We start from the raw sequence: 121,121 nt of genomic DNA on the forward strand, positions 1-121,121 counted from the left end.
CCATGTCTCAGTGACCCCAACTATATCAATATGTTCCTCCAGTATCAAGGCCTCAAGCTCCCCCATTTTATTTGCTAGGCTTCTGGCATTTGTGAACATACACTTTACATTTCCATCCTTTATGTTATTGGGGTTAATGGGATTAAAGGGTGTAAGTTTTATTTTCCTATGAAGCCTATTCCTATTAACTATTCTAACCCCTGCCTCCGCTCCACCCCCAGGTACATTTATAATTCCCACCTCTCTATCTACACTATCTTCCCCCTCTTTGCTGTAGGTTCCCTCCCTACTTAAATTAACAAAACAGAAAAACAGGCTTAACTAGCAATAACAAAACACAACACAACAAAACCTGCCTAACTGGCCAGCCCAACTTAACTAAACTAACAAAACACATAACATTATACCTACATAGAAATTATCAAAAATACTATCACACACACACACATACCCACACATTCTTTACATAAACATAAAAATAGCTTTACTTAGCTTTAACTAAAAACAACCAGACTTGGTAAAACTCAACCACACATTACATTCACAACTAACCCACCCCAAACCCCCACCACTACCACCCCCTTTTTATTTTTTTATTATATATTTTTTTTATAATTTTTTTTTTTTACTAAAATTAAATTTTTTCCCCTCACATATATACACATATACATATATATACACATACATATATATATATATATATATACACACATATACATATTACATAAACATACATATACACACCTTTTTTTTATCTACACTACCATAATACAACCAATATTAAATTAAAGTAATATAAAAATGCCAACTAAATCTGATCCGACTGCCTATCCCCATCCCCTCAAATAAAATAACCAATCCATACTACATAATAATATATACAATACGAATATAAAAACACAAATACATAACCTAAATGCAAATACATACATAAACTATATACACCAAAAACCAAAATATACACTTACAAAACACATGACATCTTACACTAGACTAACCCATCACCCACACAACCACCCACATTGACATGGGTCCATAGTCCATGGATAGTCCATGGATATCGAGTCCAGTCCACAACTGACCCATGCCAGCCCCTCCAAACATCCACCAACCCACCAATTCCCCCACCCAACCTAATCTATACCCAAACCAACTATACAAATACAACTTCATAACATAACATATACAAAACAATACAACCCACCTTAGGCCCAAGTTCGGTCGCCTGTAAGCCCTTTACGCAATCCATATTCTGAAAACAAAACAAAAAGACTAGGGTGTACATGCATAGCCCACCACCAGGAAGAAGGATGGCAATCCTGATGTTACTTTATAAACTCTCTCCACTAACTTTTCCCTATGACTCACCCTACTGTAATCCCTTCAACAAACTGACCCTGCACTCACCCTCTCTCTGTCCCTACATTGCTATCCCTAACCAGAAAAAGGGGTACTCTACCCAAGAGGTCTAGTACCTAGGGCACATCAAATGAAAAACCTCTCCACAGGAGAGAAGCCCTGCTGGTACCAAGACTGCCATACTCCAAAGACCTGATCTTCCCGAGGTCACCGGTGATGTGCCTACAGACCTCCACCTCGGAGAGGACTTTCCGCTGTGTAGATACTAGACACCGTGCGTTCCACGTGTAGTACCTAACTACTAATCTGACTACAAATAAAGTGCCCCGGTCTCGGCCACCCAGGTTCCTGAATGCCCCATAAGCCCACTCCGGATAGGTAAGGCCGGCAAGTTGACTCCAGCCAATGGAAGCACCCACTCGGTTGTAGACCCCTATATTAGAAGGACAATGAAGCAGGAAGTGGTCCATGCTTTCCAGCATGTCCCCGCACTCTTCTCGGGGACATCCCCGGTCATCAGAGCTCCTACACTTCAAATTGTCCCTTACATATAGCTTCCCTTGAAAGCAGCACCAGGCCAAGTCCCAAAACTTCTGGGGGATCCTTTTCATGTTTAAAAGGTACAACCCCACCCTCAGATACTGACCTGGGCATTCCCTGAGCGCCAGAGGCTTCTGGATGTGGGTCAACAGAACCCGTTTGTCAAGGAACTGCCTTGACTGGGTCCTGATCTCCCACACTCCCAGACCCCCACCGACGTATCGCCTTCAGAGTTGGGGTAGCATAAGCCGGAAGATATCCGTGTGGCGTACGGAGGTCCTTCCTTGCCCTCCTGTCTCCCATTCCTGGAAGAAAGGCCGAAACCATTCCCTGCAGGAGATTACCCACGGAGGAGCCCTCTCTGACCAGAGGTTTGAGATGTTAGCTTTCAAAAAGGTGTTTGTTAAGAACACCACAGGGTTTACCATAGATAAACCCCCTAGTCTCCTCGTACGGTACGTAACCTCCCTCTTGACTAGGTTCATCCTGTTCCCCCATAACAGTTGGAAAAACAGGCTGTAGACCCTAGTGTAGTAAGCCTCTGGCAAGATACATACACTGCCCAGATAGATAAACAAGGGGAGCAGGTACGATTTGATCAGGTGTACCCTTTCCCTGAGGGTCATAGACCAACCCTTCCTTTGGTCCACCTTCTGAGCGGCATCCTGGAGCTTACCATCCCAGTTTTTGGTGGGATAATCATCCTGGCCGAAAGTGATGCCCAAAACTTTTGCTGACTCTTGGGGCCCTGGAAGGGTGTCCGGGAGATCAAACGTGGGATCTCCCCCTCCCAGCCAGAAACTCTCACACTTATCCCGGTTGCTCTTAGACCCAGATGCCTCAGAGTAGTGGTCCACTTCTGACATCACCACATCGACCTCCTCTCTCGAGGACACGAAAATGGTGACATCATCAGCGTATGCCACCACTCTCTGGGCGACATCCAGCTCCGCCAGACTCATCCCGACTCCCGCCAACGGCCCACAATCTACCCTCCGGACGAAGGGATCGATCGCAAACACGTATAAAAGCGAGCTCAAAGGACAACCCTGACGGACTCCGGACCCCACCTCAAAAGAGCGGCCAGACCAACCGTTCACAAGCGGGAAACTCTCTGCCCCTGCATACAAGATCTTAAGCCAATTAACAAAAGTACTTGGTAAGCCATATCTCAGGAGGACGGACCAGAGGTACTCATGGTTCACCCGATCAAATGCTTTGGCCTGATCCAAGGACAGCAAGTACCCCTTCCAGAGACCTGCACTACTCCGCTCCACTGCCTCCCTGACACTGAGGACAGCACTTAAGGTGCCACGGCTTGAACAGAGCAGTGCTGGGCCCCCGAAAGGAGCCGGGGTGCAAACTTCACCAGCCGATTAAACAGTATCTTGGCCAGAAGCTTCCTGTCCGTATTGAGAAGAGCTATGGGCCTCCAATTCTCAATCCGGCTAGGATCTTTACCCTTTGACAGGAGAATCAGGGCGGACCTCCTCATTGACTTCGGCAGAGTGCCCGAGGAGAGACACTCATTGAATACCTCAGTCAAGAGGGGAGCTAAAGACTCCTTAAAGGTCCTGTACCACTCGGATGATAAGCCATCCCGACCTGGCGACTTCTTAGGGACAATCCCCTCGATCGCCAGTCTCACTTCCTCTTCCCTGATTTCTTCTGCCAAAACATCAAGAGAGGGGTCTACCCCTGGCTCAGGAAAGGTTTCAGCCAGGAAAACCGACATCCTGTCTCGATCTAGATCCTTCCTTCCCAAGAGGTGCGAGTAGAAGGATCTGACGACCTCCAAAACCCCCGATCTGGACCGATTCAGAGATCCTGTACTATCAATGAGTCCTGAAATGACTTTACTACTCACTGACATCTTACAGTTTCTGTAAGGGTCGGGCGAGTGGTACTTCCCGAAATCCCTCTCAAAAACCAAAGATGCGTGCCTATCGTACTGACACCTCATCAGCAAGGATTTCACTCTGGAGATATCCTCTTGGCTACCTCCAGTCGAGACAAGAAGCTCGAGTTTCCTCCTCAGACCCTGATACAAGCGATACCTGTTCAGGGACCTGAGGCTTGAGAGCTGGCTGAAGAACCCCGCAACCCGCTTCTTGAATATCTCCCACCACTCCAGCTTATTACTACAAAGATCCAGTAAAGGTACCTGACTCTGAAGAAAATTCTCAAAGGACTGTCTTATCTCCGCTTCCTCCAGGAGGGACGAATTCAGCTTCCAATAACCTTTACCCATCCGGGGGGTCTCTGAAACATTCAGGGAAAACAAAATCATACAGTGATCGGAGAACTCCACCTCAACCACGGACACTGCGGAAGAGACGGCTTCCTCCTTTAAATAAAACCTATCTATTCTAGACCTGCGGCTACCTTGATGATAGGTGAAACCCGCGTGGCCCGAGGGGCTCCGGATGTGGGCGTCCTCTAGGCGAGCTTCTCTAGTTATGCTAATTAGTGCCACACTATCGCAAGTCAGTGGACCATTGGAGCCTCTCCTATCCTGGGACCTCGTGACATTATTGAAGTCCCCTCCAAAGATCACTTGCCGACTCGTAAAAAGAAAGGGCTTAATCCTCATAAAGAGATCTTTACGGCCCCGCTTAGTTTGCGGGGCGTAGATGTTAATGAGCCGGAGCTCTTGTCCTTTCATAAAGACATCAATGATCAGGCACCTCCCCATTTCTAGCTCAATAACCCGTCTGCATTCAACAGGAGCGGAAAAAAGGACCGCCACCCCACTATACGGCTCAGCCGCAAGAGACCAGTGGGAGGGACCGCGCCTCCACTCTCTCCTGGCTTTTACCAGAGAGGCTAGATCTGACAACCTGGTCTCATGTAAAAAGAAAATGTCGGCTTCAACACGGCCGAGAAAATCAAAGGCTGCAAATCTAGCCGTATCTGACTTTATACTGGCACAGTTAATAGATGCCAGCGTCAGTGGGGTGAGTGCCGCCATCATGGGTGATTGAGTTAGATGGCCTTACCCCTTAAACCTTCTTCCTCTCCTTCCCTCCACGACCCAGCGGAATCAGAGGAAGACCCTTTACTTCTTTTTAAACTCTGGGACATATCCATCCCAGGATCTTTACCTCCGGCACCTGGTGTTACCTCTCCCCCTGAGGAAACTACCCCAGAGGAAGGAGGCTCGGTACCTCCTGGAGGCCGCACTGCCTCCTGACCCTCGAGAAGAGGAGGGGAGATGGTATCCCCGAGGGCCTCATATCGATCCGAAAGGACGATCAGAGGGTCAGAGACTGAGTTGTTCCTTCTATGGTCCGAGGCTACAACTGAAGAGGAGGACGGCGCCACCTTACTCTTACACTTCTTCCTCCTCTTCTTTTTCTGGCCACCATTTACTGTCTGCCCCTCCTCCTCCTCCTCATCCACAGTTTCGGATTCAGAGGTATGACTGGAGGAAGGAGCATCTTGACCTTCTTCCCTACGCAGTCTCCCTATCTCCTCGTCCAGTTTGGCCTCACCCAAAGCCTCAGAGTTATTCTGACCTCCTTCTGAGCCAGTGTCTGGAGTGGGACCCCGAGCTACCCCTGGCACCTGGGCATTCTCAAGGGCCCTTTCCAACCTGCGCTTCTCCTCTCGCTTCCGCATAGAGGGGGTCTTATGTTTTTCCTTCACTGGCTTTGGTGCCCCCTCTCCTCCACTGGTCCCCTCCCCCGCCGGGGCAACCGTTAGGCTTTCCCCAGACGGGGCGGTCACAGCATTAGAGAACGAGCGTGGACACCGGCTGAACGGGTGACCTAAGTCACCACACAAGTTACACCGAATCTGCCCACAGGTGGCCGCCAGGTGACCCACCCCACAGCAGAGGGCGCATATCTGCTGAGTGCAGTTGGCACTAAAGTGGTTTGGGTCACCACACCTGTGACACAGCTTCGGCTGCCCCTGGTAGAAGATCTGAATCCTGTCGCGTCCCAGGAAGGCGGCCGAAGGAATGTGGGTGACCGTGTTCCCGGAACGCCTGAGACGGACGGAAAACGTCCAGGCCCCAGACCATATATTGTGCTCATCAAACTTCTTCCGGGGGATGTCCGTCACCTCCCAGTACCTGCCCAGCCAGGTCATAATGTCATAACAAGAAAGTGACTCGTTACGGGTCAAAACGGTCACTTTCTTTACCATACTCTGGCGAGATACCGCTTTTACAGTGAAATCTCGCCATCCGGGCTCGTTTTTCACCAGCTCATAATTAGACCAGAAGAGATCTAGTCCCTCCTGCCTAACAAAGCTGACGTCAAACTCAGAGGAGCCGAAAGGGTGGATCAGGGCAAAGATGTCCCTAGCCCTGAAACCCATCTGGAAGAGAAGCTCCACCACCTTGCCCCTTTGGGGGCACTCATCTTCGCCTTTCCAGACCAGACGGGCCACATTCCTGCAACCTACCTCCTGCCCGGGTGTCTGGAGGGACCATACGGTCTCCCCATTTCTCTGTCGGAATGCTCCCAGACCATGTCTCTCCACCCAGAAAGATAGGTTCATCTCCTTTCCCTCTACCTGGAGCGTCCTTTCTCCTCTCTTTAGTGCCTCCAGGAGGCGCCGTTGCAACTGACCATCACCAGATACAGGAGGTAAAGATCCCACTGAACCCCCAGCCGCCACGCTGGCATAACTCCTGGCGACCGAGGGGGCAGCCGGACCAGACCCTGTCCCTACGGCCCCACCTAAACCACCTGCACTGCCACAAACGTCACTATTATCCACACCACTACTACTCCTCTCATTCACTCCACTATCACTCCTCCCATCTGCACCACTACCAATCATTCCACTACCACCCCGCCCATTCACTCCACTACCACTCCTCCTATTCACTCCATTACCACTTCTCCCATTCACTCCACCATCACTCCCACATACACTCCTTTCATCCACAGCACTACTACTCCCATCATATACACACCTTGTAGTGACATTGCTTTTGGTTTTATTAGTAGTGTTTTTGGGATCAGCCGCTGCTTCACCCACTACCAGCAGGATGCGTGACTGTACGATGCAGCACTGTACCCCCCGTGCACCCCCCGTGATGAGCCGAAGGCTGTCCGGACATGCTGGGAGTTGTAGCTTTGCAACAGCTGGAGGCACACTGCTTGGGAAACACTGATATAACCAATCAGTGGTCAAGTCCTCCTCCATACGGGATGTCACCGCAGACGTCACATCCCGAGGCCGAGGCTGCCCCTCCAAGCGCACCTCTGCCCCTCCACCTGCCACTGACTTGCAGGGACCCCCCTCCCTCGCAGGGGAAATCTCTACAGCGTCCATGCCACACACTGCGCCTGACTGCACGGGCTCAGCAGCGGGTCCCGGTGCCCGGACACTCCCCCCCCTCTCAGGGGAGTGCCCTTAGGAGCTGATAACAACGCCAGGGACACCCACCATTAACCCATCCTGCTCTTCCCTACCAGCAGGATGCGTGACTGTAGCACCCACGGCCATGTTGGATGCAGCACTGTACCCCCCGTGCTGGTCCCGTTCCACAGCAGAAACTGGATCTGGCAGGGTGGGGGGCCCAGCAGTCTGAACCAACTTCTCAGGTGGCCCAGACTGCTGGATAGGGGAGAAAACAAACATGACTTGCTCCTCAGCCTTTTTCTTCCTCCTGTTCTTTTTCTTCTTCTGGCTCTCCTCAGGGCCCAGGTCCTGGCCAAAACTGAAATTTTCCAGACGGGTGGGTGACTCCTGCATCACTATGGCCCGCAGGAGCCCCCCACCGACTGGGCCGCTGTCACTGCCATCACTACTGTCGCTTTCCTCTGAGGTGGTTGGTAAGGCGACTTGGGCAGGGTTAATATATTCTGCATTTGGGGTGACAGAGGTCTTAGGGGTACACGGGGTATCACACACATCCCCCTCACTCTCATCACCCTCACTGCCGCCATCTCCCTCACCACCTTCCTCCATCTTCTTCTCTGTATCACACAGGTGTTCTTCCTCCCCCTGGCTATCCTCTTCCTCCTTCGCAGGGGTCCGCATGATTTTATAGCGGTCCTCGTTTTTTAATTTTTCTTTAAACATACCCGCTCCCTCTATGATCTGCATTCGGGCTCTCACCACCTCCTGCTCCTTTGCCTTCAGCTCGCACACTCTAGCAGCAAACTTAGCCCTCATGGCCTTGGCAGAGTTATCTGTCTGGTAGCGGGCAAACTTCAGATCCTCCCTTAACACTTTCAGCTTCTTTCCCAGCTGTTCGTATTCCACCAGCTTTAGCTGCATGCGGGATCCAAACGTGGCAAGCGACTCCCTGGGTCCCTTCCCCCCCCCCATTGCTGGGGTTCTGTAACATTAGAAACAGTCCCTGAAGACACAACAGATATCTTCCTACCGTATGCCTTGCGGTTTCCAGCGATGGATGGGGGAGTGGGCTCCACATTACTGCGGAGCCTGCTGGATCTTCTGACCCCGTCCTGGTAATCGGCCGTAACTCTCTCACTCCCACCCCCCGCCGGCCTAGTACGGGAGGTGGAAGGCCGTGGGTCCATAGCAGGAGGCTCTTCCCAGGAGTCTGCCACCCTCCTGGGGAAAAGGTTGCTGGAAAAAACTCCTTCTCTCCTCTCTCTCTGGACAACTCTGGAAGTGAGACACACTCAACAGCTGCTGTGTTACACAGGAAGTGCTCTCTGCTGACACCTCTGTCCATGTCAGGAACTGTCCAGAGCAGGAGAGGTTTGCTATGGGATTTGCTCCTGCTATTAACTTAAAAAAAATAAAAAAAAACATTTCCACTGGAGTACCCCTTCAATAAGTCAATTATAGTTTTATACATATATATATATATATATATATTTAACTTTTATACATATATCCACATACACACACATAAATATGTATATAGACAATTTTCTATGTTTCATAATACTGTATACCTCTAAGCAAATATCACCATACTGTAACTGAACAAATCCCACTATACTAAAACCAATTTCACCAATAGTACCACAACACGAGTAAGGCTGGGTTCACATTACTTTAAATACCACGGTTTTAGATCCGGTCAGAAAACCGGATACGGGGCAAAAGTGAACCAACCGGAGTCACTATGTAGACTCCGGTTGGCTCATTGAAATGAATGAGATACCGGTCCGGTTCCCTGTAAGCTCAAAAAGTTATGTGAAATCAGCCTTTGGGTGCATTCACACCCCGTTTTGTACATACGGGTGCCGGATCGGGCAGGGGGAGGGGCAAACCGGGCGCTCCCGTACCCCGGCTGGATCAGCCCATGACTCCATTTACTTTAATGACCCGACCGGAGTCAAATGGTGACTCCGATCTGCTCAGTTTTGACCCGTACGCAGTTTCCTGACCTGACCTATAACCCTAGTTTACTACGGTTTTAGGTCCGGTCCAAAACCACATACGGGTCAAAACTGAGCAGACCGGAGTCACCGTTTGACTCCGGTTGGGTCATTAAAGTAAAGTCACGGGCTGATTTGGCCACGGTATGGGAGCGCCCGGTTTCCCCCCCCCCCGTCGGATTCAGCACCCGTATGTACAAAACGTGGTGTGAATGCAGCCTTACTTGTGTTGCGGTACCATTGGTAAAATTGGTTTTAGTATATTTGCTTAGAGATACGGGCCAGGTCTGGCTGGGGTACTGGAGAGCCTGGTTTTCACTCCCGTAAGCTCAAAACGTAAGGTGTACTCACCTAATAGTTGTCATTCCGGATAAAGATCTCTATAAACAGATTAATCTGGATATGTTGTCTGGTGCCAATACCTATCGAGTTCGATGGAAAAACCCTAAAAATCTATTTACGTGTGACAACACTTGGTTTTTAAGACCTGTCGGAGGACTTGACCACTGATTGGTTATATCAGTGTTTCCAAACCAGTGTGCCTCCAGCAGTTGCAAAGCTACAACTCCCAGCATGCCCGGACAGCCGAAGGCTGTCCGGACATGCTGGGAGTTGTAGCTTTGCAACAGCTGGAGGCACACTGCTTGGGAAACACTGATATAACCAATCAGTGGCCGAAGGCTGTCAGGACATGCTGGGAGTTGTAGCTTTGCAACAGCTGGAGGCACCCTGGTTGGGAAACACTGATATAACCAATCAGTGGCCGAAGGCTGTCCAGACATGCTGGGATTTGCAGCTTTGCAACAGCTGGAGGCACACTGGTTGGGAAACACTGATATAACCAATCAGTGGCCGAAGGCTGTCAGTACATGCTGGGAGTTATAGCTTTGCAACAACTGGAGGCACACTGGTTGGGAAACACTGATATAACCAATCAGTGGCCGAAGGCTGTCAGGACATGCTGGGAGTTGTAGCTTGCAACAGTTGGAGGCACACTGGTTGGGAAACACTGATATAACCAATCAGTGGCCGAAGGCTGTCCGGACATGCTGGGATTTGCAGCTTTGCAACAGCTGGAGGCACACTGGTTGGGAAACACTGATATAACCAATCAGTGGCCGAAGGCTGTCCGGACATGCTGGGAGTTGTAGCTTTACAACAGCTGGAGGCACACTGGTAGGGAAATACTGGGTATATTGACCACTGATCAGTGATACCTTACATTTTGTGTGTCTATATGGAAAATAGGGTGATCTTTATGATAACATATGAAACATATATGAACAGTAATTTGTCCACCACCGATTGTACCCAAATCTTCTAATGCCCCTCGGGGCAGTATTGCTCACTGTGGGAATCACTGCTGTAATGTATATGTATTCAGAACACAACGAGGAGCAGGACAGATATCAGCTGAATTGATTATAACACTATCATAAATACCGCATGATATGTATCTGCCATATGGAGGGCAGAGAGGGAGCGGAGGATGCCCCGGCATCTCTTATCTTTTCATGCCCATAATCCACCCAGCTGCACAAAGCAATGCCGCCCACCACTCCAGGTCACCCATATGATTATATGATCATTGCCTTTTTATGTATTAATTATTATGACATTTCCATCACGGTGAGATCAGATAACGATGATGGATAAATACGAAGCTGCCCGGCAGGAGCTTTATTATTATCTCCGATCTTAGAAAAGCTGGGTGACACCCATCGCTACTTTACCATTCTCACAGGGCTGTAAATCCTTCTTTCCTGGACTCCTGAACTGACAAACAAAACAGATAGCGGTGGGATTTTCGAGCAGAATTCAGCCGTAAGATCCTGCTCGGAAATTCTGTTGCAGCAGAGTCCTATTGTTTTCAATGGGATCGTGCTTCACCATACGCTTGGCGGAATTTTCACGAGGGAAACAGGCAGTGAGCACCGACTTGGACTTTCGCAGACAGCGAGCACCGATATGGACTTTCGCAGACAGCGGGCACCGACTTGGACTTTCGCAGACAGCGGGCACCGACTTGGACTTTCGCAGACAGCGGGCACCGACTTGGACTTTCGGGGACAGCGGGCACCGATTTGGACTTTCGCAGACAGGAGGTGTTGGCTAGGACTGCACAGAATGACTCCGTCTTCATAGATGGCAATGCATTTATGAGTGGATTCCACAGAAAGAACCAACGTAATTTTTTTCAGCAGATTCCACTCGTACATGCATTGCCATCTATGGAGACAGAGCCGTTACGAGTAGTCCTAACCGGCACCTGCTGTCTGCGAAATGTCCGGCGGTAAATTTCTGGGTGGATATACCGTCAAAAAAAAAATATCTACCATGTGGACATATCCTTATGCAGGCACACACAACTTCTTTCCATGTCACAAACTAGATATATTTCCCATTAAGAGGTCTGTGCAGTCTTCCTCCTAATTTCTGCTTAATCTATGTGTCTCCATGGTAACAGACTACAGATAAACCCAGTGTAGTCTGATCCTGCAGACATGTTGCAGTCAAATCACAGTTTATAGATGCCATTACTTGATGGGGTTTTATTATTTCCCAATATGTGGGGTTCCTAAAAAAAGATGATGAGGAAGCAGTACCTGTCTAAAGCTGGGCATACACATTAGAGTAAAGTTTTTTAAACCAACTGATTTTGGAAAAATCAGCTGACCGTCTAATGGGGAGATGTTACTAATACAGAGTCTATAGGTAGCCATACACTTTCAATAAGTATCCGACGAGCATTTATGTTTCCTCTACGGGGAGGGAGTGGTAGGCTGCAGCCAGACAACTCTGATGGCAGCTCATCATTCCCAGAACAATAGGGTCAGGCAGGAAAAATTTTATATCAATAAGTGGAGAGTCAGGCCATGTTCACATGGTGTAAAATATGCTGAATGCCCACATGCTAGGACCTAACGGAAATGCACCATCTCGTAGACGGCAATGCATTTCCGAGCTTAAATCGCAAAAAAAAAAAAAAAAAATAGACAAGTCTATTGTTTTTGCAGACGCTGGAAACAGGATTTCCACAAAAAAAAAACATCTGTTGAGGAAATTCCACCGTGTGAACAGTGCAGCAGAATCCCTCTAAAATCAATGGGACTCTGCTGCAGCGGAATGTCCCTTTGGAATATTCCTGCCTGACATTCTTCCATGTGAACATAGCCTTAGAAGGTCGCTGTACACTTGAGACAGTCAGTTGAACCTTCTGTAATCAGCAGGCTCGGCCGACTATAGTCTAAGGCTGCATTCACATCACGTTTCTTACATACAGGGACCGGATCCGGCTGGGAGATGTGATGAGCAGGTGCACCCGTATCCCAGCCGGAACCTGCCCGTTTCTCATTCATTTGAATGGGCCAACTGAAATCAGATAGTGACTCCGTTTGGCAAATTTTTGCCCCGTATCCGGTTTTGTGACCAGACTAAAAACTATCTAGTGATCTAGTATATCTAGATCTAGTATATAGTGATTGTGATTTATAGTGATGTATAGCATAATTAGTGCCAAAAACAGCAAGCCCCCTAGATGGAAATTTGATGGAACAAAAAATCGTTGCGTTATTGTGAGTTGCTTTCTTCAGATTGGGAATGTCGATCGAAAACAACAGATTAGCTTCTACTGTCCCATAGTAGGCCGCTCCACACAATAAGATGGCTGATAACAGAGAGCCATAGGGGGAGATTGATCAAAACCTGTGTAGAGGAAGAGTGGGGCAGTTGCCCATAGCAACCAGATTCCTTCTTTCATTTTTAATGGCCCTGTGAGAAATGAAAGAAGTCATCTGATTGGTTGCTATAGGCAACTGCTCCCCTCTTCACAGGTTTTGAAAAATCTCCCATGCGTGTAGGTGACATATGCAGGTAAAAAAAATATATATATATAATAGGGAATAATCTAAAATATAATAATCTAAAATAAAATATACAAATATAAAAATATATTTTAAGGAATAAGATAAATCTAAAAATCTAAAATAAAATGTAAAAATATGATATAGGGAATAACATAAGATATAAAAATCTAAAATTATATTATATATATTATAGGGAATACTATAAAACATAAAAAACTAAAATAAAGTAAAATATACAAATATAAAAAATATATTTTAGGGAATAATATGAATAGAGATGGGCAAATCAAAGCTGACAACGTCAAATTCGTTCCAAATTTCATGAAAAATTTGATTCTGAACAAATTCAAATTTCCTCGCACTTCGTGGTAATGAATCGCTTCATTCATTACATTTTTTGCGGGCCGGAGAGGCTAAAATGGCAGCTACACGTATGAGGACATGGGGAAAGGAAGTCTGAGAAGGCGGGAGGGCAGGTAGATGGGATCACCCTGAATCACATGGCGGCATGCAGCCTATCAGCAGCCAGCCAGCCTTGTGATGTCACAGCCCTCTATATTCGGCTGCCGTTGCCGAAGACGGGCATTTCCCGGACGTTTTGCCAAGAGGGCAGAAACTGTGTGGTCACTAATCAGCGTTACTGACAATACAGAGAGATCAGCACAGGGGAAAGCCATTGAACTCAAACCTGTATCACTGCAGGCAGGCAGGGAGAGTTTAGAAGTTGTTTCATAGTCTGCCAATTGAGATAATCACAGGAAGCCCTCCCCATTCAAAGACTGCAAGCAACCATAGTGCAGGCAGGGAATACTGAACAACAGTATTATTTCACTATCCCACCACACTCCCTATGCCTGTTACGGCAAGGCAAAGTGTTCTACACCCCTCTCTGTAGCCCAGAAATAGCCCTTTTTAATAGAAATTCGCCTCAAATATATTTGGATCGAACCAAATTTTGGATGGAAAATTCAACAAATTGGCCGAAGCAAATTTTTAGAAAAATTCGCCCATCTCTAATTATAAATATAAAAATATAATACAGGGAACAATATAAAATATAAACATTTAAAAATATAATGTAGGGAAAAATCTAAAATATGAAAATATATTAAAGGAAATAATATAAAATCTAAAAATCTAAATTAAAATCTAAAAATCTCAAAATATATTATTGTGGACAATATAAAATCTAGAAATCTAAAATCTAAAAATACATTATAGGTAATAATATAAAATCTAAAATAAAAATCTAAAATTCTAAAATCTAAACATATATTATAAGGAATAATGTAAAATCTAAAAATCGAAAATAAAATCTAAAAATCTCAAAATATATTATAGTGGACAATATAAAATCTAAAAATCTAAAATCTAAAAATACATTATAGGGAATAATATCAAATCTAAAAATCTAAAATAAAATCTAAAAATCTAAAATCTAAACATATATTATAAGGAATAATGTAAAATCTAAAAATCTAAAATAAAATCTAAAAAATATATTATGGGAAATAATCTTAAAGGGTAGCTCCCACCATCATGTTTTTTTTTTCTGTCCCTGCCTATTGCCCTTCTATCTCTAACACCCTTCCTGCCTTTATTTATTTATTTTTACTATTTTTAAAATGGCATTTAGTCTGCCTGGTAGTGTGCTCACTACCAGGCAGACTACCCCAGCAGGCACCACGTCACTGATGCCTCCTGGGGGGGCCAACTTCCGCCCTTAGTTCTCCTAACAGGGTGCCTCCAGCTGTTTCACCACTACAACTCCCAGCATGAGCTGACATCTATTGGCTGTCAGGGCATGCTGGGAGTTGTAGTGGTAAAACAACTGGAGGCACCCAGGACAGGAGCTTCATGGGGGAAGGAGTGAGCCAGTAGCCGATGTGGGAGGGACGAGTGCGGGGGAGCCTCTTCCTGACGCTCGGTGAGTAACACCCAAACACCTCCCCGTGCCCCCCGTACCTTGCAGCAGCGCCCCCCGTACCTTGCAGCAGTGCCCCCCATCCCCCTCGCACCTTGCAGCAGCACCCCCCGTACCTTGAAGCAGCACCCCCCCCCCGCGCCCCCCGTACTTTGCAGGAGCAGCGCCCCCCGCACCTTGCAGCAGGGCTGTCAGCGAGTGCGGGAAGCCGATGCGCAGCCCTGGCTGTTACTGCGCCTGCGCAAAATTTCGATTGATGCCCTGCCGGAATCAGTCGGAATTTTGCAGTGACGTCACTCCGCACTGCATTCGGCCACTAGGAGGGTGCCCCCTAGTGGCCGAATTTCAAATTGCTTTTAAAATGTTTTAAAAAAGTATTTTTTTTAATTTTTTTTATAAAAGTATATTAGAGATATGTTGTAGTACTTAAGTACTACAACATATCAAAAATAATTTTTCATGACAGTGCCCATTTAAAACCTAAAACTTTATTATGGGGAAAAATCTAAAATCTAAAAATCTAAAATCAAAAAATACATTATAGGGAATAATAGAAAAGCTAAAAATCTAAAATAAAATCTCAAAAACTAAACATATAAGGAATAATATAAAATATAAACATATAAAATAAAATATAAAATCAAAAAATATATTAAAAGGGAATAATACAAAATCTAAAAATATAAAATAAAACCTAAAAATCTAAAAACATATTATAGGAAATAATCTAAAACCTAAAACTTTATTATAGGAGCAATATAAAATCTAAAAATAAATATATTGTAGGGAATAATATATTACAATACAATTCAATACTAATACAGTCTCTGTCATATACGTTACAGCAGTGTTTTCCAACCGATGTGCCTCCAGCTGTTGCAAAACTACAACTCCCAGCATGCCCGGACAGCCGTTGGCTGTCCGGGCATGCTGGGAGTTTTAGTTTTGCAACAGCTGGAGGCACACCGGTTGGGAAACACTGCATTGCAGAGAATAATAGATGACATTTACTCATCCTATAACAAATCTCTCACCAGCAGAGCAGCTGATAACAGGGAACAACAGTCTGGCCTCCATTTAGGGTGCAGCATTTATTTGCATTGGAAAACAAAATCTGGGATTAATAGCGAGGAGACTCATAGGGCAGACACGAGCCTGTTGGGTAAGGTGGCGTGCGCTTATCAGGGAACGGGCGACACCTCGCAACACGATTCTATTGCAGACACCGGACGATCAGGTCAGATCTATACTCATCTATCTGTTATATCCTATAATATAATGGGATCAATGGGGGGGGGGGGGGGGGGGGTATGGTATGAATAGTTAATAGGGCTAAAAATATTTCTCCACGTTATATAGAAGCTTCTAGAGGTTTTAAAATTTTCCGTGTTATAGTTTCTAAATACATACCTAAAATTCCATACCTCATATACCATCCCATGTCACCCAAAGCCGCCGACGTCATCTATTGCTCGCTGTTCTCAGCCGACTGTATAGAACGTTCCAGCCAGACGAGTAGACGAGTGTAAAAAAAAATGCTGAAAATTCGACATCAGATGCTCCCGTTTTCTGCAAAGTAAAGGATTATAAAGGGAAGAACTTGTTGCATCACGTCAGAGGGGAATTTTAAGAAATCGCGTGAAGCGACATGACCGGTGGCGATTTGATCTCTGAGATCACTGAATTTTTCCCTCGAGTTATTAAGCAAAAGAAAAATAAAATATATAAATAAAAAAAAGAATATTAATAATTTTTTTATTTTTTTTTTTTTTTATTTTACAATTTAGATTTTTACATACAAATTGGAAAACTGTAATAAATCATAAAGATTGTATAAGTAATGTATGCCTACAGCTCGGCGGTATAGCATGTGTACTGTGAGCGGTGGAATGATGAGGATTACAATCACACGGACGTGTTCGGGCCTATTCTGTGTGATACTGTCTGCAGGGACGTGATATATAAGGTTATTTATGTGCGATACTATCTGCTGGGGTGCAGCATCTAAGTCTGCCCTAGATGCTACTGAATGGATATTATTATAGCATCTCGCTCTGTGCACATTCTTTTTTTCCTTTTCATTTGAGGAAACAATACCGCCTTAAAGGGGTTATCCAGGAATTTTTTTTTTTTATATATATATATATATCAACTTGCTACAGAAAGTTAAACAGATTTGTAAATGACTTCTATTAAAAAAATCTTAATCCTTTCAGTACTTATGAGCTTCTGAAGTTAAGGTTGTTCTTTTCTGTCTAAGTGCTCTCTGATGACACGTGTCTAGGGAACCGCCCAGTTTAGAAGCAAATCCCCATAGCAAACCTCTTCTAAACTGGCCGGTTCCCGAGACACGTGTCATCAGAGAGCACTTAGACAGAAAAGAACAACCTTAACTTCAGAAGCTCATAAGTACTGAAAGGAATAAGATTTTTTAATAGAAGTAATTTACAAATCTGTTTAACTTTCTGGAGCCAGTTGATATATAAAAAAAGTTTTTTCCTGGATAACCCCTTTAACCCCTTAAGGACCAGGCCATTTTACACCTTAAGGATCGGAGCGTTTTTTGCAATTCTGACCACTGTCACTTTAAACATTAATAACTCTGGAATGCTTTTAGTTATCATTCTGATTCCGAGATAGTTTTTTCGTGACATATTCTACTTTAACTTAGTGGTAAAATTTTATGGTAACTTGCATCCTTTCTTGGTGAAAAATCCCAAAATTTTATGAAAAAAATGAAAATTTAGCATTTTTCAAACTTTGAAGCTCTCTGCTTGTAAGGAAAATGGATATTCCAAATATATATTTTTTGGGTTCACATATACAATATGTCTACTTTATGTTTGCATCATAAAATTTATGAGTTTTTCCTTTTGGAAGACACCAGAGGGCTTCAAAGTTCACCAGCAATTTTCCGATTTTTCACAAAATTTTCAAACTCAGTATTTTTCAGGGACCAGTTCAGGTTTGAAGTGGATTTGAAGGGTCTTCATATTAGAAATACCCCATAAAAGACCCCATTATAAAAACTGCACCCCCCAAAGTATTCAAAATGACATTCAATAAGTGTTTTAACCCTTTAGGTGTTTCACAGGAATAGCAGCAAAGTGAAGGAGAAAATTCAAAATCTTCATTCTTTACACTCGCATGTTCTTGTAGACCCAATTTTTGAATTTTTGCAAGGGGTAAAAAGGAGAAAATGTTTACTTGTATTTGAAACCCAATTTCTCTCGAGTAAGGACATACCTCATATGTCTATGTAAAGTGTTCGGCGGGAGCAGTAGAGGGCTCAGAAGGGAAGGAGCGACAAATGGTTTTTGGGGGGCATGCCGCATTTAGGAAGCCCCTATGGTGCCAGGACAGCAAAAAAAAAAACACATGGCATACCATTTTGGAAACTAGACCCCTCAGGGAACGTAACAAGGGGTAAAGTGAACCTTAATACCCTAAAGGTGATTCACGACTTTTGCATATGTAAAAAAAATATATATATATTTTTTACCTAAAATGCTTGGTTTCCCAAAAATTTTACATTTTTAAAAAGGGTAATAGCAGAAAATACCCCCCAAAATTTGAAGCCCAATTTCTCCCGATACAGAAAACACCTCGCATGGGGGTGAAAAGTGCTCTGCTGGCGCACTACAGGTCTCAGAAGAGAAGGAGTCACATTTGGCTTTTTTGAAGGAAATTTTGCTCTGGGGCATGCCGCATTTAGGAAGCCCCTATGGTGCCAGAACAGCAAAAAAAAAACCACATGGCATATCATTTTGGAAACTAGACCCCTTCGGGAACGTAACAAGGGGTAATATGAACCTTAATGCCCTACAGGTGTTTCACGACTTTTGCATATGTAAAAAAAAAAAAATATTTTTTTACCTAAAATGCTTGTTTTCCCAAAATGTTTACATTTTTAAAAAGGGTAATAGCAGAAAATACCCCCCAAAATTTGAAGCCCAATTTCTCCCGATTCAGAAAACACCCCATATGGGGGTGAAAAGTGCTCTGCTGGCGCACTACAGGTCTCAGAAGAGAAGGAGTCACATTTGGCTTTTTGAAAGCGAATTTTGCTCTGGGGGCATGCCGCATTTAGGAAGCCCCTATGGTGCCAGGACTGCAAAAAAAACAAACACATGGCATACCATTTTGGAAACTAGACCCCTCGGGGAACGTAACAGGTGTTTCACGACTTTTGCATATGTAAAAAAATATATATATTTTTTTACCCAAAATGCTTGTTTTCCCAAAAATTTTACATTTTTAAAAAGGGTAATAGCAGAAAATACCCCCCAAAATTTGTTAGGCAATTTCTCCCGAGTACGGCGATACCCCATATGTGACCCTAAACTGTTGCCTTGAAATACGACAGGGCTCCAAAGTGAGAGCGCCATGCGCATTTGAGGCCTAAATTAGGGACTTGCATAGGGGTGGACATAGGGGTATTCTACGCCAGTGATTCCCAAACAGGGTGCCTCCAGCTGTTGTAAAACTCCCAGCATGCCTAGACAGTCAACGGCTATCTGGCAATACTGGGAGTAGTTGTTTTGCAACAGCTGGAGGCTCCATTTTGGAAACAGTGGCGTACCAGACGTTTTTCATTTTTATTGGGGAGGGGGGCTGTGTAGGGGTATGTGTATATGTAGTGTTTTTTACTTTTTATTTTATTTTGTGTTAGTGTAGTGTAGTGTTTTTAGGGTACAGTCGCACGGGCGGGGGTTCACAGTAGTTTCTCGCTGGCAGTTTGAGCTGTGGCAGAAATTTTGCCGCACCTCAAACTTGCAGCCGATACTTACTGTAATCCTCCGCCCATGTGAGTGTACCCTGTACATTCACATTGGGGGGGGGGGAACATCCAGCTGTTGCAAAACTACAACTCCCAGCATGTACTGTATATCAGTGCATGCTGGGAGTTGTAGTTTTGCAACAGCTGGAGGAACACTGGTTGTGAAACACCGAGTTTGGTAACAAACTCAGTGTTTTGCAACCAGTGTGCCTTCAGCTGTTGCAAAAGCTACAACCCCCAGCATGTACGGACAGCGGAAGGGCATGCTGGGTCTTGTAGTTATGCAACAGCTGGAGGCATACTACTTTGGCTGGGGATGCTGGGGATTGTAGTTATGCCACAGCTGGAGACACACTGGTTTGCTACTTAACTCAGTGTGCCTTCAGCTGTTGCAAAACTACAACTCTCAGCAGTCACCGACAGCCAACGGGCATGCTGGGAGTTGTAGTTATGCAACCACCAGATGCACCACTACAACTCCCAGCATGCACTTTAGCTGATTGTGCAAGCTGGGAGTTGTAGTTACACAACAGCTGAAGGTACACTTTTCCATAGAAAGAATGTGCCTCCAGCTGTTGCAAAACTACAAGTCCCAGCATGCCCATAAGGGAATGCTGGGAGTTGTGGTGGTCTGCCTCCTGCTGTTGCATAACTACAGCTCCCAGCATGCCCTTTTTGCATGCTGGGAGCTGTTGCTAAGCGACAACAGGAGGCTGTCACTCACCTCCAACGATCCTCGCCGCACAGGTCAGTCCCTCGTCGTCTCCGCCGCCGCCGCTGCTCCTGGGGCCCCGATCCCAACAGGGGCGCCGGGGATCGGGGTCCCCAGCACCCGGGGTGCACGTCCCGCACCCGCTCACGTCCTCCGGAAGAGGGGCGGAGCGGTTGCGGGAGTGACACCCGCAGCAGGCGCCCTGATTGGTCGGCCGGTAATCCGGCCGACGAATCAGGGTGATCGTGAGGTGGCACCAGTGCCACCTCAACCCTGCTGGCTCTGGCTGTTCGGGGCCGTCTCTGACGGCCCCGATCAGCCAATAATTCCGGGTCACCGGGTCACTGGAGACCCGATTGACCCGGAATCCGCCGCAGATCGCTGGATCTGCGGCCATCGCCGACATGGGGGGTCATAATGACCCCCCTGGGCGATATGCCCCGATGCCTGCTGAACGATTTCAGCTGGCATTGGGGACCGGCTCCGCTCCAGATGGTTGTGGGGGGCCGGTAAAACACATGACGTTCTCATACGTCATGTGTCCTTAAGGACTCGGAAATTGAGACGTATGAGAATGTCATGTGTCCTTAAGGGGTTAAAGTGAAGGAATATTACCGCATGATGCCACCATATCTTAAATGAGCAATACCACTATATAGTGACTGAATATTACAGTATTTTACACCATATCTTGAATAATACCACTACATAATGACTGCATAATACTAACATATCATGAGTAATACCACTATATAGTGACTGAATACTGTATTAAAGGGGTAGTCCAGTGGTGAAAAACGTATCCCATATCCTAAGCATAGGGGATAAGTTTGAGATCGCGGGGGGTCCGACCGCTGGGGCCCCCTGCGATCTCTCTGTACGGGGCCCCGGCTCTCTGGCCAGATAGCGGGTGTCGACCCCCGCACGAAGCAGCGGCCGACACACCCCCTCACTACATCTCTATGGCAGAGCCGGAGATTGCCAAAGGCAGCGCTTCGGCTCTGCCATAGAGTTGTATTGAGGGGGCGTGTCGGCCGCCGCTTCGTGCGGAGGTCGACACGCCCCCTTCCTGTGGGCTGTCGGGGCTCCGTACAGAAGATCGCAGGGGGCTCCAGCGGTCAGACCCCCCGCGATCTGCAACTTATCCCCTATCCTTAAGATAGGGGATAAGTTGTTAACCACTGATTCACCACTGGACTACTCCTTTAAAGTATTATACCACCATATCTTAAATGAGTAATACCACTACATAGTGATTGCATAATACCAACATATCATGAAGAATACCACTATATAGTGACGAAATATTACAGTATTATACCGCCATATCTTAAATGAGTAATACCACTATATAGTGACTGCATTATATCAACATATCATGAGTAATATCACTATATAGTGACTGAATATTACAGTACTTTACACCAAATCTTAAATGAGTAATACCACTATAGAGAGCATGAATGGTTCATACCACCATATCTTAAAGGGGTACTCCGCTGCTCAGCGTTTGGAACAAACAGTTTCGAACGCTGGAGCCGAAGCCGGAGCCGGGAGCTCGTGACGTCATAGCCCTGCCCCCTCATGATGTCACACCCCACCCCTTCATTTAGGGGGTGGGGCGTGACGTTATGAGGGGACATGTCTATTCTCCTGCTACATGTATACTGAAATAGTATATAGTGTGTCATGGTGTCTATCTATAGACATGATATTTATCTGCCCAGATTTATAAACTGTGTGAGGGAAAATATAGAGTGATTTCCCCCAGCAACCAATCACAGCTCAGCTAACGAGCTGTGGTAAAGTGAAACCTAAGCTGTGATTGGTTGCTGTGGGAAAATCACTACATTATTTCTCTCACACTGTTTGATAAATCTGGGCCAATATCCTTTGACAACTGATAAGCACGAGGCAGGTACCGTATAACCTTGGTTCTTATGTGATATTGAAAAATGACATACCTTATATATATGAGAGAAAGGAATAATAAGTGATCAGATATGAGAGGAATGGATATAAGGGAATGGATATGAGGGAATGGATATGAGGGGAATGGATATGAGGGGAATGGATATGAGGGAATGGATATGAGGGGAATGGATATGAGGGGAATGGATATGAGAGGAATGGATATGAGGGGAATGGATATGAGGGGAATGGATATGAGAGGAATGGATATAAGAGGAATGGATATGAGGGAATGGATATGAGGGGAATGGATATGAGAGGAATGGATATGAGGGGAATGGATATGAGGGGAATGGATATGAGGGGAATGGATATGAGGGAAATGGATATGAGGGGAATGGATATGAGAGGAATGGATATGAGGGAATGGATATGAGAGGAATGGATATGAGGGGAATGGATATGAGGGGAATGGATATGAGAGGAATGGATATGAGGGGAATGGATATGAGGGGAATGGATATGAGAGGAATGGATATAAGGGGAATGGATATGAGGGGAATGGATATGAGAGGAATGGATATGAGGGGAATGGATATGAGGGGAATGGATATGAGGGGAATGGATATGAGAGGAATGGATATGAGAGGAATGGATATGAGGGGAATGGATATGAGGGGAATGGATATGAGAGGAATGGATATGAGGGGAATGGATATAAGGGAATGGATATGAGGGGAATGGATATGAGGGGAATGGATATGAGGGGAATGGATATGAGGGGAATGGATATGAAGGGAATGGATATGAGGGGAATGGATATGAGGGGAATGGATATGAGGGGAATGGATATGAGAGGAATGGATATGAGGGGAATGGATATGAGAGGAATGGATATGAGAGGAATGGATATGAGGGGAATGAATATGAGGGAATGGATATAAAGGGAATGGATATGAGAGGAATGGATATGAGGGAATGGATATGAGGGGAATGGATATGAGGGGAATGGATATGAGGGGAATGGATATGAGGGAATGGATATGAGAGGAATGGATATGAGGGGAATGGATATGAGAGGAATGGATATGAGGGAATGGATATGAGGGAATGGATATGAGAGGAATGGATATGAGGGGAATGGATATGAGAGGAATGGATATGAGAGGAATGGATATGAGGGAATGGATATGAGGGGATGGATATGAGGGGAATGGATATGAGGGGAATGGATATGAGGGAATGGATATGAGGGGATGGATATGAGGGGAATGGATATGAGGGGATGGATATGAGGGGAATGGATATGAGGGAATGGATATGAGAGGAATGGATATGAGGGAATGGATATGAGGGGATGGATATGAGGGGAATGGATATGAGGGGATGGATATGAGGGGAATGGATATGAGGGAATGGATATGAGGGGAATGGATATGAGGGGAATGGATATGAGGGGAATGGATATGAGAGGAATGGATATGAGAGGAATGGATATGAGGGGAATGGATATGAGGGAATGAATATGAGGGGAAATGATATGAGAGGAATGGATATGAGGGGAATGGATATGAGGGGAATGGATATGAGGGGAATGGATATGAGGGAATGGATATGAGGGGAATGGATATGAGGGGAATGGATATGAGGGGAATGGATATGAGGGAATGGATATGAGGGGAATGGATATGAGAGGAATGGATATGAGAGGAATGGATATGAGGGGAATGGATATGAGGGGAATGGATATGAGGGGAATGGTTATGAGGGGAATGGTTATGAGGGGAATGGATATGAGGGGAATGGATATGAGAGGAATGGATATGAGGGGAATGGATATGAGGGGAATGGATATGAGAGGAATGGATATGAGGGGAATGGATATGAGAGGAATGGATATGAGAGGAATGGATATGAGAGGAATGGCTATGAGGGGAATGGATATGAGGGGAATGGATATGAGGGGAATGGATATGAGGGGAATGGATATGAGAGGAATGGATATGAGGGGAATGGATATGAGGGGAATGGATATGAGAGGAATGGATATGAGAGGAATGGCTATGAGGGGAATGGCTATGAGGGGAATGGATATGAGGGGAATGGATATGAGGGGAATGGTTATGAGGGGAATGGATATGAGGGGAATGGATATGAGGGGAATGGATATGAGAGGAATGGCTATGAGGGGAATGGCTATGAGGGGAATGGATATGAGGGGAATGGATATGAGGGGAATGGATATGAGAGGAATGGATATGAGAGGAATGGCTATGAGGGGAATGGATATGAGGGGAATGGATATGAGGGGAATGGATATGAGAGGAATGGATATGAGAGGAATGGCTATGAGGGGAATGGCTATGAGGGGAATGGATATGAGGGGAATGGATATGAGGGGAATGGTTATGAGGGGAATGGATATGAGGGAATGGATATGAGGGGAATGGATATGAGGGGAATGGATATGAGGGGAATGGTTATGAGGGGAATGGATATGAGGGAATGGATATGAGGGGAATGGATATGAGGGGAATGGATATGAGGGGAATGGATATGAGGGGAATGGTTATGAGGGAATGGATATGAGGGGAATGGATATGAGAGGAATGGATATGAGGGGAATGGATATGAGAGGAATGGATATGAGGGGAATGGATATGAGGGGAATGGATATGAGGGGAATGGATATGAGGGGAATGGATATGAGGGGAATGGATATGAGGGGAATGGTTATGAGGGAAATGGATATGAGGGGAATGGATATGAGAGGAATGGATATGAGGGGAATGGATATGAGGGGAATGGATATGAGAGGAATGGATATGAGGGGAATGGATATGAGGGGAATAGATATGAGAGGAATGGATATGAGGGGAATGGATATGAGGGGAATGGATATGAGGGGAATGGATATGAGGGGAATGGATATGAGGGGAATGGATATGAGGGGAATGGATATGAGGGAATGGATATGAGGGGAATGGATATGAGAGGAATGGATATGAGGGGAATGGATATGAGGGGAATGGATATGAGGGGAATGGATATGAGTGGAATGGATATGAGGAGAATGGATATGAGGGGAATGGATATGAGAGGAATGGATATGAGGGGAATGGATATGAGGAGAATGGATATGAGGGGAATGGATATGAGAGGAATGGATATGAGGGGAATGGATATGAGAGGAATGGATATGAGGGGAATGGATATGAGGGGAATGGATATGAGGGGAATGGATATGAGAGGAATGGATATGAGGGGAATGGATATGAGGGGAATGGATATGAGGGGAAATGGATATGAGGGGAAATGGATATGAGAGGAATGGATATGAGGGAATGGATATGAGAGGAATGGATATGAGGGGAATGGATATGAGGGAATGGATATGAGAGGAATGGATATGAGGGGAATGGATATGAGAGGAATGGATATGAGGGAATGGATATGAGAGGAATGGATATGAGGGGAATGGATATGAGAGGAATGGATATGAGGGGAATGGATATGAGAGGAATGGATATGAGGGGAAATGGATATGAGGGGAAATGGATATGAGGGGAAATGGATATGAGGGGAAATGGATATGAGGGGAATAGATATGAGAGGAATGGATATGAGGGGAATGGATATGAGGGGAATGGATGTGAGGGGAAATGGATATGAGGGGAATAGATATGAGAGGAATGGATATGAGGGGGAATGGATATGAGAGGAATGGATATGAGGGGAATGGATATGAGGGGAATGGATATGAGAGGAATGGATATGAGGGAATGGATATGAGAGGAATGGATATGAGAGGAATGGATATGAGAGGAATGGAAATGAGGGAATGGATATGAGGGGAATGGATATGAGGGGAATGGATATGAGGGGAATGGATATGAGGGGAATGGATATGAGGGAATGGATATGAGAGGAATGGATATGTGGGGAATGGATATGAGAGGAATGGATATAAGGGGAATGGATATGAGGGGAATTGATATGAGGGAATGGATATGAGGGGAATGGATATGAGGGTATAGATATGAGGGGAATGGATATGAGGGGAATGGATATGAGGGGAATGGATATGAGGGGAATGGATATGAGAGGAATGGATATGAGAGGAATGGATATGAGGGGAATGAATATGAGGGGAATGGATATGAGGGGAATGGATATGAGGGGAATGAAGATGAGGGTATAGATATGAGGGGAATGGATATGAGGGGAATGGATATGAGGGGAATGGATATGAGGGGAATGGATATGAGGGGAATGGATATGAGGGGAATGGATATGAGGGGAATGGATATGAGAGGAATGGATATGAGAGGAATGGATATGAGGGGAATGGATATGAGAGGAATGGATATGAGGGGAATGAAGATGAGGGGAATGGATATGAGGGGAATGGATATGAGGGGAATGGATATGAGGGGAATGAATATGAGGGGAATGGATGTGAGGGGGATGGATATGAGGGGAATGGATATGAGGGGAATGGATATGAGGGGAATGGATATTAGGGGAATGGATATGAGGGGAATGGATATGAGGGGAATGGATATGAGGGGGATGGATATGAGGGGAATTGATATGAGGGGAATTGATATGAGGGGAATGGATATGAGGGGAATGGATATGAGGGGGATGGATATGAGGGGGATGGATATGAGGGGAATGGATATGAGGGAATGGATATGAGTGGAATGGATATGAGAGGAATGGATATGAGGGGAATGGATATGAGGGGGATGGATATGAGGGGAATGGATATGAGGGGAATGGATATGAGGGGGATGGATATGAGGGGAATGGATATGAGGGAATGAATATGAGAGGAATGGATATGAGGGAATGAATATGAGAGGAATGGATATGAGGGGAATGGATATGAGGGGAATGGATATGAGGGAATGGATATGAGGGGGATGGATATGAGGGAATGGATATGAGAGGAATGGATATGAGGGGGATGGATATGAGAGGAATGGATATGAGGGGGATGGATATGAGGGGAATGGATATGAGGGAAGGGATATGAGGGGGATGGATATGAGGGGAATGCATATGAGGGGAATGGATATGAGGGGGATGGATATGAGGGGAATGGATATGAGGGAATGGATATGAGTGGAACGGATATAAGAGGAATGGATATGAGGGGGATGGATATGAGGGGAATGGATATGAGGGGGATGGATATGAGGGGAATGGATATGAGGGGGATGGATATGAGGGGAATTGATATGAGGGAATGAAAATGAGAGGAATGGATATGAGGGGAATGGATATGAGGGAAGGGATATGAGGGGGATGGATATGAGGGGAATGGATATGAGGGAATGGATATGAGGGGGATGGATATGAGGGAATGGATATGAGAGGAATGGATATGAGGGGAATGGATATGAGGGGGATGGATATGAGGGGAATGGATATGAGGGGGATGGATATGCGGGAATGGATAAGAGGGGAATGGATATGAGGGGAATGGATATGAGGGGGATGGATATGAGGGGAATGTATATGAGGGAATGGATATGAGAGGAATGGATATGAGGGGAATGGATATGAGGGGGATGGATATGAGGGGAATGGATATGAGGGGAATGGATATGAGGGGGATGGATATGAGAGGAATGGATATGAGGGGAATGGATATGAGGGAATGGATATGAGAGAGATGGATATGAGGGAATGGATATGAGAGGAATGGATATGAGGGGAATGGATATGAGGGAATGGATATGAGAGGAATGGATATGAGGAGAATGGATATGAGGGAATGGATATGAGGGAATGGATATGAGAGGAATGGATATGAGGGGAATGGATATGAGAGGAATGGATATGAGAGGAATGGATATGAGGGGAATGGATATGAGGGGAATGGATATGAGGGAATGGATATGAGGGAATGGATATAGGGGAATGGATATGAGGGGGATGGATATGAGGGGAATGGATATGAGGGAATGGATATGAGGGGAATGGATATGAGGGAATGGATATGAGAGGAATGGATATGAGAGTGATGGATATGAGGGAATGGATATGAGAGTGATGGATATGAGGGGAATGGATATGAGGGGGATGGATATGAGGGGAATGGATATGAGGGAATGGATATGAGGGGAATGGATATGAGGGGAATGGATATAAGGGGGATGGATATGAGGGGAATGGATATGAGGGGAATGGATATGAGGGGAATGGATATGAGAGGAATGGATATGAGAGGAATGGATATGAGGGAATGGATTTGAGAGGAATGGATATGAGAGGAATGGATATGAGAGGAATGGATATGAGGGGAATGGATATGAGAGGAATGGATATGAGGGGAATGGATATGAGGGAATGGATTTGAGAGGAATGGATATGAGGGAATGGATATGAGAGGAATGGATATGAGGGGAATGGATATGAGGGGGATGGATATGAGGGGCATGGATATGAGGGGAATGGATATGAGGGGAATGGATATGAGAGGAATGGATATGAGAGGAATGGATATGAGAGGAATGGATATGAGGGGAATGGATATGAGGGAATGGATATGAGAGGAATGGATATGAGAGGAATGGATATGATGGGAATGGATATGAAGGGAATGGATATGAGAGGAATGGATATGAGGGGAATGGATATGAGGGGAATGGATATGAGAGGAATGGATATGAGGGAATGGATATGAGGGGAATGGATATGAGGGGAATGGATTTGAGAGGAATGGATATGAGGGGAATGGATATGAGGGGAATTGTTACGCCTAGCGCTCCGGGTCCCCGCTCCTCCCCGGAGCGCTCACGGCGTCCTTCTCCCTGCAGCTCCCCGGTCAGCGCTGACCGGGAGCGCTGCTCTGCCATGGCCGTGGGGGATGCGATTCGCACAGCGGGACGCGCCCGCTCGTGAATCGCATCCCAGGTCACTTACCCGTTCCCGTCTCCTGCGGTCATGTGCTGGCGCGCGCGGCTCCGCTCTCTAGGGCGCGCGCGCGCCAGCTCCCTGAGACTTAAAGGGCCAGTGCACCAATGATTGGTGCCTGGCCCAATTAGCTTAATTGGTTCCCACCTGTTCCCTGGCTATATCTAGTCTCCTCCCTTGCACTCCCTTGCCGGATCTTGTTGCCTTAGTGCCAGTGAAAGCGTTCCTTGTGTGTTCAATAGCCTGTGTACCAGTACCTTTGCTATCTCCCCTGACTACGAACCTTGCCGCCTGCCCCCGACCTTCTGCTACGTCCGACCTTGCTACTGCCTACTCCCTTGTACCTCGCCTATCTTCAGTATCTTCAGCAGCCAGAGAGGTGAGCCGTTGCTAGTGGATACGACCTGGTCACTACCGCCGCAGCAAGACCATCTCGCTTTGCGGCGGGCTCTGGTGAAAACCTGTAGTGGCTTAGAACCGGTCCACTAGCGCGGTCCTCGCCATCCCTCTCTGGCACAGAGGATCCACTACCTGCCAGCCGGCATCGTGACAGTAGATCCGGCCATGGATCCCGCTGAAGTTCCTCTGCCAGCTGCCGCCGACCTCCCTACATTGGTCGCCCGACAAGAGCACCAGCTGTCGTACTTGACCACCATGACACAGCAACTCCAGTCGCAGCTACAGCAGCTCCAGTCACAGCAACAGCAGCAACAGTCACAGCTACAGCAAGTTCAGTCTCAGCTACAGCAGCAACAACCATCTCCTCCGCCAGCTCCTGCACCCCTTCCGCAGCGAGTGGCCACTCCTAGCCTCCGCCTGTCTTTGCCGGACAAATTTAATGGGGACTCTAAGTTTTGCCGTGGCTTCCTTTCGCAATGTTCTCTGCACTTGGAGATGATGTCGGACCAGTTTCCCACTGAAAGGTCTAAGGTGGCTTTCGTAGTCAGCCTCCTGTCTGGAAAAGCCCTGTCATGGGCCACACCGCTCTGGGACCGCAATGACCCCGTCACTGCCTCTGTTCACTCCTTCTTCTCGGAAATTCGAAGTGTCTTTGAGGAACCTGCCCGAGCCTCTTCTGCTGAGACTGCCCTGCTGAACCTGGTCCAGGGTAATTCCTCCGTTGGCGAGTACGCCATACAATTCCGTACTCTTGCTTCTGAACTATCCTGGAATAATGAGGCTCTCTGCGCGACCTTTAAAAAAGGCCTATCCAGCAACATTAAAGATGTTCTGGCCGCACGAGAGACTCCTGCTAACCTGCATGAACTCATTCATCTAGCCACTCGCATTGACATGCGTTTTTCTGAGAGGCATCAAGAGCTCCGCCAGGAAAAAGACTTAGATCTCTGGACACCTCTCCCACAGTCTCCACTGCAATCTGCGCCTAGGCCTCCCGCCGAGGAGGCCATGCAAGTGGATCGGTCTCGCCTGACCCTGGAAGAGAGGAATCGCCGTAAGGAAGAGAATCTCTGTCTGTACTGTGCCAGTACTGAACATTTTTTGGTGGATTGCCCAATCCGTCCTCCACGTCTGGGAAACGCACGCTCGCACTCAGCTCTCGTGGGTGTGGCGTCTCTTGATGCCAAGTCGGCTTCTCCACGTCTCACGGTACCTGTTCGGATTTCCACTTCAGCCAGCTCTCCCCTCTCAGCCGTGGCCTGCCTGGACTCTGGAGCTTCTGGGAATTTTATTCGGGAGTCCTTTGTGAATAAATTCCGTATCCCGGTGACCCGTCTTGTCAAGCCACTCCACATTTCCGCGGTCAACGGAGCCAGGTTGGACTGTACCATACGTTTCCGCACGGAGCCCCTTCTTATGAGCATCGGATCTCATCACGAGAGGATTGAACTTTTGGTCCTCCCCAATTGCACCTCGGAAATTCTCCTTGGACTTCCCTGGCTTCAACTTCATTCCCCAACCCTGGATTGGTCCACTGGGGAGATCAAGAGTTGGGGGTCCTCTTGTGCCAAGAACTGTCTAAAACCGGTTCCCAGTAACCCTTGCCGTAACTCTGTGGTTCCTCCTGTATCCGGTCCCCCTAAGGTCATTAAGGACTCTGCCTGCCACAGGAAATGCCCCTCCCCCCCCTCCCAGTTCCATCAGGCAAGCTTCTGTGTCCCCTCATGGCCCTCGTCCTGGTGTCACACTGCCCCGTGCCAGGTCTCGCCCTCTGCCCTCTCTCCCCATTCCTACTCCTGCGGTTCTGCCTGCCGTTGAGGAATCCCTCCATCCTTTCCCGGTGTCCTCATTCCAGGGGAGGCAGTTACCCGATAAAGAGAAGGGGAGACCTAAGGGGGGGGGGGTACTGTTACGCCTAGCGCTCCGGGTCCCCGCTCCTCCCCGGAGCGCTCACGGCGTCCTTCTCCCTGCAGCTCCCCGGTCAGCGCTGACCGGGAGCGCTGCTCTGCCATGGCCGTGGGGGATGCGATTCGCACAGCGGGACGCGCCCGCTCGCGAATCGCATCCCAGGTCACTTACCCGTTCCCGTCTCCTGCGGTCATGTGCTGGCGCGCGCGGCTCCGCTCTCTAGGGCGCGCGCGCGCCAGCTCCCTGAGACTTAAAGGGCCAGTGCACCAATGATTGGTGCCTGGCCCAATTAGCTTAATTGGTTCCCACCTGTTCCCTGGCTATATCTAGTCTCCTCCCTTGCACTCCCTTGCCGGATCTTGTTGCCTTAGTGCCAGTGAAAGCGTTCCTTGTGTGTTCAATAGCCTGTGTACCAGTACCTTTGCTATCTCCCCTGACTACGAACCTTGCCGCCTGCCCCCGACCTTCTGCTACGTCCGACCTTGCTACTGCCTACTCCCTTGTACCTCGCCTATCTTCAGTATCTTCAGCAGCCAGAGAGGTGAGCCGTTGCTAGTGGATACGACCTGGTCACTACCGCCGCAGCAAGACCATCTCGCTTTGCGGCGGGCTCTGGTGAAAACCTGTAGTGGCTTAGAACCGGTCCACTAGCGCGGTCCTCGCCATCCCTCTCTGGCACAGAGGATCCACTACCTGCCAGCCGGCATCGTGACAGGAATGGATATGAAGGGAATGGATATGAGAGGAATGGATATGAGGGGAATGGATATGAGGGGAATGGATATGAGGGGAATGGATTTGAGAGGAATGGATATGAGGGGAATGGATATGAGGGGAATGGATATGAAGGGAATGGATATGAGAGGAATGGATATGAGAGGAATGGAAATGAGGGAATGAATATGAGGGGAATGGATATGAGGGGAATGGATATGAGGGGAATGGATATGAGGGGAATGGATATGAGGGGAATGGATATGAGGGGAATGGATATGAGGGGAATGGATATGAGAGGAATGGAAATGAGGGAATGGATATGAGGGGAATGGATATGAGAGGAATGGATATGAGAGGAATGGATATGAGAGGAATGGATATAAGGGGAATGGATTTGAGAGGAATGGATATGAGAGGAATGGATATGAGGGAAAGGATATGAGGGAAAGGATATGAGGGAATGAATATGAGGGGAATGGATATGAGGGGAATGAATATGAGGGGGATGGATATGAGGGGAATGGATATGAGAGGAATGGATATTAGAGGAATGGATATGAGGGGAATGGATATGAGAGGAACGGATATGAGGGGAACGAAGATGAGGGGAATGGATATGAGGGGAATTGATATGAGGGGAATGGATATGAGGGGAATGGATATGAGAGGAATGGATATGAGGGGAATGAAGATGAGAGAAAGGATATGAGGGGAATGGATATAAGGGGAATGGATATGAGGGGAATGGATATGAGGGGAATGGATATGAGGGGAATGGATATGAGAGGAATGGATATGAGGGGAATGAAGATGAGAGAATGGATATGAGGGGAATGGATATGAGGGGAATGAAGATGAGGGAATGGATATGAGGGGATGGATATGAGAGGAATGGATATGAGGGGAATGAATATGAGGGGAATGTATATGAGGGTAATGGATATGAGGGGAATGAAGATGAGGGAATGGATATGAGGGGAATGGATATGAGGGGAATGAAGATGAGGGGAATGGATATGAGAGGAATGGATATGAGGGGAATGAAGATGAGGGAATGGATATGAGGGGAATGGATATGAGGGAATGGATATGAGGGGAATGGATATGAGGGGAATGGATATGAGGGGAATGGATATGAGGGGAATGGATATGAGGGGGATGGATATGAGAGAAATGGATATTAGAGGAATGGATATGAGGGGAATGGATATGAGGGGAATGGATATGAGGGAATGGATATGAGTGGAATGGATATGAGTGGAATGGATATGAGGGGAATGGATATGAGGGGAATGGATATGAGGGAATGGATATGAGGGGAATGGATATGAGAGGAATGGATATGAGGGGAATGGATATGAGGGGAATGGATATGAGGGGAATGGATATGAGGGAATGGATATGAGGGGGATGGATATGAGAGGAATGGATATGAGGGAATGGATATGAGGGAATGGATATGAGGGGAATGGATATGAGGGGAATGGATATGAGGGAATGGATATGAGGGGAAAGGATATGAGGGGAATGGATATGAGGGAATGGATATGAGGGGAATGGATATGAGGGGAATGGATATGAGGGGAATGGATATGAGGGAATGGATATGAGGGGAATGGATATGAGGGAATGGATATGAGGGGAATGGATATGAGAGGAATGGATATGAGGGGAATGGATATGACAGGAATGGATATGAGGGGAATGGATATGAGGGGAATGGATATGAGGGGAATGGATATGAGGGAATGGATATGAGGGGAATGGATATGAGGGAATGGATATGAGGGGAATGGATATGAGAGGAATGGATATAAGGGAATGGATATGAGGGGAATGGATATGAGTGAATGGATATGAGGGGAAGGGATATGAGGGGATAGATATGAGGGGAATGGAAATGAGGGGAATGGATATGAGGGGAATGGATATGAGGGGGATGAATATGAGAGGAATGGATATGAGGGGAATGGATATGAGGGAATGGATATGAGGGAATGGATATGAGAGGAATGGATATGAGGGGAATGGACATGAGGGGAATGGATATGAGGGGAATGGATATGAGGGGAATGGATAAGAGGGGAATTGATATGAGGGGAATGGATATGAGGGGAATGGATATGAGGGGAATGGATAAGAGGGGAATTGATATGAGGGGAATGGATATGAGGGGAATGGATATGAGGGGAATGGATAAGAGGGGAATTGATATGAGGGGAATGGATATAAGGGAATGGATATGAGGGGAATGGATATGAGGGAATGGATATGAGGGGAACGGATATGAGGGGAATGAAGATGAGGGGAATGGATATGAGGGGAATGGATATTAGGGGAATGGATATGAGGGGAATGGATATGAAGGGAATGGATATGAGGGGAATGGATATGAGGGGAATGGATATGAGGGGAATGGATATGAGGGGAATGGATATGAGAGGAATGGATATGAGAGGAATGGATATGAGGGGAATGGATATGAGGGAAATGGATATGAAGGGAGTGGATATGAGGGGAATGGATATGAGGGGAATGGATATGAGGGGAATGGATATGAGGGGAATGGATATGAGGGGAATGGATATGAGGGGAATGGATATGAGGGGAATGGATATGAAAGGAATGGATATGAGGGGAATGGATATGAGAGGAATGGATATGAGAGGAATGGATATGAGGGGAATGGATATGAGAGGAATGGATATGAGGGGAATGGGTATGAGAGGAATGGATATGAGAGGAATGGATATGAGGGGAATGGATATGAGAGGAATGGATATGAGAGGAATGGATATGAGAGGAATGGATATGAGGGGAATGGATATGAGGGGAATGGATATGAGAGGAATGGATATGAGGGGAATGGATATGAGAGGAATGGATATGAGGGAAATGGATATGAAGGGAGTGGATATGAATGAAATAGATATGAGGGGAATGGATATGAGGGGAATGGATATGAGGGAATGGATATGAGGGGAATGGATATAAGGGGAATGGATATGAGGGAATGGATATGAGGGAATGGATATGAGGGGAATGGATATAAGGGGAATGGATATGAGGGGTTGAATATGAAGGGATGAATATGAGGGGAATGGATGTGTGGGGAGTGTATATAAGCAAAGAATATGAGGGGAATGGCTATATAACATCGGGAAAATGGCTATGATGAAAATTGGGGAATGGTTATATGAAAGAGAGGACTTGGCTATAATTAACCCCTTCAGGACCAAGCCCATTTTGGCCTTAAGGACCAGAGCGTTTTTTGCACATCTGACCACTTTAAACATTAATAACTCTGGAATGCTTTTAGTTATCATTCTGATTCGAGATTGTTTTTTCGTGACATATTCTACTTTAACATGTTGGTAAATTTTTGTGGTAACTTGCATCCTTTCCTGTTGAAAAATCCTAAAATTTGATGAAAAATTAGAAAATTTTGCATTTTTCTAACTTTGAAGCTCTCTGCTTGTAAGGAAAATGTATATTACAAATAAAAAAATGTTTTATTCACATATACAATATGTCTACTTTATGTCTGCATCATAAAAGCGACGAGTTTTTACTTTTGGAAGACACCAGAGGGCTTCAAAGTTCAGCAGCAATTTTCCAATTTTTCACAAAATTTTCAAACTCACTATTTTTCAGGGACCAGTTCAGGTTTGAAGTGGATTTGAAGGGTCTTCATATTAGAAATACCCCACAAAAGACCCCATTATAAAAACTGCACCCACCAAAGTATTCAAAATGACATTCAGTCATCATTTTAACCCTTTAGGTGTTTCACAGGAATAGAAGCAAAGTGAAGGAGAAAATTCACAATCTTCATTTTTTACACTCGCATGTTCTTGTAGACCCAATTTTTGAATTTTTACAAGGGGTAAAAGGAGAAAATGTATACTTATATTTGTAGCCCGATTTCTCTCGAGTAAGCACATACCTCATATGTCTATGTAAAGTGTTCGGCGGGCGCAGTAGAGGGCTCAGAACGGAAAGAGCGATAAGGGAATTTTGGAGAGTACGTTTTTCTGAAATGGTTTTTGGGGGCATGTTGCATTTAGGAAGCCCCTATGGTGCCAGAACAGCAAAAAAAACCTCACATGGCATACCATTTTGGAAACTAGATCCCTTGAGGAACATAACAAGGAATAAAGTGAGCCTTAATACCCCACAGGTGTTTCACGAGTTTTGCATATGTAAAAAAAAAATTTTTTTTTTCACTAAAATGTGTGTTTCCCCCCAAATTTCACATTTTTGCAAGGGTTAATAGCAGGAAATATCCCCCAATATTTGTAACCCCTTCTCTTCTGAGTATGGAGGTACCCCATAAGTTGACCTGAAGTGAACTATGGGCGAACTACAATGCTCAGAAGAGAAGGAGTCATATTTGGCTTTTTGAGAGCAAATTTTGCTCGGGGGGCATATCGCATTTAGGAAGCCCCTCTGGTGCCAGAACAGCAAAAAAAAAAACCACATGGCATACCATTTTGGAAACGAGACCCCTTGAGGAACGTAACAAGGGGTACAGTGAGCATTTGCCCCCCACTGGTGTATGACAGATCTTTGGAACAGTGGGCTGTACAAGTTTTCATTTTCACGGACCACTGTTCCAAAGATCCGTCAGACACCTGTGGGGGTTAAATTCTCACTGCACCCCTCATTACATTCCGTGAGGGGTGTCGTTTCCGAAATGGGGTCACATGTGGGGTTTTGTTTTTTTTGCGTTTGTCAAAACCGCTGTAACAATCAGCCACCCCTGTGCAAATCACCTCAAATGTACATGGTGCGCTCTCCCTTCTGGGCCTTGTTGTGCGCCCCCAGAGCACTTTGCGCCCACATATGGGGTATCTCTGTAGTCTGGAGAAATTGCGTTACAAATTTTGGGGGGCTTTTTTCCCTTTTACCTCTTGTGAAAATGTAAAGTATAGGGCAACATCAGCATGTTAGTGTAAAAAATAAAAAAATTTTACACTAACATTCTGGTGTAGACCCCAACATTTCCTTTTCATGAAGGGTTAAAGAAGAAAAAGCCCCCCAAACCTTGTAACGCAATTTCTCCCGAGTATGGCGATACCCCATATGTGGCCCTAAACTGTTGCCTTGAAATACGACAGGGCTCCAAAGTGAGAGCGCCGTGCGCATTTGAGGCCTAAATTAGGGATTTGCATAGGGGTGGACATAGGGGTATTCTACGCCAGTGATTCCCAAACAGGGTGCCTCCAGCTGTTGCAAAACTCCCAGCATGAGTGGACAGTCAACGGCTGTCCGGCAGTACTGGGAGTTGTTGTTTTTCAACAGCTGGAGGCTCTGCTTTGGAAACAGTGGTGTACCGGACGTTCTTATTGGGGGAGGGGGGCTGTGTAGGGGCATGTGTATATGTAGTGTTTTTAACTTTTTATTTTATTTTGTGTTAGTGTAGTGTAGTGTTTTTAGGGTACAGTCACATGGGCGGGGAATTACAGCGAGTTTCCCGGCGCAAAATTTGCTGCATCTCAAGATGCGAGAAACCCACTGTAAAAGCCTCGCCCATGTGAATGTACCCTGTACATTCACAGGGGGGGGGGGGGGGGGGGGGGTGCACCAGCTGTTGCAAAACCACAACTCCCAGCATGCATGGTCTGTTAGTGCATGCTGGGAGTTATAGCTTTGCAACAGCTGGAGGCACAGGTTAGGAAACACTGAGTTAGAAACAGACAATGTTTCCCAACCAGTGTGTCTCCAGTTGTTGCAAAACTACAACTCCCAGCATGCCCAGACAGCTGAAGGGCATGCTGGGAGTTGTAGTTCGGCAACATCTGAAGGGCCAGATGTTGCTGAACTAAAACTCCCAGCATGCCTGGACAGTCAGTGCATACTGGGAGTTGTAGTTTTGCAACAGCTGGAAGAGCACAGATTGGAGACCATTATACAATGGTCTCCAAACTGGGGCCCTCCAGATGTTGCAAAACTACAACTCCCAGCATGCATGGTCTGTTAGTGCATGCTGGGAGTTATAGTTTTGCAACAGCTGGAGGCACACAGGTTAGGAAACACTGAGTTAGAAACAATGTTTCCCAACCAGTGTGTCTCCAGTTGTTGCAAAACTACAACTCCCAGCATGCCCAGACAGCTGAAGGGCATGCTGGGAGTTGTAGTTCGGCAACATCTGAAGGGCCAGATGTTGCTGAACTAAAACTCCCAGCATGCCTGGACAGTCAGTGCATGCTGGGAGTTGTAGTTTTGCAACAGCTGGAAGAGCACAGATTGGAGACCATTATACAATGGTCTCCAAACTGGGGCCCTCCAGATGTTGCAAAACTACAACTCCCAGCATGCCCAGACAGCCAAAGGCTGTCTAGGCATGCTGGGAGTTGTAGTTTTCAGACTCCTAGAAGCAGCAGTGAAGATCTTCACTGCTGCTTCTGAGGACCATGTACTTACCTGCCGGTCCCGTCGCTGCTCGTCCATGTGGCCGGTCCCGCGCTGCTCCTCGGTCCCGCCAGGTAAGGCCGCTGGTCCCCTGATGTTCCCCCCCTATGCCGCAGGTCCCCGCGAGCCCCCGCAGCCATCGTCCCCGTTCTGCCCGATTTCCAGGGGCAGGCAGTGCGGGGGATCTGAACTTTCACCCCAGATCACTGTGATTGGTCCACAGGGACCAATCACAGTGATCGCTGACCAGGACCATCAATGGATGGTCCTGGGGGTGAAGCAGAAGTTGTCCCTTGCTGGAAACAGCGGGACTTCTGCCAGTTAACCCGTGCGATGCTGCGCATCGCCGGGTTAACTGAGACTGCTGAGACACAATTAGCTCCTAGCAGGCTATAACTACCCCTCCCCCTTACTACAATAAATACTTAAATAATAACTGACACAACAACAATTTAACTTTTCCGTGGGTGGGGATCGGCCACAGCTTTATTTATAAAATTACTTATATAAATAACAATTTAACTGTAACAAAGACACCGATTGGCTTCTTACCAACCCGAGAGGTGCTGCCACACCGTCCTGTGTGGAGGTCTACCCCGGGTTGACCCCGCTTTCACCGTCTTCTTACCGCCAAGCTGTGACTTACAATAAACAAAGATACAAAAAGGGAGGGAGGGAGGGCAAAACTCCGGGTCCTGGGCAGATTGAGGGGGGAAGGGAGGCACCACAGCTATAAATACCCAGGGGAGGGCCTCTGAAAGCCCGGGAAACTATTAAACCCCTGATTGGTGCACTCCTTCCCCCCCCACCCATGGGACATACCACTGTAGCCATTTGCAAGTTTTACAGGCGGGGGAGGGGGCTAAAAACCTTGCCTGTATATTTCTTAACCTCTTACTGCTCACCAGTCAGGGGGCAAGCTAGTTATGCACAGCTTGCCCCTCCAGACTGCTGAGACACAATTAGCTCCTAGCAGGCTATAACTACCCCTCCCCCTTACTACAATAAATACTTAAATAATAACTGACACAACAACAATTTAACTTTTCCGTGGGTGGGGATCGGCCACAGCTTTATTTATAAAATTACTTATATAAATAACAATTTAACTGTAACAAAGACACCGATTGGCTTCTTACCAACCCGAGAGGTGCTGCCACACCGTCCTGTGTGGAGGTCTACCCCGGGTTGACCCCGCTTTCACCGTCTTCTTACCGCCACGGAGGAGACCAGTTAGCCCTACACTGGGCTCCGACCCCCACCCAAGAGATAGTGGATAGCCAACACCTGGGGCCACCTCCAGCCCCCCAGCACACCCAACACATTTCCTCTCCAGGAAATCCGCTCAACACTTTTCCTCTCCAGGAAATCCGCTCAACACTTTTCCTCTCCAGGAAATCCGCTCAACACTTTTCCTCTCCAGGAAATACGGGTACCTGCCACCAGGACCAATTTTTTAAATTTATTTATTTAATTTTTTTCTTTTTTTTTTTTCTTTTATAACCCGTGTGAACTCATCTCTCAGACTCGCCCATACACCGAAGGGTGCTGCAGCACTCGCACCACCTCGAAAGCCGCTCTCAGAACAAAAACACACCTGGGAAACATCAAACTGGGTGAATATAGCAACACAACATGCAGATCGCCCGCGGCCGTCGTGCAGTGCTACCCTCTCCGGAAACCCAGCCACCTCCGCCGGCCCCGATACAAAAAGAGAGCAAATCCAGAACTCACAAAACAGTAATTCGCGGACCCTCATGGAGCACGAGCTGCGTGTCACGGATCGCCTAAACAGTCTCGGACCGACGGGCCTTTATTAGTTTTATTTTTCATTTTATATTTTTAAACTTTTACCATGAAACGCACAAAATAGGCACCCAAAAACACAGACACCCAAGTCCCATGGAAGGAGACGAGGAGAAAGAAAAAGTGCCCCATCCACATAGCCCTGAAAAAAGCTAGCGCAAAAACTCGGATCAGAAAAACAACGCAAAAGCGACAACCAAAAAACCTGCAGCCGCCACTAAGCGACCCAAAAACAGATAGGAAAAACCGGTCGCCGACAGCAAGGCCACCCACTCGCGGGGCCAGCCCCTATGTATACACCACCCGCAAAGCAGAAAGAAAATCACCCCCTGCCATGTGCCGTGCAGCACAGCGGGAAAGCCACCCAACTTTTTATTTATTTATTTTTTTAGATTATTTATTATTTTTATTTTATTTTTATTTTTAGCTGATTCACATGAACAGGTGAAGATCCCACATCACATACTCAGAATGTTATTTGGATACACTGAGAACACTGCCCAAATCTCGAACCTCCTTGGAGAGGTGACACAGCAGATCACTTCCGATATCACATCCTATTAAAACGAAACAGGAAATCAAACATTAGCCTCGTAAGGTCACTGCAAAGGGCATTCCAGGTACCGAAACCAATATTTATTTATTACTTTTTTTTTTTTTTTTTTTTCTTTTTTTATTATTTTTTATGTTTTTATCCCCTGTCCACAGACCCATTAGAACCTCCGGGACCCCCCACGACTGTAGATAGACATCCCGGCCTCCACACCAACACCAACCACTCGCAAGTACCGTACCGTGAGTGCGACCAAGTCGCAGGAGCCACCAAAGCGGACAACAAATTACACCACTCTCCTCGATGACCCACGGGCCGGCCACACAAGCAACCCTCCGGAACTACAGCCAGAGAAAACAGGACAAAGCGTCAACACCCAATACCGACCCAGGGAGCATAGCCCTGAAAGAAATTGTAACTCCAAACAGCGAAGCACTAGATGCAACAGACAGAGCACAGGAAGAAAAACACGCCCCGTGATCACTCAAATCACACACTAGAAAAGAAGAAAAGCATCACAAAATTAGCGCGCAACCAAGCGCAGGGGACTTGCAACCCACACAGTAACGTTACAAGCCTAGAACATGAGCTGCCGAAGCAAGCACCCAAAGTCCCACAACCAACACCAAGGGAGAAGCACAAACAAAACCCCAAGCATGGCAGAAACCCACTGACTACCAAGACCCAGGGGTAAACCACCCCACCGCACCACTGGAAAACCAAACACCACACCAACAACCGACCAAACCAGCCACATCCGAGAACAAAGCGAGCTCCCCGTGCAGGGAACTGAAAGCAGGCCAGGCCACCGCATGACCCTTGAAAAAACCCCAACCAACCGAAATGTCAGCCCAAAGCGTACCAGGGGCACATATGCGGGGGGCCCAAATACCAGACACCCTCGGCGGCCAAAGACAACCTGCAGGAAAAAACTCCGCCCAGAACCATATTCCATGCGGAACTTACAGTAAACCAGCAAGGACCGGAACAGGGGCACCTAGCGAGCCCCGAGGAAACCAAAGCAGAGAAAACGCAACCACTCCCCGTCCACAGGAAAACTGCAGACCAACGCCAACGCGGCATGCGGAAGACCGCAACAAACCACACCCCAACAAGCGTAGAGCACAGGAGTATCCCCCTCCGGAAAACCACCACAAACAAAAGAAACCACGAGGAAAGACAAACTGAGACTCAAAGCGAAACCTACCCACCGCCACATCAGCTAAAGCACCCAGCACGACATACAGGAGTCCCATGCCTACCAAAGATCGGGAGCAAAACAGGAGAAAACATCAGACAATACACTAGGACAAACAGAGCAGCGGAGAGGGACTACAACTAGTGACGGAGAGAAACACCAAACAAAGGGGGAGAAAACCAAAAGAAACAAAACCGTAACTGGGTGCCACCGATTCAAAATAAAGAACAAGCCTCAGGAGCTAAATCCACAAAACCCGGTCATCCAGAGCGTAAGGCCAAAAGACCACTCACCTAAGCGTGCACCGCAGAATTGATACCACACCAAAGCACCCCGTCAAGAAAAGACGTACCCAACTCACAACCAGAGACCAACATAGACATACACCAATATCCGAGACCCAAAACCAACAAACCCACAGGAACAAAAGGTGGAAACTACCAGAACAGCCATAAGCACACTAACCGGGGAAGGAGAGGGAACCAACCCAGCTAGCCAGTTGAAGACAACTGGCCCGCCAAAGCCCCAAGGGCAGGCACGAAAATAGAGCCCCCCCTGCCCCCCCGCAACAGCACACTCACTAAGTCCAGAAGATGGAGAAGGCACAAAAGCAGGACGAACCACTTTACCACCGCAGGCGTTGAACAAGGTACGCTGGAGACCACCTGGTTGCGGGTACTCTGCCGCCGCCCGGAATGGCGCCGAGAAACCAGCAGCAGAGAACTCAGGAAGAGGGACAGCAGCGGAGAGGGTTTGGGGTGCAGTGGCTGCCTGAACCATGCGCCGTGATCCGAAGTTTACAGCGATACAATTATCGCGTCAAACAGAGTTGCGATATAAATATATATATATATATATATATTTTATTTATTATTTTTCTTTTTTTTTTTTTTTTTTTTATAGGTATGAAAAGCGACCAAAATACGCTATATGGGACTAGTAAAATTTATATATTTAATTTTCAATTCGCGCTTACACGCGGATCAAATGAGGATATATAACTTGATAGCGCGGACATTGACGCACGTGGCAATACCACATGTGCCTGTGTATTGAAATCTACACAGTTTGTACTTTTTTTTTTTTTTTTTTTGTTTTATTGTAATTTTTCTTTAACTTTTTTCTTTTTTTATTTCAATTTTTTTGTATTTATTTATTTATTTTTTTTTTTTTTACTTTTATCAATTAATTATTTATTTTTTAAATTAATTAATTAAGTAAATTTTTATTAATTTTTTTTTTTTTTTTTTTTTTTGCGCATACGCCATTGAAGGAATGCTGCAATCGAAGACATATTTAGATAGTACGGACATGTACGCACGCAGCGATACCATATACATGCTTGATGTAATACAGTTTTTATTTTATTTATTTATTTAATTAATATCAGTTATGTATTTATATTTTAATTCACGTTTTTATGTATGGGGGAAAAAAGGGGGGGGGGAGGAGTGATCTAAATATTTATCATGGCAAGGGTTAAAATTTTTTTTTTTTTATTTATTTTTTTTTTTTTTGTGCGCAATGCTATAGCTCCATAGGGAGCCATAACACTGCACACACAGATCACTTGCCATGTATTAACATGGCAATGATCTGGGTTGTCAGTGATTGATTGCTCAAGCCTGAATTTCAGGCTTGGAGCAATCAATCCACGAGCGGACGCGCAGGAGGCAGGTGAGTGACCCTCCTGCTGCGTTCCAGCTGATCGGGACATCGCGATTTTATCGCGATGGTCCCGATCAGCCCGCTGAGCAGCCGGGATGCGTACAATTACATTTTCAGACGCGGCGATCAAATCTGAACGCCGCGTCTAAAGAGGTAATGCCGGACATCTGCCAGATCGGCGATGTCCGGCATTAGCAGGGGTCCTGGTTGCTAACAGCAACCGGGATCCGCCGGCTACAATGCGCGCTCACATTGTGAGAGCGCATCATAGCTGGGGACGCGCAAATGGACGTTACTAAACGTCCATTTGCGCAAAAGGGGGGTTAACGCAGCAGCCACCGAGGGGCCGCCACCTCCAGAGTGGAGGGGACAAGGGGGGGGGGGGGTGGTGAAGGAGACCGCAACAGGGCAGGGGGGGTGAGTGGGCGCATACAGGGGGGAAAAAAGAGACGGACGGGGCAAGGAGAAATCAGAGCCTGCTCCAGGAGCACGCATGGAGGAGGGATCAAAGCACAGGCAGGGGAGAGGGCAAAAGGACGGGACAGGGCTCACAGGGATTACAGTGGGAAGGGAGGGCAGGACTAATAAGAGGTCCGCCAGCCTCCCGAGCCCGCCATGGATGCAACAGGAGGGGAGGCCAGCTCAGCCACAAGGGAGCATGCCAGCCCCCACCCTCCTGCTCCATCCAGGCCATAAATAAGGGGCAGCAACATACCCACCAGCAGACAAAACTCCGGGTCCTGGGCAGATTGAGGGGGGAAGGGAGGCACCACAGCTATAAATACCCAGGGGAGGGCCTCTGAAAGCCCGGGAAACTATTAAACCCCTGATTGGTGCACTCCTTCCCCCCCCCACCCATGGGACATACCACTGTAGCCATTTGCAAGTTTTACAGGCGGGGGAGGGGGCTAAAAACCTTGCCTGTATATTTCTTAACCTCTTACTGCTCACCAGTCAGGGGGCAAGCTAGTTATGCACAGCTTGCCCCTCCAATCTCATTTATAAACGCCGGGATGCGCGAACACACTGCACAACCCGGCGTTTATATATGACATTCTGCGGGAAGGGGTTAAATGAGATGAATAGCTTTGATGAGATCAGAGGAAAGGATATGAGAGGAAAAAGGCAAATGGCTTTATGGAAAAGGGGAATGGCTATGATGAAATGCAGGGAATGGTTTCGAGGGGAAAAGCTATAAAAACATTTTGTCTACAAGGATATATGATGGCTCATTGTTTGCAATGTGATCTGTTTTTTTATCAGTACCATTTTTGTTTTGATGGGACTACTTTTTATCACTTTTTATAAATTTTTTTCCTGATATATAAAGTGACCAAAAATACACAATTCTGAACGATGATATTTTTTTTTACATTTACGCCATTGACCGTTAGGTATAATCAACATAAAATGTTAATAGTTTGGACGTTTACACACGTGGCAAAACCACATATGTTTATTTTTACTTATTTTTCTTTTTGTGTAATTTTAGTTAAAAAAAATTGGAATAGAGGAATGATTCAAACTTTTATTAGGGAAGGCGCTTATTTAGCTTTTTAGTCCCCATAGCCCCATAGGGACCCATTACATGTAATCATTTTATTGCAAACACTGAACAATGCTTTGCCATACAACAGCATTGATCAGTGTTATTGGTGCTCCATTGCTTCAGGTTGCCATGGCTGCCTGAAACATTGGAGTGCCAAGTGGACACTGAGGAGCCAGGTAATAGACCTCCCGCCCTTTTCTCAGCTGATTGGGACCCCAAAATTTCATTGCAGTGGTCCCAATCAGCCCACTGAGCTAGCCGGGGTGAGGTTTTTTTCCATTTTAGGAGGCACAATTAACTTTGATTGCAGCATCTAAAGGGTTAATGCCGGACGTTTGCCTAGTCGATTATGTTGAGCATTAGCCGTGGGTCCCGGTTTCTTATAGGGACCCTCCAGGTATTAACCCCTTCAGGACGGAGCCCATTTTGGCCTTAAGGACCGGAGCGTTTTTTGCACATCTGACCACTGTCACTTTAAACATTAATAACTCTGGAATGCTTTTAGTTATCATTCTGATTCCGAGATTGTTTTTTAGTGACATATTCTACTTTAACATAGTGGTAAATTTTTATCGATACTTGCATCCTTTTTTGGTGAAAAATCCGTAAATTTGATGAAAAATTTGAAAATTTAGCATTTTTCTAACTTTGAAGCTTTCTGCTTGTAAGGAAAATGGATATTACGAATACATTTTTTTTTGGTTCACATATACAATATGTCTACTTTATATTTGCATCATAAAATTGATGAGTTTTTACTTTTGGAAGACACCAGAGGGCTTCAACGGTCAGCAGCAATTTTCCGATTTTTCACAAAATTTTCAAACTCAGTATTTTTCAGGGACCAGTTCAGGTTTGAAGTGGATTTTAAGGGTCTTCATATTAGAAATACCCCATAAATGACCCCATTATAAAAACTACACCCCCCAAAGTATTCAAAATGACATTCAGTCAGCGTTTTAACCCTTTAGGTGTTTCACACGAATAGCAGCAAAGTGAAGGAGAAAATTCACAATCTTCATTTTTTACACTCGCATGTTCTTGTAGACCCAATTTTTTAATTTTTACAAGGGGTAAAAGGACAAAATTTTTACTTGTATTTGTAGCCCAATTTCTCTCGAGTAAGCACATACCTCATATGTCTATGTAAAGTGTTTGGCGGGCGCAGTAGAGGGCTCAGAAGGGAAGGAGCGACAAGGGGATTTTGGAGAGTACGTTTTTCTGAAATGGTTTTTGGGGGGCATGTTACCTTTAGGAAGCCCTTATGGTGCCAGAACAGCAAAAAAACCCCACATGGCATACCATTTTGGAAACTAGACCCCTCGGGGAATGTAACATGGGATAAAGTGAACCTTAATACCCCACAGGTGTTTCACGACTTTTGCAAATGTAAAAAATAAATAAAAAATTTTGCCTAAAATGCTTGTTTTCCCAAAAAAATTTTATTTTTAAAAAGGGTAATAGCAGAAAATACCCCCCAAAATTTGAAGCCCAATTTCTCCCGATTCAGAAAACACCCCATATGGGGGTGAAAAGTGCTCTGCTGGCGCACTACAGGTCTCAGAAGAGAAGGAGTCACATTTGGCTTTTTGAACGCAAATTTTGCTCTGGGGGCATGCCGCATTTAGGAAGCCCCTATGGTGCCAGGATAGCAAAAAAAAACCACATGGCATACCATTTTGGAAACTAGACCCCTCGGGGAACGTAACAAGGGTTTAAGTGAACCTTTATACCCCACAGGTGTTTCACGACTTTTGCATATGTAAAAAAAATTATTATTTTTTTACCTAAAATGCTTGTTTTCCCAAAAATTTTACATTTTTAAAAAGGGTAAAAGCAGAAAATACCCCCCAAAATTTGTAACACAATTTCTCCCGAGTACGGCGATACCCCATATGTGACCCTAAACTGTTGCCTTGAAATACGACAGGGCTCCAAAGTGAGAGCGCCATGCGCATTTGAGGCCTAAATTAGGGATTGCATAGGGGTGGACATAGGGGTATTCTACGCCAGTGATTCCCAAACAGGGTGCCTCCAGCTGTTGCAAAACTCCCAGCATGCCTGGACAGTCAACGGCTGTCCGACAATACTGGGAGTTGTTTTGCAACAGCTGGAGGCTCCGTTCTGGAAACAGTGGTGTACCAGACGTTTTTCATTTTTATTGGGGAGGGGAGGGGGGCTGTGTAGGGGTATGTGTTTATGTAGTGTTTTTTACTTTTTATTTTATTTTTTGTGTTAGTGTAGTGTAGTGTTTTTAGGGTACAGTCGCACGGGCGGGGGTTCACAGTAGTTTCTCGCTGGCAATTTGAGCTGCAGCAGAAAGTTTGCGGCAGCTCAAATTTGCAGCCGGATACTTACTGTAAGCCTCCGCCCATGTGAGTGTACCCTGTACGTTCACATTGGGGGGGGGGACATCCAGCTGTTGCATAACTACAACTCCCAGCATGCCCGTTGGCTGTCGGTGACTGCTGAGAGTTGCAGTTTTGCAACAACTGTAGGCACACTGGTTATGTATCACTGAGTTTGTGACCTAACTCAGTGTTTCACAACCAGTGTGCCTCCAGCTGTTGCAAAACTACAACTCCCAGCATGTACGGTGCATGGTGTACGGTGACTGCTGAGAGTTGTAGTTTGCAACAGCTGGAGGCACACCGGTCGTGAAACACTGAGTTAGGTAAAAAAAAACTCTGAGTTTCACAACCAGTGTGCCTTCAGCTGTTGCAAAACTACAACTCTCAGCAGTCACCGACAGCCAACGGGCATGCTGGGAGTTGTAGTTATGCAACCAGCAGATGCACCACTACAACTCCCAGCATGCACTTTAGCTGTTTGTGCAAGCTGGGAGTTGTAGTTATACAACAGCTGAAGGTACACTTTTCCATAGAAAGAATGTGCCTCCAGCTGTTGCAAAACCATAAGTCCCAGCATGCCCATAAGGGAATGCTGGGAGTTGTGGTGGTCTGCCTCCTGCTGTTGCATAACTACAGCTCCCAGCATGCCCTTTTTGCATGCTGGGAGCTGTTGCTAAGCAACAGCAGGAGGCTGTCACTCACCTCCAACGATCCAGACGCTGCAGGTCAGTCCCGCCGCCGCAGCTGCTCCTGGGGCCCCGATCCCAACAGGGGCGCCGGGGATCGGGGTCCCCAGCACCGGGGGTCGTCTTCCCGCACCCGCTCACGTCCTCCGGAAGAGGGGCGGAGCGGGTGCGGGAGTGACACCCGCAGCAGGCGCCCTGATTGGTCGGCCGGTAATCCGGCCGACGAATCAGGGCGATCGTGAGGTGGCACCAGTGCCACCTCACCCCTGCAGGCTCTGGCTGCTGACGGCCCCGAACAGCCAGTAATTCCGGGTCACCGGGTCACCGGAGACCCGATTGACCCGGAATCGCCGCAGATCGCTGGACTGAATTGTCCAGCGATCTGCGGCGATCGCCGACATGGGGGGGCATAATGACCCCCCTGGGCGATATGCCGGGATGCCTGCTGAACGATTTCAGCAGGCATCCGGCTCCGGTCCCCAACCGGCTAGCGGTGGGGGCCGGAATTCCCACGGGCGTATGGATACGCCCTCGGTCCTTAAGGACTCGGGATTCAGGGCATATCCATACGCCCTATGTCCTGAAGAGGTTAAGCACGCTCAGCTTCTAAACATGCTAATTACAGCGGGAGCTGACATTGTCCCGACAATGTACCTAAATGTACGTAAATGACCCCAGTGTAAGTCAGGCAGAGGGAGATATGTACAGTGCTTTCTTTGTCTTCTTCCCTGCTGTATCCAGATCACAGATCTTGGATTATCCTGTCCCTGATGAGTGGCGGTGTGTACATTGTAAGCATCCCACTTATTTTACTTCTTGCCAGAGAAAAAGGGCACCTTTAGGAGTTGCATCAAAAGGGCAGGGGCTCAATGTCACATAGGGCAATGTCCTCATCTGTATCCTCACCCTCAATGTCACACCACTCAATGGTGTCCTCACAATCATCTTCCAAATCATCATTACACTTTTTTGACCCCAAGTCCACATGAGTACTCTCCAAAAACGTATTGCCCATGTCATCGCAATGCACTGTTTCACCCTATCTGCATGGGTTCCTCCTCAGGCACAAGTTGGTGATTAGAGATGGAAAAAGAGTAAAACAGAAGAGGAGAAGTAGAGGAAGATGAACACTCCCGTCAGCGTTCACGCAGACATCTATCTAAATGCACAGATATTGCCATAGCTTGGTCAAGGGTGTCAGGAGAGGGGTGAGTTACAAGCATGTCCTTTAAGGTATCAGATAATCCCAATCTGAACTGATAAATCAAAGCTGGGGTGTTGCATTGGGAGGTCACACACCACTTTCTGAAGTCTGCACAATACTCCCCAACAGGTCTGCGACCCTGCTTTAATGTATGCAGCTGAGACTCAACACACACAGCTTGGTCTGGTTCAGCAAATAAAAGTTCCAAATCTGCAAACAAAGAATCCACTGAGGATAACTCCGGGGCATCAGGATCAAGGGAGGATACCCACTCTTGGGGACCCCCTTGCAGAAGGGACATAAGAATTCCCACTCTCTGGGCCTCAGTGCCAGAAGAGTAGGGTCTCAAGCGAAAGTATAACTTGCAACTCTCACAGAAGGTTTTGAGCGTTTTCTGGTTGCCAGAAAAACAATCCGGGAGACTGAAACAGGAACAGTTGTCACCTGAGTATGGGCAGACTCCAACTCCTGGATTCTGACTAGCAAGCCCTGGATTAGCTGCTTCTGGTCTTGCAGCCTCTGAGCCAATGTCTGGACTAAACTTGATTGAGACTGAGAAGACTCATGTTGCTGAAGTCTCTCAGCTAAATCCTGGAACAGCTGAGTGAGACTATGCATTTGCTCCACCAGAGCAGACATAGCTTCCATGATACAGGAGAAAGGTACATGCAGGTAAATGGGCCTGTGAAAATGTCACGTAGAGCAGGGATAGAGTGCAGCCCTGATCTCATCCACTCCCTCTGTCCCTGACTGCCTGCGTTCCTGCCTTAGTAAGCGGGTCCACAACCACGATGCCGGTCTCTTCCTATATAAGTGATGGCAGTCAGTAGTCAAAATATTAAACTACAAAAACTGGAAAAAGCCGGGAACAGCTGCAGGCACACAAGCTAACAGAAATAACCTAAACACGCACACACATATACGCAATCAACAAGCCGAGTCCACGTCAGGAGAAAAAGAAGTACAATAGCAGAGTGTCAAAGGGTAGTCAAAAGCCGAACCAAGAGTCAGAAAAACAGAATAAACAAAATAAGTACAGTTTTTTGCTAGGAAAGACTTCCTTATATATGCCTGTGCAGCAAACGGAGGATTCTAATTGGCTGCAAACTGAACAACACCCATAAGCACTTATTAGCTGCTGTATGCTCCACAGGAAGTTCTTTTCTTTTTTATTTCCTTTTTGTCTGACCACAGTGCTCTCTGCTGACACCTCTGTCCATTTTAGGAACTGTCCAGAGCATGAGCAAATCCACAAAGCAAACCTCTCCTGCTCCGGACAGTTCCTGATATGGACAGAGGTGTCAGCAAAGAGCACTGTGGTCAGACAGAAAGTAAATTCAAAAAGAAAAGAACTTCCTGTGGAGCATAGGGTTAAGATTTTTAAGCAGAAGTGATTTACAAATCTGTTTAACTTTCTGGCACCAGTTGATTTAAAAAAATCTCTTTTAGGGCAGTACCCCTTTAAATAGGCTCCAGTGTTAAATGTATAGTCCACTATGTGTGTCATTATTTAAACATTGTATGGTTTTATTTTTTAGACAATATATGATGCTATATGAAAACTATGGTGTTATTATTTAGGAATAACATGGCAGTAGAATTTCTTTATGGTGATATTGTTCAAACATCGTACAGTGGTATTTTTTGAACACTGCTAGGTGTAAAGTTGGTGTGTAGAAAGTCTGCAGAATAAATCAGTACTGCGGAAGTAAACTACCGTATATACTCGAGTATAGGCCGAGTTTTTCAGCACGATTTTTCGTGCTGAAAACACCCCCCTCGGCTTATACTCGAGTGAACTCCCCCACCCGCAGTGGTCTTCAACCTGCGGACCTCCAGAGGTTTCAAAACTACAACTCCCAGCAAGCCCGGGCAGCCATCGGCTGTCCGGGCTTGCTGGGAGTTGTAGTTTTGAAACCTCCGGAGGTCCGCAGGTTGAAGACCACTGCGGCCTTCAACATCATCCAGCCCCCTCTCACCCCCTTTAGTTCTGAGTACTCACCTCCGCTCGGCGCTGGTCCGGTCCTGCAGGACTGTCCGGTGAGGAGGTGGTCCGGTGGCATAGTGGTTCCGGGCTGCTATCTTCACCGGGGAGGCCTCTTCTAAGCGCTTCGGGCCCGGCCTCAGAATAGTCACGTTGCCGTGACAACGACGCATAGGTGCTTCTGCGTCATTGTCAAGGCAACGCCTCTATTCCGGGCCGGAAGCGCGGAGAAGAGGCGCCCCCGGTGAAGATAGCAGCCCGGACCACCTCCCCACCGGACCACCTCCTCACCGGACAGCCCTGCAGGACCGGACCAGCGCCGAGCGGAGGTGAGTACTCAGAACTAAAGGGGGGTGAGAGGGGGCTGGATGATGTTGAAGGCCGCAGTGGTCTTCAACCTGCGGACCTCCGGAGGTTTCAAAACTACAACTCCCAGCAAGCCCGGACAGCCGATGGCTGCCCGGGCTTGCTGGGAGTTGTAGTTTTGAAACCTCTGGAGGTCCACAGGTTGAAGACCACTGAGGGCGAATGATGAGAAGAGGATGATGAAGGGGGGGTGTGGGGATGATGAAGGGGGGTGGGGATGATGAAGGGGGGGGGTGTGGGATGATAAGGGGATGATGAAGGGGGGATGTGCGGGATGATAAGGGGATGATGAAGGGGGGGATGTGTGGGATGATAAGGGGATGATGAAGGGGGGATGTGTGGGATGATGACAAGGGGATGATGAAGGGGGGGGTGTGGGATGATAAGGGGATGATGAAGGGGGGATGTGCGGGATGATAAGGGGATGATGAAGGGGGGATGTGTGGGATGATAAGGGGATGATGAAGGGGGGATGTGCGGGATGATAAGGGGATGATGAAGGGGGGATGTGCGGGATGATAAGGGGATGATGAAGGGGGGATGTGTGGGATGATGACAAGGGGATGATGAAGGGGGGATGTGTGGGATGATAAGAGGATGATGAAGGGGGGATGTGTGGGATGATGACAAGGGGATGATGATGAGGATGTTAATGACGGGTCTGGATGATGACAGGGGGGGATGAGGTATTTCCCACCCTAGGCTTATACTCGAGTCAATAACTTTTCCTGGGATTTTGTGTTGAAATTAGGGGTCTCGGCTTATACTCGGGTCGGCTTATACTCGAGTATATACGGTATATATCTCTGTATAATAGTCAGTTATAAAATAATATCACTATACAATAAACAATTACCACCATACATATTATCATTGTACTGTTATGTAACACAAGCTGCTGTACTGAATCCTACATTATATGACCAATTTATACCACCAGACTTTCACATAGTGGCTAAAATTACAATGATACTGCCTCCTATATAAAATAATATAACTACGATAATACTGCTCCTATATACAAGAATATAACTACTATAATACTGCTCCTATATACAAGAATATAACTACTATAATACTGCTCCTATATACAAGAATATAACTACTATAATACTGCTCCTATATACAAGAATATAACTACTATAATACTGCTCCTATATACAAGAATATAACTACTATAATACTGCTCCTATATACAAGAATATAACTACTATAATACTGCTCCTATATACAAGAATATAACTACTATAATACTGCTCCTATATACAAGAATATAACTACTATAATACTGCTCCTATATACAAGAATATAACTACTATAATACTGCCTCCTATATACAAGAATATAACTACTATAATACTGCCCCTATATACAAGAATATAACTACTATAATACTGCCTTCTATATACAATAATATAACTACTATAATACTGCTCCTATATACAAGAATATAAGTACTATAATGTTGCCTCCTATATATAATAATATAACTAATATAATACTGCTCCTATATACAAGAATATAACTTCTATAATGTTGCCTCCTATATACAAGAATATAACTACTATAATACTGCCCCTATATACAAGAATATAACTACTATAATACTGCCTCCTATATACAAGAATATAACTACTATAATACTGCTCCTATATACAATAATATAACTACTATAATACTGATCCTATATACAAGAATATAACTACTATAATACTGCTCCTATGTACAAGAATATAACTACTATAATACTGCCCCATATGTACAAGAATATAACTACTATAATAATGCCCCTTTATACAACAATATAACTACAATAATACTGCCTCCTATGTACAAGAATATATCTACTAAAATACTGCTCCTAAATACAAGAATATAACTACTATAATACTGTCCCCTATATACAAGAATATAACTACTATAATACTGTCCCCTATTTACAAGAATATAACTACTATAATACTGCCTCCTATATACAAGAATATAACTACTATAATACTGCCTCCTATATACAAGAATATAACTACTATAATACTGCTCCTATATGCAAGAATATAACTACTATAATACTGCTCCTATATACAAGAATATAACTACTATAATACTGCTCCTATATACAAGAATATAACTACTATAATACTGCTCCTATTTACATGGATATAAGTATTATAATACTGCTTGTTACGCCTAGCGCTCCGGGTCCCCGCTCCTCCCCGGAGCGCTTACGGCGTCTCTCTCTCCGCAGCGCCCCGGACGGTCCCGCTGACCGGGAGCGCTGCACTGTCATGGCCGTCGGGGATGTGATTCGCACAGCGGGACGCGCCCGCTCGCGAATCGCATCCCAGGTCACTTACCCGTTCCCATCCCCTGCTGTCATGTGCTGGCGCGCGCGGCTCCGCTCTCTAGGGCGCGCGCGCGCCAGCTCCCTGAGACTTAAAGGGCCAGTGCACCAATGATTGGTGCCTGGCCCAATTAGCTTAATTGGCTTCCACCTGCTCCCAGACTATATCTGATCTCTGCCCCTGCACTCCCCTGCCGGATCTTGTTGCCTTAGAGCCTAGTGAAAGCGTTACTGTGTTTGTCCATACTGTGTACTTGACCTCCTGCTATTACCTTATTGACTACGATCCTTGCTGCCTGCCCCGACCTTCTGCTACGTCCGACCTTGCTTCTGTCTACTCCCTTGTACCGTGCCTATCTTCAGCAGTCAGAGAGGTTGAGCCGTGACAGTAGATCCGGCCATGGATCCCGCTGAGGTTCCCCTGCCTTATATCTCTGATCTCACCACGGTGGTCGCCCAGCAATCCCGACAGATCGCCCATCTAACCCACCAGCTGTCGGAAGTGTCCACCATGGTGCAGCAACTTCAGTCACAACTTCTGCCTCTGCTACAGCAGCAACCATCTCCTCCGCCAGCTCCTGCACCCCTTCCGCAGCGAGTGGCCACTCCTAGCCTCCGCTTGTCCTTGCCGGACAAATTTGATGGGGACTCTAAGTTTTGCCGTGGCTTTCTTTCGCAATGTTCCCTGCACTTGGAGATGATGTCGGACCAGTTTCCTACTGAAAGGTCTAAGGTGGCTTTCGTAGTCAGCCTTCTGTCTGGAAAAGCCCTGTCATGGGCCACACCGCTCTGGGACCGCAATGACCCCGTCACTGCCTCTGTACACTCCTTCTTCTCGGAAATTCGAAGTGTCTTTGAGGAACCTGCCCGAGCCTCTTCTGCTGAGACTGCCCTGCTGAACCTGGTCCAGGGTAATTCTTCCGTTGGCGAGTACGCCATACAATTCCGTACTCTTGCTTCTGAACTATCCTGGAATAATGAGGCCCTCTGCGCGACCTTTAAAAAAGGCCTATCCAGCAACATTAAAGATGTTCTGGCCGCACGAGAAACTCCTGCTAACCTGCATGAACTCATTCATCTAGCCACTCGCATTGACATGCGTTTTTCTGAGAGGCATCAAGAGCTCCGCCAGGAAAAAGACTTAGATCTCTGGACACCTCTCCCACAGTCTCCATTGCAATCTGCGCCTAGGCCTCCCGCCGAGGAGGCCATGCAAGTGGATCGGTCTCGCCTGACCCAGGAAGAGAGGAATCGCCGTAGGGAAGAGAATCTTTGTCTGTACTGTGCCAGTACCGAACATTTTTTGGTGGATTGCCCTATCCGTCCTCCACGGCTGGGAAACGCACGCTCGCACCCAGCTCTCGTGGGTGTGGCCTCTCTTGATGCTAAGTCGGCTTCTCCACGTCTCACGGTGCCTGTACGGATTTCTCCTTCAGCCAACTCTTCCCTCTCAGCCGTGGCCTGCCTGGACTCTGGTGCCTCTGGGAATTTTATTCGGGAGTCCTTGGTGAATAAATTCCGCATCCCGGTGACCCGTCTCGTCAAGCCACTCTACATTTCCGCGGTCAACGGAGTCAGGTTGGATTGCACCGTGCGTTACCGCACGGAGCCCCTCCTAATGTGCATCGGACCTCATCAAGAAAAAATTGAGTTTTTGGTCCTCTCCAATTGCACTTCCGAAATTCTCCTTGGACTACCCTGGCTTCAACACCATTCCCCAACCCTGGATTGGTCCACAGGGGAGATCAAGAGCTGGGGTACCTCTTGTTTCAAGGACTGCCTTAAACCGGTTCCCAGTACTCCCTGCCGTGACCCTGTGTGTTCCCCTGTATCCGGTCTCCCTAAAGTCTTTATGGACTCTGCCTGCCATAAGAAGTGCCTCTCCCCCCCTCCCAGTCCAGTCAGGCAAGCCTCGGTGCCTCCTCATGGCCCCCGTCCTGGTGTCACACTGCCCCATGCCAGGCCTCGCCCTCTGCCCTCCCTCCCCATTCCCACTCCTGCTGTACTGCCTGCCGTTGAGGAATCCCTCCATTCTTTCCCGGTGTCCTCATCCCAGGGGAGGCAGTTACCGGACAAAGAGAAGGGGAGACCTAAGGGGGGGGGGGGGTACTGTTACGCCTAGCGCTCCGGGTCCCCGCTCCTCCCCGGAGCGCTTACGGCGTCTCTCTCTCCGCAGCGCCCCGGACGGTCCCGCTGACCGGGAGCGCTGCACTGTCATGGCCGTCGGGGATGCGATTCGCACAGCGGGACGCCCCCGCTCGCGAATCGCATCCCAGGTCACTTACCCGTTCCCATCCCCTGCTGTCATGTGCTGGCGCGCGCGGCTCCGCTCTCTAGGGCGCGCGCGCGCCAGCTCCCTGAGACTTAAAGGGCCAGTGCACCAATGATTGGTGCCTGGCCCAATTAGCTTAATTGGCTTCCACCTGCTCCCAGACTATATCTGATCTCTGCCCCTGCACTCCCCTGCCGGATCTTGTTGCCTTAGAGCCTAGTGAAAGCGTTACTGTGTTTGTCCATACTGTGTACTTGACCTCCTGCTATTACCTTATTGACTACGATCCTTGCTGCCTGCCCCGACCTTCTGCTACGTCCGACCTTGCTTCTGTCTACTCCCTTGTACCGTGCCTATCTTCAGCAGTCAGAGAGGTTGAGCCGTTGCTAGTGGATACGACCTGGTCACTACCGCCGCAGCAAGACCATCCCGCTTTGCGGCGGGCTCTGGTGAACACCAGTAGTGACTTAGAACCGGTCCACTAGCACGGTCCACGCCTATCCCTCTCTGGCACAGAGGATCCACCTCCTGCCAGCCGGCATCGTGATACTGCTCCTATATGCAAGAATATAACTACTATAATACTGTCTCCTATATACAAGAAAATAACTATTATAATACTGCCCCTATATACAAGAATATAACTACTATAATACTGCTCCTATATACAAGAATATAACTACTATAATACTGCCTCCTATATGCAAGAATATAACTACTATAATACTGCTCCTATATACAAAAATATAACTACTATAATACTGCCCTCTATATACAAGAATATATGTTACGCCGAGCGCTCCGGGTCCCCGCTCCTCCCCGGAGCGCTCGCAGCGTTCTCTCATTCGCTCCGGGTCCCCGCTCCTCCCCGGAGCGCTCGCAGCGTTCTCTCATTCGTGCGCTGCGATATTACTCCCAGCCGGGATGCGATTCGCAATGCGGGACGCGCCCGCTCGCGATGCGCATCTCGGCTCCCGTACCTGACCCGTTCCCCGTCTGTGTTGTCCCGGCGCGCGCGGCCCCGCTCCTTAGGGCGCGCGCGCGCCGGGTCTCTGCCATTTAAAGGGCCGCTGCGCCACTGATTGGAGCAGCAGGCCTAATCAGTATTTCACCTGTGCACTCCTTATTTATACCTCACTTCCCCTGCACTCCCTCGCCGGATCTGGTTGCCATTGTGCCAGTGAAAGCGTTCCTTGTGTGTTCCTAGCCTGTGTTCCAGACCTCTTTCCGTTGCCCCTGACTACGATCCTTGCTGCCTGCCCTGACCTTCTGCTACGTCCGACCTTGCTCTTGTCTACTCCCTTGTACCGCGCCTATCTTCAGCAGTCAGAGAGGTTGAGCCGTTGCTGGTGGATACGACCTGGTTGCTACCGCCGCTGCAAGACCATCCCGCTTTGCGGCGGGCTCTGGTGAATACCAGTAGCAACTTAGAACCGGTCCACCAGCACGGTCCACGCCAATCCCTCTCTGGCACAGAGGATCCACCTCCAGCCAGCCGAATCGTGACAGTAGATCCGGCCATGGATCCCGCTGAAGTCCCACTGCCAGTTGTCGCTGACCTCACCACGGTGGTCGCCCAGCAGTCGCAACAGATAGTGCAACAAGGCCACCAGCTGTCTCAACTGACCGTGATGCTACAGCAGCTAATACCGCAACTCCAGCAACAATCTCCTTCGCCAGCTCCTGCACCTCCTCCGCAGCGAGTGGCTGCTTCCGGCCTACGTTTATCCTTGCCGGATAAATTTGATGGGGACTCTAAGTTTTGCCGTGGCTTTCTTTCACAATGTTCCCTGCACTTGGAGATGATGTCGGACCAGTTTCCTACTGAAAGGTCTAAGGTGGCTTTCGTAGTCAGCCTTCTGTCTGGGAAAGCTCTGTCATGGGCCACACCGCTCTGGGACCGCAATGACCCTGTCACTGCCTCTGTACACTCCTTCTTCACGGAGATTCGAAGTGTCTTTGAGGAACCTGCCCGAGCCTCTTCTGCTGAGACTGCCCTGTTGAACCTGGTCCAGGGTAATTCTTCTGTTGGCAAGTACGCCATCCAATTCCATACTCTTGCCTCCGAATTATCCTGGAATAATGAGGCCCTCTGCGCGACCTTTAAAAAAGGCCTATCCAGCAACATTAAAGATGTGCTGGCCGCACGAGAAATTCCTGCTAACCTGCATGAACTTATTCATCTGGCCACCCGCATTGACTTGCGTTTTTCCGAAAGGCGTCAGGAGCTCCGCCAGGATATGGACTTTGTTCGCACGAGGCGGTTTCTCTCCCCGGCTCCTCTCTCCTCTGGTCCTCTGCAATCCGTTCCTGTGCCTCCCGCCGTGGACGCTATGCAAGTTGACCGGTCTCGCTTGACACCTCAAGAGAGGACACGACGCCGCATGGAGAATCTGTGCCTGTACTGCGCCAGTACCGAACACTTCTTGAAGGATTGTCCTATCCGTCCTCCCCGTCTGGAAAGACGTACGCTGACTCCGCACAAGGGTGAGACAGTTTTTGATGTCAACTCTGCTTCTCCACGCCTTACTGTGCCTGTGCGGATATCTTCCTCTACCCTCTCCTTCTCTGCCATGGCCTTTCTGGATTCCGGATCTGCAGGAAATTTTATTTTGGCCTCTCTCATCAACAGGTTCAACATCCCAGTGACCAGTCTCGCCAGACCCCTCTACATCAATTCTGTTAACAATGAAAGATTGGACTGTACCGTGCGTTACCGCACGGAACCTCTCCTAATGTGCATCGGACCTCATCACGAAAAAATTGAATTTTTGGTCCTCTCCAACTGCACTTCTGAAATTCTTCTTGGATTACCGTGGCTTCAACGCCATTCCCCAACCCTTGATTGGTCCACAGGAGAAATCAAGAACTGGGGTACTTCTTGTCTCAAGGACTGTCTTAAACCGGTTCCCAGTACTCCCTGCCGGGACCCTGTGGTTCCCCCTGTAACCGGTCTTCCTAAGGCTTATATGGACTATGCTGACGTCTTTTGCAAGAAGCACGCGGAGACTTTACCCCCTCACAGGCCCTATGACTGTCCTATTGACCTCCTCCCGGGTACTACTCCACCCCGGGGCAGAATCTATCCTCTGTCTGCTCCAGAGACTCTTGCCATGTCGGAGTACATCCAGGAAAATTTAAAAAAGGGGGTTATCCGCAAATCCTCCTCTCCTGCCGGAGATGGATTTTTTTTTGTGTCCAAAAAAGATGGCTCCCTACGCCCTTGCATTGACTACCGCGGACTTAATAAAATCACGGTAAAAAAACGCTACCCCTTACCTCTTATCTCGGAACTCTTTGATCGCCTACAAGGCGCCCACATCTTTACCAAACTGGACTTAAGGGGGGCTTATAATCTCATCCGCATCAGGGAGGGGGACGAATGGAAGACTGCATTTAACACCAGAGATGGACACTTTGAGTATCTGGTCATGCCCTTTGGCCTGTGCAACGCCCCTGCCGTCTTCCAAGACTTTGTTAATGAAATTTTTCGTGATCTCTTATATTCCTGTGTTGTGGTTTATCTGGACGATATTCTGATTTTTTCTGCCAACTTAGAAGAACACCGCCAGCATGTCCGCATGGTTCTTCAGAGACTTCGGGACAATCAACTTTATGCCAAAATGGAGAAATGTCTCTTTGAATGTCAATCTCTTCCTTTCCTAGGATACTTGGTCTCTGGCCAGGGACTTCAAATGGACCCAGATAAACTCTCTGCCGTATTAGATTGGCCACGCCCCTCCGGACTCCGTGCTATCCAACGTTTTTTGGGGTTTGCCAATTATTACAGACAGTTTATTCCACACTTTTCCACTATTGTGGCTCCTATCGTGGCTTTAACCAAGAAAAATGCCAATCCCAAGTCCTGGTCCCCACAAGCGGAAGACGCATTTAAACATCTCAAGTCTGCCTTTTCTTCTGCTCCCGTGCTCTCCAGACCTGACCCATCTAAACCCTTCCTATTGGAGGTAGATGCCTCCTCAGTGGGAGCTGGAGCTGTCCTTCTACAAAAAAATTCTTCCGGGCATGCTGTGACTTGTGGTTTTTTTTCTAGGACCTTCTCCCCGGCGGAGAGAAACTATTCCATCGGGGATCGAGAATTACTGGCCATTAAATTGGCGCTTGAGGATTGGAGGCATCTGCTGGAGGGATCAAAATTTCCAGTTATCATATACACTGATCACAAGAATCTCTCCTATCTCCAGTCTGCCCAACGACTGAACCCTCGCCAGGCCAGGTGGTCGTTGTTCTTTGCCCGTTTTAACTTTGAAATTCATTTTCGCCCTGCTGACAAGAACATTAGGGCCGATGCCCTCTCTCGTTCTTCTGATGCCTCTGAAGTAGAGGTCTCTCCGCAACACATCATTCCTCCGGACTGTCTTATCTCCACTTCTCCAGCCTCCATCAGGCAAACTCCTCCAGGGAAGACCTTTGTTTCTCCACGCCAGCGTCTCGGGATTCTCAAATGGGGACACTCCTCCCACCTCGCAGGCCATGCGGGCATCAAAAAATCCTTGCAACTCATCTCTCGTTTTTATTGGTGGCCGACTCTGGAGACGGATGTTGTTGATTTTTTGCGGGCCTGTACTGTCTGTGCCCGGGATAAGACTCCTCGCCAGAAGCCTGCTGGTCTCCTTCATCCTCTGCCTGTCCCCGAACAGCCTTGGTCACTGATTGGTATGGACTTTATCACAGACTTACCCCCATCCCGTGGCAACACAGTTGTTTGGGTGGTCGTTGATCGATTTTCCAAGATGGCACATTTTATTCCTCTTCCTGGTCTTCCTTCAGCGCCTCAGTTGGCAAAACAATTTTTTGTACACATTTTTCGTCTTCACGGTTTGCCCACGCAGATCGTCTCGGATAGAGGCGTCCAATTCGTGTCTAAATTCTGGAGGGCTCTCTGTAAACAGCTCAAGATTAAACTAAACTTCTCTTCTTCTTATCATCCCCAATCCAATGGGCAAGTAGAAAGAATTAATCAGGTCCTGGGTGATTATTTACGGCATTTTGTTTCCTCCCGCCAGGATGACTGGGCAGATCTTCTACCATGGGCCGAATTCTCATACAACTTCAGAATCTCCGAGTCTTCTGCTAAGTCCCCATTTTTCGTGGTGTACGGCCGTCACCCTCTTCCCCCCCTCCCTACCCCCTTGCCCTCTGGTTTGCCTGCTGTGGATGAAGTGACTCGTGATCTTTCCACCATATGGAAAGAGACCCAAAATTCTCTTTTACAGGCTTCATCCCGGATGAAAAAATTTGCCGATAAGAAAAGAAGAACTCCCCCCATTTTTGCTCCCGGAGACAAGGTATGGCTCTCCGCTAAATATGTCCGCTTTCGTGTCCCCAGTTACAAACTGGGACCACGCTATCTTGGTCCTTTCAAAGTCTTGTGCCAGATTAACCCTGTCTCTTACAAACTCCTTCTTCCTCCTTCTCTTCGTATCCCCAATGCCTTCCATGTCTCTCTCCTTAAACCACTCATCATTAACCGCTTCTCTCCCAAACTTGTTTCTCCCACTCCTGTTTCCGGTTCTTCTGACATCTTCTCCGTGAAGGAGATTTTGGCCTCCAAGACGGTCAGAGGGAAAAAATTGTTTTCGGTGGATTGGGAGGGCTGTGGCCCAGAAGAGAGATCCTGGGAACCTGAGGACAACATCCTGGACAAAAGTCTTATCCTCAGGTTCTCAGGCTCCAAAAAGAGGGGGAGACCCAAGGGGGGGGGGGGTACTGTTACGCCGAGCGCTCCGGGTCCCCGCTCCTCCCCGGAGCGCTCGCAGCGTTCTCTCATTCGCAGCGCCCCGGTCAGACCTGCTGACCGGGTGCGCTGCGATATTACTCCCAGCCGGGATGCGATTCGCAATGCGGGACGCGCCCGCTCGCGATGCGCATCTCGGCTCCCGTACCTGACCCGTTCCCCGTCTGTGTTGTCCCGGCGCGCGCGGCCCCGCTCCTTAGGGCGCGCGCGCGCCGGGTCTCTGCCATTTAAAGGGCCGCTGCGCCACTGATTGGAGCAGCAGGCCTAATCAGTATTTCACCTGTGCACTCCTTATTTATACCTCACTTCCCCTGCACTCCCTCGCCGGATCTTGTTGCCATTGTGCCAGTGAAAGCGTTCCTTGTGTGTTCCTAGCCTGTGTTCCAGACCTCTTTCCGTTGCCCCTGACTACGATCCTTGCTGCCTGCCCTGACCTTCTGCTACGTCCGACCTTGCTCTTGTCTACTCCCTTGTACCGCGCCTATCTTCAGCAGTCAGAGAGGTTGAGCCGTTGCTGGTGGATACGACCTGGTTGCTACCGCCGCTGCAAGACCATCCCGCTTTGCGGCGGGCTCTGGTGAATACCAGTAGCAACTTAGAACCGGTCCACCAGCACGGTCCACGCCAATCCCTCTCTGGCACAGAGGATCCACCTCCAGCCAGCCGAATCGTGACAATATAACTACTATAATACTGCCCTTATATACAGTAATATAACTACTATAATACTGCCTCCTATACACAAGAATATAACTACTATAATACTGCTCCTATATACAAGAATATAACTACTATAATACTGCTCCTATATACAAGAATATAACTCCTATAATACTGCTCCTATATACAAGAATATAACTACTATAATACTGCTCCTATATACAAGAATATAACTACTATAATGCTGCTCCTATATACAAGAATATACCTACTATAATACTGCTCCTATATACAAGAATATAACTACTATAATACTGCTCATATATACAAGAATATAACTACTATAATACTGCCTTCTATACACATGAAAATAATCACAATAATGCTGCCCAATAATCCAAAATGGACACTATTCTATTCAATACTATTCCAAGGAGGTATATTTTAGGTATCTAACCTTTTCTCATGCCTATTTACAGGTGACATTACGTGCGTGTTTAACACCTTAAGGATCATGGACGTGTATACACGTCCAGGCTGAATGCACGTTCAGCCATTAGGACGTGTATACTCGTCCATGGCTCTCGTGGGTGCTTGTTACGCCGAGCGCTCCGGGTCCCCGCTCCTCCCCGGAGCGCTCGCTTCACTCCCTCCGCTGCAGCGCTCCGGTCACGTCCTCTGACCCGGGGCGCTGCGATCCTGCTGCCAGCCGGGATGCGATTCGCGATGCGGGTAGCGCCCGCTCGCGATGCGCACCCCGGCTCCCCTACCTGACTCGCTCCCCGTCTGTTCTGTCCCGGCGCGCGCGGCCCCGCTCCCTAGGGCGCGCGCGCGCCGGGTCTCTGCGATTTAAAGGGCCACTGCGCCGCTGATTGGCGCAGTGGTTCCAATTAGGGTTTTCACCTGTGCACTTCCCTATATTACCTCACTTCCCTTGCACTCCCTTGCCGGATCTTGTTGCCTTAGTGCCAGTGAAAGCGTTCCTTGTGTGTTCCTTGCCTGTGTTTCCAGACCTTCTGCCGTTGCCCCTGACTACGATCCTTGCTGCCTGCCCCGACCTTCTGCTACGTCCGACCTTGCTTCTGCCTACTCCCTTGTACCGCGCCTATCTTCAGCAGCCAGAGAGGTGAGCCGTTGCTAGTGGATACGACCTGGTCACTACCGCCGCAGCAAGACCATCCCGCTTTGCGGCGGGCTCTGGTGAAAACCAGTAGTGGCTTAGAACCGGTCCACTAGCACGGTCCACGCCAATCCCTCTCTGGCACAGAGGGTCCACTACCTGCCAGCCGGCATCGTGACAGTAGATCCGGCCATGGATCCCGCTGAAGTTCCTCTGCCAGTTGTCGCTGACCTCACCACGGTGGTCGCCCAGCAGTCACAACAGATAGCGCAACAAGGCCAACAGCTGTCTCAACTGACCGTTATGCTACAACAGTTGCTACCACAGCTTCAGCAGTCATCTCCTCCGCCAGCTCCTGCACCTCCTCCGCAGCGAGTGGCCGCTCCTGGGATACGCTTATCCTTGCCGGATAAATTTGATGGGGACTCTAAGTTTTGCCGTGGCTTTCTTTCCCAATGTTCCCTGCATCTGGAGATGATGTCGGACCTGTTTCCCACTGAAAGGTCTAAGGTGGCTTTCGTAGTCAGTCTTCTGTCCGGAAAAGCCCTGTCATGGGCCACACCGCTCTGGGACCGCAATGACCCCGTCACTGCCTCTGTACACTCCTTCTTCTCGGAAATCCGAAGTGTCTTTGAGGAACCTGCCCGAGCCTCTTCTGCTGAGACTGCCCTGTTGAACCTGGTCCAGGGTAATTCTTCCGTTGGCGAGTATGCCGTACAATTCCGTACACTTGCTTCAGAATTGTCCTGGAATAATGAGGCCCTCTGCGCGACCTTCAAAAAAGGCCTATCCAGCAACATTAAAGATGTTCTGGCCGCACGAGAAATTCCTGCTAATCTACATGAACTTATTCACCTAGCCACTCGCATTGACATGCGTTTTTCTGAAAGGCGTCAGGAACTCCGCCAAGATATGGACTCTGTTCGCACGAGGCGTTTCGTCTCCTCGGCTCCTCTCTCCTCTGGTCCCCTGCAATCTGTTCCTGTGCCTCCCGCCGTGGAGGCTATGCAGGTCGACCGGTCTCGCCTGACACCTCAAGAGAGGACACGACGCCGTATGGAGAACCTCTGCCTGTACTGTGCTAGTACCGAACACTTCCTGAGGGATTGTCCTATCCGTCCTCCCCGCCTGGAAAGACGTACGCTGACTCCGCACAAAGGTGAGACAGTCCTTGATGTCTACTCTGCTTCTCCACGTCTTACTGTGCCTGTGCGGATGTCTGCCTCTGCCTTCTCCTTCTCTACAGTGGCCTTCTTGGACTCTGGATCTGCAGGAAATTTTATTTTGGCCTCTCTCGTCAACAGGTTCAACATCCCAGTGACCAGTCTCGCCAGACCCCTCTACATCAATTGTGTAAATAATGAAAGATTGGACTGTACCATACGTTTCCGCACGGAGCCCCTTCTTATGAGCATCGGGTCTCATCATGAGAGGATTGAACTTTTGGTCCTCCCCAATTGCACCTCGGAGATTCTCCTTGGACTTCCCTGGCTTCAACTTCATTCCCCAACCCTGGATTGGTCCACTGGGGAGATCAAGAGTTGGGGGTCCTCTTGTTCCAAGAACTGTCTAAAACCGGTTCCCAGTAACCCTTGCCGTAACTCTGTGGTTCCTCCAGTAACCGGTCTCCCTAAGGCCTATATGGACTTCGCGGATGTTTTCTGCAAAAAACAAGCTGAGACTCTACCTCCTCACAGGCCTTATGATTGCCCTATCGACCTCCTCCCGGGTACTACTCCACCCCGGGGCAGAATTTATCCTCTCTCTGCCCCAGAGACTCTTGCCATGTCCGAATACGTCCAGGAGAATCTAAAAAAGGGCTTTATCCGTAAATCCTCCTCTCCTGCCGGAGCCGGATTTTTCTTTGTGTCCAAAAAAGATGGCTCCCTACGTCCTTGCATTGACTACCGCGGTCTTAATAAAATCACGGTTAAGAACCGCTACCCCTTACCCCTCATCTCTGAACTCTTTGATCGCCTCCAAGGTGCCCACATCTTCACTAAATTGGACTTAAGAGGCGCCTATAACCTCATCCGCATCAGAGAGGGGGACGAGTGGAAAACGGCATTTAACACCAGAGATGGACACTTTGAGTAGCTGGTCATGCCCTTTGGACTGTGCAATGCCCCTGCCGTCTTCCAAGACTTTGTCAATGAAATTTTTCGTGATCTGTTATACTCCTGTGTTGTGGTATATCTGGACGATATCCTAATTTTTTCTGCCAATCTAGAAGAACACCGCCAGCATGTCCGTATGGTTCTTCAGAGACTTCGTGACAACCAACTCTATGCCAAAATTGAGAAATGTCTGTTTGAATGCCAATCTCTTCCTTTTCTAGGATATTTGGTCTCTGGCCAGGGACTACAGATGGATCCAGACAAACTCTCTGCCGTCTTAAATTGGCCACGCCCCTCCGGACTCCGTGCTATCCAACGCTTTTTGGGGTTCGCCAATTATTACAGGCAATTTATTCCACATTTTTCTACCATTGTGGCTCCTATCGTGGCTTTAACCAAGAAAAATGCTGATCCCAAGTCCTGGCCTCCTCAAGCAGAAGACTCCTTTAAACGACTCAAGTCTGCCTTTTCTTCGGCTCCCGTGCTCTCCAGACCTGACCCTTCCAAACCCTTCCTATTGGAGGTTGATGCCTCCTCAGTAGGAGCTGGAGCTGTTCTTCTACAAAAAAATCCTTCCGGGCATGCTGTCACTTGTGGTTTTTTCTCTAGGACCTTCTCTCCAGCGGAGAGGAACTACTCCATCGGGGATCGAGAGCTTCTAGCCATTAAATTAGCACTTGAGGAATGGAGGCATCTGCTGGAGGGATCAAGATTTCCTGTTATTATCTACACCGACCACAAGAACCTCTCCTACCTCCAGTCGGCCCAACGGCTGAATCCTCGCCAGGCCCGGTGGTCTCTGTTCTTTGCCCGATTTAATTTTGAGATTCACTTTCGTCCTGCCGATAAGAACATTAGGGCCGATGCTCTCTCTCGTTCCTCGGATGCCTCAGAAGTTGATCTCCCTCCACAACACATCATTCCACCTGACTGCCTGATCTCCACTTCTCCTGCCTCCATCAGGCAGACTCCTCCAGGAAAGACCTTTGTTTCTCCACGCCAACGCCTCGGAATCCTCAAATGGGGTCACTCCTCCCATCTCGCAGGTCATGCGGGCATCAAGAAATCTGTGCAACTCATCTCCCGCTTCTATTGGTGGCCGACTCTGGAGACGGATGTTGGGGACTTTGTGCGAGCCTGCACTATCTGTGCCCGGGATAAGACTCCTCGCCAGAAGCCCGCTGGTTTTCTTCATCCTCTGCCTGTCCCCGAACAGCCTTGGTCTCTGATTGGTATGGATTTTATTACTGATTTACCCCCTTCCCGTGGCAACACCGTTATTTGGGTGGTCGTTGATCGATTCTCCAAAATGGCACATTTCATCCCTCTTCCTGGTCTTCCTTCTGCGCCTCAGTTGGCTAAACAATTTTTTGTACACATTTTTCGTCTTCACGGGTTGCCTACGCAGATTGTCTCGGATAGAGGGGTCCAATTCGTGTCTAAATTCTGGAGGGCTCTCTGTAAACAACTCAAGATTAAATTAAATTTTTCCTCTGCATATCATCCCCAGTCCAATGGACAAGTAGAAAGAATTAACCAGATCCTGGGTGATTATTTGCGACATTTTGTTTCCTCCCGCCAGGATGACTGGGCAGATCTCCTTCCATGGGCCGAATTTTCGTATAACTTCAGGGTCTCTGAATCTTCCTCCAAATCCCCATTTTTCGTGGTGTACGGCCGTCACCCTCTTCCCCCCCTCCCTACCCCCTTGCCCTCTGGTCTGCCCGCTGTGGATGAAATTTCTCGTGACCTTTCCATTATATGGAGAGAGACCCAAAATTCTCTCTTACAGGCTTCTTCACGCATGAAGAGGTTCGCGGATAAGAAAAGAAGAGCTCCCCCCGTTTTTTCCCCTGGAGACAAGGTATGGCTCTCCGCTAAATATGTCCGCTTCCGTGTCCCTAGCTACAAGTTGGGACCACGCTATCTTGGTCCTTTCAAAATTTTGTGTCAAATTAATCCTGTCTCTTATAAACTTCTTCTTCCTCCTTCTCTTCGTATCCCTAATGCCTTTCACGTCTCTCTTCTCAAACCACTCATCCTCAACCGTTTTTCTCCCAAATCTGTTCCTCCCACTCCTGTTTCCGGCTCCTCGGACGTCTTCTCGGTCAAGGAAATTTTGGCTGCCAAAAAGGTCAGAGGGAAAAATTTTTTTTTAGTAGACTGGGAGGGTTGTGGTCCTGAAGAGAGATCCTGGGAACCTGAGGACAACATCCTTGACAAAAGTCTGCTCCTCAGGTTCTCAGGCTCCAAGAAGAGGGGGAGACCCAAGGGGGGGGGTACTGTTACGCCGAGCGCTCCGGGTCCCCGCTCCTCCCCGGAGCGCTCGCTTCACTCCCTCCGCTGCAGCGCTCCGGTCACGTCCTCTGACCCGGGGCGCTGCGATCCTGCTGCCAGCCGGGATGCGATTCGCGATGCGGGTAGCGCCCGCTCGCGATGCGCACCCCGGCTCCCCTACCTGACTCGCTCCCCGTCTGTTCTGTCCCGGCGCGCGCGGCCCCGCTCCCTAGGGCGCGCGCGCGCCGGGTCTCTGCGATTTAAAGGGCCACTGCGCCGCTGATTGGCGCAGTGGTTCCAATTAGGGTTTTCACCTGTGCACTTCCCTATATTACCTCACTTCCCTTGCACTCCCTTGCCGGATCTTGTTGCCTTAGTGCCAGTGAAAGCGTTCCTTGTGTGTTCCTTGCCTGTGTTTCCAGACCTTCTGCCGTTGCCCCTGACTACGATCCTTGCTGCCTGCCCCGACCTTCTGCTACGTCCGACCTTGCTTCTGCCTACTCCCTTGTACCGCGCCTATCTTCAGCAGCCAGAGAGGTGAGCCGTTGCTAGTGGATACGACCTGGTCACTACCGCCGCAGCAAGACCATCCCGCTTTGCGGCGGGCTCTGGTGAAAACCAGTAGTGGCTTAGAACCGGTCCACTAGCACGGTCCACGCCAATCCCTCTCTGGCACAGAGGGTCCACTACCTGCCAGCCGGCATCGTGACAGTGCTGCACAGTGCACCCATGAGATCGCGGCCGGAACTCGGCTGTAACACACAGCCGGGACCCTGTCGCACTGCCGGGACCGAAGTAAACTTCAGTCCTGTCATTTTAACCCTTACAGCCGTGGTCGGAAGTGACCGCTGGCTGTAAATATTATGACAGAGGGAGGGAGCTCCCTCAGTCTTCCCTGCAGCACTCCGCAGCGCGATCGCGGGGTGCTGTGTGTAATCCCCGGCGGGCGGGGACCTGCGTTACTGCCGGGACAGAAGAAAACATCGGTCCCGGCAGTTTAACCCTTACAGCCGCGGTCGGAGGCGACCGCGAGCTGTAAGGAGTTTTGACAGAGGCAGGGGGCTTCCTCTGTCTCTCTCCTGTAGCACCCCACAACTATTGCGGGGTGCTACATGTTACCTGGGCAGCCGGGGGTCTTTACTAGGACCCCCAGGTCTGCCCCGGTTATTGCCTGACAGGACGTGCCAGAGGAACGTCCTGATAAGCTGTCTGCTAGTGTAAAACTGGCAGACAGCAAATAACTGCAATGCTTTGGAATACTAAGTCTTCCAAAGCATTAAGAAAAAGACAAAAAAAGTAAAAAAAAAAAGTGTAAACATTTTTAAAAAAGTGTAGAAATAAATAATAAAAATAAATTTATTAAATAAATATAATCAAAAATAAAAATGCATAATGTGTAGGATCACACGGCGCACATCTGCAGCATATTACATGCTGCGGATGCCCGCCAACAGTCACAATAACGAGCTTCCTGCTGCGGCTAGGTAGCTTTGTGTGTCCACTCATAGCGGTGGATTTCCTGCCGGCAGTCATGAGCGCATACACTGAGCTACCCAGCCACAGCAGTGATCTCGCCCCTTGTGACTGCTGGCGGTGCATCCGCGGTGTGAAATAAGCTGCGGATGTGCTCTGTGCCCCTACACTGCGCCCCGTTCATACTGTGTTTCTGCAGTGTTAGAGGTATCCGTCAGCATCACGTCAAAAAGAGTGATGTTGATGTATACTGTAGCAGCTCCATTTATTTCTGAATGAGACTGTTACAGTATACATTGGATCCCTTTTTTGACATGACAACGGACACCTATACTGCAGAAATGCAGTATGAATGGGGACTATTCATATAATGATGCCCTGAAAGCCAAAGGGCGCTCCTCTCTAGCCACACAATAAGGGCTCAATGTGCTCACTTTTGCCCTAGGTGAATACTTTAGGGGGTGTAGTTTTAAAAATAGTGTCACTTCTGAGGGTGCGGTATATATAATGGGGTCACTTCTGAGGGTGCGGTATTGTTCTGATAGCTGGAATGGTTTGCAAGTTGAAGTGTGGCCTATAATTTGTATAATCATATCCCGAAAGCTAAATGGGGCTCCTCTCCTTTTGGGTCCCACCATGTGGCCATGCAACCAAATATGGTCTAAGCGGGGATATTACCGAACACGGGACGAACAGCGTAATAAAATATGGGGCACCTTTTCTACCTTTCAGATGCAATGTACAAAAAATATGTCTCACAAATAATGCATTTGTGAAAGAAAAAAAAAGAAATTCCAGCTACACAAAATTTCCTACGTGGGTCCTACCACGCCGCTAAGGAACCAAATATGGCCTAAGCGGGGATATTTCCAAACATGGGCCGAGCATCTTAATAAAATATAGTGTGCCTTTCTTGCAATATCAGAAGTGATGTACAAAAAATATGTCCCACAAATGATGCATTTGTGCAAAAATGCTAATTTCGAATTTTTAACACTGACTTTGTAATAATTCCTGCAAAAAATCTATGGTGTTAAAATACTCACTGTACCCCCTAGAGAATACCTTGAGGGGTCTAGTTTTTAAAATGGGGTCATTTGGGGGGTGTTCCTATGTTCTACCACCTTCAAATTTCTGCAAACCTTGCATAGCACATAAAAAAAGATGTACTTTTCAAATTTTCAAAATGTCAAGTTAAATTGTTAGGCTTCTAATTAATTTAAAATGTGAATTAAAAACAAAAAAAAAATGCTGTCAAAATAAAGTAGACATCTGAAAGTATAAGTTTCATAAACTATTTGGTCAGTATGTATAAATATATGCAACCTATTAGTGTTAAAATAGCAAAAAATCTTACTTTTTTTTAAATTTCATGATTTTTTGCATTGTAAAAATAAAACTACAAATGATATCGTCTTACTTTTACTATGTACATGAAGGACAATTTGTGACAAAAAAACAATGTCAGAATTATCGTGATTGGCAAAACGTTACCAGAGTTATTCTCTAATAAAGACAGACATCCCCGATTTGAAAAAACAGGCCTGGTCTTTCAGGGGCATACAGGTTTACTTGTGCTGGCCCTTAAGGGGTTAACATTGGGACATCTTTGTAGTAAAAAATTGCATCTAATTCAGTCATCTGGGTTAATGTTGGAGATCCATAAAAATCTTTTATAGGCGTGATGCCCAACTGTGCCAAACACCTGTCTTAACGTATCTCATACTGACATTAAGCCTCATCTGGCCTCATTTACTAAGAGTTTCGGGTTTTTACTAATGGGAAATATTGTTTCAGACTTGTAGGATTCCTCTCTTTTTATTATGGGGAAAAGTCGGGAACATTTTCTGACCAGCTTTTTCTAGATGTAAATTTCCAGCCATTTATCCACAGGATTTTCTGTGAATTCAATAGTAAATAGGTCGGGTTGGGAAACCTAGCCCCTTTTGGGCCGACGACACCCATTTGTGACAGACCACGCCCCTTTTGGATCGACCACGCCCCCTTGTGACAGACCACGACCCTTTTTTTGGCTTTTAACAGTGCAATGTAGGGTTTGTCAGATTTTCCTAGCGCAGACTGGCGCAGACATGATGCAGACACTGGCCCTCATTTACTAAGAGTGTTGTGTAGGTTTCTTTTTTTAATTCCCTACAATTTTTTTTCCACGGTATTTACTAAGGTTTCCCTACAGTTTCCACTTTCCCTACATTTTGCTTTTTTTACACATGTTCTGATCTGTCAGGTTTTCCTCAGCTCAAATCCACCAAATTTTATGTGGAAACCTTAGTAAATATGTTGTTTTTTTGTGAAAATGTCGGGAACACGCCCCTTTTCGGAGACCACGCCGCTTTTCCACTGTGGCTACGGGTTTTCTTTGCAAAATGAAGAGTTAGCCGGAGTTTTTTCAATTCTGGCGCAAATTCTGGCGCACATTCTGGCGCAGACAGAATTTGTGGCGCAGATTCTGGCGCAGACAGAATTTGTGGCGCAATGCGACAGAATCTGGCGCACAACCCGACAAAACATGTTGGGTTTGCAATAGTAAATGAGGGCCACTATGCGCCAAAGTAACCCGACAAAAAATGGTCGATTTCAGCTTAGTAAATGAGGCCCATCATGTTTTATTATCTAGTCGCACCCAAGCAACACAGCCCTGCATTCAGTACACGCCTGATAGATGGTACAGGTGTTCAGTCTGTGCTCCAGCTATTTTAGACTGCTTTTTAAAGGGGTACTCAGATGCTCCAGTGTTCTGAACATTTTGTTTAGAACACTGGGACCCGGAGGCCATAATCATGATGTCATGACCACACACCCCTCATGATGTCACACCACGCCCCCTCAATTCTGTTGACATGCCTTCCCTTAGACATGAATGGAGGGGGTGTGGTGTGATGTCATGAGGGGCATGACCATGACATCACTACCACTCCCAAAGGAACCCCGCGTTTGTTGTGTGCTGCTGGAGATCACCGGTGGCCCTAGCAGCGGGACCCTGCGATCACACATCTTATCCCCTATCCTTTGGACAGAGGGTAAGATGACCAGCAGCGGACTACCCCTTTACGCTAACAATTTTTGAGCCCATCACACGTGTGTTTAGAGATTTATTAAATTAGGGTGGGTTCACACCATGATTTTTCTATACGGTTTCGGCATACGGTTTAATAAAAAATAAAACGTATGCAACCTTACAGAAAACCGTGCCCATAGACGTCCCATTCAAAACATAATGTATACGGTTGTCTCCGTTTTTCAAACCATACGTTTTTTAACTTTTTTTTTCTGGCCAGAAAACCGTGGCCTACCACGGTTTTTGGTCCGGGTGAAAAACCGTACCAAACCGTATACGTTTTTTTAACATGGGAGTCAACATATATTTTTTTTAACATGGGACTACAGAACCATACGTTTTTTGACTTTGCACTTTTTTTTTTCTTGGTATTTCAATCAAACAAGTGAAACTTTATTCCTAATGGAGTGAAAAGTTAAAAACGTATAAATTTTTCTTAAAAAACGGACGCAACCGGACATCATTTTTCAAACCGTATACAGATAAAAATTTGTACACACGTTTTGATACAGTTTAGTCAGGTTTTGAGGAATCCGTTTTTTTTTTTTTTTATCAAAAACCTGATACGGGAACTGTATTGCATTGTATTGCAAAAATGTGGTGTGAACCCAGCCTTACAGTAACGCTTTCAGATCTATTTAGGCATAATATAAGGAAACTATGTGGTGGTATATGGTTCTTATTATTTGGACAATATATGGTGCTATATGAACACTATATGGTAGTATTATTTAGTAATCACATGGCAATAAAATTTGGAAACTTATACGTGTTATTCTTTGAACACTGCTAGATGTCATTTGGAAATTGTGTCAGTATTATTGGGCACCATTGCATGGGAATTATAAATCATGTCATGGTGGTATAATCGTAACATTGTATGATGGTATTATTTGGACACTCTTAGGTTGTATGTTTTTGCCTTTAAAAACAGAAAACCTTTTGCCATTAAAAACAAAGTAATATGCCATACATATTTCCATCGTACTGTTATGTAAAAAAAAAAACTGACAGGAATGAATTCAACATTATATAAAGGCCAAATAATACCGCCAAACTTTGACCACATATTGCCACCACATAAAACTAAAAATGACTAATAATTATCACTATGCTGTTACTGCTAAAACCTAGTATACCAAAGCCAATATTACCAATAATAACACTATACAAGGGACAAATAATGCCTCCACATCCTGACCACATTTTGCCACTGCCTAATCACTTAATAATACCGCCATACTGTTACTGAATAAAAACCATAGCATGGGGGTAGTTACAATCCAAATGCATCAAGTGACTCACAGTCTTCTCTGATTGGAGTCATCACCTTTTTTTTTTTTTTTGTTCTTCTCCATCCAGCCAAGACCGTCATGATGATTTCATCTAGCCAAAATATATTTCCACAGAATCTGTCAGACAAACCTCTTAGGTTTTGCATTTTCCCAATTCCATCTTCATCTGTTCTTCACTCACAATGTCTCAAATGGTAAAAATGCTCATTGGGGGTAGATAATTGCTCCAGTAAGTATATTGTTGTCCCAGTAGGTTGATAATTGTCCCTTAATAGGGTAGATGGTTGCCTCCCCCCCCTATTGGGTAGTGAGATGTCTTCCAGTAAGTTGAGAGTTGCACCCCACTAGGTAGATAGTTGCTCCCCTAGTAGGTGGATAGTTGCCCACCAGCTGGTAGATATTTGCCCACCCCCTTAGTTTGTTGAGAGATGCCACCAAGAAAGTAGAGAGATGTTTCCCACTAGATAGTTGCCCCCTGATAAATAGATGTCCCCCTAGGCAGATAGTTGCCCCCTATAAAGTTAAGAGTTTTCCTCTACTAAATAGATAGTTGCCCCCTAGTAGTAGTTAGTAGTTGTCCCCCACTAGTGAGATAGCTACTCCCCCTAGAAAGTAGTTGTCCTCCGCTGGGTAGGTGGTTTCCTCCTAATAATCAGTTGTCCCCTGCTAGATATTTAGTCCGCACCTCAAAAAGTAAAGACTTGTCCTCCACTAGATGTTTTCTTTAAAAAAATATATATATATTAATTCAAAAATATATAATAATAATATAAATATATATATATATATATATATATATATATATATATATAGAAAGTCCATAAAAAGCAGCACATCCAGAATAGTGGAATGGGTGCAAGCCTATTGAACCTCAGTGCTCCGGTTCTTACTAGATATGCAATGGATAAAGGCAGCACACCACGATAATGTAATCCAAAAACTGTGAATTTATTCCATGATGTAGAAAACAACGTTTCGGCGATCTCTCACCGCCATTTTCAAGTGACTTGAAAATGGCGGTGAGAGATCGCCGAAACGTTGTTTTCTACATCATGGAATAAATTCACAGTTTTTGGATTACATTATCGTGGTGTGCTGCCTTTATCCATTGCATATATATATATATATATATATATATATATATATGTATATATATATATATTATGTACTCACCTCTGCTCCCACACCAGCTGGCTATTCATTCTTTCATTCATCCTTTCTTCCCTTTTTAGACCCTGGTGCTGCCCCCAACCCCAGGGACTCAGCAATCTACCTTCTGAGGTTAGATACTCATCTTGCCTCATGGCAAATAAAGCCCTGATTTTACTGTTTTTTATTGACAGTACTTGAGCACTACTGCAGTATTATTTGCAGGAAAGTGCACAGTCATTTTGGGGGGCAGGGGCCCAACTGAAAATACGGGCATTTCATTTACCTTGATATTACTGTTATCAGCAGCAGTGCTGTCCAGGAAAAAGGGCATCAAAAGGGCAGGGGCTCAAGCCCCCTTTCTAGTCTGTGTGCACGTCCCTGATCATTTGGGCACTATCTGGCAGTAGCATTGGTGATATATTTTGGGCATTCTTAAGTTGTATTATTTAATCCTTTGGTTTAGTTTTATGATTTTTACATCATTTGGTGTTATAGCAGTATTATTTAGCAACTATGTGGCAGTAGCATTTGAAATCTTTATAGTACTTTAAACATTGTATGGTGGTATTATTTGAACCATGTTCGGTGCTATTCATTTGGACCTGTATAGCAGTATTGGTTAGGCACTCTATGGTGCTAGCATTTAAACATGTTTTGGCGTTATTGCTTTATTATCATATGGTATTATTATATGGACACTGTTAGGTGTTATTATTTAAGCAATGTAAAGCAGTGTTGATTTGGAACTGAGTGGTGGTATTATTTGGACATCTCATGGTGGTATATATTCTTTAAAAATTATACATTTATACTATTTGGATGCTTTTTGGTGTTATTATTTAGACACTATATGGCAGAATTGTGTTAGCACTGTATAGTGGTATTTAGCACAGTGTGGTGATATTATTTAAGCATTTTATGGTGATTTACTTTTGGCCATGTATAGTGTTAACATTCAGACATGTATGTGTACTGTATGATGTATGAACAATATATTCATGCTTTTCCCTACAGGGCGCCATTGCCTTTTCCCCAATGGCTCTGGTGAGAAACAAGTGCATTACCCCCGCGTTGTTTGCCGCCGTCTTCCTGCTGAGTTACCTGTGGCATAAAAGTGTTTTCCAGGTGAGGAACATGGAGCGTCTTGAATGGGTTGGTTGATGGCTCTAATTTTTAATGGGTTGGTCGATGGCTAGAGCTCTATTTTTGTTACATTTACAGCTGTAAAACATGAGGCCCATATACTGTACATACACAGGGGCCCTATGTTGTGACTATCTTCTTCCCCTTTAGGGCCCATTCACACCATATCCACTCTGTGAGACCATTCCTGTATCATTTGCAGTCCAATATTTATGGACACTGTATTACTGGGAAGACTATCTCCATAACATGGTGTCAAACAAAGCGCTATATGGCGGCACACACAGTGCCTACAGCTTCAAGCCACAGGGACATTAGGGACATTATGGGGGGAGATTTATCAAAACCTGTGTAAGGGAAGAGTGGTGCAGTTGCCCATAGCAACCAATCAGATCGCATCTTTCATTTTCAAAATGGCCTGTAAAAAATAAAAAAAAAACAATATAAATGGTTGCTATGGGCAACTGCACCCCTCTCCCCCTATAGTGTATTTCTATACACACTTTGCACACCACTCTGCCATGTTATTGAGGCAAAAAAGAAAAGAATTTCCTCTGTAGTCTACAGCCGCTAATAAGTACTGGAAGGATTAAGAATTTTTAATAGAAGTAATTTACTAATCTGTTTAACTTTCTGGCATCAGTTGATTAAAAAATAAATAAATAAAAAAGTTTTCAAACGGAGTACCCCTTTAAAGAAGTACTGCAGTCTTAGACACTATGGCCCTGATTTACTAAGAGTGAAGTGTTTATTCTGGAGTGATTTCAATATCACTCGTCTTTTTTTTCAGGCTTATTTACTATTCTGTCGCACATTTTTTTCGGTCGCACGTTTTTTTGTGTCGCACAAACTCTGAGCTAAAGAAATTAGTTGTGTGAGTCAAAATGGTTTAGACTTGTTTGTTTAACCCCTTAAGGACGCAGCCCTTTTTCACCTTAAGGACTGAGTACTTTTACGCAATTCTGACCACCATCGCTTTACGAATTAATAACTCGAAAACTCTTTTTTACCGAATATTCTGATTCTGAGATCGTTTTTTCGTGACATATTCTACTTTATTTTGGTGGTAAATTTTTCGCGTTACTTGCATCCCTTTTTGGTGAAAAATCCAAAAATTTCATGAAAATTTTTAAAAGGTTGCATTTTTCTAACTTTTAAGCTCTCTACTTTTAAGGAAAATGGATATTCCAAATACATTTTATTTTTATTCACAAAAACAATATGTCCACTTCATGTTGGCATCATAAAATGGACATATTTTTGTTTTTTGAAAAAATTAGAGGGCTTCAAAGTAGAGCAGGAATTTTAAAAAATTTCAAGAAAATTACAAACTCTGAAGGGACAGATGTTACAGAACTACAACTCCCAGCATGCCTGGGCAGTCTAGGCCTGCTGAGAGTTGTAGTTTTGCAACATCTGGAGGGCTACCATTTGGGCACCACTGTAACAGTGGTCTCCAAACTGTGACCCTTCAGATGTTGCAAAACTAAAACTCCCAGCATGCCCAGACAGCCTTTGGCTGTCTGGGCATGCTGGGAGTTGCAATTTGGCCTTCCTAGTGGTTGCCACAGTAAAGATCACTTTACTTTCACTTTCATTCCCCCCCCCCCCCTCCCCCAACATGGTTTCCCTACCTGAGCCAGGATCCAGCAGTCTCCAGCGATGATCGGGGGTCCCCAGGCATCTTCTCCTCCAGGTACCGGCCTCCATCTTCTCCCCACATTCCCCTCGACATAAAGGGGTGGGCAGAACGGGGGGTTGCCATGGCAACCCGCTGTCCTGCCTTGCCACTGGTCAGAATCAGTTCTGACCAATGGCAGGAGATAGGAGGAGATCGCAGCACTGCGACCTCGCTCCTATCCCTCAGGATGATCAGGGCTGTCACTGACAGCTCCAATTATGCCTATTTTCCGGGTGATTGGGTCACCAGAGACCCGATCAGCCCGGAATAGCAGAAAATTGCATGTCGGAATTGACATGCGATTTCCTGCGATCGCCGACAGTGGGGGTCTCAGGACCCCCCTCGGAGATGTGCCGGGATGCCTGCTGAATGATTTCAGCAGGCATTACGGTCCGGTTCCCAACCGGCTAGCGGCGGGGACCGGAATTCCCATGGGCGTATGCATACGCCCCTCGTCCTTAAAAGGTTAAAAATGTTTCCATGAATCAAAAGTATTCATGTGTTATAATTTTTCAAACATTACAACAATTCTCCTTGTTTATCAGCTTGGGTGTTAAATTGATTTAAACCTAATATTGCAAATGTTAAAAAGAAAAAAAATATATAAACAATAACTATCACAAAAGCATTCAATATTTTATTCATAAAAGTGTTGAACTGTACAAAATATTTTCCGGTTATAAAACAAGTTACTTTCACACAAAACACAATGGTAAACACTCCCTTGTAAGAAATCACTCCATTTTTGGAATTTCACTTGGCCTCTTGGCTGTTGGTTATTGTGTGAGGCAAACTCACACTTTTTCTCGAGTAATATTAGAAGTACTCTGAGTATTTTTTGGTTTTTGTCCGGAACACACCCATTTTTGCATAAAACACGCCCATTTCAGAGTGAAAAAAACACTCCGTGTGGTTTCTAAAGTATCGGTTGTGCAGCGTAAAATTTGGTCGCAGAAATTTCACAACAGCAAAGCAGCCTACAGGGCTAACAAGCGTGTCTGGGTGGGTATACGGCAGAGATCTATACAGACACCTCTTTTGGACCCAGGCATAGTGCTATGTAATGGCCACTTCCTACGTGTTTCGCCACTATATGTGGCTTTATCAAGAAAGACATGAGCAGACATGAGCTTGACTGATTAAAAGTTAAGAGTTTAAGAGAATATTGGTGCCCTTTGGGCACGTTTTTGTTGTTCTTTGTCTAGTGGCACCCTTCCCTACCTAGCAGCAATATCTGTGGACATCTGCATAAAGCTGTCTATTGAGTGGGCCACATCCCATTTTATTAAATACACAATTCCTAGGGATATGTGATACTGTAACTTAAATGCCATCATGACACTACATCTGAGGTATCAAACATAAATCCATTAAAATAAATTTGTCAGCAGTATCACCCACACTAAAGCTGTCACACAGGCTTGTAGTGAGGGTAATGCTGATCAAAATAATACTCACGGCGTCCAGATTCGCCCAACCATTCCGCCGCAATTCTCTTTTTTCGTATTATGCAAATGAGGGCCTTGGGGCATGGGCAAAGCTCCGAACCAAGCTAGGGGCATGCTGACATCATCTTCGCCGGGTGGGCACTCAGTATTCATAAACCCCCTCCCTGCTATTGCGCCCCGTGTTAGTGCACGGGGAATTGCGGCACAACAGCTGAGCGAATCTGGACGCTGCGAGTATCGTTTTGATCAGCATAACCCACACTACAAGCCTCTGTGATAGGTTTAGTGTGGGTGATACTGCTGATAAAGGGCGAACTTGGAATAAATCAAAGAATACCGGAGAACATCAAGTTCAACCGAGCCACAAAGAAAATTATACTCATAAAATAATCTTTTATTGAAATACATTAAAAACATCATATTATGCACACATGAAGCAGATATCAACAGTATCTACAATGAATTGGAATGTGACTCTATATAGGCATATAATATTTGTGTACTGGGACCATTCCTTACAGCATAAAATATGCTCTTCCACACAATAACATACAATAGGGGTATGTTAGTGTCAGTGCATGTCTCTAGTAACAATGGTAATAATAGAACTAGTATATATATATTATCAGTATAAACACTATTGCACGAGCCCTGTAATAAGCCAAAAATACAGCAAACGCTAACAAGCTGAACAGGCAGCAAGTGCTGCGCCAGATAGAAGTGACCAGTCTATAGAAGCCACAACAGTAAAATAACAAATTTTACCCATGAGGGAATAGAAGACTGCCGCCCGACCCCTACGATCGATTCAGAACCCTTTTTCAAGAGATATTCAATTTAATAATAGCTTATGACTAGTGACCAGTTCTGATTTCCAGTTCACTCTAATCTGGTTGAGATGACACGGTGACAATTCCAGAGACTTCCACACAATGGAGTCAACAGTCCATCGCTTCCAGTTCAAACAGAACTTGGTGCCAAGAGCTGGACATTTGTCTAAAGTTGGCTATAGAGACATTCAACTTCACTGGTAAGCATTGACAACCGCTGGCACAAATCATGGTGTCACCATTCTTTATTACTTAGGAGCAAATACACATATCATAGATATGACACAACAATGTGTATTTTTATCGTAGGTACAGAACATGCTGCCCCAGACACTAAGACCATCTCTGGTGCCGATTAGTTGCGTTAACATTGGTTTTGTGCTTAAATCACAAAGAAAGGAATGATGTTTTGCGCATGACATCTGTATGAAAGACTGTTCAGTATTTACTTTAGAAGTGTTTGCTAGGGTTGGAAATTTCTGATTTCCCAATATATATATCACAGGTAATGAATATATGAGAAAACAAAACAAAAAATCATGACATTATAATGCACATTACACTTCACAGGGCTTGTGGGTAGAGTTGAGCTGGCTGAGCCCAGTGGGGTTTTCAGCTCACTGAATTTTGGAACATGGAGGTTGATGCCAAACTGCTATCCTTATTATTCCTATTTTTTGTGTGTTTTTATTTTCTTCTCGTTTCAGATAGATGTGTGTAAAGGACTACATTGAATTTGGTGAAATACATTGATGACCATTAGCTTTTTTGTTTTTACTTAAAGAAAATGGTTAACAAGGGCTTGTAGTGTAAGGTAGTGTTTTTTGTAATACAATTCTCATGACGAGGCACAACGGGCAACAACAAGTCCCAACGGCTTCCATTTACTATTATGGGGTCTGTCGGGCGGCATTGTTTTTTGAAGGGAATAGCAGGAGAAAAAGACAACGCAAGCAGTATTTTTTCACCCACTATTCTCCCCGGCTTCTGCGACAGACGTCACACTGCCGTGTCCGAACAGTAGTGTCAAAGAAGCTTAAATTTGCAAGTCGTGCTATTGTAGATTTTTCTGCAGATTACTAGGGGATCCAGAATGAAATCTGCACAATTAGATTGTATGACACCATGTACATCCTTAGCTAAGATTTTCTGTAGTGTCTAAGCCTTCTTCTTTCATATTTTCAGGATTCTCTTAAACACTTGATGGGAAAATGTTTTGGTCCGGTCACAGAGATTAATGTCAACTTCCAACCGCATGAACTGACGACTCCACAGCCCAGAACATATGATCTTCACTCTGAAATAAATTCAATATTTAGCAAAATCCAAAGAATCATCCCAAATGTTACATTTAAATTTTTAAATGGAAGCACAAGTGCAAACAACAGTAAGTTGTCCATAGTCAACAGGAGGAATCGTTACTGTCCTGGAGAAGACCTTGTGGTACAGGTTGATATGTACGATCACCTGGGTAACAGAAAAACCTATGGAGGAGACTTCATAACGTCACGACTCTTTTCTCCAAAACTTGGAGCTGCTGTGTCTGGTAGGGTGGAAGACTTTCATAATGGATCCTACCATGTCTACTTTCCATTGCACTGGGTGGACAGAAATGAAACCAAGGTGTCCATTCGACTGTGGCATCCCAGTGAAGGCATTGCAGTCCTCTGGAGGGCACGACATGCCAGTCTAGGGGTACTTGGTTTCAATGGAAGATATAAATACCTTGGCAAGGAGGCTATCACTAATTGTCACTTTCAATTGAATACAGCCGAAGAGGTTTGTGAGTACAAAGACGAGTTCTATGAAGAGGCCTTCTACTGTATTAAACCTAAAGACATTCCCTGCGAATGTTTGAATGAAATGAGAGCTGTGGATCTTCATGAGTCCCACCTTACCGAGGAGGAGAAGCCACTATTTGTGGGGTATGTTTTAAAATCCTTTTAGACCTAGGTTAATGAATGCAATTGTGCCCAATAAACACAAATCCCAAATTCCAGTCAGCTGACCAGAAGTCAAATGCAATCTTTGGTACCTTAGAAATGAGGCTCTACATGCAAGGAGCTCACCAAACACTTTGGGATACCCAAGTTATAAAATGGATTCAATGTACATAGATTGGTCATCACTCAACGCTTCCATAACTCAGAAGCAGTTTTTGTAGTTTAAAGAAGGCATGGTCAGTGGCATACATAGGGCTAAGTAGGGGTCAGTGGCACACATAGGGATAAAAGGGTACTCCGCCCCTACACATCTTATCCAAAGGATAGGGGATAAGATGTCTGATCGCGGAGGTCCAGCAGTTGGCACCCCGGAGATCTCGGCTTCGGCACCCCAGACATCCGGTGCATGACTGGTGATATTGGGCAGACGCTCGTGATGTCGCAGCCACACCCCACTCATGACGCCACGGCCAGACACCCTCAATGCAAATGTATGGGAGGGGCGTGATTGCTGACACGCCCCCTCTCATAGACTTGCATTGTGGAGGGTGTCACCGTCACGCCCCCTCCCATAGATTTGCATTGAGGGTGTCTGGCCATGATGTCACAAGTGGGGCGTAACTGTGAAGTTACAAGCCTCCGGAGCTGGGTGCAACAGGAAGATCCCAAGCAGCGGGACCCCCGCAACCAGACATCTTATCCCTATCCTTTGGAAAGGCGATACTGGGGGCCGAGTACCCCTTAAAGTCAGTTATTAAGAAAAATGATGAAGGCCATAGTTTCACATTATTCCAGAACCCTGAAGAAAAGAGGATATTCTTTATAACTTGCAGTATGGGGCGGTATGATCCTTTAGCTCCATGGTCTGAAAGTTTTGGCTCAGCAACTTTTACAAAACTACCACTAAAAAAGTGAAAGTTAAAGAGTTAAACCATTTCCCCCCCCCATGAACATGAAGACATTCAGTCCTGCTCAGTACCACAATAATACACAATAAAATACTATTTTTATAGATTTTTTGTTTACAATATTTGAGCAATGTTTCTTGGATAACTGTTATTTTCCTAATTTCTTAAAGATCCAATGTTGGAGTGGAAATGGCCATAGGTTTGGAGACCATAGTCATTACAGATTGTGGAGGTAAGTTATGTGTTATAAGTCACTAGTTTCTATTACATTTTAGTTGCTACTTTGTCCACATAGAGGATCTAAATATATAACACGATCTCGGCCGCTGTCTTTTCGCTCTAAGCTCTGTGCAGCAGAAGCCGTAAGATTTTTGCTCTTAAAATCAGACCGCTTTAAATTACTACTGAGGGTATTAAAACTACATTGAATCCATGCGCCATCATTTATATACTGCATAGTTTAGACGGTGAACTATGGTGCAGATTTTTTCCAATGCAAATTTGAAACTCATGTTATAGAAAGAAAAGAAGTGACAAATTCCTGCCCTTGAATTTCTACTTTGGATTCAACTGCTGATTTCTCCAAGAGGAAGAATCCGCCATGTGAATATAGTCTAAAAATATATCAAAATATAGTAGTAAGAAAAAATGTATCAAGTAATAATAATAATAATAAAACCAAAAATAATATGCAAATAAAAAATAAACAGTAAAGTAAGTTATAAAAGTAAATTATACATAAAACTAAATAAAAGACAAGTACCGTATATGCCGGCGTATAAGACGACCCCCAACTTTTACACTGAAAATATAGAGCTTGGGATATACTTGCCGTATAAGACTACCCCTCCTACCGCGATGTACAGTACCTTGTAGTTCCCCCCATATTAAGTAGGCAGTATAGTTCCCCCACATTAGGTAAGCAGCATGTTCCCCCACAATAGTCGGCAGCTCCCCCACATTAGGTCAGCAGCTCCCACACATTAGGTCAGCAGTTTCCCCACATTAGGTCAGCAGCTCCCCCACAATAGTCGGCAGCTCCCCCCCACAATAGTCGGCAGCTCCCCCACATTAGGTCGGCAGCTCCCCCCCACAATAGTTGGCAGCTCCCCCCACAATAGTCGGCAGCTCCCCCCCACAATAGTCGGCAGCTCCCCCCACAATAGTAGGCAGCTCCCCCCCCCACAATAGTAGGCAGCTCCCCCCACAATAGTAGGCAGCTCCCCCCACAATAGTAGGCAGCTCCCCCCCCCCCCACAATCGTAGGCAGCTCCCCTCCCCCAAAATAGTAGGCAGTTCCTCCACAATAGTAGGCAGCTCCCCTCCCCCACAATAGTAGGCAGCTCCCTCCCCCACAATAGTAGGCAGCTCCCTCCCCCACAATAGTAGGCAGCTCCCTCCCCCACAATAGTAGGCAGCTCCCCCCACATTAGTAGGCAGCTCCCCCCACAGACATACATCTTTCAGCCATATAGAGTGTATGGCTGGAGGCTGTATGTCTGTGTACTGCTCTCCACAGAGTTCCGGTCACCGCTCCTCCGGCCCGGGGTCACAATCTACTGCTATGGCCTATGGACCATAGTAGCAGTCCCGGGACCGGAGGAGCGGTGATCGGAATACTGTAGATGACGCGCCGCCGGTCACTCACCAGGCCCTGGCCGGCGCTCGTCCTCCTGCGGTCCTCCTGCGCCTCTATGGTTGTACGCACGGGACGTCACTGACATCCCATGCATACAACCATAGAGAGGTGGAGAAGTGCAGAAGGACCGGAGGAAGACCGCAGGAGGACCGGAGGAGGGCGCGCGGCGGACGGGGAATGGTTAGTGACCCACGGACATCTTTATGTCCCGAAAAGATTTTTTGGGACACAGGGATGTCTGGTATAGGAATACCTATGATTATCTGCCTGCCCTGCTCCTGTGTGCGGCTGCAGGCGGGGGCTGGCCAGAGCATGTAAAAACTAATACTGTATACTGAAAACCAGGGTGCCTCCACCTGTTGTGAAACTACAACTACCAGCATGCCCGGACAGCCTTTGCCGGTCCGGGCATGCTGGGAGTTGTAGTTTCACAACAGCTGGAGGCACCCTGGTTTTTAAGTATACAGTTATTAGTTTGTACATGCTTTGGCCGGCCCCCGCCTGCAGCCGCACACTGGAGTAGGGCAGGCTGATAATCATAAGTATTGCTATGCCGGACCCCAATACCCGGCGTATAAGACGACCCCCGACATTTCAGAAGAAAATTTGGGGTTAAAAAGTCCTCTTATACGCCGGGATATACGGTAGGAAAAAAATTAATATTTGCAAACAATGAAATTAAATTATAAAACAAAAAAGTGAAAATTCTTAAAAAATATATCTTTTTTAACTTGCTGATTGTTTTAGATATAAATATGTGAAAATTTTTATTAAATTTCACATATTCTCTTGTCATCATCGTGCATGTTATTGTGCAGACACTTGTGCTTCTTGTCAGAGGGTAAATGGGATCAGGGCAGGTTTTAGGCTTAGCGCCCTGGGCAAAATCAAAAGAGGGGCCCCAAAAGTAATAGTAATAGTGCACTAACCAGATTTGCACATTTTTGGTCACTTCAAATACCATAAAAAATATCTAAAAAGCAATTAAAAAATCCCATCAAAACAAAAATGGTACAGATAAAAACTACAAATCAAAGCGCAAAAAATGACCCTCATACATCCCCATATACAGAAAAATAAAAGAGTTATAGGGACCAGAATAGTACAATTTTATATTTTTGGATAGTTCCCCACATTAGGTTGGCTGTATAGTCCCCCCACATTTGGTGTGCAGTACAGTTCCTCCCACATTAGGTGTGCAGTACAACTCCTCCCACATTAGGTGTGCAGTACAGTTCCCCCCACATTAGGTGCAGTACAGTTCCCCCACATTAGGTGTGCAGTACAAATCGCCCCACATTAGGTGTGCAGTACAGTTCCCCCACATTAGGTGTGCAGTACAGTTCCCCCACATTAGATGTGCAGTACAGTTCCCCCACATTAGGTGCAGTGCAGTTCCCCCACATTAGGTGCAGTACAGTTCCCCCACATTAGGTGCAGTACAGTTCCCCCACATTAGGTGCAGTACAGTTCCCCCACATTAGGTGTAGTATAGTTCCCCCACATTAGGTGCAGTATAGTTCCCCCACATTAGGTGCAGTATAGTTCCCCCACATTAGGTGCAGTATAGTTCCCCCACATTAGGTGCAGTATAGTTCCCCACATTAGGTGCAGTATAGTTCCCCCACATTAGGTGCAGTACAGTTCCCCCACATAGGTGCAGTATAGTTCCCCCACATTAGGTGCAGTATAGCTCCCCCACGTTAGGTGTAGTATAGTTCCCTACATTAGGTGCAGTATAGTTCCCCCACATTAGGTGTAGTATAGTTCCCCCACATTAGGTGCAGTATAGTTCTCCTACATTAAGTGCAGTATAGTTCCCCACATTTGGTGCAGTATAGTTCCCCCACATTAGGTACAGTATAGTTCCCCCACATTAGGTGCAGTACAGTTCCCCCACATTAGGTGCAGTACAGTTCCCCCACATTAGGTGCAGTACAGTTCCCCCACATTAGGTACAGTACAGTTCCCCCACATTAGGTGTAGTATAGTTCCCCCACATTAGGTGCAGTACAGTTCCCCCACATTAGGTGCAGTACAGTTCCCCCACATTAGGTGCAGTACAGTTCCCCCACATTAGGTGCAGTACAGTTCCCCCACATTAGGTGTAGTATAGTTCCCCCACATTAGGTGCAGTAGAGTTCCCCCACATTAGGTGTAGTACAGTTCCCCCACATTAGGTGCAGTATAGTTCCCCACATTAGGTGCAGTACAGTTCCCCCACATTAGGTGCAGTACAGTTCCCCCACATTAGGTACAGTATAGTTCCCCCACATTAGGTGCAGTATAGTTCCCCCACATTGGGTGCAGTATAGTTCCCCACATTAGGTGCAGTATAGTTCCCCCACATTAGGTGCAGTACAGTTCCCCCACATAGGTGCAGTATAGTTCCCCCACATTAGGTGCAGTATAGCTCCCCACATTAGGTGCAGTATAGTTCCCTACATTAGGTGCAGTATAGTTCCCCCACATTAGGTGCAGTATAGATCCCCACATTAGGTGCAGTACAGTTCCCCCATATTATGTGCAGTATAGTTCCCCACATTTGGTGCAGTATAGTTCCCCCACATTAGGTGCAGTATAGTTCCCCCACATTAGATGCAGTATAGTTTCCCCCCACATTAGGTGCAGTATAGTTCCCCCACATTAGGTGCAGTATAGTTCCCCCACATTGGGTGCAGTATAGTTCCCCCACATTAGGTGCAGTACAGTTCCCCCACATTAGGTGCAGTATAGTTCCCCACATTAGTTGCAGTATAGTTCCCCCACATTAGGTGCAGTATAGCTCCCCACATTAGGTGCAGTATAGTTTCCCACATTAGGTGCAGTATAGTTCCCCCACATTAGGTGCAGTATAGTTCCCCCACATTAGGTGCAGTATAGTTCCCCACATTAGGTGCAGTATAGTTCCCCCACATTAGGTGCAGTACAGTTCCCCCACATTAGGTGCAGTATAGTTCCCCCACATTAGGTGCAGTATAGTTCCCCCACATTAGGTGCAGTATAGTTCCCCACATTAGGTGCAGTATAGTTCCCCCACATTAGGTGCAGTATAGTTCCCCCACATTAGGTGCAGTATAGTTCCCCACATTAGGTGCAGTATAGTTCCCCCACATTAGGTGCAGTACAGTCCCCCCACATTAGGTGCAGTATAGTTCTCCCACATTAGGTGCAGTATAGATCCCCCACATTAGGTACAGTACAGTTCCCCACATTAGGTGCAGTATAGTTCCCCCACATTAGGTGCAGTATAGTTCCCCCACATTAGGTGCAGTATAGTTCCCCACATTAGGTGCAGTACAGTTCCCACACATAAGGTGCAGTATAGTTCTCCTACATTAAGTGCAGTATAGTTCCCCACATTTGGTGCAGTATAGTTCCCCCACATTAGGTGCAGTATAGTTTCCCCCCACATTAGGTGCAGCATAGTTCGCCCACATTTGGTGCAGTATAGCTCCCCCACATTAGGTGCAGTACAGTTCCCCCACATTAGGTGTGCAGTACAGTTCCCCCCACATTAGGTGTGCAGTTCCCCCACATTAGATGTGCAGTACAGTTCCCCCACATTAGGTGCAGTACAGTTCCCCCATATTAGGTGCAGTACAGTTCCCCCACATTAGGTGCAGTACAGTTCCCCCACATTAGATGCAGTACAGTTCCCCTACATTAGGTGCAGTACAGTTCCCCCACATTAGGTGTAGTATGGTTCCCCCACATTAGGTGCAGTATAGTTCCACCAAATTATGTGCAGTACAGTTCCACCAAATTATGTGCAGTACAGTTCCCCCACATTAGGTGCAGTATTGTTCCCCCAAATTAGGTGCAGTATAGTTCCCCCAAATTAGGTGCAGTATAGTTCCCCCACATTAGGTGCAGTATAGTTCCCCCACATTAGGTGCAGTACAGTTTCCCCACATTAGGTGCAGTACAGTTTCCCCACATTAGGTGCAGTATAGTTCCCCCACATTAGGTGCAGTATAGTTCCCCACATTAGGTGCAGTATAGTTCCCCCACATTAGGTGCAGTATAGTTCCCCACATTAGGTGCAGTATAGTTCCCCCACATTAGGTGCAGTATAGTTCCCCACATTAGGTGCAGTACAGTTCCCCCACATTAGGTGCAGTATAGTTCTCCCACATTAAGTGCAGTATAGTTCCCCACATTTGGTGCAGTATAGTTCCCCCACATTAGGTGCAGTATAGTTCCCCACATTAGGTGCAGTATAGTTCTCCCACATTAGGTGCAGTATAGTTTCCCCCCACATTAGGTGCAGTATGGTTCCCCCACATTAGGTTCAGTATAGTTCCCCCACATTAGGTGCTGTAAAGCTCTCCACATTAGGTGCAGTACAGTCCCCCCCCCCATTAGGTGCAGTATAGCTCCCCATATTAGGTGCAGTATAGTTTCCCAACAGACATACAGCCTTCAGCCATATACAGTGTATGGCTGGAGGCTGTATGTCTGTGTACTGCCCCACTTCAGTGCTCCGACCACCGCTCCTCCGGTCCGGGGTCACAGTCTTCTGCTATGGCCTATAGACCATAGCAGTAGGTCCCGGGACAGGAGGAGCAGTGGTCAGAGTACCGAAGATGATGTGCTGCCAGCTGGTGCTGCTGACTTACCATGCCGGTGCGTGTCCTCCTCGTCGATGCTCCGCTCCTCGCAGTGTTTGCTGGCTAGAAAAGGGGAAGGAAGGAGCACAGGGGGAGGGGTTGTAAAAGTAACATGGAGGAGGATAAGGGGGTTGAAAAAGGAGCATGGAGGAGCAGTACAGTTCCCCCACATTAAGTGCAGTATAGTTCCCCACATTTGGTGCAGTATAGTTCCCCCACATTAGGTGCAGTATAGTTCCCCACATTAGGTGCAGTATAGTTCTCCCACATTAGGTGCAGTATAGTTTCCCCCCACATTAGGTGCAGTATGGTTCCCCCACATTAGGTTCAGTATAGTTCCCCCACATTAGGTGCTGTAAAGCTCTCCACATTAGGTGCAGTACAGTCCCCCCCCCCCATTAGGTGCAGTATAGCTCCCCATATTAGGTGCAGTATAGTTTCCCAACAGACATACAGCCTTCAGCCATATACAGTGTATGGCTGGAGGCTGTATGTCTGTGTACTGCCCCACTTCAGTGCTCCGACCACCGCTCCTCCGGTCCGGGGTCACAGTCTTCTGCTATGGCCTATAGACCATAGCAGTAGGTCCCGGGACAGGAGGAGCAGTGGTCAGAGTACCGAAGATGATGTGCTGCCAGCTGGTGCTGCTGACTTACCATGCCGGTGCGTGTCCTCCTCGTCGATGCTCCGCTCCTCGCAGTGTTTGCTGGCTAGAAAAGGGGAAGGAAGGAGCACAGGGGGAGGGGTTGTAAAAGTAACATGGAGGAGGATAAGGGGGTTGAAAAAGGAGCATGGAGGAGGACAGAGGGGGTGTAAATGGAACATGAAGGAGGAAATGGAGGACTTGAAGACATCCCGCTACCGCCTAGAGCTGCTAGGAGGTGAATGGGAGCCGAAGACAATGACAGAGGGTCAGAGGTGAGAGTGGCTGTGTCGGCGGGGCGGCGGCGGGGCAAGCTTTTGCTGGCTAGAAAAGGAGAAGGAAGGAGGAGAGGGGTTTGTAAAAGTAACATGGAGGAGGACGGGGGGGGGGGGTTGTAAAAGGAACATGGAGGGGGACAGAGAGAGAGGGGGGTAAAAGTAACATGGAGGAGGACAGGGGTGGGGTTAGAAAAGGAACATGGAGGAGGACAGAGGGGGGGGATGTAAAAGGAACATGGGGGAGAAGAGAGGGGGTTGTAATAATAAAGAGACGGTGCACATCCCGTGGTCCTAATGCTGATACTTTGGCGGCATCTGCTGCAAGTGGACATTCTGCTGACTAAATGTCTGCACTGTGGACAAGCCCTTAGGGGTCTGAAGGAGAGGAAAGATCGGTCTGGGGGGACTTAGAGGGTCATTTTCAGGGTTATGATGTCTGGCGAGGTATATCTAGGGGGCACATTTTGTGGTTGCAGGGTTATATTTAGGGGGTGCAGTGTTTGACAGGGTTACAGTGATTATTGTTGTCATACAGACAAAGAGGATCTGCTGACAAAGTGAGGACCCACTAATTTCCTGACATCAGGCATCATTGGCAGAGTAAGATGTAGCAGGAGGAAGTTCTGGCTTCTGGGCAATGTTTTGCATCAGGGCCCTGTGGTTTCAAAGACAGACAACAGAGGGTTGTAGTCGATGGAGAATATTCAGAGCAAGGTCTTGTTACCAGTGGGGTCCTCAGGGATCTGTACTGGGACCATTTTTGTTTAATATCTTCATTAGTGATATTGCAAAAGGTCTTGATGGTAAGGTATTGGTCTTTTTGCTGATGTGTTGCCGGGTGAGGCAATGATGCTACAGGGTCTGGTACTACTAACCCTTGGTTTATCGTGATGCCAGGATGCGATTGTTTTGTATGGAAGGCCCTGCTGAAAACCGGCCCAGAAACGTCAGGAAAATAAATGGAATGTCCACAGCAAAATTTATGAGATAACTGGAACTTTTACTTAAAATTCTTGTGCAAACAGTCTTTACAAATATACAGTTTCTCCTGAGGTAACCGGGATGCAGGTTCCTCACAGGCTTTGCTGGGACTAATAGTCTTGAGCTTTAAGCAGGCCACTGTGCTACTTATTATAGGATTTGAGTTGAATAGTAGTCACAAGAAATTTGTAGAGCTTTATAACTCACGGTTTTAGTGGCTGCTGGTTCTTTAGGCTTTGCCTAGTTGAGATGAAATGCTGATTGTGCTTGCTTTGGATCCAGGAGATAAGAGCAGGAACAAGAGACAGAATTTAGTGACTGCAGCCCCTTATATACTAAGGAGGCTGGACTACAGCCCATTGGTAGAAAAGCCTGTAAGTCCTGTACCAGGGGAACTCTAGGGAGGTCCTATACATTTGTACTACCTCTATATACAGACTAAACAATATACAGGAACACATCTATACGAGGTGAACAAGGGGCAAGCCCTGCAGGAGAGCCCTGTGGAATGGTGGGACTCTAACTGAGGGGACTTTAGACAGGAACAGGACAAGATCCTGTACCAGGACACCACACTGATGACACAAAGATATTTAACAGGTTTGATGTTTCTGGAGGGATACGCCAAATGGAAAAGGATTTAGGCAAACTAGAAGAATGGTCTGAACTCTGGACACTGAATTTCATGTGGATAAGTGCAAGATAATGCACCTGGGGCATAAAAACCCTCGGGCAGAATATAGAATATTTGACACAGTCCTGACCTCAGTATCTGAGGAGAGGGATTTAGGAGAAATTATTTCAGAAGACTTAAAGGTAGGAAGACAATGTAATAGAGCAGCAGGAAATGCTAGCAGAATGCTTGGATGTATAGGGAGAGGTATAAGCAGTAGAAACAGAGAAGTGCTCATGGGTGTATAGGGAGAGGTATAAGCAGTAGAAGATAGAAGTTCTCATGCCGCTGTACAGAACACTGGTGAGACCTCACGGAGTATTATGTGCAGTAGTCTGTCTGGCAGTAGTCAAATTTTGTACAGTATGCAATGTGCTGCACAACGACAACTGCATAAAGTGGCCCATCCTCTGTGCCACATAATTGTGCACAGTGGGGACTCCAGGTAACTGTAGCCACTAGCCATCTGACAGCCGGCGATGGTGAGGCCGTGTTAGCTGTAGCCATCAGACAGCAGGCAATGGTGGACTAGGTATATTTCTAGCCAGGCCTTGTGATACGTCTCCATGTGCTGATTTAGAGGCCTAATTCCTAAAGTCAGACCCCACTGTGCCTTACTTTCTCTTTGCAGATACGGCACTATACCTGGTTTCCTGCATCTGGTAACATAGTAAAGAATTTCCACATGGCAGGATACAGTAAATAGTAAGGTACACCACCACCCAACTGTCCCCCTGTTCTAGAACATTTTTTACTCCAGCATGCAGATTCAGCAACAGCATCGCCATCACCTGCTCCTTAGCTGCTCAGACCAACAGGCCGGCTGACATCCTCCTCTTTAAGCTCATCTTCATTATCCCCATGGCTCCCCTTAGTAAGAACTTCTGATGTGTGATTGTGGCCTCCTTGTTCCTCCCTCAGCACATCCACCATGATAACTAACAGTATCCCCACCATGACTACCACCAGTCCCACTAGTGCTATGCTTGGCCACTGAATCCCCCTCCACCACCACAGCAACATGCTCCAAAGGCTGACCGTGACACAACTCCTCCTGGCTAGTGCTAGCCTTCTGTTTAGCAGTATGGGGTGGAGGGGGAATGCAAGACAGAGATGAGGAAACAGAGCATCTAAGACAAACAATTGCTTCCCCAGACATATTTTTGGGTAAAATATTTAGATATTCTATTGATCTCTTTTTGGGTTGGTTTTTCACTCACCTACTGGTAATCTTTAAACTGTTAAGGACCAAGGGCGTACAGGTACACCTTTGCTCCCTGGTACTGGGCGGGGACCGTACCGGGGTGACTGCTGATATCGATCAGCAGGAACCCCGTGCAACAGCCCAGGGGGGGTCATCAGACTCCCCCATGTCGGCGATTGGCGCAAATTGCAAGTGAATTCACACTTGCGATTTGAGCGATTCCTGGTCATTATGGGTCTATGTCGACCCGGAATATAAGGGGGATCATGGTTGTCCAAGACACCGACGATCCCCCTGAAGGGATAGGAGTGAGATGGCAGGGGTGCCACCCCTCCTATACCTGCTATTGGGCATCTAGAAGCGACGTCCAATAGCAGATCGGGGGCGGAGGGTTAACTTTTGTTTTCCCCGTTCTGCCCACCCACAATAGGCGGAAACGACAGAAGACCGGCGCCGAAGTCCACTTACCCTGCAGGAGAGGCTGCGGGCGATGATCGGTGTCGGAGATCGTCGCGCGGCAAGTCGTGCGGCTGGCTCCCTGGATCCGACGGAAGCAACATCAGTGTATAGTGGTCTCTACACTGTTGCCCTCCAGATGTTGCAAAACTACAACTCCCTGCATGCCCAGACAGTTGCGAATGTACCCTAAAAACACTACACTACACTATCACATAATAAAGGGTTAAACACTAGATATACACACCCTTACACTGCCCCCCCCCCCCCCCCCAATAAAAATGAAAAATGTATTGTACAGCAGTGTTTCCAAAACGGAGCCTCCAGCTGTTGCAAAACAACAACTCCCAGTATTTCTGGACAGCCACTGACTGTCCAGGCATGCTGGGAGTTTAGCAACAGCTGGAGGCACCCTGTTTGGGAATCACTGGCGTAGAATACCCCTATGTCCACCCCTATGCAATCCCTAATTTAGTCCTCAAATGTGCATGGCGCTCTCTCACTTCAGAGCCCTGTTGTATTTCAAGGAAACAGTTTAGGGCCACATATGGGGTATTTCCGTACTCGGGAGAAATTGCACTATAAAATTTGGGGGGCTTTTTCTCCTTTTACCCCTTATGAAAAGGAAAAGTTGGGGGCTACACCAGCCTGTTAGTGTAAAAAAAATATATATATTTTTTACACTAACAGGCTGGTGTTGCCCTTTACTTTTTTATTTTCACAATAGGTAAAAGGAAAAAAAAGACCCCCAACATTTTTAACACAATCTCTCCTGAATACAGAAATACCCCATATGTGGGCGTAAAATGCTCTGTGGGCACACAACAAGGCTCAGGTATGAGAGCACACCATGTACATTTGAGGCCTAAATTGGTGATTTGCACAGGGGTGGCTGAGTTTACAGCGGTTCTGAAATAAACACCAAAAAATAAATACCCACATGTGACCCCATTTTGGAAACTACACCCCTCATGGAACGTAACAAGGGGTATAGTGAACTTTATCACCCCACAGGTGTTTCACAAATTTTCATTAAAGTTGGATGGGAAAATAAAAAAAATTTCACTAAAATGCTGGTGTTACCCTACATTTTTCATTTTCACAAGGGAAAATAGGAAAAAAGCCCCACAAAATTTGTAACCCCATTTCTTCTGAGTATGGAAATACCCCATGTGTGGACGTCAAGTGCTCTGCTGGTGCACTACAATGCTCAGAAGAGGAGGAACGCCATTGAGCTTTTGGTAAGGGAGTTTGTTTGGAATGGAAGTCAGAGGCCATGTGCGTTCACAAAGCCCCCCACATGTGACCTCATTTTGGAAACTACACCCCTCGTGTAATGTAATAAGGGGTACAGTGAGCATTTACGCCCCACAGGTGTCTGACATATTTTTGGAACAGTGGTCCGTGAAAATGAAAAATGTAATTTTTCATTTGCTCAGCCCACTGTTCCAAAGATCTGTCAAACGCCAGTGGAGTGTAAATACTCACTGCACCCCTTATTAAATTCTGTGAGGGGTGTAGTTTCCAAAATGGGGTCACATGTGGGGGGGTCCACTGTTCTGGCAACACGGGGGGCTTTGTAAACGCACATGGCCCCTGACTTCCATTCCAAACAAATTCCCTTTCCAAAAGCTCGATGGCGCTCTTCCTCTTCTGAGCATTGTAGTTCGCCCGCAGAGCACTTGACATCCACACATGGGGTATTTCCATACCCAGAAGAAATGGGGTTACAAATTTTGGGGGTCATTTTCTCGTATTACCCCTTGTAAAAATGTAAAATTTGGGGAAAAAACAGCATTTTAGTGAAAAAAATGTTTTTTTCATTTACACATTCAACTTTAACAAAAAGACGTGAAATACCTGGGAGGTGTTAAGGCTCACTGTATGCCATGTTACGTTCCTTGAGGGGTGTAGTTTCCAAAATAGTATGCCATGTGTTTTTTTTTTGCTGTTCTGGCACCATAGTGGCTTCCTAAATGCGACATGCCCCCCAAAAACCATTTCAGCAAAATTTGCTTTCAAAAAGCCAAATGTGACTCCTTCTCTTCTGAGCATTGTAGTTCGCCCGCAGGGCATTTTACATCCTAACATGGCATATTTCCATACTCAGAAGAGATGGGGTTACAAATTTTGTGGGGCATTTTCTCCCATTACCCTTTATTAAAAATAGTACATTTGGGGAAAAATTGCACTTTGCTGAAAAACATTTTTTTTTCATTTACACATCTGACTTTAACTAAAAGTCATCAAACACCTGTGGGGTGTTAAGGCTCACTGGACCCCTTGTTACGTAGCCTAGAGGGGTGTAGTTTCCAAAATGGTATGCCATGTTGGGGTTTTTCTGCTGTTCTGGCACCATAGGGGCTTCCTAAATGTGACATGCCCCCAAAAAACCATTTCAGAAAAACTCCCTCTCCAAAATCCCATTGTTGCTCCTTCCCTTCTGAGCCCTCTACTGCGCCTGCCGAACACTTGACATACCCACATGAGGTATATGAGAAATTGGGTTACAAATTATGAGAGGATTTGTCTCCTTTTACCTCTTATAAAAATTCAAAAACTGGGTCTACAAGAACATGCGAGTGTAAATAATGAAGATTTTGAATTCTCTCCTTTATTTTGCTGTTATTCCTGTGAAACACCTAAAGAATTAATACACTTACTGAATGCCATTTTGAATACTTTGAGGGGTGCAGTTTTTATAATGGGGTCATTTGTGGAGTATTTCTAATATTAAGGCCCTTTAAAGGGGTAGTCCAGTGGTGAAAAACTTATCCCCTATCGTAAGGATAGGGGATAAGTTTGAGATCGCGGGGGGTCCGACCTCTGGGGCCCCCTGCGATCTCTCTGTACGGGGCCCCAGCTCTCCGCCGAGATAGCGGGTGTCGACCCCCGCAAGAGGCGGCGGCCGACACGCCCCCTCAATACATCTCAATGGCAGAGCCGGAGATTGCCGAAGGCAGCGCTTCGGCTCTGCCATAGAGTTGTATTGAGGGGGCGTGTCGGCCGCCGCTTCGTGCGGAGGTCGACACGCCCCCTTCCCGCGGGCTGTCGGGGCTCCGTACAGGAGATCGCGGGGGGCCCCAGGGGTCGGACCCCCCGCGATCTGCAACTTATCCCCTATCCTTAAGATAGGGGATAAGTTGTAAACCACTGAATCACCACTGGACTACTCCTTTAAATACACTTCAAACCTGAACTGATCCATGTAAAATTCCGATTTTAAAAATTTTGTGAAAAATTGGAAAATTGCTGCTGAACTTTGAAGCCCTCTGATGTCTTCCAAAAGTAAAAACATGTCAACTATAAGATGCAAACATAAAGTAGACATATTGTATTTGTGAATCAAAATATCATTTATTTGGAATGTCTATTTTCCTTACAAGCAGAGAGCTTCAAAGTTAGAAAAATGCAAAATTTTCAATTTTTTCATCAAATTTTGGAATTTTTCACCAAGAAATGATGCAAGTATCAACAAAATTTTACCACTAACATAAAGAAGAATATGTCACAAAAAAACAATCTCAGAATCAGAATGAAAGGTAAAAGCATCCCAGAGTTATTAATGCTTAAAGTGACAGTGGTCAGAAAAATGTGCAAAAAACGTTCTGGTCCTACAGGGAAAATTGGCCTGGTGCTTAAGGGGTTAACTTTCAATGCTTTTAACTGTGTTGTTATCTGACAACCAGGTAGTTATAAGGCAAGTTCGATTAAACCAAGAATAGGTTATGCTTGTTGGATGTACACATTTTTAATTGGGCTACTATGTCCCATCAACCAGGTAGATATTATGTGTGTGTAACCTTTTAAGGACGCAGGGTGTACCTGTACATCCTGCAACCAGTCCTGGTATAAAACGCAGGGTCACACCGTGACCCCGCGTCATACCGGGTCGGTCCCAGCGGCAAAGAACACCTGGGACCCTGGGCTGTTAACCCTTTAGACGCTGAGTTCAAAATTGATTGCCGCATCTAAAATGAAAGTAAAAGCTTCCCGACATGTTCGGGACCACCGTTGTGAAATGCGATGTCCCGATCAGCTAGAACGCGAGTGGAGGTCCCCTTACTTGCCTCCGTCGCATCCGATCGGTGATTGATTGCTCCAAGCCTGAAATCCATTCTTGAGCAATTGACCGCTGATTACACTGATCTTTGCCCTGTCAATGCAGAGATCGGTATGTGCAGTGTAATAGCCAGTAGGGGGAGCTATAACACTGCAAAAAAAAGTGTAAAAAAAAAAAAAGTTAAAGGGTAGCTCCCACCATCCATTTTTTTTTTCTGTCCCTGCCTATTGCCCATCTATCCCTAACCCCCTCCCTGCCTTTACATTTTTTTTTTTTTACTATATTAAAATGCCTTTTTGTCTGCCTGGTAGTGTGCTCACTACCATGCAGACTTCCCCAGCAGGCACCACGTCACTGATGCCTGCTGGGGCCGGCACTTCCACCCTTAGCTCACTATACAGGGTGCCTCCAGCTGTTTCACCACTACAACTCCCAGCTTGCCCTGACATCTACTGGCTGTCAGGGCATTCTGGGAGTTGTAGTGGTGAAACAGCTGGAGGCACCCTGTGGTGAAAACAATAACTTTGTTTAGCCAGCGCAGCAGTGCTACTTCGGGAGCAGCAGCGGCGTCGCTCTCCTGAACCCCGCTCCCCACCCACCCCACCCCTATGCCTCTAGTGCTGAGCGGCGGCGCTCCCCCTAACCCCGCTTCCCCCACCCCATTCCTCCAGTGGTGCAGACTTACCGGAGGATCAATGAGCTGCCTCCCGACAGGGTAATGGGGGTGGGCGGGGCCGCGAGCGAGGCCAGTGGAGCTGGCCAATGCGTGCAGCCCCAGCTATCAGCGTGCTCGCTCTCGCCTGTTTGATTGACAGGTGGGAGCGAGCACCGCAGTGACTGGATTTCGACTCATTGCCAGGCTTAAATGAGTCGAAATCCAGTAGTGACGTCACTGCAGAATGCATTCGGCCACTAGGAGGGCGACCCCTAGTGGCCAAATTTAAAAGTGATTTTAAACTTGTTTAAAATCACTATTTTTATTTAAAGTATATTAGAGATATGTTGTAGTACTTAAGTACTACAACATATAAATTTTTAGATTTCATGACAGTGCCCATTTAATAAAGATCCCTAATAAAAGTAAGAATCTCCTCCTTTTGCCATTTAAAAAAAACTGTGTAAATGAAAATAAACATATGTGGTATCGACGTATGCGGAAATATCTGGACTATAAAAATATATCATTAATTAAGCCGCACGGTCAATGGCGTACGCACAAAAAAATGCAAAATTCCAAAATTGCGTATTTTTGGTCACTTTTTCTACCATGAAAAAATGAATTAAAAGTATTCAAAAAGTCCGATCAATATACAATTGGTAGCAATACAAACTTCAGATCATGGGGCAAAAATTAGCCCTCATATTGGCCCATACGTGGAAAAATAAAAAAGTTATAAGGGTCAGAAGATGACAATTTTAAACGTATACATTTTCCTGCATGTAGTTATGATTTTTTTTTTAAGTAATACAAAATCAAACCTATATAAGTAGGGGGTCATTTTAACCGTATGGACCTACAGAATAATGATAAGGTGTCATTTTTACCGAAAAATGCACTGCGTAGAAACGGAAGCCCCCAAAAGCATTTTTTCTTAAATTTTGTCGCGCAATAAAAAAAAATTCTGCTTTGCCGTGGATATTTTGGTAAAATGACTAATGTTACTGCAAAGTAGAATTGGTGGCGCAAAAATAAACCATAATATGGAATTTTAGGTGCAAAATTTAAAGCGTTATGATTTTTAAAAGGTGATGAGGAAAAAATGAAAATGCACAAACGGAAAAACCCTGCGTCCTTAAGGGGTTAATGAAACCAAGAATATTTACAGTGTCTTTACAAGGCAGATGCCTGTCACTTGCACACGCTTTTTAGTTCACTGCTATCACACAACTAGAAAGATATAATACATGTTCCTTACCAGGATAATAAACATTCAGTATTTTTACAGTGTAGCTGCGTATAACTTGCACACACTTCTTAGTTCACTGCTATCACACAACTAGGCAGATATATGTTTGATGAAACAAAGAATATTCCCCAACAGTGTTTTCACAAGGCAGATGTGTCTCACTTGCACACTGTTTCGTTCACTACTTTGTAACCCCTTGGAAGATATACCGTATATACTCGAGTATAAGCCGACCCGAGTATAAGCCGAGACCCCTAATTTCAACCCAAAATCCCAGGAAAAGTTATTGACTCGAGTATAAGCCTAGGGTGGGAAATACATCATCCCCCCCTGTCATCATCCAGACCCCCGTCATTAACATCCTCATCATCATCACCGCCTGTCATCATCCAGACCCTCATCATCATCACCTGTCATCATCCCACACCCCCCCTTCATCATCCCCTTGTCATCATCCCCACCCCCCTTCATCATCATCCCACACACCCCCCTTCATCATCCCCACCCCCCTTCATCATCCCCTTGTCATCATCCCCACCCCCTTCATCATCCCCTTGTAACCATCCCACACCCCCCCTTCATCATCCCCTTGTCATCATCCCACACACCCCCCTTCATCATCCCACACCCCCCTTCATCATCCCACCCCCCCCCCCTTCATCATCCTCTTGTCATCATCCGCCCGCAGTGGTCTTCAACCTGCGGACCTCCAGAGGTTTCAAAACTACAACTCCCAGCAAGCCCGGGCAGCCATCGGCTGTCCGGGCTTGCTGGGAGTTGTAGTTTTGAAACCTCCGGAGGTCCGCAGGTTGAAGACCACTGCGGCCTTCGACATCATCCAGCCCCCTCTCGCCCCCCTTTAGTTCTGTACAGTACTCACCTCCGCTCGGCGCTGGTCCGGTCCTGCAGGACTGTCCGGTGAGGAGGTGGTCCGGTTTGATAGTGGTTCCGGGCTGCTATCTTCACTGGGGGCGCCTCTTCTCCGCGCTTCCGGCCCGGAATAAAGGCGTTGCCTTGACAATGACGCAGAAGTACGTTGGCAATGAACGTACCTCTGCGTCGTTGTCAAGGCATCGTGACTATTCTGGGGCCGGGCCCGAAGCGCTTAGAAGAGGCCTCCCCGGTGAAGATAGCAGCCCGGAACCACTATCCCACCGGACGACCTCCCCACCGGACAGTCCTGCAGGACCGGACCAGCGCCGAGCGGAGGTGAGTACTGTACAGAACTAAAGGGGGGTGAGAGGGGGCTGGATGATGTCGAAGGCCGCAGTGGTCTTCAACCTGCGGACCTCCGAAGGTTTCAAAACTACAACTCCCAGCAAGCCCGGACAGCCGATGGCTGCCCGAGCTTGCTAGGAGTTGTAGTTTTGAAACCTCTGGAGGTCCACAGGTTGAAGACCACTGCGGGTGGAGAGTTCACTCGAGTATAAGCCGAGGGGGGTGTTTTCAGCACGAAAAATCGTGCTGAAAAACTCGGCTTATACTCGAGTATATACGGTAATGTGTGTTTCATTGATTCAGGAAAATAAACGTACAATGGCGCTGATCTACTAAGAGTCAGTGATGAGCGGCATATGCCATATTCGAATTCATGATATTTCGTGAATATGAGGACGAATATTCGTCCCATATTCGTGAAATTCGAATATTCGTGATATTCGTGAGGTTTTTGTTTTCATTGACTGCTCGACTGCGCATGCGCGCTATGACATCAAGCATTGCATGACTGTTGAGACCCAATTAGCTCCTAGCAGGCTATAACTACCCCTCCCCCTTACTACAATAAATAATTAAATAATAACTGACACAACAACAATTTAACTTTTCCGTGGGTGGGAATCGTCCACAGCTTTATTTATAAAATTACTTATATAAATAACAATTTAACTGTAACAAAGACACCGATTGGCTTCTTGCCAACCCGAGAGGTGCTGCCACACTGTCCTGTGTGGAGGTCTACCCCGGGTTGACCCCGCTTTCACCGTCTTCTTACTGCCAAGCTGTGACTTACAATAAACAGAGATACAAAAAAGGGAGGGTGGGCAAAACTCTGGGTCCTGGGCAGATTGAGGGGGGAAGGGAGGAACCACAACTATAAATACCCAGGGGAGGGCCCCTGAAAGCCCGGGAAACTATTAAACCCCTGATTGGTGCACTCCTTCCCCCCCACCCATGGGACATACCACTATAGTTACCGACAAGTTTTACAGTCGGGGGAGGGAGATAAAAACCTTGCCTGTATATTTTTTAACCACTTACTCCTCACCAGTCAGGGGGCAAGCTATTTATGCACAGCCATAGCGACAATATTCTACAGACCAGATTGCAGGAGAAGAAGGTAGAAGGCGCTCCATGTGTAAAAGCTTTCGGTTAAATGGGGACGGGGGTGGGAACCAACCTCAGCCGCTTACCAGATGGAGTTTAGAGTATGGAAGTATGAACCAAGTCGTCTGCAGCCTTCCTGGAAGTCGAATGGACCAAAGAGTGACCGAGAATAAATTGTAGGAGAGCAGTAGGTAAAATAACCAGGTGGGTTTATTCAGCATAGATGCAACGCGTTTCACTGCGCATGCGCAGCTTCATCAGGCATGTCAGGTAGGACAATCACACAGGTTATATAGCCGTAGTGATTAACCCTTTACAATACTTACAATACAATGAAAAATGTAAAAATTCTTATTCAAAATATACAGACATATAATCCACAAATGCAAATAATAATAGCAAAAGGAACTACAAATCAAAAAAATAATCGTGAATCTTTTTGGATTCATAAATTAAACATTTTGACCCCTTATGGTTTTAATGAATCCATAGAAAACCCCTGTTAATCTAGTGGCTTTTGCCCTACGAAAGTTGCTTCATTATGAGAGATAAATATTTCCCCATTTCAATGATTTACATTTGAATGGTGAGTACATTTCGGCTTGCTAGTATAGTATTATTGTTTGTATGCTGTTTTATCCAATAATACATTAAGGTGCATAGATTGGTTTGTGCACGCAATTATGAATATTTGCATTTTTTTTTCACAGTACACATCACAGTGATCATCCCTCCCTGCTTCCAGCTTGTGGTGTAAACAAGGCTCCAAAACTAGTTACTGAGTCAGACTGGCGGTCACATATGCGAATTTTCATCCCTCCCTTCTTTTAGTTATTTTATCACACGATATTGAGCATGCAAATTTTATGGTGAATGCGTGTAACATATTTGGAGGATTCATTCACACCAATGCGGCTTCATTCGATAATAGACCTTTTTGTATTGTAATGAATTGTCATAATTTATGATTTTTTTTATATGTTGTCCCTTTTGCTATTATTATTTGCATTTGTGTATTATATGTCTGTGTATTTTTTAATAAGAATTTTAAAATTTTTCATTGTATTGTAAGCAATGTAAAGGATTAATCACTACGGCTATATAACCTGTGTGATTGTCCTACCTAACATGCCTGATGAAGCTGCATATGCGCAGCAAAACGCGTCGCTTCTATGCTGAATAAACCCACCTGGTTATTTTACTTGCTGCTCTCCGGCAATTGATCATCCAGGCACTTACACTAGTCCTGTTCTTCTCGGTCACTATTTGGTCCTACAGACCAGATGGAAGAAAAGGCTAAAAGTGGATTATGTAACCAATCTGTGGTGGCCCAGTACAGAAGTGTCCCTTCTGTACACTGTTGGTGTTATCAGGTGGACTCAGTCCCAGTCCCCTGGCCTCCACACTCCTCAGGACTCTCATTGTTCCTTCTATGATACAAAGAGTTAATGTATTATATTCATGTTAATATGCCTTTAACCTCTTAAGGACCAAGCCAATTTTATTTTTGCGTTTTCGTTTTTTCCTCCTTGCCTTCTAAAATCCATAACTCTTTTATATTTCCATCTACAGACCCATATAAAGGGCTTGTTTTTTGCCTGTCCAATTGTACTTTGTAATGAAACCTCTCATTTTACCATAAAATGTAATCTAAAATCGCCCTAATTTGACCACCTATAACTTAGAAATTTTTCCATATATAGGGCGGTATGAGGGCTCATTTTTTCCGCCGTCATCTGTACTTTGTATCGATACCACATTTGCATATATGAAACTTTTAGTTAATTTTTTATAAATTATTATTATTTTTTTTATAAAATTTGACTAAAAAGCAGCATTTTAGGACTTTTTATAATATTTTGCATTTACACCATTCACCGTATGGGGTCATTAACATTATATTTTGATAGTTTGGACATTTATGCACGAGGCGATACCAAATATGTTTATTAAAAAAAAAAAAAAAACTTTTTGGGGATAAAATGGGAAAAACGGAAATTTTCACTTTTATTGGGGGAGGGGATTTTTCACTTTTTTTTACTTTTTATTTTTACATTTTTCAACATTTCAACTATTTTTTTTACACTTTTTTTGTCCCCATAGGGGACTATCTATAGCAATATTGCTAATACTGTTCAGTGCTATTCATAGGACATAGTACTGATCAGTATTATCGGTGATCTTCTGCTCTGGTCTGCTCGATCTCAGACCAGAGCAGGAGACACCGGGAGATGGACAGAGGCAGGTGAGGGGACCTCCTTCCGCCATTACAGATGATCGGATCGCCGCGGCAGCACTGCGGGTGATCCGATCATCTATTTTAACATGTGCAATGCCGCAGATTAAGTGATCTGTACTGATCGAGGAACCAGCACCTGGTCCAGGAACCAGCGGCCATACCTCGGGTGGTGTAGAGGATAACCATGCCCTGGTGTCACGAACACAGGGGATTAATGCCATCTGCCCCTAGGGTAATAACATCTGCCCTTCATCACACCCTTACCACAAATCCTACAAATACAGTTGTGCAATAAATATTGAATAAATCCCAGATAAAGTTATAAAAAACTACCATGTAACAATACAAACATCAAATTAAACAGTAACATTTCCACACATTTAGGGTATAAAAATTTTATATTTCTCCATATATGCAATCAAGTCAGGAATATAAGTTCCGATTATTAGAGTTATGTGAGCCAGTCTTTTTAATTTAGTTTATGCATATTGCCCATAAGAACCATGATGGCGGAAAACAACCATTTTACGTGTTTTTGCACCAGCCTCTGGCAGTCGGGTTTTAAAAATTCACTCTTCTTTGCTTTTTGTCTGGTTTTGGACAAAAAAACAGAGTGATTTTTGAAAAATGTCAGGTTACGCCCATTTTTATAAGCCACGCCCATTTGTAGTGTTTTCTCAAACTGTCCGAGAGATTTGTGAAAATGTAGACTATTTTTTGTCCAAACATGTCGCAAAAAGTGTCGTACACGCATGGGTTTGGCTTAGTAAATGAGGCCCAATGTCTTTACAAGGCGGATGTATTTATATTTGTCACGATTCGGCTGGCAGGAGGTGGATCCTCTGTGCCAGAGAGGGATTGGCGTGGACCGTGCTAGTGGACCGGTTCTAAGTTACTACTGGTATTCACCAGAGCCCGCCGCAAAGCGGGATGGTCTTGCAGCGGCGGTAGTAACCAGGTCGTATCCACTAGCAACGGCTCAACCTCTCTGACTGCTGAAGATAGGTGCGGTACAAGGGAGTAGACAAGAGCAAGGTCGGACGTAGCAGAAGGTCGGGGCAGGCAGCAAGGATCGTAGTCAGGGGCAACGGCAGGAGGTCTGGAACACAGGCTAGGAACACACTAGGAAACGCTTTCACTGGCACAATGGCAACAAGATCCGGCGAGGGAGTGCAGGGGAAGTGAGGTATACATAGGGAGTGCACAGGTGAACACACTAATTAGACCAACTGCGCCAATCAGTGGCGCAGTGGCCCTTTAAATCGCAGAGACACGGCGCGCGCGCGCCCTAGGGAGCGGGGCCGCGTGCGCCGGGACAGGACCGACGGAGAGCGAGTCAGGTACGGGAGCCGGGGTGCGCATCGCGAGCGGGCGCCACCCGCATCGCGAATCGCATCCCGGCTGGGGGCGGTATCGCAGCGCACCCGGTCAGTAGATCTGACCGGGGCGCTGCAGTAGCGAGGATGTTGCGAGCGCTCCGGGGAGGAGCGGGGACCCGGAGCGCTCGGCGTAACAGTACCCCCCCCCTTGGGTCTCCCCCTCTTCTTGGAGCCTGAGAACCTGAGGACCAGACTTTTGTCTAGGATGTTGTCCTCAGGTTCCCAGGATCTCTCTTCAGGACCACAGCCCTCCCAATCAACCCAAAAATTTTTTTTCCCTCTGACCGTCTTGGAGGCCAGTATCTCCTTCACGGAGAAGATGTCAGAAGAACCGGAAACAGGAGTGGGAGAAACAAGTTTGGGAGAGAAACGGTTGATGATGAGTGGTTTAAGGAGAGAGACATGAAAGGCATTGGGAATACAAAGAGAAGGAGGAAGAAGAAGTTTGTAAGAGACAGGATTAATTTGGCACAAGATTTTGAAAGGACCCAGATAGCGTGGTCCCAGTTTGTAACTGGGGACACGGAAGCGGACATATTTAGCGGAGAGCCATACCTTGTCTCCGGGAGCAAAAATGGGGGAAGCTCTTCTTTTCTTATCGGCAAACTTTTTCATGCGAGAAGAAGCCTGTAAAAGAGAATTTTGGGTCTCTTTCCATATGGTGGAAAGATCACGAGTCACTTCATCCACAGCGGGCAAACCAGAGGGCAAGGGAGTAGGGAGGGGGGGAAGAGGGTGACGGCCGTACACCACGAAAAATGGGGATTTAGCAGAAGATTCAGAGACTCTGAAGTTGTACGAGAATTCGGCCCATGGTAGAAGATCTGCCCAGTCATCCTGGCGGGAGGAAACAAAATGCCGTAAATAGTCACCCAGGACCTGGTTAATTCTTTCTACTTGCCCATTGGATTGAGGATGATAAGCAGAAGAGAAGTTTAATTTAATCTTGAGTTGTTTACAGAGAGCCCTCCAGAATTTTGACACGAATTGGACGCCTCTATCCGAGACGATCTGCGTGGGCAAACCGTGAAGACGAAAAATGTGTACAAAAAATTGTTTTGCCAACTGAGGCGCTGAAGGAAGACCAGGAAGAGGAATAAAATGTGCCATCTTGGAAAATCGATCAACGACCACCCAAACAACAGTGTTGCCACAGGATGGGGGTAAGTCTGTAATAAAGTCCATACCAATCAGAGACCAAGGCTGTTCGGGGACAGGCAGAGGATGAAGGAGACCAGCAGGCTTCTGGCGAGGAGTCTTATCCCGGGCACAGACAGTACAAGCCCGCACAAAATCAACAACATCCGTCTCCAGAGTCGGCCACCAATAGAAACGAGAGATGAGTTGCAAGGACTTTTTGATGCCCGCATGGCCTGCGAGGTGGGAGGAGTGACCCCATTTGAGAATCCCGAGACGTTGGCGTGGAGAAACGAAGGTGTTCCCTGGAGGAGTTTGCCTGATGGAGACTGGAGAAGTGGAGATCAGACAGTCAGGAGGAATGATGTGTTGCGGAGAGACCTCTACTTCCGAGGCATCCGAGGAACGAGAGAGAGCATCGGCCCTAATGTTCTTGTCGGCAGGGCGAAAATGAATTTCAAAGTTAAAACGGGCAAAGAACAACGACCACCTGGCCTGGCGAGGATTTAGCCGTTGGGCAGACTGGAGATAGGAGAGATTCTTGTGATCGGTGTAAATGATAACTGGAAATTTTGATCCCTCCAGCAGATGCCTCCATTCCTCAAGTGCCAATTTAATGGCCAGTAGTTCTCGATCCCCGATGGAGTAGTTCCTCTCCGCCGGAGAGAAGGTCCTAGAAAAAAAACCACAAGTAACAGCATGCCCGGAAGAATTTTTTTGTAGAAGGACCGCTCCAGCTCCCACTGAGGAGGCATCAACCTCCAATAGGAAGGGTTTAGATGGGTCAGGTCTGGAGAGCACGGGAGCAGAAGAAAAGGCAGACTTGAGCCGTTTAAATGCGTCTTCCGCTTGGGGAGACCAGGACTTAGGATTGGCATTCTTCTTGGTTAAAGCCACGATAGGAGCCACAATAGTGGAAAAATGTGGAATAAATTGTCTGTAATAATTGGCGAACCCCAAAAAACGTTGGATAGCACGGAGTCCGGAGGGGCGTGGCCAATCTAAGACGGCAGAGAGTTTATCTGGGTCCATTTGTAGTCCCTGGCCCGAGACCAAGTATCCTAGGAAAGGAAGAGATTGACATTCAAACAGACATTTCTCCATTTTGGCATAAAGTTGATTGTCTCGAAGTCTCTGAAGAACCATGCGGACATGCTGGCGATGTTCTTCTAAGTTGGCAGAAAAAATCAGAATATCGTCCAGATACACAACAACACAGGAATATAAGAGATCACGAAAAATTTCATTAACAAAGTCTTGGAAGACGGCAGGGGCGTTGCACAGGCCAAAGGGCATGACTAGATACTCAAAGTGTCCATCTCTGGTGTTAAATGCAGTTTTCCATTCGTCCCCCTCCCTGATGCGGATGAGATTATAAGCACCTCTTAAGTCCAGTTTGGTAAAGATGTGGGCACCTTGAAGGCGATCAAAGAGTTCTGAGATAAGAGGTAGGGGGTAGCGGTTCTTTACCGTGATTTTATTAAGTCCGCGGTAATCAATGCAAGGACGTAGGGAGCCATCTTTTTTGGACACAAAGAAAAATCCAGCTCCGGCAGGAGAGGAGGATTTGCGGATAAACCCCTTTTTTAAATTTTCCTGGATGTATTCAGACATAGCAAGAGTCTCTGGGGCGGACAGAGGATAAATTCTGCCCCGGGGTGGAGTAGTGCCCGGGAGGAGGTCAATAGGACAGTCATAAGGCCTGTGAGGAGGTAAAGTCTCAGCTTGTTTTTTGCAAAATACGTCAGCATAGTCCATATAAGCCTTAGGGAGACCGGTTACAGGGGGACCCACAGGGTCACGGCAGGGAGTACTGGGAACCGGTTTAAGACAGTCCTTGAAACAAGAAGTACCCCAGCTCTTGATCTCTCCTGTGGACCAATCAAGGGTTGGGGAATGGCGTTGAAGCCACGGTAGTCCAAGGAGAATTTCGGAAGTGCAATTGGAGAGGACCAAAAACTCAATTTTTTCGTGATGAGGTCCGATGCACATTAGGAGGGGCTCCGTGCGGTAACGCACGGTACAGTCCAATCTTTCATTGTTAACACAATTGATGTAGAGGGGTCTGGCGAGACTGGTCACCGGGATGTTGAACCTGTTGATGAGAGAGGCCAAAATAAAATTTCCTGCAGATCCGGAATCCAAGAAGGCCATAGTAGAGAAGGAGAAGGTAGAGGCAGATATCCGCACAGGCACAGTAAGGCGTGGAGAAGCAGAGTTGACATCAAGAACTGTCTCACCTTTGTGCGGAGTCAGCGTACGTCTTTCCAGGCGGGGAGGACGGATAGGACAATCCTTCAGGAAGTGTTCGGTACCGGCACAGTACAAGCAAAGATTCTCCATGCGGCGTCGTGTCCTCTCTTGAGGTGTCAAGCGAGACCGGTCAACTTGCATAGCCTCCACGGCGGGAGGCACAGGAACGGATTGCAGAGGACCAGAGGAGAGAGGAGCCGGGGAGAAAAAACGCCTCGTGCGAACAAAGTCCATATCCTGGCGGAGCTCCTGACGCCTTTCGGAAAAACGCATGTCAATGCGAGTGGCTAGATGAATGAGTTCATGCAGGTTAGCAGGAATTTCTCGTGCGGCCAGAACATCTTTAATGTTGCTGGATAGGCCTTTTTTAAAGGTCGCGCAGAGGGCCTCATTATTCCAGGATAATTCGGAAGCAAGAGTACGGAATTGGATGGCGTACTCGCCAACGGAAGAATTACCCTGGACCAGGTTCAGCAGGGCAGTCTCAGCAGAAGAGGCTCGGGCAGGTTCCTCAAAGACACTTCGAATTTCCGAGAAGAAGGAGTGTACAGAGGCAGTGACGGGGTCATTGCGGTCCCAGAGCGGTGTGGCCCATGACAGAGCTTTCCCAGACAGAAGGCTGACTACGAAAGCCACCTTAGACCTTTCAGTAGGAAACTGGTCCGACATCATCTCCAAGTGCAGGGAACATTGCGAAAGAAAGCCACGGCAAAACTTAGAGTCCCCATCAAATTTATCCGGCAAGGATAGTCGTAGGCCGGAAGCGGCCACTCGCTGCGGAGGAGGTGCAGGAGCTGGCGGAGGAGATGATTGCTGGAGCTGTGGTAGTAGCTGCTGTAGCATCACGGTCAGTTGAGACAGCTGGTGGCCTTGTTGCGCTATCTGTTGCGACTGCTGGGCGACCACCGTGGTGAGGTCGGCGACAACTGGCAGTGGAACTTCAGTGGGATCCATGGCCGGATCTACTGTCACGATTCGGCTGGCAGGAGGTGGATCCTCTGTGCCAGAGAGGGATTGGCGTGGACCGTGCTAGTGGACCGGTTCTAAGTTACTACTGGTATTCACCAGAGCCCGCCGCAAAGCGGGATGGTCTTGCAGCGGCGGTAGTAACCAGGTCGTATCCACTAGCAACGGCTCAACCTCTCTGACTGCTGAAGATAGGCGCGGTACAAGGGAGTAGACAAGAGCAAGGTCGGACGTAGCAGAAGGTCGGGGCAGGCAGCAAGGATCGTAGTCAGGGGCAACGGCAGGAGGTCTGGAACACAGGCTAGGAACACACTAGGAAACGCTTTCACTGGCACAATGGCAACAAGATCCGGCGAGGGAGTGCAGGGGAAGTGAGGTATACATAGGGAGTGCACAGGTGAACACACTAATTAGACCAACTGCGCCAATCAGTGGCGCAGTGGCCCTTTAAATCGCAGAGACCCGGCGCGCGCGCGCCCTAGGGAGCGGGGCCGCGTGCGCCGGGACAGGACCGACGGAGAGCGAGTCAGGTACGGGAGCCGGGGTGCGCATCGCGAGAGGGCGCCACCCGCATCGCGAATCGCATCCCGGCTGGGGGCGGTATCGCAGCGCACCCGGTCAGTAGATCTGACCGGGGCGCTGCAGTAGCGAGGATGTTGCGAGCGCTCCGGGGAGGAGCGGGGACCCGGAGCGCTCGGCGTAACAATATTGCACATGCTTTTTAGTCCGATGCTATGTTACTACTGGTAGGCATACTGTTTGTGCGATTAATCCCTGAAGATGTGATTATAGGCGCAATGTTTCATTTTTGGCACTTTAAATATGTATTGTTATAATACAGTTAAGCCACAGCTCAGCTTTTCTCTGTTTATTACTTGTTCTGTTTTTTTCCCTATGAGCCTTGAGAAAGGCTTTCTGTACTTTATGATACATGATAAGGTTTGTGTGTGAATGGACAGGAGGTCCCTCTATGGTCAGCCCACACACAGAGGCAGTAAATGATCAATTCTTTGCTGTTGATTCTTGTATACCCCCTATAGGAGTTGTGCACTGTGGATATTATAGTTAGGATAAGGATTCTGGCTCCTGTTCACACACACTCTCTGTTCTCTCTCTCCCTCTCTCTCTCTCTCTCTCTCTCTCTCCCTCTCTCCCTCTCTCCCTCTCTCTCCCCCCTCTCTCTCTCTCCCCCTCTCTCTCTCTCTCTCTCTCTCCCTCCCCCTCTCTCTCCCCCTCTCTCTCCCCCTCTCTCTCCCCCTCTCTCTCCCTCTCCCTCTCCCTCTCTCTCTCCCTCTCTCTCTCTCTCTCTCTCTCTCTCACCTTTGAGTTGACTGACACATAACACAGCAAATCATATAATAACCTGCTTTATCATGTGATATGCTGGTCACCCTGATATAATTTCACTCCCCCTGCACTTCCTGTTTCCTCTGGGCGCCAAAACGACATGTATTTCATGATTATTTCGCACTTTTACCGGTTTGCGTGAACCAAACCCATAAGTTCTAATGCTCGCTCAACACTAGTTATCAGTCCACTCATACGTTTAGATTAAACTGATAGTTAACCGAGCTCCTTACTTTATACTTTACATATTTACATGGAGTGAGTTCTACTGTTCTTCCAAATAGATATTATAATTAAAATTATTTTTTTTTAGATTATTCATCAACATCAAACACAAAATGTCAGACAGGGATGAGCTCTCCTGTCCCCAGTGGACACTTCTACAACTACACCTGGCATCCGGCTTATTGTGACATGACCGTCTATAAAACACAGGAGGACTTCACCAAATGTCTAAAGGGGAAGAAGCTCTTCTTGATCGGAGACTCCACGTTACGTCAGTACATCATTCACTTCACCGAGGGAATCAAGAGTAAGTGTCACCCGTGTCCCCTTTATTGAAGGGTTAATGTGAGATATGATGTTTGGACTCGTTTAGTGTAGATGGATTCTATAACAAGTGTGTGCAGCATAGAGAGGCAGTCTATTGTATAGCAAATAAAATGTGATGATTATGATCATCACATGTGATGATTAAGACATTGGGGGTCCCGCCACTGGGGACCCCCGTGATCTTGCATGCAGCACCCCAGTTAAAATCAGTCCAAGGAGCATGTTCACTTTGGGTTCGATTACCGGCGACCATGGGGCCAGCGGCGTGTGATGTCATGCCTCCGCCCCCGTGTGACATCACGCTCCACCCCTCAATGCAAGCCTTCCATAGGCTTGCATTGAGGGACGGAGCGTGACGTCACACGCCGCCGGCCCCGTGGTCGCCGGTAATCAGACCCGGAGCGAACATGTTTCGGGGACTGATTTTAACTGGGGTGCTGCGTGGAAGATCACGGGGGTCCCCAGCAGCAGGACCCCCGCGATTAGGCATCTTATCCCCTATCCTTTGGATAGGGGATAAAATGTCCAAGCGCCGGAGTACCCCTTTAAAGGAAGGATGCAGGGCACATCAGAGTTATCAGAGAGATTGTGGATTAGATAGAAGTAGACCCAGAATTCCTGGAGTTTAGAGATGAAATAGAGATTAGAGAAGGGTGGGTAGTTAGCCACACAGGATGGGTCCAGAGACATTTTTTTTCAGTAACTTGTAATATAATTAGATTTTATTTAATAAGTAAATAAACCTAATCCGTAATCCATTTCCAACACGTTTTGTCTCCACCAGTTGTGAATTATCTCCAGTATCATGAAGGTGGATGGAAGTTCTGGGATAAAACACTTGAAGCTTTGAACATGGATAAAGACATTTATGTGTCCTACAAGAGGCATGGCTTTCCACTCGAGAACTTCTTGTTCTATAACTTCAAAGACGACATGTACATGAGTCGTCAGATCGATCTACGCGGTGGGGGGAAGGACACCATCTTTGTTATTACTATGGGACAACATTTTAGACAGTTTCCACTAACACTCTACATCAGACGAGCTATCAACATCCGCAGAGCGGTGGAACGTCTCTTCATGCGGAGTCCAGATACCAAAGTCATCATCAAGACAGAAAACACCAGAGAGTTCTATGCTCCTCCAGAGAGAACTGGTGACTTCCATGGTTATACCCAATATCTGGTGCTAAGGGAAGTCTTTCAAGGGCTGAATGTTGGCTTTGTAGATGCTTGGGACATGACGGTGGCCTCCTCTACGGAGTCTGTTCATCCGTTTGGATACACATTTGACAGTATAATGAGCATGACGTTCTCCTTTGCTTGTTAGTAATTTTATCTTTTTACTGAGACTAGTAAAAGATATGAGACTACTATATATAACTAGTCTCTCAGTAAAACTGAGCACACCATCTGTTTTGATCTGATGAAGGTCAAGTAGGCCGAAAACATTTACCATAAATCTGGTCTTTAAGAACTATAAATAAAACTTTATAAGCAAACATTGGGAACCTACTCCCCGCAAGTTGGAATACAACCAGAGTGTCGCCATTAAAGATCACCATGTAGACTTCTCCTGACGACTGCACAGGTTCAGAAGACAGTGACACCCATCTGCTTGTCTGCTTAGTGCCTCTCTCTAGCACCCATGCCAATAACATCTCTACAAAGCACTGATCAAGTCTTGAAGGGGTCTCTGTCCCTAGACATCTTATACAATGAATTTTCAGGTGCTTTCAGGTGGTCGTGATGCCATGCCACAGCTGTCACGCCTCGTCCCATAGACCTGAATGTATAGGTAATACGATGCTTAGGGGTTGAGTACCCCTTTAACCCAAATTTTAAATGACAGATTTCCTCATTTAGCCAACAAAATATGTTCTCTGGGTGCATTGTTTACAGCTAAAAATTATTCCTATTTAATGGATCAAACAAAACAATATAGCAGTATTCTAAATATTGAAAAACCCTATAGATTTTTGGCAAATTGGACACCCCTATACAAAACTTTTTGACTGGTTTGCCTTACTATGATCACATATATGTACATACCTACTACATAAAACTCCTCCATTGTCTATATACCTGTAAATGAACATTTAGCAGCACTGTAGATGTATACAGCCCATGTAGTTAGGGTGTGTACTGGGAAAAGGGGAACAATGTAATCAGGGATTCGGTCACTTCTCAGTATAGGTGTAGCACCAGGACCAAGCTCAGAACATGCAGTACTAGGATCAATCTCAGTACGTGCAAATGGTACCAGGACCAAGCCTAGTAGATCTTACATGAATGACCTGAAGTACTCATCCGAAGCAGTCTTAGGCAGAATAAACAATTCAATCCAGAATGCATAGGTGAGTCTTTCTTGTTCTTTTTTTTTTTTTTTTCATTCAACCCAGATCTCCATAAGGACTTCTCTCAGCCATGACTATAAAGAGTCAAGAAGTGGTAAATGGTTAGGACATGTACTAATGCTTTATGCCTTTACATATTTGTATAGAGGCAATCCAATGGCTGAGTGAAGTATTTCCATCACAATAAGGTTGCATTCACACTTAGTTTTTACATTACGGGTGCCGGATCCGGCTGGGGGAGGGGAAAACCGGGCTCTCCCGTACCCCAGCCGGACCAGCGCTGAACTCCATTTACTTTAATGAGCCGACCGGAGTCAAACGGTGACTCGGGTCGGCTCATTTTAAACCCATATGCGTTTTCCTGACCTAAAACCATACGGTTTTAGGTCCGGTCACAAAACCGGATACAGTTAAAAAATGAGCCGACCGGAGTCACCATTTGACTCCAGTCAGCTCATTAAAGTAAATGGAGTTCAGCGCTGGTCCGGCTGGGGTACGGGAGAGCCCTGTTTTCCCCTTCCCCAGCCGGATCCCAAACAGAGCAGAATATAGTGAATTAACAAACAGTTCACTAAACCGGATATCAGATTAACGGCAGACATGATAAAAATAAACAAGACTAGGCAAGATATGAGTATACAACAGAATCCAGGAGATGAAGGGGATAGCGGAAGAACTGAGAGCCAAAACACAAACTGAACGGGTAAAATAGAACACTGTTCACATACAGGTACAAGTACAAAGATCAGATCAACCAAACAGGATATAAATATAAGACACTGTTCACACTGGGAAACAGAACATACAAACTGAACTTAATAAAAAAAAGGATACAAGAACACCAAACTCTACAACGTAGAGGAACACTGGTCAGGATACTAGACAGGATATTTCTCAACATACAAGACTAGAACCGGATGGGTCTGAATAGACTCCCGAAAACCAAACAAGATCTAAATATACAGGGCACAGGTAACAAACAAGACTCAGACACAGTGGGAACAGACACATAACAGAAAGGATAATAAATCCTAAAACCGACTAAACATGGCTAAAACTTCGATAATATCACAAGTTAAATACAAGGTGCAAGCTCAAGCAGACATGGAAGCGTATTGCACACACATACATGGTGGCATTAACCTGTTAAGGACCCAGGGCGTACCTGACTGTCCTGAGTCCGTTCCCGTTCTATAACGCGGGGCCATGGCATGGCCCCGCGTCATAGCGGGTCGGGCCCGCTAACAACGGCTGGGACCCGTGGCTAATAGTGCCGCGCACTATTAACCATTTAGAGGCGGCGTTCAAAGTTAAACGCTGCGTCTAATGTGAAAATAAATCACTGCCGGTTTGCTCAACAGCTTACAAGACAGCAGGAGGATCCCTACCTGCCTCCATGCTGTCCGATCGCCGAATGACTGCTCAGTGCCTGAGATCCAGGCAGGAGCAGTCAAACGGCAGAATCATCGATCAGTGGTTTCTTATGAGAAACCACTGATCAATGTAAAAGATCAGTGTGTGCAGTGTTATAGGTCCCTATGGGAGCTATAAAACTGCAAAAAAAAAGGGAAAAAAAATTGAATAAAGATCATTTAACCCCTCCCCTATTAAAAGTTTGAATCACCCCCTTTTTCCCCATTAAAAAAAGCTGTGTAAATAAAAATAAACATATGTGGTATCACCGCGTGCGGAAATGTCCGAATTATAAAAATATATTGTTGATTAAACCGCAGGGTCAATGGTGTACGTGCAAAAATTCAAAAATCCAAAATAGTGCATTTTTGTTCACTTTTTATATCATGAAAAAATGAATAAAAAGCGATCAATAAGTCCTATCAATGCAAAAATGGTACCGCTAAAAAACTGAGGGCGCAAAAAAAGGGCCCTCATACCGCCCCATACGCGTAAAAATAAAAAAGTTATAGGGTTCAGAAGATGACCATTTTAAACGTGTACATTTTCCTACATGTAGTTATGATTTTTTTTCAGAAGTGCGACAAAATCAAACCTATATAAGTAGGGTATCATTTTAACCGTATGGACCTACAAAATAAAGAGAAGGTTTCATTTTTTCAGAAACATTTATTGTGTAGAAACGGAAGCCCCCAAAATTTACAAAATGTTTTTTTTTTTTCTCAATTTTGTCTCACAATTAATTTTTTTTCTTTTCGCCGTAGATTTTTGGGTAAAATTACCGACTTCATTACAAAGTAGAATTGGTGGCGCAAAAAATAAGCCATCATATGGATTTTTTGGTGCAAAATTTAAAGAGTTATATTTTTTAAAGGTAAGGAGGAAAAAACGAAAATGCAAAAACGGAAAAACCCCGGGTCCTTAAGGGGTTAAACTAACAGACATCAAAGTATTGTACTGAATAACCAGCACCAGAATGCAGGATTACTCTGGCTAAATAACTCCACCCGAATTCTCATTTGCTCAGAGCATTAACTATTCCCTATCTAGGTGGAATAGCAAACTGCTCTGAACAAACTAGTGTGTGAATACACACCTAAACAGAAAAATACAAAAACAAATAAACAGACATTGCAGTGTGTTTCTCAAGGCAGACCAAAGAAGCCTGTGAAGAGATTTTGCTAAGGACCTCACAGACTTGGAGTAGGCCTCATCAGTAGCGTTGCTAGGGTTGGTGTCACCCGGTGTGGTAGAAAATAGCGGTAGGTAGCAGGTTCCCCACATTGGGTAGCAGGTTCCTCACATTAGGTAGCATAGGTAGTAGGTTCCCCACATTAGGTAGCAGGTTCCCCACATTAGGTCATTAGGGAGCAGGTTCCCCACATTAGGTAGCATAGGTAGCAGGTTCCCCACATTAGGTAGCAGGTTCCCCACATTAGGTAGCAGGTTCCCCACATTAGGTCATTAGGTAGCAGTTTCCCCATATTAGGTCATTAGGTGGGAGGTTCCCCACATTAGGTAACAGGTTCCCTACATCAGGTAGGAGGTTTCCCACGTTAGGTCATTAGGTAGGAGGTTCCCCACATTAGGTAGCAGGTCCCCCACATTAAGTAGCATTAGTTCTCCCCCCCCCCCCGACACACACACCCACAGACAGACACACACGTACATAGACAGACACACACAGACACAATACAGACACACACAGACAGACACACACACAGACAAACACAAACATATACACAGACACACACAGAGAGACACACAGACAGACCCAAACATCACATACAGAAACAGACAGACAGACAGACACACTCACAGACAGACACACACACACAAACAGACACACACAGATACACACACAGACGGACAGACAAACCCACACGCAGACATAGACCCACACACAGACATAGACCCACACAGACAGACACACATACAGACACACACACTGACACACACAGACACACATAGACATACTTGGCCTGTGAAGCGCATCTCCTCTCCGGCGGCAGCCCACTGACGTCCTCCTGCACAGGTCTTGGACTTGCGTGACGTCCCTCATCAGACCCGGGCCCGTCGGCCGCCGGTGCAACTGCGAATGTAATAGGGTTCTATTGGAATGAGGGGGAGACAGGGTGCTGAGCGGCATGGTGTCACCCCATCAGGCTGGTGTCACCGGGTGTGACCCGTACCCCCCCTGAACGCCGGTCGCTACGCCTTTGGGTCTTCTATCTGGTTTGGCTCCCTGGTAGGTAAATTGCTGCATTTTTGGAAGGTCTGCACCCCACAGCTGGGAATTGCAGTGCCTAGCTTTGTGCAACCAAGTAGCTGGATATTGCTCTATTTTAGACTGGTTGGAAAGGAGTGTAAAGATATGCAGGTACCTACCTGCATCTAGAAACCTTCCTACTAAGGATAAGAGTGAGAGAAATAGAAAAATAAACATTATGGGAAGCCTGCCCCAGCCTCAGCAAAGCCTGTTTGGAAATGCAAAGTTTATCACAGTGGCTTAGACAGATTTATGACTGTCTAGTCTAAGCTGTGTGAGACAGCGGCAGGAATGGTGTTCGGTGATCTTTACACTTCCTCGAGGTACCTATCATATGTAGCAACTTGGTTTCAGGAGGTGCATATCTCATCCAGGGAAAGTTTGGTGTGATATGGGGAATACAGCATATAGATAAAGCTTACCTGTCATCAACAAAAAACAAACCAAAAAAACTCATGGATGTAACTCACAATGCAATAAACATCCTGTTTATGTCATTTTTATCTGTTTTCAGTCTTGTTCTGGCCAGGTATTTGTTCTGTAGCCTGCTCACTTCCCCTGCATTCCTCTCCCTAGCAGGTGACGTGTTCCTGAGCAAGCTGTGCCAGCTTTCTTTTCCTGTCTCTGTGTCTCTCAGATTTAGGTGGCAGGGATCCGATGATGAGCTCTGAGTACATAGATGCCAGAAACTGAATATCAAATTAACCTGTAAGGGGACATCTAGTGAGTGGAATTATAACAGTCAAATATATGGTAAAAACCACAACATTTTTAAAAGATGTATATTAGAAATAGTGCTAGAATTACTATATCTACAATATATCAATATTTTATGTTGCTATCAAGCGCCTCTTTAAATCCTTGGCAAGAGTTTGTGCGCTAGGGACTTGATAAGTCTTGCTATCGGGGCTGGACTTTTATGGGATGAAAGGCAGTTTTAGCAGTGGAACTTTTCATCCCCTTCTTGGGCCACTCCAGGTTTTCACATTAGCCCAGATCAGCAAAGGTGCTGAAGTCAGCTTATTACTGGGCTCAAAAGAAGGTAAGAGACAGTGTGCACAACTAGGTTGTGTGAGGTACTTGACCTGAAGTCCGTAGGTCTGCTGGCCTCTACTGAGACGATTTGCCATTTGTGAGAGGTAACACATTTTACCTCTCACATTTTACGTTTATTTTGTCGGTGTTGCTGGAAGTAGGCCACCTGTGTAGTGAGGGCAACTTTAGTAGGCCACCTATGTTTAGTTAGTGCTGAACAAGCAAGTGTTATGACAGTATTTCTTGTTTGAAAGTAAAAAGCAGGAAAATCCATTCATCTGAACTAGACTTGTGCATGGCCCAAATTTTCGTTTTGTTTCATTTAGGTTTTTTTTCGGATAAAAATGTTTTCGGTTCTGTTAAACCTTCGGGATACAGTAATTCGTTTTATTCTGTTTTCGGACGCATTCGTATACATTATTTTCGGTTCTATTCGGAAACTGTTCGGCTTTCGGATGTATTCGTTATTTCGGATCTATTCGTTATATATATATATATCATTCGTTTCACTTTCGTTTTTGGACGATTTCGTTATTCGTTTTAATGCTTATTTCTAATGCTTATTTCTAACACAGGCCTTGCTGATCCTCTCTTGTAAAAAATAGCAGGTGTTACCTTAGCTTGTTTTGCAGTTGTCTCTGTGCCAGAAGCCAAGTTTTCCTCAGGTAAACCGTCCATTTCTGCAAATCCAGTGACTCCACACTCCAGTAACACCAGGCAAACTCTCACATGACGGCCTCACAACTAATTAAACAGCCTCACTGTCTGTGATACAGTAGGGATCGACTGGAATAAGCTAATTGGCTAAAAAGTATCACGTAACAATGAACTCCAATCATGTGACCTCCCAAGGACCAATTGAAAAATCGAATTAATTATTTACTTTCGTTTTACGGTTAACGAATGTATTCATTAATCAGATGTTCATATTATAGTGGTTATTCGGAAATGTTCCAAATATGTTTTGTGCGTTCGGATCAATCCGAACCCCTGAAAAAGGTAAAATTCTTATAAATTAGCATTCGTGCCGAAACAAATTGCACATTTCTAATCTGAACTATGTTACTGACTCTGACTGCTGTTTACTGCCATTTTCCCATCTCCACAGAGCTAAACTGCCAAAGCTTTCACTGTAAAGTTTACGTTGACACCAACTATTAGGTGGCTTACTTTAGGCAAATGTAAAGTGCCAAATTTTGGCACATTATTTTGGCACATGGCATGAAATTTTAGGCCACTGCCATTATGGCCACACCACACCCCTTTTTCTGGTAGGTCACACCTCCTTGTTGACCTTGGCGCATTTTCCTGTATCATAGTATAGGGAGGATAAGAGGGATTTTTATGATTTATTTTCTTGGAGGGGACCTATTGGGCCATCTTCTTATATATTGACCTATTGGGGAGAGGGAAAATGGATTACCAACTACTTGGGGGTATTCCCTACCTATTTACCGACTTCCTTGGGGCATCTTCCTAATGGGGGGATTATGTACCTACCTTTTGGGTGCATTTACCTATTTAAGGGGGAGCTTCTACCTAATGGGGGCATCTATCTAATAGGAAGGAATTACCTACCACCACCAGCCAATCTCTTAACCCTTCTCCCTAACACACTTATATGCTCATTGCTAAAAACCAATAAACAAACATAGAACATAATTTTGAAGTTTGTCATCTCGCTTTATCTTTTGGCAACAAATTATACTCAGCATCCAATAAAAAACAAACCATGAATTCTGAATTCATGGGTTC

At 46.3% G+C, this 121,121-nt stretch overlaps 1 protein-coding gene across 10 annotated transcripts; it reads left to right on the forward strand.

Moving 5' to 3' along the window:
* Positions 1-22,246: 22,246 nt before the first annotated feature.
* On the forward strand, positions 22,247-114,808 carry LOC130284900 (NXPE family member 4-like). 10 transcript variants are annotated; one of them, XM_056535817.1, is made up of 8 exons: positions 49,678-49,798; positions 74,601-74,762; positions 75,766-75,814; positions 76,700-76,837; positions 81,973-82,712; positions 83,809-83,870; positions 112,055-112,273; positions 113,078-114,807. In XM_056535817.1, exons 4-8 carry the CDS (start codon positions 76,721-76,723, stop codon positions 113,620-113,622), a joined length of 1,683 nt encoding a protein of 560 aa, XP_056391792.1. In that variant the 5' UTR covers positions 49,678-49,798; positions 74,601-74,762; positions 75,766-75,814; positions 76,700-76,720; the 3' UTR covers positions 113,623-114,807. The 10 variants fall into 10 exon arrangements, with proteins under 10 accessions (XP_056391790.1, XP_056391794.1, XP_056391798.1 ...); XM_056535815.1 differs by lacking the exons at positions 74,601-74,762; positions 75,766-75,814 and adding an exon at positions 22,247-22,421 and having other exon boundaries at positions 49,654-49,798; positions 113,078-114,808; XM_056535816.1 differs by lacking the exons at positions 74,601-74,762; positions 75,766-75,814 and adding an exon at positions 22,255-22,421 and having other exon boundaries at positions 49,654-49,798; positions 76,700-76,810; positions 113,078-114,805.
* Positions 114,809-121,121: the final 6,313 nt, after the last annotated feature.

This window comes from Hyla sarda, chromosome 8 (assembly GCF_029499605.1).
Source record: "Hyla sarda isolate aHylSar1 chromosome 8, aHylSar1.hap1, whole genome shotgun sequence".
NCBI classification, from domain to species: Eukaryota; Metazoa; Chordata; class Amphibia; order Anura; family Hylidae; genus Hyla; species Hyla sarda.

Coding starts and splice junctions, on each gene's coding strand:
- LOC130284900 (XM_056535815.1), top strand. CDS start 49,754: ATGCACAGATATTGCCATAGCTTGGTCAAGGGTGTCAGGAGAGGG. Junction 49,799..76,699: donor TCAAGGGTGTCAGGAGAGGG/GTGAGTTACAAG, acceptor TTTTCCCTACAG/GGCGCCATTGCCTTTTCCCC. Junction 82,713..83,808: donor GAGAAGCCACTATTTGTGGG/GTATGTTTTAAA, acceptor AATTTCTTAAAG/ATCCAATGTTGGAGTGGAAA.